Source organism: Sus scrofa, chromosome 13 (genome assembly GCF_000003025.6).
Source record: "Sus scrofa isolate TJ Tabasco breed Duroc chromosome 13, Sscrofa11.1, whole genome shotgun sequence".
In the NCBI taxonomy this organism is placed as follows: domain Eukaryota; kingdom Metazoa; phylum Chordata; class Mammalia; order Artiodactyla; family Suidae; genus Sus; species Sus scrofa.
The window spans coordinates 148,085,374-148,229,552 of NC_010455.5; the positions used below are offsets into that span (position 1 = coordinate 148,085,374).

Here is a 144,179-nt window from a genome sequence, read left to right on the forward strand (position 1 = left end):
AATGGCAGGCTCTGCTCTTTGCAAACTGACAATTCCAGTAACTGGGTGATACCTATAGATCGCAGAAAAAATGCCCAGCTCCTTTCTGGAGTCTGGGAGTCAGAGTGCATAGCCACGCCATGGACAGGGCTGCTGCTGTGGTCTGAACAGTCCAAAGTACAACAGGAAGGAGGAAGCTCCAGCCTACCAGGACATGCCCTGAATGATAGAGCCATTTAGCGCTGCCTAAGATGCCATTCTGTTTGCAAACACGTACTACTTGCTGTACCACCTGACAAAACAATTCCATTAGAGAGCCTAAAGACAAATGACTCATGTTAAAAGAGGCCTGTGTATCATTTCAGGGATGACTCCACAGGCGTCAATTAAACATGGAAAAGACGTGTTCTGAAGCACAACCATCTGGCATTTCCCAAGGAGCTGTAGTCAATGGCTGATAAAACACAAGTGATCATAACTATAAAGATATTCAGCAACTCTCTCCTTGCTCAAAAGCAACAAGAGCCCATGAGGACAATGAACCTGGAAGACCTCCAAAAGAAGAGGCAAGGAAGGAAAGGCTGCATCTGAAGCCAGCCTGGCTCTTTCTCATGCATAGAAAGCAAAGATCTGGGGTTGCATGAGGTCATCTTGTCTGCCACCAAAAAGCTGACTGCTCCCAGGGATGCTTGGGAGTTTGTCTGGAAGTCTAGGGGTGAAGTCAATTGTTATGCCTCCAGGTGAGAGAGAGGACTGGCACTGGTCCATCTCCTGCTCCTAGGAGTGCTTTCCAAGTATCAGAATCCAGGACTTTGCCCAGCACAAGAGACCAAGATCCCTGTAGTCCAAACCTCCTTCCCTAGAAACCATGTTTTAACCAGCTATTGGGAGGAAGGAAGAGGACACATTTAACAAATCTAATGAGAGTGATGTCATGGTACAAAACCCCCAGGAGCGGAAAAGTGGCTGGTGCAGAAGTGCTTTTCAAGGCTTCAGTTCTAGATCAGCCAGGCAGACATCTGTGTATATACATAGAGAGACAAAGCTTCAAACACCACCACCTTATCACACCTAATGACTGCCTGTGATGAGCACCTGCATTCTCTATTTCTGGCTTTTTCAGCAACAAAAATATGTGTTTTTATACTCAGTCCTGGTTCTGAACCTATTCTTAATGCTAATCCATTTTTTGTTTCTCTCCCCACTAGGCAAGGTCAGATAAATGAGAAAGGAAATACCCTACAGTATTAATTTTGATCCAGATCTAAAATTGTTAATGACTTTATATTCATTACCCTTGATATCTCCTTTTTGAGTGATTTCAAGTAAACGAACCTCTTACAGACCCTGGTCCCACAATTAAGAAGTTAATGTTCTTAGAATGAGGCTTTCAAGTAAAAACAAAACAAAAAGACCCAAACAAACAAACAAAAAATGGTGCTTCTGTTCTCTTGAGTCCTCTTAAGTCCAATGATGCAGAGGACTTAAATCTCTTTACAGCAGCCGCATCAGTGTTAAGTTTTTGGTTGGAAATAAAAAGCGGTTTAGTTAAGGTCACTGACAATTACTTTCTCAGCACAATGGAAATGCAGCCCAACCCATTAACAACACTAAAATGGCAGAAGCAAACACAGTGGGAACAAGTAGGAATAGAAGAATACCTGGGATTGCCAGATGGGAAAGGGGTACGTTGTGGAGGTGAGGAGGGAGTGAGGCCATCCAGTCAGCATTGCAGACCTCCAAGGATGTCTTTGTCCCGCTGGGGTTGGGGGAGCAGATGGTCCCCATCCTGAGTTTCCTCCTAACCTTCCTAACTGCTAGCATCCCTCTCTGTCAGTCAACTGCTGAGGCTCAGCCCAGTGCCACTCACTCAGCGATCATCATTGCCCGGGCTCTCGAGCATTTTAGGGCCACCTTTGTCACGCTAGCCTGCTCAAAAGGCCTTTCAGGTGGGGAGACGGGGCAAATAGGTGGTTCCCTAGCCCCCAGCACCTGCAGTCCCCACCCTCTCTGGCCCAGCCGCTGTTCTACTCCCTTAATCTGCTGAAACCCGGCTCCGCTAAACTTCTTAGGTTCCTCCTCTGACGCCAGAGGAAGGTAGGCCCCTCGAAATAAATCATGCAAAAACTGAACGTCCCATGAGCAACCACGCCCGGAGGCACTCACACGACAGGTGCCCACATCGCAAATAGTCCTGCCGGTGGTTCTGTAATACACACGTGAGCGCCCGGACGCACCATCCTTAGCCTGACTTATGCTTCTGTGTGTGTCACTGGGCTGGCACATAAGCTGGGCCTGCCTGCTACCTCTCCCCGGTTCCTCCGCACAGGTTCCCCTACCCTGTGGCTTCCGAAGGCGCTCAGAAGTGTAACCGGCGGCACCAGGACTCCCGGCAGCCCCGCCCCGCACTGCCGGGCAGATTTGCCGGGCGAGGCGGCCAGTGATTGGTCGCTGACGGAGGGCGCTCCGATTGGCCCGCGCCCTCCCGGGCTGCCCCTTCGAGCTGCGCCCACCCCTCCGCTGCCCGGCCTACCCCCTGCGTTACTCCCGCCTTCTGCGCGTAGCCAGCCACTGCCATAGGAACTGCAGGCAGGCAAACCAACACGCTTGGGCCCAGTCAGGTCTAGGGTCGGGCAGGTCTTTCCACAGCCTTCTTTACGGAATCAGCATTCAGATGTTAAACGCAGCCTTTCTTCCTTCTTCCTCCTAAATACACACACACACACACACACTCTCTCTCTGTCTTACAGAGAGAGTATTACATACCTTATAAACCATAGAGGCGGCAGAAATATGAGAGGTAAAGAAACTAAGGTGCAGTGTATCCTATTTGGATGGTTTGTGTCTCCACCATAACCTAATTCATATTCACCCACACGACCCCTCTACAGAGAAAGAAATAATGATACTTTATGCTTGCATCGCCTGTTTGGAATCTTCTTCCAAATTTTTTGTCCCATTTGCTCTTCACAGCATTCCCAGAAGTAGGGAGGGTTGCGGATCAGATCCCCTTTTCATAGACAGTAAAGCCAGAGGCCCTTCTGGGACCAGTTCATGTGGTGGCCTATTTTGAAATCCCATTTTGGAATGAGATTCCATTTTTGGAATGAGCCCCAAGCTCAGCCCATTTCTCTGCTTTCCACAACATTCCCTACACCTTCAAATGATCCTTTTCCATGTTGTAACCCAAAGGATCGCTAATGCTAAGAGAACGTCTCACGTTGGTGATAATCACAGGAACAAATTGGAAAACAGGCAAATCAAGAACCTGACCTTGGTGGGGCCCTGGACTTCAAGCCAGGCAGCTCTTCAGTGGCTCAGGATGGGCTCATGGGAAAAGGAAACAGCAGCCTGTGCCAGCAGAAGACTTGCAGATCAATCTATACCTGCAATCTATATATAGGTATAGATTGATCTGCAGGTCAGCTGACATAATGGCCCAGTGGCCCCACCCCATGTCCTAGGTAAAACTACACAGCAGCAATGCAGTTACTTTTCCAGGACTAACTCCTGCTGCCTATTGCCTCCTTTTGGCATCTTATTAAATTTCCTCTGCTGGGCTATTATTAACATTCATTGAAACCTGCTTTTCAGCCTTTTGAGCTACGTAATATTACCAGTTTTTCTTTTTTTTTTTTTCCTGGAGGAGTATGCCTTGGTTAATAGAAAGAAAGGCTATACTACTTATCACAGAGCTTCTGATGCTTCAATAGCACTTCAATGTAGTGCTCTACATAGTGGGAATATGTCACCTACCTGTTTAAATCAATGAAATTCATCCCCAGTTCTACCCGCAAATCACACTATGAAGGAATATCCCAAGATTTACTTTTGAAATGTCATCTTTCTGGGCTTCCCTTTAACTTAATTTTTTTTTTTAATTACCAAACACAAATTTTATGAAAGCCGCCTAAGGCAAACAAAATGTGTTCTTTAAGCTTTACTGTGGAATGCTAATTTCAATGACTTTTCCCCTTATTTTTCAGCTCTTAATGGAAAGAAGGAGCATAATAAGAAAGCATTAAACCTTAGACTTCGTGACATCATTGCGTGAGAACTTGAAAACAAGAGTAGAACCACTTCAGAATGAGATGTTTTGTACCTCTGACAGCTTTCGGTTTGTCTAAGAAAACCATTCAAAAGAAGGCAACACTCTCTCTATACCTTGAGTCGGTCCTGGAAGAAATTTTGCAGGTGAAAACACAGTCTTGGCATATAGCAGGTGCTCTATAAATACCTGTTAGAAGGGAGATGCTTGATAAAACGTGTTCTGCTGGGTTCTAGGTAGTACCTTAGAGCCCTGCTTTTCAACCTTTAATGTGCAAATCAACCATGTTCTGATTGAGTTGGTCTGAGATAGGCATGAGATCCTGTTTTTCTTTTTTCTTTTTTTGTTTTTTTGCCTTTTTCTAGAGCCCCATCTGTGGCAAATGGACATTTCCAGGTTTGGGGTCTAATTGGAACTGTAGCCACCAGCCTACGCCAGAGCCACAGCAACGCGGGATCTGAGTCACATCTGAGACCTACACCACAGTTCAAGGCGCTGGATCCTTAACCCACTGATCGAGGCCAGGGATGGAACCCACAACCTCATGGTTCCTAGTCGGATTCATTAATCACTGAGCCATGACGGGAACTCCAGATTCTGTTTTTCTAACATGATTTTAGCTGATGCAGCCCACACTGAGTAACAAACACCTTAGGAAACAAGCTCATCATGGCTAGGTGAGAATATGTATTTCATTGTTTCTCTTTTCCAAGGCCTTATAATACTTTTATTACTTTTATAATAAAAAAATTTTGTATTAAGAGTCCCAGCTAAGAATTTCTAAAGAATTAGAGAATAATTGTTTTGTCATATAACATAATGGAAACCAATTTATGAGTGTAATTTTTATACTCTACCACAATTTCTTTGGAAAAACTAATTTTAAAATAAAGATGAATAGGTACAGGAGTTCCCGTCAAGGCTCAGCAGTAATGAACCCAACTAGTATCCATGAGGACATGAGTTCGATCCCTGGCCTCGCTCAGTGGGTTAAGGATCAGGCATTGCATGAGCTGTGGTATAGGTGGAAGATGCAGCTCAGATCCCACATTGCTGTGGCTGTGGTGTAGTCAGGCAGCTGCAGCTCTGATTTGACTCCTAGCCTGGGAACATATGCTATGTATGCGGCCCTAAAAAAATTAATAGTTGCCATTTGGATAGTTAATATATTCTTAATACTATATTATGAAATTTATCAAACAGAAAATAGACTAAATAGGAGGACTGAAATTTTAAATCAAGTCAATTTTAATTAACAATGACAACCAAGGGAGTGTTTATTATGTACAAATCATTTTGATAGAGGCTGGCGATGGAAGAAAAGCTAAATAAAAGTTGAATCTGATGGACCTCAGATAATATATAACCCAGGAGAAAAGAGAGTCAAATATGTGAATTACAAAATGTAATGAGAGGCTGAATGAAGGGATAACAGAGGCGCAAGTGGAGGACAGGAAAGAGGTGTCCATTTTGATGGAGGATGGGCCCAGGGATGCATTATTAGAGGAGGTGGCATTTGAGCTAGGTCTGGAGTTCTGAGAAAAGTTTCTGCAAGTGGAAAATGGATGGAGGGTTTTGGCATGAGAAAGGGGTCATGTAGCTGAAAAAACATAAGCAAACGCAAGTATAAGCAAAGCTGACAATGAATGGGGGATGTGAGAAACAGAAAAAACACAAGCGTGGCAGCACATAGAATACATGGGAAACATAACTCATTTACTATCACTGAACCTTCACCAGAACCCAGTGAGTTAGATACTTGGTCCATTCCCATTTTGGAAAGGACACTGAAGCTTAGAGGCTATATAACTCTGCCCACAAGTTCATAGCTAGTTAGTGGCTATGACTCCAATCTCTTGATCATTGTGCCAGTGGTTTCTCATTATATGTGACCTATTTTTATTGTAAACCTGGTAAAGGATATTTATGACCAAAGTACATTAAAGAGTTTGGACTTTTTTCCTAAAGATAAGAGACACCATTGCAGCTTTTTGAGAAAGGTAGTAAAATGATTGTATTTTAGGAATATAACTCCAGCATAATGAAGAACTATTGGAAATATACAGTCTTTCAGGTAAATCATTGAAATAGGTTATCTAAGCAAGAAAAAAATGAGAAAACATGCAGAACTCTGGAAAAGGAAGTCTAAGTACATGGCCTTTTCAACTATGGTGCTTGCCTACCTGTTCCCACTTCCCATCTCCAAGGACCCGAGTGGTCAGCCTGACTGCCTCTGGAATTATTTTCATCACTTGAAAAATCTCATCAAATTGTTTATTCATTTTTATTAAATGCAACCAAAACCTGCAGGCTTTGCCTCTCTTGGAGGCTACATTATATTTTGGAAATGTTTAAGATGGTCCGTTTCATTTGGAATCATTTCATAAATGAATACTGATAGCCCCAGAGCAAGTACCTAAACAGCTTGTCATTTGGAAGTGTGTGGTTGGTAGGGCAGTGTGGCCTAGATTTTCCTTGACTAGAGGCACCCTAGAGGCCTCAGGAGAAACACTTAATGATACTGTGGCTGGGAATGACTCTGGCCCCCACATTAGACCCTGTGCTATCTTACCTCCCAGTCTGTATGTTAGATGGGAACGGAACAGACCTTGAAAAGCACTAAAACCAGGCTAGTTCACAGACTGTTTGGTCCAGAGACACTGCCTGGAGGTAGGAGAGTGTAAGATGCTTTGAGTTCCACGGTGCCATCTCATCACATTTTTTTCTTTTTGTTTTTTCCTGGCTGGAGGGTGCTAGGAGGTTGAGGAACTGAAATGAAGAGACAGGTAAATGAAAGATGGGATGGGGTGTAAGTCTGCTTTGCTTTGTGCTTCCAATCAGCAGAGTTTATCCCTAGCCTTTCCCAACCTCCTTACCCCAGTTCAAACCCAAATAACTATGTGATAAGGATCAGCATAGAATGAAGGTAAGTCACCAATATGGGTGGTGCTGGGGACATGATGATGGCAGCAACAATTACCTCCAGGAAGAGTGACATCATTGTAGCAGCTCAGGACATTCAGGAGCCTCTGTGTGAAGGGTGGTCACCACCTTGTGAACACATATGACACATCTCAGACACTCCTGATATCTGCATGAGCCAGGAGCTGGGGATCAGGTGGGGTTTTTTTTGTCTAGGGCTGGAGGCAGAGACCATGTGATCATGACCTAGACCCTGCTCATATCCAGGTGAGTGTCTTTAAGATTCTGAGTAAGAGAGCAGCAGCAGCTTCGACAGGAAGTTGTCACATGCGGCATCACCTCATGTCCACCCAGTATTTGTGGCCCGCGACCAGGATTCCATCATGAGACAAGAGTGAATGCAGCAGTAGTGGCCATAAGATTGTCCTCCAGATGTGAAAGCTTGGTAATCAGGAAGATCCTGGGAACCTCTCTGCCTTTTACACCTATTAGACATCAAGTGTTTCTGGTATATTTAAAGAAAATTTCCTTTAGCAATGTGGTGTTGCTATAGTACTTTTGAGAGAAGCTAATAACAAGTGATTTTAGGATTAGTTTAAGGTCCATTTATTCTTTCTAGCATACCTTACTCCTGTGAGCTCTTCCATTCCCCATTCCCATCCACCCTATTGCCAAAGAAGGTAACTGAGCGAAGCTCCAGGCCTTTTTTCCCCAGCTAGTTAGCCAGTTAGTGGCAGTGGCAGTGCCTGATTTAGTATGTTATGGAGCCACCTTCTGGTAGTAAGGGTGCGCTTCACTCGCACAGTAAGCTTCCTTTCAATTACTCCAAAAAAAAAAAAAAAAAAAGTCTTCATATCACCAGCATCAGCAGAAACAGCTGGGAGCTTATGAAATACAGACTCTGGGTCACACTCCAACCCCACCGAATCAGATCTCCTTGGGTGGTATCTTTTTTCTTCCTTTAAAAAAAAGCTTCCCCAGGGGATTTTTATGTCCTAGATGCTTTAGAGCAAGACTTTGAAATATCAATCAATTGCTCTTAAAAAAAAATTTGGAATAGGTAGAATGGCAGTTCTTATCCATGATGTATGTTAATGTAAGCAATCAGAGAAGAATATTTTGGTTTAACTGCTCTCTCTACTTACCCCACTCCCAAAGTTCCTGGGATTATGAGAGTGACATCAGCTATTAGGAGAACTTGTGTGTATATCATAATCACTTGACCTTCAGCCACAATTATAATGGCCTATATACATTTTTTATTCATTTAGGAAATTTAATCTTTAATCTTTAAAGGGAGTGTGTTCTTTTTCTTTTCTTTTTTTTTTTTTTTAATGGCTGCACCTGTGGCATATGGAAGTTCTCGGGTCAGGGAATGAATCCAAGCTGTTGCTGCGACCTATGCCCAGCTGTGGTAACACCTGATCCTTAACCCACTTAACCCACCATGCCCAACTGGATCCAAACTCACTTCCTCCACAGTGACCCAAGCTGTTGCAGTCAGATTCTTAGCCCATTCACTATAGTGGGAACTCTGGGAATGCATTCTTTTTAATGATCTGATTCTGCACTTTAGGTTGCTGTCATTGGTTGGAAATACCATAATGCCACATCATCTGAAAAGTAAATATCATGTTAATTGAAAGCAGATATTATCATTCTCTTCCAACTTTATTATTAAAATTAAAAATTTGCAGAAACAACTTCGACCAACACAATTCTTTCTTTAAAAACAAAGTAAATAAATTTAAAAGTAACAATAATGAATCTTTAGTATTTTTCCCTTAGCCACTCTCTCTGAATGTTAGGCTATAGTCAGAACTTTCAGTATGTTTCTTGGCCTTTTGATGATTTGGTTTCAAAGGATTCTGAGCTGCTTAAGTCTGTAGCTAACCCCCTGGCTCAGCCACATGTCTTGCTTCACCTTCCTAAACTGAGCTCACAGCTTCTGTTTCCTCTTAGTAGCAGAAGTAAAATGGAAAGTAAATTCTACATATCTTCCTGTTTCAGACAAGTACAAAGAAGAATGCTCCAGACCTTAGAGTTAGGCATGATGATGAAGTAGGGAGGAAATGAGTTCCCATAGCTGGAGGCATCCAAGCCGAGTTTGGTAACAATAAGGCAGTAAGACAGTAAGGTGGCAGAAGCTATGATGGAAAAATGAACCACATGAGCTTTATGGTTTTCCCAACCATTTTCTGTAGTTTCCCTCCTGCAGCTATAAAAATGTATCTTTACACACCAAAGCCATTTCTTCCTCTCTTGTTTATTACCTTGCTTTACTCAAATTTGACTTCTTTTGGTGGGTCTGGGACTACTCCAACATCTTTTATATAAACATGGAACTGATATTCCAAAATCATGCTGCTACCAGCAAAAACTTGAGTAGTGGTTTCAGGAGTAGTTTTCTAATAAAGGCTTTATATTGATTACATACTCTAGCCTCTGCAACAGCTCAAAAATTTCCCTCCCCCTCCCCCGATATTCAGTACCCAGGATGAGATGCTCTAACCTCAGGGAGCCAGTCTTGGAAAACAATTGGTGAAGTTCTGAGTGAGGAGTATGAATGGCCAGTACAGGAATCACCTTTGGTTCTTTGGACACTTTCACAGTTGTAGAACTGCTGTGTGCGTGGTCCTATGGCAGAACTCTTCAACTCTCCCACTTGAGATGACCTAACCCTGAGGAGAGTAAATGCACATGGCCCAGAGCACCATGCACCAAGCATTCATCATGGCATTTCTATCAAGTTGTATGGTTTTTAACAAATTAATTCAAATTTTATCGCATACATAAACAGCTCGAACAATTCAATAACCAAAAAACAACCCAATCAAAAAATGGGCAGAAGACCTAAATAAACATTTATCCAAAGAAGACATACACATGGCCAATAGGCAGATGAAAAGATGTTCCATATCATTAATTACTAGATAAATGCCAATCAAAACTATAATAAGGGATCACTTCAAGCTAGTAGAGAATGGATTATTAAAAAGTCTACAGATAGCAAATGCTGGAGAGGATGTGGAGAAAAGGGAACACTCCTACACTACTTGTGGGAATGTAAATTGCTACAAACAGTATGGAAAACAGTATGGAGGTTTCTCAAAAAACTAAAAATAAGAGCTTCCGTATGATCCAACAATCCCACTCTTGGGCATATATCTGGAGAAATCTATTTTGAAAAGATACATACACCCCAATGTTCACTGCAGAGCTATTCACAATAGTCAAGACATGGAAGAAACCTAAATGTCCATCAACAGATGAATGGCTAAAGAAGATGTGGTGTATATACACAATGGAACACTACTCAGCCATAAAAAATAATGAAGTAATGCCATTGGTAGCAATAAGGATGGAGCAAGAGATTATCATTCTAAGTGAAATAACTCAGAAAGACAGATACCATTAAACATCATTCATATGTAGAATCTAAAATATGACACAAAATGAACTTATTTGAAAAACAGAAATAGAATCAGACATAGAGAATAGACTTGTGGTTGCCAAGGAGGAGCTGGAGTGGGGTGGGATGGATTGGGATTTGGGATAGAAGATGCAAACTATTATATAAGGAATGGATAAACAAGATCATAATGTATAGTACAGGGAACTATATTCAATATCCTTTAATAAACCACAGTGGAAAAGAGTATGAAAAAGAATATATGTGTCTATGTGTCTATATGTAGTATGTATATATGTGAATATATATGTATATATATGTGTATGTATATTACATATAAAACTTGTTGTACACCAGAAACTAACACAACATTGTAAATCAACTATATTTCAATAAAATAAAAAAAAACAAATTTTGTTGTATATATATTACACTTGAATAAAATTGATGTTCTAGATGTGCTGTTTGTTCTGTGGCTTCACGTCCCTCCTGGCACACATAAAATCAATAGGCATTCTTTTTCTTTTTTTTTTTTTCGGCCTATGCATATGGCAATGCAGCATTTGGAGTTCCTGGATCAGGCATCAGATCCAAGCTGCAGCTGAGATCTAAGCTGCATGTGCAGGGCCAGGGATCGAACCCGCATCCCAGCTCTCACAAGATGCTGCCAATCCTACTGCGCCACAGCTGGAACTCCTCAGTGGGCATTCTTGACCTCTAATATGAAAGTCTCAGATCTGAGGGAAAGGCATGAAGAATCCTATTAGACACAGCAAAGATTCTTGGTTCAGCTCTGACCCATTCAGCAAGATAGAAGACTGCATAAAGATTTGAGGACAAAGCTTGAAATATCCATTTGCCCAAATCTTGGGCAACATGGGGCAACAGCGAGTTGAGAATCAGGGACAGAGGCCAAATTTCTCTTGCCACTAGAAATATGACTATCTTCTTAAAAGAGCAAGGGGTCAGAATGTCTATCTAAGGCTTAACACTCTGCCCTTGATCAGGAAAAAGCTTCACCTGTAGAACTCCCTTGACTATTTTTTTTTTTTTTTTTTTGGTCTTTTTGCCATTTCTTGGGCCGCTCCCGCGGCATATGGAGGTTCCCAGGCTAGGGGTCGAATCGCAGCTATAGCCGCTGGCCTACACCAGAGCCACAGCAGCGCAGGATCCGAGCTGCGCCTGTGACCTACACCACAGTTCACGGCAATGCCAGATCATTAACCCACTGAGCAAGGGCAGGGATCGAACCCGCAACCTCACGGTTCCTAGTCAGATTCATTAACCACTGCGCCACCATGGGAACTCCCCCATGACTATTCTTTGACCTGTTGAGATGTTTTCTTTCCTCACCTGCCTAACTGGTGAGGTTTTTGTCCCCAGTTTATTGAGATATAACTGATATATAACATTGTGTAAGTTTTAAGTGTATAAGGTAATGATTCAATATACATACATCTTGGGAAAAGCTTACCATGATATCGTTAGTTAATACCTCACATAATTACCTTTTTTTGCTGTTATATGAGAAATTTAAGATATACTGACTTTCAAGTATACACTACTGTTAACTACAGTCACCTTGCTGTACTTTTTTTTTTTTTGTCTTTTTGACTTTTCTAGGGCCACTCCTTCGGCACATGGAGGTTCCCAGGCTAGGGGTCAGAACTGTAGCCACTGGCCTATGCCAGAGCCAGAGCAACACAGGATCCGAGCCACATCTATGACCTACAACACAGCTCATGGCAATGCCGGATCCTTAACCCACTGAGCAAGGCGAGGGACCGAACCCACAACCTCATGGTTCCTAGTTGGATTCGTTAACCACTGTGCCACGACAGGAACTCCACCTTGCTATACTTTAGATTTCCCAAAGTTATTCCTCTTATAATTGGAAGTTTGTGCCCTTTGACCAACAGCTCCTCACCACCCCCACCTACCCCGCCCCCTTGGAGTTTGTATGTACTTATTTTAGTCTTCACTGATTCCCTTGATCTGGCTTTTCCTCTGTACCTGTGGATATCTGACAGATTCTACCAGTCGAATTGAAACTTTGAAACTGCCCCAGCAACCTACTCAATTTAAGGCATCTGCCAAACCACCCAGCTTTAGGCTCTGATCTCCCCTGGCCTGTCTGACCTTTCACATCAAGAATATTTTGAGGAACATATTTGTCAAGTGGATGTATTGGAGTGAGTCAAAAAAAAAAAAAAAAATCTCAGCTGACCAGATTGAGTGAGAGATTGCCGCCCATCTTAGCTCAATTCTCTGTTCCACATTTTTCTTTCTCCTATTCACTCATCTGTTACCACTTGTCATTCACCCATACACTACATAATTGAGTGCTAACTTGTCCCAGGCCTTGCCCTCACTCTGAGGGTGCTGGGCTGTGCAAAGCAACTTCACACACTCTTAAGGGCCTTCCAGTCCAACAGAGGAGTTCACAGCCTGTATTTCCTTAATTGCAAGTTTTGACTTGGACATTACATCAAAGCAACACACCAAACTAAAAGGTTTGGTCTCAGTAAAATAGACTATCTTCAAATAAAGAATTTATTGAACAAACACACATTAGTCAAGTTGTTTACTAAAAATTTGGAGAGATGAATAAAGTTCTCTAGAAGAAGAAAGGGAAGTGATTGCTGGGTCACCTGCCCCCTGCTTCTGCTTAGGGAGCCCCCCATAGGAAGGCTGTCCCAGAGCACCCACCACTGCACAGGGTGCAGGATGCTGCATCAGGGACTGCTTTAACTGAGAACTGTTTCCACAATTTCTACCAAAGTGGCAACAGAAAACACCATCCAAGAGTTTGAGTAGGAACTGAAGTTTCCCTCAGAAAAACAGCTTGGACTCCTTTGATATAAAATGGTTTAATGGTGAGAGGAAACATTTGCCTTCGAGTTCTGGGGGAAATCAAAAGGCTCTATTCATTTACTTAAGAAAGAAAAACAATGACTGAAATTTTGGTGGGTCCCAGCCAGTACCTACAGCAGAATATGTAAGCCCCATAAATGAAACAGAAACCCTAAACTTGTAGGATGAATCTTCATTTATTTTCATCTGAACATTGGGATTAAATAATACCCAGGAATAAAGAAAACGCCCCCACATAAACAGATCTTTGCATCTTGTCATATTGTCTAAGGGCTGCAACGTTTGCCAAAATAGGCTGGGTTTGAGTCAAAGTAAGCAATGCTTATTAGTGTCTTACTCAAGCACTTTTTTTCCCTTAAATTTTCTATTTGGAAATAATTTCAAACTTTAAAAAAGTTTTAAAAAATAAAAAGTAAAAGCAATATCCACATATCCCTTTTACCTAGATTCATCTATTGTTAAATTTTTATCATCTGCTTTTCTCTCTCTCTGCATGTATATGTACATATGCATACATGTCTTCATGTACATATGTGTATTACACATGCATGCGCACATACCCTCTTGGGAGTAAGTTATATATACATCGTGGTCGTTTGCCCAAAATACTTCAGTGTGTCTTTCCTAATAGAGGTGTTCTCTTACATAACCACAGCAAAATTATCAAGACTTTTACCTAGTCTCCTGCCCAATATTTTTTAAGACCTTTTTTTTTTTTTTTTTAAATCTAGTCCCTGCCCATATTCCAGTTTTGTCAGCTGCTGTGACAAACGTCAGATCTGGTTTGCCAGATTTCCTTTGCAGCTTTAATTCCCTTCCAATAAAGGATCTGGTCTAGAGTAACACAGTTCAATTAATTACCATGTCTTTTTACTTTTTAGCTTTCTTTAATCTGGAATATTTTTAAGCCTTTTTTTTTGTTTGTTTTTCCTTCAGATATTTCTTATTGCATGTCTATTTGATGTTGCTGACGGGACTCACTATTCAGTCTGCCCTAATACTGCAAAGGGGATATTGTGTCCTTCCCAGGGTATCAAAGAAGGAGGATGTCCATCTGGCCCTCACTGATGTTAATTTTGATCACTTGGTCAAGTTGTTGTCTAATTTCTCCACTACATAATTATTGTTTCTTTTTCTTCCCTTGTAACTAAGGAGCCCATTAGAGACCATGCAAACATTCTGATTGCCATCAAAATTCTTTCTTATTTAGTATTTGGTTATGAATCTATATTGATTCAATCTTTACCATGATGATTACAAAATAACTTATCAACTACTTCTGTATTTTCCAGTCAGCTTTCAGCATTCTACTATAGGCAAGAACCAAAAGCCCTCTCTTTACCCTTCTTTTATTTATTTTATTTTATTTTTAGGGCCATACCCATGGCATATGGCATATGGCAATTCCCAGGCTAGGGGTTGAATTGGAGCTGTAGCTGCTGGCCTATGTGACAGCCACAGCAATGCCAGTTTCCAGCCACATCTGCAACCTACACCACAGCTCACAGCAACGCTGGATCCCTGACCTACTGAGCAACGCCAGGGATCAAACCTGTGTCCTCATGGATACTAGTCGGGTTCACTACTGCTGAACCATGACAGCAATTCCTCAATGAAGTTTTAATTTGCATTTCTTTTAATATGAATGAGTTTTAAATTTTTTTCAAGTGTTTAAGTGTTACTTTTACATCTTTTTTTGTGAATCACTGATATCATATATTTGGCCCATTTTTCTACCGGCTATTTCAGCTTTTTTATCCTCAATATTTAAAAATTCATTATTAATTTGTAAGTTCTTTATTTTTATTTATGATATATGCTGCAAATATTTTCACCTAGTTTATCACTTGCCTTTTCACTTTGCTTTTTCTGAATGAAAATTATTTTCAAGTAGTTGAATTTATCCATATTTCATCATTTCATCTGGATATATATATATAAATATATATATTTATATATATATATTTGCATCTGTATATAGCCAGATGCAATGATGTATTTATAGTTGTAGTAATTGCTAAAGTGTGTATATAACTATAGTATGGTGTATATTATAGCAATGTGTATATGTATATATACTGTAGGATATGTGTATATACATAACTATATAGTCCTAATATCTACACACTATAACAGTGTATATGTGTAAATACAGAAATACAAATACAGATATATACAAATATATATAGACACATATTGTATATATATAGAATTAAGGAAATATCCCATTTTCTCAAGAGTTTTTATTAGGAGTGAGTGTTGAATTTTGCCAAAGGCTTGTAATGCATCTATGGAGATAAATCCTATACCTTTCCTCCTAAACCCTATTTATATGGTAAATTAATTAAGAGATTTTCTATTAATGAGAACTCCTTGGATTCCTGGTATAATCCCTAGGTAAGGTTTCAAGTTCCATCACACTGTGTCTCAGATATCAAGTTCTCTACAGAACTACCTTTGCTCTATTGACACCCTCCTCTCTTTAGCCTCTTAAAAATACTTCTCATACTCTGTCCTTGAAAGGATACCCTTTTTATTCTTTTCTCTTCTTTGTAATACTTTTGTTTTCATATTTTATATCACACTGTACTGTATTTGTTTAGAGTCTGTTTCTCTCATTAAACTCTACACTGACTGAAGGCATGGCGTGGTTCTAAGAAAGTTTTTATGTCAGTTTTCTGAATGTAAAACCTACAGACCCTAAACTGACCATCCAAAAGAGGTACTCAGGAGCAGTGCTTGCCATACTTTCCCAACTAGCTACAAAAATGAACATAAATTCATGTTTGTAATTACGTCAGATTCAGAACAATTAGGTATCAAAGCATTTCCCTTTGAGTCAGTGCAACAGCTTTCGGTATAAGAAAAATCCAGGAGTTCTCCAGTGGCCTAGCGGTTAAGGATTCAGCGTTGTGACTGCTGTGGCATGGGATCCTGGGTTTGACTCCTGGCCCAGGAACTTCTACATACCATGAGGGTGGCCAAAAAACAAAACAAATAAACAAAAAAAAACCACAAAAAACAAAACCAAAAAAAACACAAAAAACTAATGCCACTCAATTACCTATAAGAGTGGATTTATGCAGATTCCAAACTAGCGGTACAAAAACAGTGCTACTATAGATAACATTCTCAAATCCCCATTTCTCTTCCCATTCAGCATTGACATGTATTTATGTCTTCAAGAGAGAGGGTAACTCTTTTTTTTAGAAAAATAGATTTTTATTTTTTAGATAGCTTTTAGGTTCACAGCAAACTTGAGTGGAAAATACAGAGTTCTCATTTCCTCCTGCCCACCCTCCCAACAGCCTCCCTCACTATCAACATCCTGCACCAGAGTGGTACATTTGTTACAATCAACGACCCCACACAATATCATTATCATGCAAAGTCCAAACTTTTAAGTATCAGTCCTTTACTTATTTTATTTATTTATTTATTTTAGGGCTGCACCCACGGCACACGGAGGTGCCCAGGTTAGGGGTTAAATCAGAGCTGTAGCCACCTGTGTCACGGCCATAGCAACACAAGATCCAAGCCACATCTGTGACCTACACCATAGCTCACAGCAAAGCCAGATCCTTTAACCCACTGAGCAAGGCCAGGGATCAAACCTGCATCCTCATGGGTACTAGTCAGATTCGTTTCCACTGAGCCACACTGGGAACTCATAAGTCTCACTTCTATGGGTTTTGGCAAATGTATAATGATGTGGACCCACCATTAGGGTATCATAAAGTATGGTTTCACGTGCTAAAAGACTAGAATGCTAACTCTTTACATGGTTCTCAGGTCCACCAACAAATTTCTCTTCACAATTCATTAATCATGTAACTGTTATTCCATTCACTCCTGCCTTCCCAGCACATCTGAGTATTTTCTCATGATAGCTGAAAGGCACACTGTGATCAGTTGTTTAGTGGTAATGCTTCTTTGGACAGCAAATTGGGAGTTGTCTGACAGAACTCAGGGCAAATGCAGGCCCGTTCCTGGCATTTACCAGGGATAGTTAGATTTGACCCCATCCATGATCTCTTCTTTACGTTGTGATCTTGGGTTTGTTACTCTTCCTCTTTATTTTCCTCAGTGTCCCTCCTTATAATTACAATCTCACAGAATCTTTAAGCTAACATGAGGGATCTGAGTGAGCAAACTAGACAGTGAATGTAATAGAGATTAGAAGGGTACAGAAATGCTGGTTGGGGAGAAAAATCTAGAGTCTATTGTTCTCATTCCTTTGCTAATTTGTTAATGTCTAGACTCATCATAGAAGCACGAGACAGGGTTTAAGAGTAATTTCAAAAGTGTTCCTTAGTCCATGGTCATATGCTCTCTGGTTCCATCGTCCTGGCTGTACCATACAGCCTTGGGAGACATCATAGCATCCGGAAAAGAAGCCCTTCTGCAAAAGCTGAGAAATAAAATGCTCCATTCCCACCATTTCACCATATGTTTCTGGCAGGAACCTCAGCCGATTTCTGTCAGTTAATGTCTTTTTCTCCCATAGTGGTAAAATTCATTCACCATTTCAGCTGTCTCTGATGGACACTCAAACTTCAGCTGGTTAACACAGCCATGACTGCTATTGTCAAAAACTCAGGCTATGTCCGTTAGCCCTCAAAGAACAAAGTTTCTGTGTTTCCGAAGAGTCAACCTTCAAGTTCAAGCCAGAGCCATTCTCCTAAATCAGAGTACCCAGAGGGCTGCCTTCAAGAACTTCTCTCCCTGCTCCGAGCCTCTGACACAATGTCCTTTCTACCATCTCTGGCCTTGGTTAGTTTCCATCCAGCTTTTGGTCTTGATTACTTTCTTTTCTCTTTTCATCTCCTACTCACTTTTTTTTTTTTTTTTTTTTGCACACTTTCCTGGTCATCTCACTGCAGGGTGCAATTATTTTTACTTTTCTTTGTCTTCTATTATCATATGTGGGATATACCACCTGGGCATTAAAATATTCAGTATTTACTTAAGTGCACTCCAAACACTTGTTTATAGTAAAAGGAGATACCACAACAATTAAATATCATGATATATTGGAGACTGATCACAATCTGGACTGGAAATCAGAGAGCTGGGTTATCATTTTGGCTTTATCACTTCTAATAATGTGACCTTGGGCAAGTCAATTTCACAGTCTCTAACTATTTGCAATATGACCTCTAATGCCCATCATGATAAAATATTTTATAATTTTAAAGATCTACACTGCAAAATTAATTTGATCAAGCCAACTACATGTTCATCAGTTAAAACAAATTTATGTTGAATCAAGGGAAAGACTATTTCAATTAAATTTGATTTCATCCTCACCTTAGGCTCTTGCATATGACCTAAAATGTGCCTAGCTCAGGACTTATGTGTATAGGTTAACTTTTGCTACAATAATTCTGTGTAACAATCACACAATTTCAGTAGCCTGGAACAATATTTAATAGTATCTAACAATGCACATTTGAGTTAGGATGGAGGTTGGTCGATCTAGATTGGGCATGGCTTGGTGGTTCTGCTCTGATCCATAAGTCTCATTTTCTTCTTGGAGCTAGCAGGCTAGCCTGAAAATGTTCTTCTTACAGTAATGGTAGAGAAAAAGAGAGCAAGTCCAATCATACAAGCAACTTTAAAGTCTTGGGTTACTCATGTCCATGATTTTCCATCGTTCAAAGTAAATCACATGGCCAAGCCCTAAGTCAAGAGTTCTCATGATGCAGGTGAGTAAAGAAGTGAATATTTCTGAACAACAATGTTACCTAACATACCATGTTTTGGAAATTAGTGATGAAAATATTTACATATGGCTTCTTCTCAGTGAAAACAAAGCCAGTAATTAAGACATGCAGAATTCTTAGGGATTAGAGTCTAATGTTGCTACTTCTCCTGTGAGATAGAACTAAATCCACTTCTAGAGAAAAGTGTTGCTGGTTTGAGACAGATTCTATGAACTTACTTGCACGCAATTTTAAGGTCCAGGTTAAAGTGTCATTTTAGTCAAATGAAGGAGGTCAAGATCATAATGCTGCCTGAAAAGCATCTAGAATCCTTCAATTTTTCAGAAAATTTCTCTGAACCATGGATGAACATTCCTACATGAATAAGCAACTGTTCACTCTATTTGAGTTGGAGATGAATTTACAAATGCTGATCAGAACTTATTTATAAAATCAGAAGAGGGTACTTCAAAGAGGAAGCTAAGACAAAAACACTGTGAAACACTTGCCATATGATATATTAAAAAACTGCATGACATATTGTACTATACAACTGTCTATGCCTTTAGTGAAACAATCCAAACATTGTCCAAATCTGCCACTTTTTTTTTTTTTTTTGTCTTTTTGCTATTTATTGGGCTGCTCTCACAGCATATGGAGGTTCCCAGGCTAGGGGTCGAATCGGAGCTGTAGCTGCCGGCCTACTCCAGAGCCACAGCAACGCTGGATCGCTAACCCACTGAGCAAGGGCAGGGACCAAACCCACAATCTCATGGTTCCTAGTCGGATTCGTTAACCACTGCGCCACGACGGGAACTCCCCAAAATCTGCCACTTTTTACCTCAATATTTCTACTTGTATTCATGTCTCCTAATGAAATAATAAAACCACAATGACCTTAATACAAATTACTGATGATTAATTTGTATTAAATAAAAATAACTACACAAGAAGCAAGTCATATATACATATATGAAATTAGTCTTATTTCTTTCTTGAGAACAATGAGAAACTGTCTAGATACTCATGTTGCAACAGAACAAAGGGTGGGGGAAAAATGTAATTGTAATGTATACATGTAAGGATAACCTGACCCCCTTGCTGTACAGTGGGCAAATAAAAAAATTAAAAAAAAAAAAAAGAAATTGAGGGTAATTAAAGCAGGCAAACATTAGTTTATTTCCCCATTTTTTGAGCTGTATTAGCTACCTATTACTGTGTAATACATTACACCCCAAACTTATTAAATAATAAATATTTGTTATCTCACAGTGTCTGCTGCTCAGGAATTCAGAAGAGGCTTAGCTGGGTAGTTGTGGCTCTCATGAGGTCCAGCCGAAACATCAATGAGGATGCAGTTATCTGAAAACTTGAATGGGGGCTGGAGGTTGTGCTTCCAACATAGCTTACTTAAGAGCCTGGCTCAGGGTTCTTGCTATTAGCAGGAGGCCTCAGTTCCTTGGCAGCAGGACCTTTTGGTAGGGCTATTGGAGTGTCCTCACAGCATGACAATTGACCTCTTCCATAACAAGTGATCAAAGAGAGATGGAGGCAGAAGCTACAAAGTATTTTTATGACCTAGCTTTGGAACCCGCACTCTGGTTATTTCTGTGATATCTTATTGGTTATACCAGGCCTGGGATTGGTACTCACTCACAAGCTTGTACAAATCCATGACTCTGAGCGTGAACACCTCCTTAAATTTTATACTCCATGTGCTTTGTTCGCCTTATCCCAGCTCTGACCAGCTATATGAGTCAGCTGTATTCAGCATCAGAGAGGCCTATATAAGAGGCAAGAATCCTGGGGGACATTGTGGAGGCTGGCCACCACAAGAGTTACACTCTATCAAGATTCTGATCAATGAGAAGGGACATCTTCTGGCTCAGGAGTTCTCAAATTTGGCTGAAAACTTGAATCATCTAGGAAGGCTGATGCCACAGAGGTTCTGATTTCACATGATGCTTTTTTTTTAAGGGCCGCACCCTCGGCATATGGAAGTTCCCAGGCTAAGGGTCCAATCGGAGCTGCAGCTGAATCGGAACTGTAGCTACTGGCCTACACCACAGCCACAGCAACATGGGATCCGAGCCGTGTCTGCGACCTACACCACAGCTCAAGGCAACACAGATCCTTTAACCTACTGAGCAAGGCTAGCAATTGAACCCACGTCCTCACAAATACTAGTTGAGTTCATTACTGCTGAGCCGCAACAGGAACTCCGGCCGTAATTTTTTTTTCTTTTTTATTGACACAACATTGTAAATCAACTATACCTCAATTAAATAAAATCATTATCATTATTTTAATACAAGAAGTTTGGGAAATAAGTGAATGATAGGATAAAAAAGCTTATGAAAGAATTAATGGAGAAAAGAAATAATTACAAAGAAATTTATAATGAACTTGCATTTTCATCAGTATTTAATCCCATATCTTTTTACCATATGACCTTACATGCATTTCTGCACTTAAGAACCTAGTTAAATATTATTTGTGGAGAAGTTCTGTATTCTGCATGTGCTGACATCCTTGTCATGATGTTTCAAAAACAACACTCTCCCAGTCATTCTCATGTCTGGCCAGGAGTAAGTACACTGCAAAAGAACTAAAGTTTGCGATTGTCTGAAGTTCACACGAAATTTGCCTTTTACATCTATTAGCAACACGTGTTCTCCCCTCCTAGAGAAGGGGTGTGGGGAAGGTTTAGACGAACGAGGGGTATCGGTAATTTATTCATTCACTGAGTGGTGCTGAATATGGAGCAGGTCAGGCTGACGAGGTTTCTTCTCCATCACTTATTTGTGTTCTGTTTGAACTGTTTTATAAACGATTGGTAGGGTTAATTCATCAATGCTAGTCTGATTTGAGGCTCTTTATTTGTTTAAGGAAAGATCCAAATAGGCAGATTGGAGGAGCAGGAAAGTCCCCAGATGAAAATGAGTATAACTGGACCTGAATGAGTTGGATTGGGATTAGCCTGCCTGTTTATGTATACAACAAGTTTGCCAATAGTCTGATGTACACACACACACAGAAGTAAAGCCAAGAATGAAACCATTCTTAGCTCAAATTCTAGAGGCCAATGGAGTATTTTATCTTCTAGGCCAGGTGGCCTGTTCTCCCTCTTCATCCCATGGGCAGGAGCCTGGGCTGAGATGATGGAAGAAGAGTGAGGATGGGAACTGGGGTTCTTGTGCAAAAAGAATTCTGTTTTCCTCCACTGAAAATAAACAACTGAACTTCAGTACAAAGACTAGCTGCACTTTCCCATTATCTAGAATTTGAACTTTCGCATTTTCTTCTTTTGTAATTTTTATAGGGAATGCAGCAAACCTTAGAGATTATCATAATTTTGATGGATGGTGTCGAATGCCGGCAGATGCTTTAAGAGAACAGGATCTGGTATGGGCATAAGCTTGAAACCACTGTCATCACCTCAATCAGAGAATTAACATGAAAAATAAAACCACTGCAAGTATTTTTTTAATGACAGCAGCCGACTCTGCACTTGTTACACGAGCAAGAAAATCCCTATAGATCACAACTGGTGTCAGCTTCACATAAACTCTTGTTTAAATTTCAGGCATATGCAGATGAAAGATGGTGAGTTGCTGGGGAAAACAGGTCATTCACTTCTGACATCCATTTCAGCTGCAGGGGAGGCTTGGCTAGAGGGCGATTACATTAATAAAGCACAATATACACTTTTTCAGTAAGATTCTAGCGGAGTTCTGCTGTGTGGCAAAGTCTCAAACGACTAGAGTGTCTCCATCTCGTGACAAGGCAGATCACTTTCAATGGGCTCTTGAATGCAAACATACTTGATGGGAGGTGGAGGTGGCTTGAAAGGCGGGGGTCGTTCCATGCTAGAACAAAACATTGCTCATTCATTGCTAAGAATGTCAGTGGATGATGTATGTGTGTAAAATGTGTTTTTTAAAGTAGGAAACAGAGAAAATGAAAGAGACGTTTCCGTGGTTTTCTCAGAATTTATCCTGGCATAACCTGCTTGTTAGTCCTGTTATAATATCATTAGCATTTATGTCATGTTCTATAGTTTGCAAATCATCTTTATCATAGCATTATTTAATTTGTATTTAGGAATTGAATATTATTGTCAGCATTCGACAGAAGAAACGGAGTCTCAGAGGTTTTAGGCACTTTGCTCAAGAGAATCAGACCAACAATTCAAGCCTTTTAACCCAAACCTACACTCTCCATGGCAACTACCTCCTAATAGAAGTGTTTCTCTTATGGGTTAAAACATTCCTCCAGAGACAAAAATTTTAAAATTCTGAGACAAAAGACCGAAGCTTTTCAAATAGTTCCTCTGCCAACCTTACCCCTGGCTCTCCACCCACTCACTGGGTATGGTGTGAAATGATGGAGCTGGGAAGTTAAGCTCTCCTGCATCCCTAATTTGATTGGTACTGGATGGATAATGCCCAAATTCCTTCTGCTTGTATCACTGAGCATTCTAAAGTCACCCTTGTATAAAGTACTCTTCTATGTTAACACGACTCATCTCTTTGTCTAAAAATGCAGCAAGCATCCAGGTGAGTTTGGGAATTAGCTGTAAATATGCTCAAGCTCTCTTGATGTCAGGAAACAGAAGTATATCTGTGAGCATATTTATGTCCATGACTCAAACACTTCTGCCTCTTGTTTGCCAATCCACAGCACCTTAATTTCTCCAGAGTGTGTGTGTGTGGGGGGGGAGTGTTGTTTCTCATCTCTATACAGACATTTGAATACAGAACAATAAAAAAAATCGATTCTGATTTTCAGATTCCTCTTTTCTCATTTTAATATAAAAATCCTCAATGCCCATTACCTGGTTTTCTGATGATTTAATTAAGAAGATGGATACAATTCTAGGAAATTTGCAAATGTGCACTTCTATTTTTTCAGGGAAACTAAGAATTTCTCAGGATCACCTGGTGGCCAAAGTGTAGCACTTGGACAAGAATCCAGAATTTCTGATCACTGGTTTGGTGTTTTATTCGTCACAAACACTCCCTGAATGTGGTTACAGTCTTTGAGGATCCCCTCAGAAAAACAGAAGGTTGTACTGGACATGGTCAGTGTTAACTGAGAGAGTAGCAGTTAACACACAGAGGCTGTAAGTGTTCTGAGGGTCTTCTCTACACAAGGACGAATCCAGACTGATCAAAAATAGCCAAGTTAGAAAACTGAGGCTTGACCTTACATGTCATTTCAGATTGCCGAGTGGAGGGAGAAAAGCTTTGGGAAATATCTGAATAAGACAAAAAAGGGGTAACCTACTGCTCACTTTCTTTTCCTCTTGGGGAAAGGGGGGGCAGTAAAAAGCCCATTCTGCTGAAGAGCAGCTGGAAATTCCTTAAAATTACCTTTCTCACTCAATTTCACACTTGAGCATCTAGGCCCAACCGGGCCCAGGCAGTTCAGAGATGCATGAAAATGAAAAAAATAATGAAGATTAAAAGAAAAATCAGTTTCAGTTTTGAGGTACAGTGAGCCCCTGTTCTCATTTCATGCCCACTGACTTGTTCCATCCGATGACTGTTTCAGCCTGAACAGGCCAGGGACGGGGGACCAAGTCCGAAGATGTGCATCTAATCCCAACTGTGCAGTGCTGGGGAAGCTAGCGTGGCCTCTCTGAGCCTTATTGCCTCAGTCAAATATGAGGAACGACATTTAAAGTGCTGAGTGATTATTTTACTCTGAAGAAAGCATCTGTTCCTGCAAATCTTAGTAGTGTACTCACATTTCTTTTTGGTATTGACACCATTTTCTCACTCCAAGACCAAACAGTACGAGACAGGAAAAAAGCAAAGCTGCTACAATCACTGGCCAGGACATTCCATCTTTGGGCTTATTGACTACAATCCCTGAAAAGGGCATAAAGAGAGATGACCTTTAGTACCAAAGTTTGGCAACTGGAAAGCAGGATGAGCTGATTTAGTTTGCTTACCATGGGAGTTCCTTGATCTCAATCATGCTCTGGGACCATATCTACTCCTTTTTCTCCTTTTTGTTTTTCCATTTATATAATTGCCTTTTTTTTTTTTAAATGAATGTCTTTCTTATTAGAATGTTCCAGAACTAATCTTTTCTTTTCTTTCATTTTCCCAAGGGCTTGGACAATTCCTGGCATATGCTGTCCAACGAAATGTTATTTGTAAGAATGAGTACATAAAATTGATAATCTATCAGTGTGTTTTCCAAATTTAGTCCAGTAAAGACAATTATATGTGAAGTACTAGTCTAGCTTGGGTTTTCTTATTCTTTGGGGAGTTGTTAAATGCTTTCTGAAATATTAGTGTGTTAGAAGGAGGATGGGAAAGTAAAAAGCATTACAACTGCCTAAAGCTCTGAAAGTCCAAAGCCAAGGGGGCCTAGCTAACACCTGTGGAGCCAGAGTGCTCAAAAGACCATCATCCAAGATTTCGCATTTGGACTTCTCTCAAGGAATGACAGCCACAGTAGCAACTTTCTCATCCTTTTCTAGCACCTTCCCCCTTTTTCCTTCTTTCTCTTCCATCCATCTCAGCAATAGAAAGGGGAGAAGAGACAAAGAGGACAAAACTGAAACCAGTTGGTTTTACTCTTTCTATTGTTTGAAAAGAGAAAAAGTTGAAAGTAGAGGCCTGGTGCAAATTACACTGGGAGGTGATGGAGAGACTGATTTTTCTTATCCATGCTGACTGTCCTCAAACTCAACTCATGCATTACACTTCTGGCATCTGAACACCAAGTCAAACGGTATGAATCAAAACCTTTCAGACAGTGTGGCTTCTAGACCAGAGGCAAAATAAACACAGAAATCTGGACTGCTTGACTTTTTCTTTAATGTGAAGGAAAAAATTAAGAAGATGAATTCTCTTAGGAAATAAGATTGCCTGGTTCTGCTTGGCAAAGAATAAAAGGGAATGTTTATAATTACATATTATTTTTTTCCTTTTTATAAAGTGATTTATTATCATGCTAACAATTCAAACTGTGAAGAAATATAAAACTACAATGAAAAGGAAGTATCCTTGCTACTTTAGGTGTCAGCTACCCATACTAGAGGCAATAATTTTTAATAGTTAATTATGTATCCTATCAGATATTTTTATGCATACATAAGCAAATATATGTATCATGAATACATATCCCTTCTTATTTCAAGTGGGGGCATACTATACATATTGTTCTGTTTTTGGCTTCTTTCTCTTGCAAAACATTCTTGAAATACTTTTCATGAAAGTGAATAGAAGTTTATCTCATTTGATTAAATAACTGGATAGTTCTCCAATGTACTTTTCTATAGTTTTTTTAATTGGTCTCAATGTTAGATGGTTAAATTGTTTCCAGGCTTTTCTTACATCTAACAAAAAGCCAGTAAAATTTCTTATACATTATAGATAGATCTTTAGCTCTTTAGATTACATAGACCATTTGGGCGAAAAAAGTGCATTTTTGTATCAGAATTATCTGGGTTACTTTTCTTTCACTGTTACAACTAGATTATAAACTGCTTCTGGTGGAGCCTAGTTTTTCAACTTCTTTGACTGCCTCAGATTTATTACACTGCTTTTCATAAAGTGAAGTTTCAAAAAAAAATATACAGGCTAAAAAACTGGATTTAATATATTAAGTTACTAAATCTTTTCTAAAGTTTTCCATAGTTTGGATGGCAGCCACGTGATGTTGTCATGTTAACACTGGTTACCAGTGCTAAAGATTTTTCCTTTTAAAATACACATCCAGGGATGCGAGGTCTTCCTGATGTTTACCCTAAGTAGACATTAACTCGGTGTCAAAGCAGACGCTGAGGCCTCCTGGAAGCTCACACAATCCTATAATACGTAACTATGTGGCTCAATATAGGCATTGATGGCTAGAGAGTTCACAGAGTTCCAACCACTAGAATACCATGACTACAAAAGAAACAATCATGTAGGAGGTCAATTTCAGACTACACAAAATTCTGGTTTAGCAAGGTTAAAACTTACTAAGCTCTACACTGGTAATATATTGGGATATAGCATTTTACCTCCAAAGTTTTAGAGAAATGAAAAAACAAAAGGTTTTAAATAGGTCTTATATTGATGCTTCCAAATTTCTCCCAATGAACCATAGAAAATGAGACCATTGATTTCAAGAAAGTCCTAGTGGAGAAGCAGAACTCCAAACTTGCCCTATTTCTCCACAAGGCGGTTATTTAAGGCACCAAGAGCTTAAAGATGTTGACAGGACTTCAGTTTGCAGCTCCATTGCCATGTTGTGTGCAGGATGATGCTTCAATCATTGTTTGACCTTCCGTATAAAATAAACTGAGTACCCAGGTGGAGTTCACCAGTGAACCAAATAAACTTCTGAAGTGAAAGAGTTGATTATGCCCCTGAATTACAAACAAGATCTGCATGGGGACGGTCCTAACTTTACTCAATAACTTGACCTCTTATGACATAAAACAAGGGATTAATTACATTTAGCGTTGACAAAATTTTATAGGAATACTCTTTGTTCCAACAATCAGACAATTTTTCGCAAAACTGAAATGTTTCTTACTACTTTTCACATGGCTAGTTCTTACTTAATTTTCAGATTTTAATTTAAATATATCCTCAGGGAATCCTTTCTTATTTCCCAATTAAAATCAGATCTTCATGTTACACTCTGATAACATCTTGTACTATATCATAAAGATTTGTCGCAAAGAAATTGAACTGCATGGTTATTTATTTACTATATATCATCTATAATAGGCTATAAGCTTTAGGAGACCAGTGTTTTCAATGTATTCCCAATAACTGGTACAGTGACAGACAAATTGTAGGTACTCAATAAATGAATTTTATGAACAAAATACTATTTTTTAAAAAATGGCATGACTCACCAGGGATATGCATGTGATTATTTTCAGTAGATCCATTGGCAGTTGTGGGAACTTCTGAAAATGCTACGGTTGTGTTGGTGAAGATGTCACCTAGGGATATAAAGGGAATATCTGAACTGATCCTAATGACCATCTTAACCAGGTCCAGAGGTGTAAAATCATGATTGGACTTCACTTACTATTAGAAAGAGCTCAATTGGCGTAAATGTTCCTAAAATACTATGCGTAAAGTTTACTGAGGACCAATTTACACAATGCCAGTTATCCTAGGATCTAACAGCAATCAAAAGAGTGAAACTTACTACTGGTTTAAAGAAAAAAGAGAACAACACAGCACATACAACAAAAGAATATATGCTAAAGAAGCTCCATGAGATGGAGATCCCATAGTGGCTCAGTGGAAACAAATCTAACTAGTATCCACGAAGACACGGGTTCAATCCCTGGCCTCACTCAATGGGTTAAGGATCTGGCATTGCCGTGAGCTGTGGTGTAGGTCTCAGCTCATATCTGGCATTGCTGTGGCTGTGGTGTAGGCTGGCAGCTGCAGCTCCAATTCTGCCCCTGGCATGGGAACCTCCATATGCCATGTGGCCCTAAAAAGACAAAAAACAGAACAAAAAAAACCTCCATGAGAAAGTGGTTATGGGACAATGTCTAAAGTTGGGGTCATGGAAAGATGAGGCTCATCCATAGTGTCCCAGATTATCAGAAATACAGCCAATGGAAATACTGATTTTCCCCACTCTAACATGTTGATAAAGTCAATTTGCAACATTTGAGTAGATAAATCCAGGTCAATAAATTATTCAATTTTCCAATGGAAAATTAACATTTAAAATACATTTTAATGGATTTAATTGGCCCCAAAATGCTATTATGTAGATTTCATTTGGAAATATAATAGAGAAAAACCTAAGACTTGGTTTCTGACTATCTTTTATGACTGGCTGGGATGAGTTTTGGTTCATTCATTGTCATTTTTATCATCACTACCATTTTCATCAAGATCCACTTTTAAATACATGAGACCTGCTTCATGTCTGTTCCGGTTTTTCCACCTTTGTCCAAATAAAGTCTACCACTACCTTCCTGACCCTAAATCTCCCCCAAGTACTCACCATGAATTGTTGAGCTTGCACCCAAGGAGGATGGACTGTATGTTTCACTGGGCATCCACGAAGCTGCCAATGGAAGAAGATACTGGAAAAGTTAATCTGTGTGAGCCTAATTACTTTATTGTCTTTTCTTGACCTTTAATTGAATCCAGTAAAAGGGGATATTAAGGAACATTTAAAGCACGATTATCAAACTATTCTGCAGCACACATTACAATGTCCCCAAATAAAGTGGGAGTTAAAGGTATGCTTGTGGTCCAGATGTTTCTAATAGGGAAGGTTTTGATGATAGTTACTTAAAAACAGGAAGAAGAAATGGGAGGAAAATTTCATCAATGCTAAATGTAATTAATCCCTTGTTTCATGTCCTAGGAGGTCAAGAGGTTCTCCAGTCACAGAGCGTGTACTGTGACCATTCTCATCTCTATCTCATGAATGAGGTAAAAAAATGGGAGATAAGGAAAGCCTATGGTGGCCTCCAGTCAGGGAAAGATGCCAATAGGACTTTGAAGACCTTGGCAGAACATGTGCAAGGGAACAAAGTAGTTTGTACTTGTGGGTAAGGTGACATCCTTGTTTGACTATGAAAACTGATCTGTGTCAGCAGCAACTTATCAGATCCCTGTGGGTACAGGCCTTGTTAGCTGCTCGGCAAATCCTTCTGATACCCTCAGAAGCAAACCTTCCCCTTGAGTGGATGGCAGCAAACTCCAGCAGCACATATGGCCCTTGAAATGGATTTATCAACTCATTTTGTTTAGTTCTCCATTTCTGGCAAGAAAGTTCTGTTTCTTGGCAGGCTCTACCTATCTGTATTTGATATCAGGTCAATAAAGTAATGTAAAGTAAAATAACTACAGCAGTATATGGTTACAATCAGTAGAAAGACATTAGGCTCATTTAAGACATTACTATACATGATTTTCCCAGGTAAATACTTTCTTCTGTGTCAAGACCAAAAGAAGTAAGCAAAGCCAAAATAAAATAAAACAAACATAAACAATCCCTTATCCTGACACTTTCTTGGTTTCTCTCTGGATGCCAATGGCAGTTATAGCTGCAGACAAAGGTATGTTATCAGGCCCTTCAGAAGAGGTGTATGTCAGTGCTTCAAGATATTGCTCACAGGACAGTCTGTCGTAGCTCCTCCCCTTGGGGTCAGCTCTGAAGTTAGGGTGATTTTGTATATAGCAATGTTGAGTTTGTCAAGGTCAAGGAGATGTTCTTATCTTCAGTATAGTTCTATGACCCTGAACATGTGATCCTGACTATCTGTTCTAGACAGAATGCCAAGGTCTACAGATGATGAACACTTTTATTAAAATGTCGATTTTTGATGTTTAAGCCAATTAAGCCAGGATTTTGATTAGCAAAGAGCAAAAACCAACTTAAAAAAACTGGAAACAAGCCTGGATGAAGAAAGTAGCTTATTCTGAATAACTTTATTTTTCCCCCCAATGTGGTGTCTCCTTTACTTCCTACTCTTAGGGCTTGGAGCTTTTATTTCTTATCACTTTAAAGTCTGTTTGCAAGAAAGGATATGAAATTAATTTATGCTAAGACATACATGGTTTACAAGTGCTATCACTTTGAAATGGGTATTTAAAAAAAAAGACTTTATATTTTACGTTTATTAGCAGCAAGTCAATATAGAACATTTGTAACAATCAGTTATATGCGGATACCTACAGTTTTTTTTTTTTTCTTCCACCAAATACAGAGTTCCAGTCATTTCTGGTCAATATTGATTTCCTCCAAACAAAATAACCAAACATAACACAATTTCTGGAGATGGTAATACTATCAGCATGATCCTTACAAATCGCAAAAATGGCAATATTTAAAATCATGTAAATTAGTTGACCATTTCATAAAACTTTTTAGTCTTCTGAGAACTTTTCAAGTATAAAAAGACTTCTCAAAAATGTGTGATAAGGGAGTTCCCATTGTGGCTCAGTGGGTTAAGAACCCAACAGAGTGTCCATGAGGATGTGGGTTTGATCCCTGGTATTGCTCAGTGGGTTAAGCTCCAGCGTTGCCACCAGCTGTGATGTAGGTCTCACATGCAGCTCGGATCCTGTGTTGCTGTGGTTATGGTGTAGGCTGGTGGCAGCTGCAGCTCTGATTTGATCCCTAGCCTGGGAACTTCCATATGCCACACCTAAGGCCCTAAAAAAAAATAGATAGCAAAAAAAAAAGTGATAAAATTGACCCACAAAATCCACTTTGGAAAACTAGACAGTTATTCTTCTGATTTTGCCTTTAAAATTTTTTAAAATCTGTTTAAAACAGTGAAGAGTATGTTAAGAGAAGAAAAGGGAGCTTCTGGTTGATGAATCCATCACGTCTGAAAATACTTAAGAGATGTAAAGGAAACACTTCAACAGCAAGAATATATAATAATTAAGAACTTTTCAGCAAGATGGGATGAGCAGTTCTTATATCAACTTCTCCCATAGGAGAGAGGTCTTCCTAAAAAATGTCTGTTTAGAGAATCCTCAGTAAGACAATGATTTGTCTTTCACTAAAACAATACTTTTCTAAAAGGTCATCCACTCTATCATTAGATATCCGATTTTCAGAATGTGTTAAACACTGGCTGCTCCATTTTCCATCTTAAAATCTCCTTGGGAGTCTCTTAGTAGAGTTAAATTGCAATTGTCCTTTAACTGAGAGAAATATTTTGTGTTCTTCAAGGTATCATCATGTTTGTGAAATGCATGAGTTAATTGTCCTTTAAATCCTTTGAGAACACATTTTCATCAAAATCCATGCATGAATATCTCTTTGACATTTGGATGATAAATGCCACTTTGATGGATAACCTTGTCGAGTACATCATCTTCATCAACTGAAGACATGAACACAGGGATGCTGTGTTGTTTGAGTTTCTCAAATAAATTCTTATATCTCTCCTTTAGGATAACATAAATTTATTCCAAAGTTGCTTTAAATTTAGCTTTTGATAAAGGTTATTCCAGAAGGAGACTATGTGGCTTGGCATATTATTCTACCATAAAAGGGTACTTCTCTTCTATGGGAAATACAAGATCAATTTCACTAACATTGTCTTTTTCCTCAAGTTGCAATAACACTTTTTGACACTTATCTGTAACCAGCTTATAGAGCTCAAAAAACATTATGACATGTTAGGCATCTTTCCCTTTGTAGAAAAATCTATTTAGTGTCATATCAAAGTCCATGATTATCTGGTTTGGCAGCTCCTCTTTGGACAAAATCACATATAATTTCTGTTACTCTTACAGAGTTCTTGAGGAACACTGAACTTTTCTAAAATTACAGCATTATATGTATAGTCTTTATAGCCAGTAACCAATCTTCCTTAAGGCACTTCAAGTTCTTCTGTCTTTAATTTTGTCATAGTACAAAGGCATCGGATGGCAACAACCACAGATGCAGGGCTCAGACATATGGATCTCACTGATCTTGGTCTTCTTCCCCATCTTTCTCTTCAAGGGGAATACATTCTGGGTCAGCACACTGCTTCCATCAGATGAAAATACTGGCACCAGCTACTGGTCCACTCTTGCCATGATTACTTAGTCTATAAATGGGAATTTTATGCTCTTCCTGACCACAAAGCAAAGACAACGCTCATGAACTGTGGAAGGGTGGGGCTTGTATGCCAGCCTTGGAGAAGGCCATGAAGCTCCCAGGAATCAGTATTTTAACAGAAGATAGAATTTAAATCAAAGGAATACATCTTTAATTTGAAGCTGACCTAATCAGGAACTAGGTGACAGAATGGGAGCAGAACAGTGTTTAGAGAAGAGGAAACTGAATGTGATCTAAGACATGTTAGATTTTAGAATCCGAGGATAAGAATGGTGAGTTTAGGGAATTAGCACCCTGGCCAACAGGGAACAGAGGGACTGCAGAGATAGGGTGTAGCTGAAATAAGGCCCAGAATTGTTGTAGGTCCTGGAACTACTGTAGGTCCTTCAACTCCTCAACTCTGGCCTCACCATCACTCTCTGCCTGTGGAATGTAGTAGGGGTTGCTATAAAATTATGAGGCACAGCCACCAAAAGCCTGAGGAGAACCAGCTAGGACCAGGGACAGGAAAAGCAATACATTCGTAAGATTTAAGAAGAGTATGTAAATTTTGATGAATAAGAGATGCAAGGTTAAAGAAGAGAATAAAGACCTTACGTGAGATAGATCAACAAGAGGTACTCTGAGGCCTGGGAGTGTGTGTGTGTGTGTGTGTGTGTGTGTGTGTGTGTGTGTGGTATGCGTCCATGTGTGGGGACAGTGAACTTGATGATTTTGGTAATGAGATAAATTGGAGGCTTATGGACCATGGAGACTCATATCATTTTTCTGCTTGTCTAAGTGAGACAGACTGACTGATTTCCATGTGGCTTTAGGCTCCATTGGGCCAGATGGATGACAGGAAAAACCAGAAAGAAAAAAGTAATTAAGCTTCAATTTTCTGTTTCATGGCCTGATCACTTGAGTATCAGGATGAAAACGTGTCCCAGGATGTTATTAGCCTCATACATTCTGGATATTTAGGTCATCAGATTTGGTATCCCCATTTCATAGGTGGTTAAAGTAAAATATGCATTCCTGTTCTAGACTGTAGGAAATATAGAAGCTGACCCAGGATTAGATTCCAATATTCTTGAATCTTAGCCCACACCTCTTCCGGTAAATAAATAACAAAACAATAAGAAAAGAATGTATTAAAACATACACTTACAAATTTAGTGTAAATGCAATGTACTCAGAACCTTTAGTGACATCCAAATATATATGAGCTATATAAAATGCATGAATAAGCAAATATCCCATAGACTGTGTTCACAAACAGCAAGGGCCCTCAAAACATTGCTAGTGGGTTTATTTCACCAGAAATCCATCCATTATCATTCGTTTTCTGCCTCTGAACATTTCATAAATCTTTTGAAATAAATATACTGGAAGAAAAAAAATCCCATTACCAATGCCTGCCATGAATCTTGCCAAATGCATCATCTAATATTGGATGTCATATTACAGTCCAATCCAACGAGTAGAAACATGTTTCAAAAACAATTTGGGAGTGAGCAATCAATATTAACTTGTTGGATCCTAATGTGTTTTTGTGAATGATTATAAATAGAGAAACTCACTGTGGGGAATTTTTTCTCTAAGCTTATAGATAAAAAATGGCAATTGGTTAACAAGATTTTCTTACATACATAAGAAGGTGGGTTATTACTGCCAGGAAAAAAACGTTTGTTGGGTTTTAGAGTCCTTCTTTAGTTTTCATAATTTCTAAGGCTATTTTTCTCTGGTAAGAATGACAAGGAGACGTCTAAGGATAAATGAAGTTTTCAAGTGGTGAAGGACAGAAAATGTGAAGGATTATAACAGTTCATTTCATTATGAAATCTATTAAAAAGACCAAGAATATACTTGTGTAAATTATGAAGCACTTTCAAGCAACGCTTTTCTAGCTTCTGGGGCAAAAAGTAGCTTGGGTGACCTCTATGCTACATGTTGATGCTATGCACAGGATGAAAAAATTTTATTCTGGTCACAAGTTATACTGTAATAACAATTTAAATAAAGCAAGCAAATAAAAAGTTCAAAACAGTCAACAAAGCAGATCATTTCTTTTCACAGTGTGTGTGTATGTGTGTGTGTTCTTGCTCATATGTATACATATCTTTTAAATCATTCAACAAATATTTGCTGAGCACCAATTGTCTGCCTGCCACTGTTAAGGATATTAGAATACCACAATGAACAAGACAGTAAAATGTCTAGGTCCCTGTTCTTGTATATCTTACATTCTAGTATAATTTCAATAGACAATCAAATAATTCACGTAAACAAAGGAAAATAGCAGACTCTAAGGGTTATGCTGAGAATTAAATTATGGGATAATTTATATGCAATCCATAACTTTAAGTTAGAGTTCAGCTTCTTTTTTTTTTTTTTTTTTTTTTTTGTTGTTGTTGTTGCTGCTGTTGCTATTTCTTGGGCCGCTCCCGCGGCATATGGAGGTTCCCAGGCCAGGGGTCGAATCGGAGCTGTAGCCACCGGCCTACGCCAGAGCCACAGCAACGCGGGATCCGAGCCGCATCTGCAACCTACACCACAGCTCACGGCAACGCCGGATCGTTAACCCACTGAGCAAGGGCAGGGATCGAACCCGCAACCTCTTGGTTCCTAGTCGGATTCGTTAACCACTGTGCCACAACGGGAACTCCAGAGTTCAGCTTCTTTCTACAACGCTGTCCAATAATTTTTTTTTCTTTTTATGGCCATACCTGCAGTATATGGAAGTTACTGGGCTTCAGATCAAATCGAAGCTGAAGATGCCAACCTATGCCACAGCCACGGAAACAACGGACCTGAGCCACATCTGCAACCTACAAAGCAGCTTGTGGCAACACCGGATCCTTAATTCACTGAGTAAGGCCAAGAATAGAATCCACAACCTCAGAGAGACAGCACTGGGTCCCTAACCCGCTGAACCACAATGGGAACAATTTTCCTTTTGGCTGCCACATATGGATCCCTGGCATATGGAATTCCTGGGCCAGGGATCAGATCTGAGCCACAGCTGCAACCTATGCCACAGCTATGGCAATGCTGGATCCTTAACCCACTGTACCAGGCCAGGGATTGAATCTGTGTCCCAGCACTGCAGAGACTCTGCTGATTCCATTGCACCACAGCAGGAACTCCATGTCTAATAAATTTTTGTCACCATTGTTACATGATTTCCCCACTGTAACCAAGAAGTATTAATTCACTTATCAATTCAACAACACATGTTGAGTGCAAACTCTATGTCAGGCATTATCTCAGGCACTGTGGGTACAGGTAAATAAACAAGATCTCACGGGAATTCCCGTCATGGCTTAGCAATTAACTAACCCGACTGGCATCCATGAGGACCCAGATTCGATCCCTGGCCTCGCCCAGGAGGTTAAGGATCTGATGTTGCTGTGAGCTGTGGTGTAGGTTGCAGACATGGCTTGGATCCTGAGTTGCTGTGGCTCTGGTGCAGGCCGGCAGCTATAGCTCCAATTGGACCCCTAGCCTGGAAACCTCCATATGCTGTGGGTGTGGCCCTAAAAAGACAAAAAGACAAAAAAACCTCATGGAATTACTTATAGTATCAAGTATTGGGGAAATAACAATAAAAAAAAGAATACTAGACTAGGGTGACAAACTACTGTACGTAGAGTTTCAGCATAGTTTATTATAAATAACTCAATTTTATATTAATACAGGACAAATGGTACTCTATCAAGTATGAACTTTTGTGCCCAGCTAATGCTTTTATTCTCAATTAATGTCTGATTGGTAAAAAATTTCCAGTTCATATTGTCCTTTTCTATACAGCTGAGTACACTATGGCTGTTGTTTTGTTTTGCTTCATAATATCCATTGAATTATTATCTCATTCTATTCCCATTCTCTTATTATTGGACATGCCTTTCCTTAGTACCCTCCCCAACTCATACACATAGATTTTGGAATTATTACAAACAACAAACATTATATATATTTACTCCCTGTCCCATCCCTTCTTTGCCCATTCAAAAGCAAATGCTATTCTGAATGTTGTCTATTATTCACTTATTTATGCAGTTTTAAAATGTTTATCACATATTAATCACATCTAAGCCATACAGCATTTGGTTGTACTTGCTTTTAAATTTTACTTTAAAATATCATTCAATATATTGTCACCTGGCATTAATTTTTTTGACTCAACACAGTGTTATCAAGATTCATTCATGCTGTTGTATGTTGCTGACATTTACTCATTTTTTGTTGCTCCATAGTGTTTTATGATATTATTATATTACAATTATTTATCTCTACAGCTATTTTGAATATTGACAGTTTTTTGTTATTATGAGTAGTATTTCTCCTCCAGCATTTGTGTACATATCTCCTGGACACATGGAATAATTTGTTTTGGGGGGTGTACAACTTAGGAGTAGAACTGTTGGATTGTCTGGTGTGAAAATGTTTAGCTATAAAACCTAATGGTAGAAAGAGCTGCTACCAATTAATCCTCTCACCAGCAACAGATATCAAGTTGTATTGATCTGCATCTTATATATTACTTGGCAATTCCAGACTTAATTTTTGCAAATTGATTACATGTAACATGACTTGATTCTTCATTGTCATGTCCTGATTGGGGATGAGAATCTCTAGATGTTTTCTAGCCACTTCTGTTTCATCTTTTGTGATGTGCTTATCTGCTCATTTCCTACTGCTTTTTGTCTTTTAAAAATTGGCTGGGAGTTCCCTGGTGGCTAAGGGGTTAAGAACCTTGCATGGTCACTACTGTGGCTCTGGTCCCTGCTGTAGTACAGGTTCAATCTCTGGCCCAGGAACTTCCACATGCCATGGGTGGAGCCACAAAAAATTGGTTTGTAGGCATTCTTTATTCTCGATTTAAAGTGTTGATCTTTTGTCAACTATTTACTCTTGATCCTTTTTCAAACATGTGTAGCAAATATCTTCTTCCACATTATAGCTTGCCCTCTTTCTTTTTTTTTTTTTTTAAACTTTCCTTAAGGAGTCTTTGGATGAAAAGAATTTTCTTAATTTTACTGTATTCTAGTTTTTTCAATTGTTTTTATGGCTAGTGCTTTGTGTCTCTTCTTTAAGCCCTTCCCTACCTCAAAGCCAGAAAGAAAGTCACCCTTATTTTATTACATGCTTTAATATTGAGCTTTTGACATAAGTACCTTCAACTAGGTGGCGTTTATTTGTGTTTGAGTACATCTTAATGCATTTTTCTTATAAATAAACAATGTTCCCGGGTGCATTTGCTGAACAATCTCTCCTGTTCACAGTACTCGGTGGGACCCCTCTGATGTACATGACATAATGCTGCCTGTGCACCTCTCTGTGTGCTTTCTCTTCTGATATTGCTTTCCTGGTCTTGTATTTGAGTACTAAGTTCATGGGTGTCTATTATATTATCAACATATTTGTTAAGAAAAATAGTTTATATTAAATTACAGAGGGTCGCGCCCAGACTAATGATGAAAAGGTGTCATGAACTAAAGATTATGATTAGTGTGAATCTGTAACCCTGAGGTCCACAAAAGAGAGGAAGTAAATAAATTATGCTCAAAGAGAGATATTACACAGATCCCTTTTCTCTATTTGATTTATTTCCTAAGGAGAAGTTTCCAGCAGTGAGATGACTGAGCCAGTGGCCATAACAGACCTGTAGTGGTTTTCAAAGTACAACTTAAATGCCCTTCAAAAGGGATGCACACATTTCATCTGTGGCAAAGGGCCCAGGAGTTAAATTCAGAGCCCTGCACCAGCGGTATCCAGGGACTTCGCCTCTCTGTGCTTCAGCCACATCCTTTGCCACTTCTCTCCACACTGATCTTCATCTGGTATCACTAAGAGGCTGTATATTTCCCTTTCAGACCCTGTCAATACCTGCTAATGAAACATCTTCAGATGCTGCTGCTACTTGGTCAGACTGCAAGTAACAAGCCATTTTTGTACAGCACATTGGGTTCCCTCTTTTCCCTTTTTTTTTTTAAAGTAATGTGCATATTTAGCTAGTTCCCTCCTTCCCTAGAGCTACTTATTGTTTGCTTTTTCATTTCCATTAGTCCTGTCTGTATCAGATGTCACCTTTCTCTGTAAGGCCTTTCCGGATGACACTGTTTAGAATGGCAGTGCCCCTCACCCTTGATTCCCACTGTCTCCCTTCTCTGCTTTATTTTTTTCATATCCCTTGTCGTTATTCTGTTTACAGATGTGGCCCCAGCAAGGACAACAATGTCTTAAACACGGTCGATGCCTTATAAATATTTGCTAATACGATTACAAACAAAGGACACAGTAGTTTAGTGTCCTTAGTAGTTTAAGTAATAGTATATGTGTCAGATGAATGAGTGAGGCCTGAAGCACCCCAAGGGACTCAGAGTTGTACTTACAATATTTGGGGTCTTTCCCACTGGAAGTCTGGGAGTAATTGAAGCCTCGGGTAGTCACAGTGGAATCACTGGCTGAAAGACAAAATTTTCAGAATTCAACCTTCTTCTAAAGCTATAATTTAATTTTACACTTTGATGTGTTGAATTTTTAATCTATACGACTTTGGGGAAATTTGAAATTGAAAATATGCCTCCTTATGTAGGAACACTAGCTGGTATATTAAGTCAAAGTCTGTAGTTTATGTTTAATGCCAACTTGTCACTGATTTTCTTTTTCTGTTCTTGTCACCAACTCAGATCACTGGGAGCACTGTCAAGATTACTTCAAAATTACCTTAAAATCCCAGGACAAATGAAAGGTACAATATAATAACAAGTCACCAACCCATATTTTTAAGATTACAGTGATTGTCATGTCAATATATAGTCACTGGATTACAATTTGCCACAGAGTAACTCGAAACCAAAATATCAACATCAAATGGAATAATATAGCCTTTGCCCAAACCTCAGTATTATCAGAGCTGTAGTAAAACCTGTGCTTGTGTTGTCTCTTGAGTCACGAGGAAATCCTTGCTTTACTCACTCTGAGCACTTTGAGGGGTGACTTCTGGAGTCGATGTACTCACATCTACAAAGGCTGTTGAAGGTGGGGCTGCATAGCCTATTTTGAAAACAAAAACCCCAAACTATCATAGGTGTATGTACATTCACATGTTTAAATAAGCCACCATACTTAACAGGGGCGGCAAGCAGAGCATGGAGCATTCGAGTTGGAAAGAATCTCAGTGGATACATAGCCTAATGGCTTCATTTTATAAATTATGAAAGTAAGTCCAAAGGTCTATGCTTGTGGTTACATACCCAATATTCAATATTGTTTATTTGATATTAACCCAGTTCTCCTAATTTCAAGTGTATTACTACATACACACTTTCGAAATATATTGTTTTAGTATCTACTGTGTGCAAGATTATTTGATGTGCCATGAACAATGATGACAAGACCCTCGTCCTTGCGGAATTTATTTTGCAATGAATTTCCACAATTACATATTTTCATTTACTAATACGGTTTCATAATTACTTCAATTCTTAGCTTTTGAAATCATCTCCATCTTTCTAAACTATTATTTCTCATTCTCCTCCTCCTTTTCTTCCACCAAAATGAAAGGCTAATTTGTATTCATTTGAGAATATCTCTGTAGATAAAGCAAGGTAGACTAAAGAAGAAAACTACTCAGCCACAGTCCACTGAAACATGTTTATGTCTCCTGGGAAGACAAATCATTAATAGATTTTATTTATATGTATTTCTCCTTTGTTCCAGAACATGTTTATGGTGGCTTATATAAACATGCCCTGTAAGAAGATGAAAGAAATGGACAGAAAGGGAAAATAAGGGCAAAGAAAATAAAGTTAGAAAAAGAATATGGAGTTTTGTTGAAACCTGAGTGGGGATATTACATAAAATGCATTTATTGATGTAATGTTTTCTTAGTAGATATGGGCTTCATATTGGTCAGAAATTTCTAGCAACAATGCTTAGAAATAAAAAGTATATGCTATATCATTGATAAACATTATAAGCTGAAACAGTCCATTTTTTAAGAAAAACACAGCTATTTTTATTGTGATTAAAAAGAATTTTCTCCCCAGTCTTTATAAAAAAGGATACTGTATAATGTGTACAATATTCTTACAACATCCTTACAGCATGGCAGCCGATGTGTTCACGCATCCTCAAGCTTTACTTACCAGTGAATAATGTAGCAAATTCCCAGGTACCCCAATTCTGGGAAAGGGCATGCCTTAACTAGAAAGCATGGGTAATCAAAACTCTGAAATCAACATATATAAGATAAACTGACATCATGGTTTGTAAGTAGTTCACATAAGAGATGATCAACAACAAGCATTTTGCAAGGCAGCTTACCAATCGACCCCTCAGACACCCCAGCTCTAGAAATACAGTCACATGTGGTGAGATGTGTTAGAGGCTGCTTCAGATGATCCCGTATGAGGAACAAAAATAGGCAGTCTGCACTGGGCTAGGCAGAAAAAGTGTTTTTAAGACAGGAGACACACAGCTTCATTTATCCAATACACACTTAACGAGCTCCCAGTGTGCACTAGAACTAGAGAGGAAGCGCATAGAAAGGTAATCTTTGCTCTGCAAAGTTTAGTGAGAAAAAAGGTCAGGGTGGCAGATTGCTGGTTGGTCACCAAACCTAGTCCTCTTCTTTCTGGCACAGAGAAACTACACTTCCTATGCAGTTAGGTGTGGTGGCCAGGTACTGAGTCCAGGCAATGAACTGTGAGTGGGAGTGATGGTTGTCATTTCAAGGCTTGCCCTATAAAACATCCCAAAAACAATCCTCAGTGATCTTTCCTCATGTGCTATGCAGACAGAATTACATAGAGTGACTTGGAAGTCACAAAGTCAATGTGACAGAGTGGCTGCCGCCTGGGTTGTTAAATAATTACAAAGCAGAGCACTCAGCTATGAGCTTGGCTTTTTATTAGCTCTTTCTGTTAGGATAAACTAATTTATGTTGTATCAAGTGTAAATGAACAAAGTGAAATTCTGAAATCTGTTGTTACTACAGTTTGTTTCCTTTCCCTCGCAAACAGTAAAAACAGAATTGCAGTATGCGATTGGGAGTACTATAACAGAGGGAGTTCCCATTGCGGCTCAGTGTTAACAAACCCAATTAGTATCTATGAGACACGGGTTTGATCCCTGGCCTTCCTTAGTAGGTTAAGGATCCAGCATTGCTGTGAGCTCTGGTGCAGGCTGGCAGCTGTAGCTCTGATTCAACCCCTAGCCTGGGGAACTTCCATGTGCTGTGGGTGTGGCCCTAAAAAAGAAAAAGAAAAAAAAGAGTACAGTGACAGGAAAAATACACCATGCTGTGGGGTTCCAGCGGAGGAACACATAACCATGACTTGGGAGGTCAGGGGAGACTTTCTGGAGGAAGGAACATATCAACTAGGCCTGAAGGATGATGAGAAATAGCAAGACAAATTGGAGAAAAAGAGGACGCAAGGAGAAGAATGTATCAAACAGTGTGGACAGAAAAGGTGGGAGAGAACCGAAGTTTGATCAGAATGTTGGAGGCACTCTATCCAAAGAAAAGAAATGAAGATGGAGAAATAAAAAAAGAACCTACATCCTGAAGATTTCACCGAGGAAAGATAGCCAACTAGTCCTTATAAGATGCTCTGACTTCTGGCTGAGGGGAGGGTGGCCTGGACTATATGGCGAAGGCTGTGGGGAGGAAGAGATGTGGACAGTTTCAAATGTGGGCCCAACAGGGCTTGGTGACTGGCTGAACATAGGAAAAAAGGAAGAGAGAGAAGTCAAAATAACTCCAAGTTTTCCAGCTTGGGTGCTTTTGGAATCATGGCATCATCATCTGAGAAAATAAACAGAAAAAATATTTTTGGAAGTGACCAGAGGCCTAAGATGAATTAAATTTTGGACAGACTGATTAGTATGCATATGAGACATTCAATTCCAGCAGAGGGTTAATCACATGAGTCTGAATCCTAGGAGTGAAACTAGGCTGCAAATGACTATTTGTGAGACATCAGCATGTGATCAGTAAATGGAGAAACTGAGAGCTCCAAGGAGGATGGGTCCTAGGAGAGGACAAGAGGGCCTAGGATGGAACAAAGAGGAACACTTCCATGGAAGGTCCTGGCAGCAGAGAAGGAGATTGAAAAGGAGGAGCCAGGGAGGCAGGAAGAAAGCCAGGGGCTATGGCTTGGAGAAGCCAAGATGATGGAGAGTTTCCAGAAGCAGGGCCAGCCAGTCCAATTCAGCAAATATTTGTGAGTGAGCACTGTGTGCCAGATGCTGGGCTGTGCAGTCAAACACTGCCAAGAAGATGGGTTCCCATACAGCTCTTAACTGCTAGGAAGCCACTGCATTAGACCCATCAACCTGAATACAGAGTCTAGGAGACAGATTTGCGAACCACTTGGAGATTTGCAAGAGCTGTGTAGCTTAGTTATTAAAAGCATGAGTTCCAGAGCCAGATACTTTGAGCTGAATCTTGGCTTAGTTCTAAGTTAGATGTATGATCTTGGGGAAGTCTATTGATCTTTCTCTCTTTTTCAAATTCCTCACTTGTAAAATAATAATACTTGCCAGCAGGGTAACGTATAAAGCACTTAGACGAGTGCTTGGCATGGGCTAAGTGCTAAAACTTAATTTTAGAAGCTATACAACAGGTCATCTGCAGTTTAGTTCAGGTGCTGAAAATACAAGCATATCATAGCAATAGACAACTTGAATCTCCTGACGATTTCTACCACTGTCCCATTTCTCTTGCTCTTTCTAGAAGGAGGCCACTTCAAAGTAACCAATTTCTCCTTCCCCAGGCCTGCCCAAGTCAAGAACTACATTCCAAAAAGATATGCCAGAAAAAGGCTAATTGTCTGGGGTGAAGAGTAGCAGTTTTCTGGGCATTAGCTCTACAGGCAGAGTCACCTACAACTTTCCTCTCTCACCTCACTGAGCCACCAGTGGTTCAGATTCTTGTGTGGTCACTGTAACTTCCAGCTCACTGCCTCCCACCACCCATCGACATAAGTGATAGGAAAGAATGCACAAAAAGACTGCCTATAGGATATACGAAGTATCTGGAGAGTAAGCTCAGGCTGAGCATTGGGATCCTGTTCCTGGTCACAGCAGAACTGCTCTTAGGGAATTGAGCACTGGCTTTCTCCCACTGGCCCACCCCAGCAGGCAATCTAAGAGCAGGGCTGCTGGGGGAGGTCAGCCATTGTGGGAACTCTGCTGGCTGTGCTCCACCATGCCCCCTGGGGGAGGGCCCAGGCAGTCTCTGCATGAAGAGCTGCTCTGCTTCTCCACCACTGGTCCATTATGATTTTATAAACCTAGAGATCACAGAGTGAATTTGAATTTATTTCTCTCATCGAGATGGGTTTTTCTTTGTCCTTATTTGCAGTAATTTCCTCAGGTGCCTATTTTTAAAATTTCACATGGTTATATATTTTGTTAAGTTACCTCGTATCTGTATAAGACAAGGTAAAAAATGTGTAGATTCCCACCAACAGAGCAGGAGGGTCCCCTTTTTTCCACACCACCTCCAGCATTGCTTATTTGTGGACTTATTAATGATGGCCATTCTAACTGGTGTGAGGTGGTATCTTATGGTAGTTTTGATTTGCATTTCTCTAATAATCAGGGATGCTGAGCATTTTTTTCATGTGCTTGTTGGCCATCTGTATATCTTCCTTGGAGAACAGTCTATTCAGGTCTTTTGCCCATTTTTCCATTGGGTGGTTGGCTTTTTTGCTGTTGAGCTGCATAAGCTGTTGTTTATATTTTAGAGAGTAAGCCCTTGTCAGTTGCATCGTTTGAAACTATTTTCTCCCATTCTGTAAGTTGTCTTTTTGTTTTTTTCTTGGTTTCCTATGCTGTACAAAATTTGTCAGTTTGATTAGGTCCCACTGGTTTATTTTTGCTCTTATTTCTGTTGCCTTGGGAGAATGACCTGAGAAAATATTCATGAGGCTGATGTCAGAGACTGTTTTGCCTACGTTCTCTTCCAGGAGTTTGATGGTGTCTTGTCTTATATTTAAGTCTTTCAGCCATTTTGAATTTATTTTTGTGCATGGTGTGAGGGTGTGCTCATGTAAGCTGGTACAGCCACTATGGAGAACAGTGCGGAGGTATCTTAGAAATCTATACATAGAACTACCATATTTCCCAGCAGTCCCACTCTTGGGCATATATCTGGACAAAACTTTCCTTTAAAAATACACATGCACTTGCATGTTCATTGCAGCACTATTCACAATAGCCAAGACATGGAAACAACCCAAATGTCCATTGACAGACGATTTTATTAGGAAAATGTGGTATATATACACAATGGAATACTACTCAGCCATAAAAAAGAACGACGTAATGCCATTTGAAGCAACATGGATGGAACTAGAGACTCTCATACTGAGTGAAATAAGTCAGAAAGAGAAAGACAAATACCATATGATATCAATTATAACTTGAATCTAATATACAGCACAAATGAATGCTCCCATAGAAAAGAAAATCATAGACTTGGAGAATAGACTTGTGGCTGCCCAGGGGGAGAGGGAGGGAGTGGGAGGGATCGGGAGCTTGGGGTTAATGGATGCAAACTATTGCTCTTGGAATGGATTTATAATGAGATCCTGCTGTGTAGCATTGAGAACTATGTCTAGATACTTACATCGCAACACAATAATGGGAGGAAAAAGTATGTATACATATATGTGTAACTTGGTCCCCATGCTGTACAGTGGAAAAAAAATTTTTAAATGTGTAGAAGAAAACAACTAGTCATAAATAATCACTGGATCGTGTAAGAGAGACAGGATGTGTTCCTCTTAACAGAGGAAAAAAAGGTGAAAGAGGAAGTGAGGAGGGGAAAGGAAAAGAAGAACATCTATCCATGTTTTAAATGATTCTTAGAAGGATAAAAAAAAATGATCCTTTTACTCTGGGACTCCATTCCTTGTATAGGAGAAAGTGTGGCTTTCACTGTCCGTCAGCAGTGTCTTATCTCCCCTCCCACGGACCAGCACCATTCATTCATTCATTCCTCCTCTCTCCCCCACTCCCTCTCGTTCACTCTGAGGACTGACCTCCACAGTATTCACCAAGTGACTTAGTAAGTCACAGAAAGGAATAGTTTTAATAGTGGTGATAGGATCATAACAATGGTGATGACGATGAAGAATGAGGAAGCAATAATCAGAGAACTTTATATTTATTTGTGAGTCACACCACCAATATCTAGAAATCTCATTCTAATAGGTAACTGCCAGCCACCTTTTAAAATGCTTCTTACTTACAAGTAGCACTTTCTGATTGCCCACACTGGGTACTGGCACTGGTTAGTAACATATGATTTCATTCTGGCAGGATTCACTGGAATCCTGATGAAGTATGATAATGGTGAATTTCATTTATATTAAAATGACTGATTAAATGTTCTTTTCTGAAGGTCATAAAATAATGTGACATAAATCCTTGCTTATTGCAGATTTACTGCAGGGGAAGGAGAAATCATTCATTTGATTCCATCTGAGGCATGCTGTTCATGTACCATGGGGGAGGGGGAACACTGCTTTGATTTCTGAGTCACTGTGTCTCTTGCCTGGCTCAGATACCAGCACTGCCCTATGTATGATTCCTCTCACAGGCAGGCTTGTGGAGCTGGCTGAAGGCTGAGTATGTGCCAATAAGCTTCTGGAAACAAAAGGATCAATGACATCCATCACTATCTCCAGGGAGCCCAAGATCATTTCAGTCTTATTGGTCTCCAGCTGAATTTTGTTTCATCCTTGGCCTGAGGGTCTGTACCAGGTTGCTTAGGTTATTAAAAGAGTGATCCTTGCCCATCATGAGAAAGTCAGAGCCAGCTAGAGAACTATTTCCTCAGGTAGATTAAATCCACCCACTCCCCTTGGCTTTACACCATGGTTCAAGGTTAAGGCCCCCTGGCATTACATGACCCAACCTCTAACAATCTCCACATTGTTCTCTCTAGATACTCCCTGCCTACATTTCTTGTCATTTATTCACCCAGCATTTGGGAGCTTCTGTCTTCCAGGCATTGTGCTTGGCACTGGGGATACAACGATTAGCTTCTCTGGAGTTTAAATTCACAGAGAATAAGGACATTAACCAGAGACTCAGATAAACCAGTCCAAAGATATGAATACATGAAGGAGGGAAGGCCTAGTCGGAGTCCCAGGAAGGCTGCCCTGAGGAATGTAGAGGGAGAAGGGAGGCAGGGGAGGGGCGGTGGGAAGTTTCAGGCAGAGGGCACAGCAAGTGCAAAGGCACTGTGGTGATTTCACACTCTGTGGTTTAGTAACAGCAGTGTGAAACATCTGTCTACTCCAGGGCTGGGCCTTTACAAGCCCTCAGAAATGTTTGTTCTGTGTGTTGAACTGAACTGAGTGTTGTCAGAGAGCACACCATGGCCTCAGGGGCAGCAGGGCAGTGATCGAACTGTGGCATGTGGATGGCAGCTAACGCTACTGGTTTCTCAGAGTTTTTTGGTTTTGTTTGGTTTTGCTTCTGTTTTTGAAAGCAACCCCTTCTAAAGCCTGACCTGGAGATTCTGCAACTAAAAGAGGATGTGTGTACCTGACAATCTCTTGACATCAAGTGCAGCATTTTAAAAGATTTGTCTTCATATTCCTCTTGGTCAAGTCTTTAAAAGGTTCATATTATGTAATTCAGCATGTAAGTAAGCCATGATTGCTTTTTGTCTTTTCTTTTTCAAGGTTATGTTTACACTCACAACACAGCAAAACCTCTTCAACATTCAATAGTTGCTTCCTCAATACGACATACTTGCAGAAAAGTAATATGCCAGTGACAGATACTTGTTTGCTGGTTGTTTATTTCTTTCTGCAGTTTGAATGATTATTGTTATTTAACCTTGCACATGTCCAGATATACATAAGAATGATCTTTTGTTTCCAGGAAAGAAGAAGGGGTTTAGAATAAAACACCGCCTTGTATAAAATATCTTGCTATAGTAATCCATAAACTGTTATGAGGTTAGATGAGATCTGAAACTTTTTGAAGCCCATTTCTATTAAAACTTAAAATATTTTTTCATTAATGTAAACATAATTCACTTAAGTCAGAAAACCTCTCTAGTCAGTTCTGAATTGAGTAGAGGAGACAGAAACATGTTCTGTAAGAACAATTCTGATTGGCTCCTTACAATATTAGGAAGCAGAACCGAATCTCTTAATCTGGGACTCCTGCATTCTCTCCAGTGACTGTCCCTCTTACTGCCAGAGAAGGGAAAGGCAGGGATTAATTTGGAGAAAATATTGAAATATTTCCTCAACAATTTAAATTAGTTTTTTAACATGGACTACTATGTGCCAAATAAAAAAAACAGGTGAGCAGTTGTGATCTGAGGTAAGTAGAAGACAAAGGATAAAGTGGTGATAACGACAAAAAAGACCAATTATTTGGTCACTGCTTCCTCCTTCAAGGAATTAAAAAATACAAGGAAAGGTACAGATTTATTTTAAGATGAATTTTGCTCACTGGACTCTTCTTTCGATCACAGCATGACTTCTTGGACTGGACTGTGTGAGCCTTAGCTTTATAGCTGCTCTTTATGTATTACCACATTTCATACTCATAATAATCCTATGAGCTACATGATATTACTTCTGTTTTTAAGATATGGAAATAGTATTAGAGAAGTGAAATTGCCCTGGGTTACAGAGCTAGGCAGAGGTAAGAACTGAACCCAAGCCTGTCTGACAACAAAGACTACATTCATACATTCACTCCACTCTGATAGCCTTAAAGTATAGTTAGCTTTTATGGTTTAATCATAGAGTACTGAATATAGTTCCCTGTTCCATACAGTAGGACCTTGCTGTTTACCCATTCTATATATAATAGTTTACACGTACTAATCCCAAACTCCCAACCCCTCCTTTCCAACCTCCCCTCCCCCTTGGCAACCACAAATCTTGCTCTGTGTGTCTGTAAGTCTGTTTCTGTTTTGTAGATTAGCTCATTTGTATTCAATATCCTGTGATAAAACATAATAGAAAGGAATATGAAAAAGATGTATATATATCAACAACTGAATCACTTCGCCACACAGTAGAAATTAACATAATGTTATAAATCAACTATACTTTAATAAATTAAAAAATAAAATAAAAGTCTTCTCTTCAATTTAAAAAAAAAAGTATAGTTGGCCTTGTAATGACCTGCAGTGAAATGGCCAGAGGTTCCATGGCAGATTCGTTGGGGGGAAATTTTTGAGAACCAGGGTTTAGTCATGGAAAAGCTCGAACATGGTCCCTAACACACAACCACCCAGAATGGAAGGACATTATAGCCTCTGCCCCTCTCCTCTCTCTCATCACCACCTCTCAGTTTTCTATGATGAGACTACCCAGTCTCTGGGCCCTGACCAGGAGCCTTTTTCTTTGGGGAGTCTTCTTCTGCTCTTTCTAAAACATTTCCTTTGTTAATCACTTTCTCCTTCGTACTTTACAAAATATCCTTAACAACCCCCTCCCAAATATTTATTGAGTTATCACTACTGGTCAATAACCATAGGTTATCACTGTTCTAAATGATGGAGACACATCAGCAGACAAATCAGACAAAAACCCCAGCAGACAAATCAGACAAACTCCCCTTTCCTGTGGGGAGAAGCCAGACAAATACATTATACAAGATGTTAAAAGAGGTTACAGAGAAAACATAACAGGGAAAGGGGACAGCAAATAGGATGGAGGGGGCTGTGATTTTCAATGAGCTGGTTGTGGAAAGCCACATTGAGAAGGTGACATTTGAACCAAGACTAGGAGATGAGGGTGTGAGCCATGTGGATTTTGGAGGGGAGACAATTTCCAGGTAGAAGGAACAAGTGAGGTGGGAGCAACCGGGATATGTTGGAGGAACAGCGAAGAGGCTAATTTGCGTGGAGCACAATGGGCGAGGGGTGGGTAGAGTAGTGAGAATATAATAAATGGATATAACATGTGACCTTTCAGGCCAGCTTTATAGATATCTGCCCTTCCTCACTACCTCTTCCCTGCTCCACTCATGTGACCGCAATCCTGGTGGGTTTATTTACACCCAAATCCATCTCCAGAAGAAGTAGACATATCATTCCCAGACTATTTTGTTTTTATTAAAACACACATAAACAAATTAGATAAAGACAGACTGGCTAATTAATCAACTACTCTATTTCCTACCTTGGGTTCCTACTATGTTCCCAAAGGGATTGAAGGAAACTAATAATAAAATACAATATTTTGACACTTACTATGAACCAGGTACGATATTAGGTATTTTTCATACCTAGTCTCTTCTACTGCTTTTAATAGCCCATTGAGGAACTACCCCTGTAAACACTCTTCCTTTTCTCCTTTCTCTGGTCTTCTCCATTTGCTTTAAGCATCCTCACCTTGATTACACTTTTAGTACTCTGTTTATTACTTGTGAATCCATCACACTGTTGGCAAGAGCACAGCTTTCTGTGGACCACCTCAGTGAGTAAACCATCACCTCATTATGTTTGCTTCATTTTCACTAAATTTATTTTATTTTACTAATTTAAAAAAATTAAATAAAATTGTATATATTTAATGTGTACACATGATGATTCGATATACACTGAGAGATGATGACTATAGAGAGCCACTTAACATATCATCTCTTTTCACGTAGCTACTTGTGTGTGTGTGTGTGTGATGAGAGCATGAGAAATCTGCTTTTCGCAAAAATGAGTATTCAATAGAGTATTTTCAACTGTAGTTGTCATGCTACACATTAGAGCTCTAGACTTATTAATCCTACTTAACTCCTACTTCGACACTTTGATAGGCATTATCCTGACTCCCTTACCTCCCCGCCTCTGGTAACTACTGTTCTACTCTTAGCTTCCATGTGTTGACTCTTTTTAGATTCCACATATAAGTGAGATCATGCAGTTTTTTTCTTTTTCTTGTGTCTGGCTTATCTTACTTAGCTTAATGTCCTTCGTGTTCACCCAAGATGTTGCATGTGGCCGGATATCCCTTTTTAAGGTTTAGTAATACATAATATATATTTTTTCAACAATGGGAACTTAGGCTGTTTCTATATCTTGGCTATAGTGAATAGTGCTGCAGTGGACACAGAAGCACAGACACCTCTTAGAGGTGGCTGATTTCATTTCCTTTATATACCAAAAAGAGAGACTGCTGGATCAAACAGAAGTTGTATTTTTAAATTTTTGAGGAACTTTAAAAACTGTTTTCCATTAAAGCCTGCGTCAATCTATATCCCCACCAACAGCATACAAGGGTTCTCTTTTCTCCATATCCTTGTCAATACTTATTACCTTTAATTTTTTGGATGATAGTCATTCTAACAGCTGGGAAGTGATATCTCATTGCGGTTTTGGCTTGCATTTCCCTAGTGATTAGTGACAGATGAACATCTTTTCATATACCTTTTGGCCATCTGTATGTCTTCTTCAGAAAAATGTCTAGTCAGGTTTTCTGTTCATTTTTAAACAGGTTGCTTCTAGTCAGGTCTTTTGGCCATACAGGGGAAGAGAAGCATTTCCCCCAAACAAGAAGTTAAAGTCCATGTTCTCCCTGACAAAACAGGATACTATAAAAAGAAATCTCACCCAGTAAAAATACCAAGAGGGAAAAAAAAAGCTTTCAAGCAGACAAACCTCAGAAGCTGACGGTCTGCAGGGAGGAGGGTAAGCAGGAGGCTGAAGGAGAAGCAAGGCTCCCACCAAAGGAAGAGCATCCACAGACCACTCTCAGACTCTGAGAAGCCTGCCAAAGTGCCCCATGAGGTCAAGATGGCAACTTTTCTTTTCTCCATCCTGAGGGCACCTTAGTCAGATTACAGTCAGCTGGACCAGGAGGGTCTTTCCTTACCTTCCCCTCCCCCCTCATTTCATGATCCCCAAAGAGAGTCTAAGGCAACAACTAGGAGTGGAGGAGAGGATGGAGCCAGGAAATCTCAGAGACATCTTTCATGTTGCTCCCTGACCCCCACAGACATAAAAGACACAACCTCACATCACAGGCTTCCACAGTGGAGGTGGACGCATGCTTGGTGGAAGGAGGGGGAGAAATTATAGACTTAATTAGCTTTGGCAAATTTTGATGTTACACTGATAAGCTTTTAAAATTACTGACGCAAATCTGTCCTTGTGGCTGAAAAGGATCAGACAATATTTATTATATGAAAATCACCAAAAAAATAGCCAAAGAAAAATTACCTAAAATTTATTTTAGAGGCTAGGAACAAATTTAACAGAGCTCATTTGGACAGGGAATGATGGGGAAAAAGAAAAATTATTTTTTGTTAACCTACCCAGTTCAGTTTATTTCTTCAACTGAACACAGAGGTAAAAATTAGTGGTAAATTCAGGCTGCTGCTGTCATAGTGATCTAGGTTCATCAAGCTCAACTGTCCAAGACGTGGCCTATTCTTATGTAAAAATCAAACATGGAAATTTAACTTATTTTCTCAAATAGCAATATTTTACTTGACCTTCTACTCTATTGATATAACATTTATCAACACAGCTGCCTAGTCTTCTTGACAAATGTATAGTTGTATTCCATCAATTCACCTGCACACAAAGAGCCTTTAAACCCCCAATGGTATTAACTGGACAACTGCACTTAAAAGAATATATAGATCAGCAACTACATCTAAACGCATCTGAGTCAGCCTCATCAACCCCAGATGTCAGGATAAGGTGAGTATTGACTCTCAGGTCAACAGAAGGAGATGGGTGGTGTGAAATCGCAGTTTTTGCATATGACTGTGTTCCGGTGGGAGGCAGGTACTTTGGGGAACATGTGCTTACTGAAGGGCTAAAGGCAATGTGTACTGCTGAATTACTGGTCCAGAGAGTCTTTTCAGGACTCCCTTGGGGGAAGATGACAGCAAGCAGGACAAAGCTGATCACACATCATGTGGTGCATTCGCAGACGCAGTAATTATGAAATGAACTGAAGAATGGGGTGTTCGATAGCTTTTCGCCAGAGGTACCCCACCCCAAAGGGGGAAAACGGAATGAACAAAGACCCAAAGAAATTCAGTCGTCAAGGAGGCTACTTTGCCCTATGGGTAACAGGTACTGAAAAACTGAGAAAAATTCTTATCAACATGTAATGTGTGTCCCAGGTGAGAGGTGGTGAGGAAGATGGAATGTCCAGAATTTCCTAGGATTCAAAAGAGACCACTGGGGTTTTGTATGGATTCTGTATGTATCTCTGGGCAATGAGAATTATAGCATAATAATGTCAAGAGGAGAAGGTGTAACGAATGGAGGAGGGTCTTTTTCTCCAATTTATTTCCAACTGAGGAAAGGTTAGCCCCACTTCCAGTGGATGCATTTCTCAGAAAACACACTCCAGAGAAGGGAAAGATTAATATAAGCATAGCTGTCATGTTGACCTTTTCACATCAGTGATACCAGCTTCACACCAGAAGGGATTTATTCAACTTCCTAAGACATTTATTGAGCACCTATCATGTATTCTCAGAGTCAGTAAGACTAAGACTTTGAAGTCTGACTGTATGGGCTCCATTCTGGCTGTTTCATTTTCTGCCTGATTTTGGGTAAGTTATTTAACCTTCTTGTGCTTCAATATCTTCATCTGTAAAATGGGGATAATGACAGTCCCTTTACCATTGTGTTTTGGGGAGGATTAAATCCATAACCCATTAACCTAAGCTCACCTCCATCTGGTTCCACCTCACCTAAGCAACACGCAGTCCCCTCCCTAACAAGCAATGCCAGCACTCAGCCTGGGGTCTTTCCATGTCCTGCACTCATTTTATTTTATGTCTCTGATCACAACCATAGCCTGAAGATCTGTCTCTCATCTTTCTTCCATTTTTCTTTCCAGATCCCCTGGGCAATTTCCCTGATTCCACTCCTTGCCCCAGAACTCATTTACTTTTCTTAATTTTCAGTGCTTGGATACATGTGATAAAGGCAGAAACTATCAGACAGCAACAGGAATGTCCTAGCTCTTGAAGACAGGTATATATATAGTATGACCAGTGAAGGAGTCAGAAGTTGCTCACAAACAAATCGTACAGGCTTCTCATTGCCTTGCAGAGTCTCTCCAGGATCCTCCTCTTAACTTCCGAACTCAGTATCCAGACCTCCAACTGATCTTCTGATCTGCTTCCCCTATAGCTTGTATCAGCTAATCACATCTGATAGCATGCTTTCCAGATTAATCCCCACCCATTTCTGACATGGCTACTCATATATCAGTACTTTCACTACATCTCCCAGGCAACTGCTTCCTTCAGTCTGTAGCCCTCATGTCTGAACCCCCACTTGCTAAGGACCAGGTATGTTCACCTAGAGAATTGGCCAATAGTTAGAATCAGACTGTTCCTGGTATTTTACTCTGAGCTTCCAGGAATGGAAAGATCCAGACTGTAAGGATGGGCTAAGTTTTTAGCGAGGGTTTATGACCAAAATCAATGCTGTCAGGTCTAAAAGTGGTGCACATACGTAAAAGTAGGAGGCAGAGCCAAAAGAGCCTGCTGACTAGGGAAAGGGGAGGCTCAGCAAGTGGGTCTGGCTTGATTGTAAGCTCCGTGCAGCTGGGGTTCAGTCTGTTTCATTCATCTCTGTACCCCAGCACCCAAAAATTCCTGGCTCATTGTCGGCACTCAGTGTTTACTTGTTGAATGAAAGAACATCTTAGATGATTGCCACAGTGCAGGTCGGCATTTCTGAGGCCTGCTCTGTGAGGTCCTGTAGCCTAGAGCCAATGCATACCCAGTGAGTTAGGTGGTGAGGGCTATGCTCAGGACAACGGAAGGCCCAGAGTTATGTCAGTACTAGATTTGTCTGGGTCTCTTATGGTTCCATGTGGGCTTTCCTCATCTCATCACTTAGCTTGTCAGCCTCCTATCTTTTCCTAAGACAGTGCTATGAATGCAGCTGGGACTCAAAACACCAGTTAGTTCAGAGTGAACTGAGCTGGGCTTCCCTGGGTAAATCTTGTAGTTGGCCATGAGTTATAAGGTTCCATTGTTTCCATTACTTTCTAGAGTTGTTTAAAGAATATCCTTTCATTGAAGAAACAAAGAATAGGAATTGGATGTTTGCAGCAATATAATTATGATTGAATTATATAATTCACTACATCTTAGAATCTGGAATGAAACCATAGTCTTTTGAAGTTGGTTTCCGTGACATGTTCCATCCCGTTTTCTATATTATAGGAACACAAGGGTGAATCCTACCAGCTTCTGAGGCAGCCAGTCATCATGTGATTTCAAAATTACCCTCCAGATTGCCAAGACAAAATGTAGATTTTTTTTCAGTTGTAATTCAGTGTTTTATTCTAAGTATATAAGCTTCAGTTAGATACAATCAGCCATTGACTTAACATTTTTTTTTACATATGAAAATCAGACTGAAAATTGTTCCAATCATACTCTTGTTATTAGCTTGACAGAAGCAAAATTTTGTAAATAACGGCTTTTATTATATAAGTTATCTGGTCCAAAATGTCCATGGAGATTTCTTCATCTCTGCATTGCTTGATCTCAGCACCACTGACATTCTGGACCAGATAACTGTTTATTGCAGAGGTTGTTCTGTCCTGTGTTGTAGCATCCTTGGCCTCTGCATAACGGATTCTAGTAGCACTATGCTTTTCCCCATCTGGGCAATCAAAAATGTCCCCAAACACTGCAAATGTCCCTGGTAGAGAGGCAGAGGCAAATGCACGCTGGTGAGAACCACTGATCTGAAACAGTCCTGAGGGCCATTACGGTAGGACATTATTTTAAGAAGGTCATTTGATTTTCTAGAAATTTCCCAGTTATCACTTTAGTATGATAGTAGATCAGGTAGCATTCTTTTTTTTTTTTTTTTGACTTTTCAACAAATACATTTGACTGTGTTCTTCCAACCTCTCTACTACAAGAGCTGTATTAGGTTGTACTCCTTAAGGGTTAAACAAACGTCCTTTTCTTTTCCTTGAATTTCTTCACAGAAATAAAAATGGCGTTTGATATGATGGAAGAATTTACTGCATGCCAACTAATCCCACAGAAAATTTAGCTGGAAGAAATTCACTTCTGCTTTCAATTGGTAGAATGTTTGTCACGATGGCATGGCTTTTTTTCCCTCTTTTGTTTACTGTTGTATTTCCAGCACCTAGAAGAGTATCTGGTACATAGTAAGGGCTCAATAAATATTTGGTGGATGAATTATGCCACTTCCTTTCTAAAAAATATTTAATGGGGTCCCTCCCATTTCTTAGAATCCTTAGACTAGGGTTTAAGGATCTCTTTATTCTGCACTTTCCAATCTTCATCCCTGCTTCCTTGCTACACAAATCCTCTCTTCTGACCCCATATTATCCACTAATATTTTATCACATTCCCAAGAATATCTTCACCAATGTACAGATGCTTACTTTGCTCACCTTGTTTAAAATGCCTTTTCAAGCTGTCAACTTAGTCAGATAAATAGAATACATACAATACATTCAAGGATCAGCTTATTTCATCTCTCTGTAACATCTCCTGAATTCATAGGGACCTTTGCATACTCAGAGTCTAAGACTTCTTGATCCCTACTTCTTCCTGAGCATTTTAATTTTATAAAACAAAGCACCATTCACCTTACTATTGGGATGTATCATTTTCATATGTGTATGTCATCTCTCTCCAAGTACACTGCAACATTTTTCAAGGCACAAACTATCACCTTTTTTGATACTATAGAATCTATTAAAAATGATATCTACATAGTAAAGGAACATTATTTTCAGTTATTCTTTTTCATTCATTTATTCAACTAATATTTTTTTTGTATGCATGCTCTGTGCTAGGCATGTATGAGGAAGCAAAAACAAATATAATCCCTGTCCTCCTAAGGTGTTTAGGCCAGTTGGAGAAAAGATGGCATCTAATATATGGAGATTTATAGATTTGTAGTCAGAAGATTTTTGGCATGAATACTACTTTGCCACTTACTAGTCATGCTGCATTTAAGCTCTCAGGACCTTATCTGGAAAATGGAAACAGTGATGCTTACTCTGTCTACCACTCATAATAAAGAAGATCAAGCCATGTTAAACTTCATGTGCAAACATTTTTTATATAACAGGATGTCGTTGCTTTAATTTGTCCACATATTCTTTGACACTTTTTCCTACAAGAGATGGAGCCCAATTCTCCTCTTCTTGAGTATAAAATGGCCTTAGTGACTCACTTTTAACAAATAGAATATAGCAAAAGTAATAGTGTGCAATTTTGGAGACTGGGTCATAAAAAAGGCAGGATGGCTTTTGTCTTGGTGACTCTATTTCTTGGATTACTTGGTCTGGGGGAAGACAGCTGCCATATTAGGAGCATCCCTATAGAGAGAGTAGCTGTGGAGAGTAGCTGAGGCCTCCTGCCAACATACTCAATCTGGACACAGAACCCTTAGCTCCAGCCTTCAGGTGATGGGAGCCCCAGTCAATAACTTGACTGCACCCTCATGGAAGAACCTGAGCCACACCAAACAGCTAAGCTGCTCCTGGATTTCTGACTCTTGAAAACCACATGAGACAATATGTGTTATAAGTAATTAATTTTTGTTTGGGTAATTTGTTATATAGCAATGGATAACTAATACATAGAATACTGAAAAGATTTAAAATGTTATTGTTGACTATGCTAATATTTGTTGAATGAAGAAAATCATAATCTACAGATATACCGCTGAATGATTAGTTAGAAGTAGAAGAAAAAGAAGCTTATAAAAAAAGGAAATTACAAAGCCATAAGAACTAGGAAAAATCAGATGGATATTAAAACTTCTGCTGGGTGATTTGCAGGCATTTCTCATCCTGCCACATGCTCCATTTTTTGAGAAGTACCAACCTGTGACAGTGACTGCAGGCTATATGCCAAAGGCTACAGGCTAAAGGAATTGTTCATTCCTACTGACTGTTTTGTTTTATTCTATTTTTAGTTCTCATTTCAAACTAAAATTGATAGTTTTAATTAAATAAGAAATAAAAACCATACTTCTACTTTATTGAGGCCATACTTTTTCACGTTAGAGAAAGTCACCTTAGTTCTTTGTTAAATACAAAGGCCATGGACATGGAAACTTATGATTTGTTCGCATCAATGCCAAATTCTGAAAGTCACTGCTATCCCTCTGTCATAGTAACACTGACCCAGCCTGAACTCCATTATTAATAATGCCACTGGGAGGATGCATTCAAGTCCTCACCAGTCAACTTTGTCAAAATTAATTTGAACCAGAACAGATTTAAATTTAAAACAATCTACCTACCTCTGGTCCACAGGATTCCCATTTACAACCAATTTCTTAAACACCCCACTGAGAACACAGTTGTGGAGGAGGACTGTCAATTTGCTAAATTATTTAATAATAAATACAGAATTTAAATTTCTCACTAAATATTTATTGACCCAGATTTTGCCAGGTCGTCAAGTGAAGGGCTTTTTTTCTTTTTTTTTTTGGAAACTGTCCTAACTCTTTTACGCCAGGGGAATAGTACTTAATATATTTATCTAAAATGCCATAGATGGACTTGGAGAAACAGACTTGTGGTTGCCAAGGGGGAGGGGGAAGGAGTGAGGTGGACTGGGAATCTGGGGTTAATAGATGCAAACTATTGCCTTTGGAATGGATAAGCAATGAGATGCTGCTGTATAGCACTGGGAACTATATATAGTCACTTATGATGGAGCATGATGGAGGAAAATGTGAGAAAAGAATATATATGTATGTGTGACTGAGTCACTGTGCTGTACAGTAGAAAACTGACAGAACACTGCCAACCAACTATAATGGAAAAAATAAAAATCATTAAAAAATAAAATGCCATAGATAAGAAAAGGGTCTGAGTGAAACAAATTTTCTAAAATGTTTTTATCAATCTATTTCGTTAAAAAATTAACAGCTCATACAAAGTAAAACAGTGTGAAAACATCCTTACTTGCAGGAGATGTGCTGTGGGCTGGAGAAGGGTGGATGCCAAGAGTAACTTCTGAAGCACTGAGCAGAGGCTCTGTTGGAGGGTTCACTGAGCCTGGGAGGATGAGACAGACATTGGTAATGAATGAAACATTGTAGTAGAAAGATAAAGGATTAACTTAATTCCCCTAAACCTTTATTTATCCACCAAACAAATTAGTATTGATTAAAATCATCATTATTGTCCTGCTGTGGGCAAGGCGGTGGAATAAAAGGGTGAATAACAGACATGGGACTCTCTTTAAAGAGCATACAACCTAGAAAACAGACAAGTAGCCAGGCACTGTGTTGAGTGCTGTGATAGCAGAAGTGTGGGGTGCCACAAGAATGCAAAGCAAGGGCAACAATCAACATTGAGAAGTCAGGGGGAGCTTCCTGGAGAAGGTGACATTTACCCAAGATCTGATAAAACAATTACAGCAGCCAATAGTTTGAGGTATTTGCAAAGTAACCATACGGTTTACGAATCCATAAACCCACACTTTTTTTTTCTTTTGACCGCACCCAAGGAATGTGGAAATTCCTGGGCTAGGGATCAAACCTGTGCCAGAGCAGTGACAATGCTAGATCCTCAACTGCTAGGCCACCGGGTAAAGCCCCCACAAAAATTTGAGGACACGACATCAATGAGACATGACATCAATGAACCCGAGATTGATGGTATTATTGTGCTCTTTCTAAAATGCCTTTTTTTTCCATAAAATTTTTATCTGGCTATAACTTTGTGTGTTGCGGGGGTAGGGATGAAAGAAGCTGGAATATGTTGTTTTACTTATCGTATTTTACACCCATGTCAATTCCTTTAAGTCTCCATTATTACACTGTAATATAATCCTATCAACAGTTTAAAATAATTTACAAATGCCAGAAGGATCTACTGACTTTAGGAACATGAGGATTAAATATAATTCAATAATTTCCAGTCTAGGGGAGTTTGTGATTTTTCTAGATATGATGGCACTGGGTGTAGTATCACGTACCTGATGAGCTGTGTCAATTATTTGGGCACTTGTTTAGAGATTATACTATTATTTCTATTCTTTAAGGAATAAATATAGATAATTATGTCACTTGACAGCACACACAGCCCACTGGAACAATTTGTTTTTGTAATCTAAATGTATGTATGTTTTATTCTCATTGGTAGTGTTGTTGTTGGCTAGAGGTCGTGCTCACAGTTGGCTGGGACTTGCTATCATAAGTGATCCCTTGCTATTAATCTATGAGGAGGTTGGGGGTAGTTATATGGAGGGTATATGAACAGGTTGGCAGAAGGACTATCCTCTTGCCCTCATGCCACATGGAACAAGTTTGAACTCTTCAGCATGACACACAAATCTGATCATGACTTAATACCCCATTATACTCCCATCGTCATCTCCTGGTGCTGCCTATTATCTTTTCCATTTATCTAAAATCACCCCCTTAATCCAACAGGTAGTAGTTCAACCCAATTTCCCAAACACAGTATGTTCGCCACGACTTCTTGGTCTTTGTGCTTGCTGTTTCCTAACACTTCCTCTTATGTACACCTCAAACTTGAAAAATCCTAGGGATCTCTGTGATGTGCTCATAGCCCTTAATGTTTACCCTAGCAGAGACCTTGTTCATCTACTTCATCATTATGCCCCTCAAGGGAAGTAACTGTCTTGTTCCCCACTGTATTTCTGGTTCCTGCCAAATGCAAGTGGATGGATGAATGTATACATATTCCTTCTTAACATTGAAAGAAAGAAGATCAACTTTAAGTGCATATCTGACTGCTGGTGTATCATAAGCATCGTCTTCCAAAGCAGTAAGCTTAATAAGGTGGAGGATGGGCCTGGAAAATAATGTCCAGGTGTTTTTCTCTGTAGATTAATTAGAACAGAGGTTGGCAAACTATGGCCAGGTGAAATCCCACTCACTGCCTATGTTTGTAAATAAAGTTTTATTGAAACACAGCCACGCTAATTTGTTTATGTTTTGTCTATGGCTGCTTTTGTACTACATTGGCAGAGCTGAATAACTGTGATACAGACCATATGGTCCACAGAGCATAAAATGTTTACTATCTGGCAGATTAAAAACAGAAAATGTTTGCCAACTCCTGGAAGAGAAACTGTTGATGTTACGCTCAATCTTAAGATTTCCAAAATGGGAAAGACGTTTAATTTTCATTCACTGAATATTCCTATTTTAGGATATTATTTTTCCATATTTCATCACCAAATATCTTTGTAAGCTGAGGGGTTCGTGGTACATACAGCCTCAGAGTGCGTAGGATGTTATTCGTGCAAGATTTGCATTTTGAGATGAACTCTTTGCTCTGTGACAAAAGTGAGACATAGCTTCACTGGGGCCATAAAGACTCCTTCTAGTTTCAGACTGGCCTGTCAAGTAGAAACTCTGTCTTGGTCAAAACGAAATTAAGAGGGAATAAAAAGAAGTGCCTAAAACCTAACAGGGAAAAATTATTTCCCAAAACTCAAATGCAGAATTTAGCAGAAACATGTCAGTCAGTTTTTAGACTATTACATTTACCATAATGCTGTATGAGACTGAACTGCTAGCCTAAAGCAACTTCATCCAACTTCATCTATTTCCGAGTGTATCCATTTTGCACAGGCCTAGCAGGGTTCTCAGGAGAACCCTTAAAAGGCAGCAGTGGCCATGTGCCTGGGTCACTTTTAGAGTTTCCTCAGAGCTTGAATCAGCCCTTAATTGGTCCACCTAGAAATAAACCAAACCCAGGGTTTGCTACATCCTTATTTCTCAAAATGTGGTCCATAGCATCTCTTGCCGGAAATGCAGAATCTCAGGCATTGCCCCTCCAAACGCCTCAACTTATTGAATCAGAATCTGCCTTTGCACAAGATCTTTGGGTGATTTGTTTGTATAGTAAAGTCCTTCATTGATATGCTCCGTGTTCCTGGGATTAGTCATAGGTCTGAGAGAAACCATGGAACCAGAAATATCTGTATGGAATATCTCACCTTCAACGGTCCTCTCATCACCATATTAAGCTATCCCTCTTTAATTCTTTCTCCACATCTGCAAAGACACATGCATACTCTCACACACACACACACTGAACCACTCATCAACCTTGAACTCTCTTTGTATCCCAAAGGTCTTGATTTCGACAGTTACAGTGGAAATCTATTTAATAAAAAATCTCTGTCAAGGCTGATGGGAGCCAGAATATTACCCGCTCTAGGAGCTATTCACACTCAACTTTTGAATTAAAACAAAACAAAATACTCTCTTAGCCCCCCAAAACAAAAACAACTCTTGTATATGCTGAAACCTTGGCTCTGCAGTGTTACATTAGAGATTTTGATAGACTAGGCTGGCATGATAGAATATTTTTAGAAAGAGCTTTTTTTTTTTTTTTTTTTTTTTAAGATGCTGTTGAATCATGAGAATTCTCTAGGCCCTGGTACTCAAACAGTTGTCTGGTGAGCCACCTTCACCTTGACCCCCTTCCCCTTTCTGAGTTTTCTAGAATATGAGTCACTGAACACTTGAACGTCCTGGGAGACTTGTGGGGGGTGAGCGGAGAAGGAAGCACCTCAGAGGGCTATTATCAGCAGCCTTCCAACACTACAAAAGAGAGCCCAAACTCCTCCCTGTCTCTCCCTAAATCTCCTTTCTTCTCTGTAATATTCTAGAATTTCTCTACTTTAGCACTTGGAGACAGATTTTTCTCCTACATTTTCATCTCAGTATCTGTCAACGATAATAGCTTGACTCTTCTACAAGGCAGTGACTCTTGCATGAGGCACCTGAATTTTACTCCAGGGTTCATAAAGCCTCCAGTGGTCCTATTGCAGGCAGAAAGCATGTTTGGAGGTAAATGTTTAAGAACTTATAACAAATAGGAAAGTGTGATATTGCTCTTCAGAGCCTCAGCTGAATCTTCTAAATCATTCACAAAGCTATATGTCAGAATAGGACCAGAATACAAGCTATAATTTTGGGAAACTGAACTGAGATTTATTGTATTTAATATTTGATCATAAATGATAAAAACTCATTTGACAATTTAAAATTAACCATCCACTCAGAGACTAAAATTACGCTGGATCAAGAGCTGGCCTGTAAAATCGAAATCATGAATATCAGAATCAGTGCTCTTCCTTATTACTTTAAAAGATATTCACTATTTTTTTACCTTAAAACCAAGCAAAGTTCAAGAAAATGAGAAGGTAAGCCTGAAAGAAAAATTTTGCAACAAACACATCTAATAAAGAACTGGTATCAAAATAAAGAATTCTTAAAACTCTTAAAACAATCATAAAACTAATAACCTAATTTAAAAATGGGCCAGAGGCAGATATCTCACCAAAGATACAGTTGGCAAATAAGTATGCTAAAACATGCTCCACATTATATGTCATCAGAAAATGCAAACTGAAACAATGAAATACCACTACACCTATTAAAGTGGCCAAAATCCAAAATACTGACAATAAAAAATGCTTGTAAGGATGTGGGGCAACAGGAATTCTCATTCATTGCTGGTTGGAAACGCAAAGTGGTACAGCCACTTTGGAAGACAGTTTATTGGTTTCTTATAAAGCTACACAAACTCTTACCATTCAATCTAGTGAGTTTGCCCCTTGGTATTTTACTCAAAGGAGCTGAAAATTCATGTCCCACAAAAACCTGCAGCACATGAATGTTTATAGCAACTTTATTTATTTTTTCCTTCTTTTTACAGTGACACTTGTGGCACAGTGGGAACTCCAAACAGCTTTATTTTTGATTGTCAAAACTTGGTAGCAACCAAGATGTCCTTCAGTAGGTGAATGGATACATTAACTGTGGTACATGCGCTCTATGGAATATTATTTGGTGCTGAAAAAGAGCTATCAAGCTATGAAAAGACATGAAAGAAACTTAAATGCATATTATTAAATAAAAGAAGTCAATTTTAGGGCAGTGAAAATTTAGGGTTATATGACACTATAATGATGAGTACATGTCATTATACATTTGTCCAAACTCAGAATGTACAACACCTGCGGCATATGGAAGTTCCCAGGCTAGGGGTCGAATTGGAGCTATAGCTGCCAGCCTACACCACAGCCACAGCAACGCGGCATCCAGGCCGCATCTGTGACCTACACCACAGCTAAGGGCAATGACAGATCCTTAACCCACGAGCAAGGCCAAGGATCAAACCTGCATAAGAACCAGTTTTAATATCATAAAATATTTTTTTTTCAAACCCAGTTCTATGATGGGAATAAGAGTCTCCTTAGGATTTTGAAGTTATTTGGTCTTTAGATGTTACATGTCCTTAGATTCTTTCAAAGTTACTGGTAAATCTGTGTGAGAATGAGTTACCTTTACACTGTTCCAAGACTATAATCATGTCCAGTCCTTTAAAAAGGAGGCGCACTTATTTCTGAGGGAATTAGGCAAAGTTAAGTATGGATGTTTCATGACCATTTCTGAATCATGAACTCAGCGTTCACAGAATGATGTGTGTGTGTGCACACACGTGTGTGTGTGGAACATGCATACATACATACATACACGCAGGAAGGGTTGCAGGGATGATGTCACTGTCCTGGTGTCTGAGTGGCACCTGTTCTGCACAGTGGGGATGGATTTAAAGAGCCACATGGCCTTCCCTATCCAAGGCTCACAGGAACCAACCATTGGCATTGGTGAGAGGGCTGGCAAGGACCCAATATGGAGAACAAAGTCTTGAAACAAAGGGAAACCCTTTTCCTCTTAAATTATTCTGACTTTTATGAGTACATTACAGACCACAGTACCTCTGCAAATAGGAAGGTGGTAAAAGATGTTAATGGTCCTGCAAGTTGTAATAATGACTTGCAAATCTGTTTAAGTTTTATAGGTACCACTTTACTGTTACATGTGCATATTTGACAGTTGCCGTTACACACTTCTATTTTTTATAGGCAATCTGCTGTCACTCTATTTGTTGATACATTTGTTCACATCTTTTATGTAATAAATCTTCATTATTCGATCTGGTTGAGAGTAATGAACATTATGGTTAATCAAATGTTGTAATAAGTAGAATTATCCCATATATCAATTTTCAAATCATAAAAACCTGTGTCAGATTCTGTGCTTCAAATCTAGGAAGATTAACATTATTATATCTTTTTTTTTTGTCTTTTTGCCTTTTCTAGGGCCGCACCTGCGGCATATGGAGGTGCCCAGGCTAGGAGTCTAATCGGAGCTGTAGCTGCCAGCCTACACCAGAGCCATAGCAACGCAGGATGCAGGATGTCTGCGACCTACATCACAGCTCACGGCAACGCCGGATCGTTAACCCACTGAGTGAGGGCAGGGATCAAACCCGCAAACTCATGGTCCTAGTCGGATTCGTTAACCACTGAGCCACGACGGGAACTCCAACATAATTATATCTTATACATGGTTTATCCATTCCAAAGCATTAGAATTATATATGCTAAATATAAATGACTGTTTTTAGTGACTCAGAAGTAATTTTAGAGTTTTAAAAACTCTCTTGATCATCAATGTATTAATGTTAATTTTCATGATATGTTAGTTAATTTTCAATTAACCACAAAATGCTGGTTAATTAGGTTATTATTAATGGAATTTGAACAAAAAATTTTCTGTGTTCACTGGAAATTCTTGACAATAGGAATCAGCTACTTTTTATTTGGAGAAATTCTTTTCAGTGGAGAACCTTTACTCAAAAATGTTCATGTCTCCGAAATCAAATACTTTTGAGTTGTGTAGAATTTTCAGAGATTAAAATATCATGGAAATAATCCGTATTCTATTTGGTTCAATTAGAATGTTCTGAATTCATGGCAGTCTTGGCCACCCCTTGTTGACCTCATTAAACAGGTAACTCACCCAAGGAAAATGTGATCTTTTCAGATGAGTTATTCCACACTTTGTTTCCAGGGACCGGAGACAGAGCCATACACCAGATGGTCAGGTTATCTGATTGGGCTGGTTTATTATCATACAAGCTTGTCAAAACAGACTTCAGTTCCAAAAATCCACCTTTGTCTTTTCTCTCTTCATTAGCAATGTATATTTCTACAAGGCAGATAAGAACAAGGTTAGTCACCAATGTCTTGGCATCGTTAAACCACATAACGATGCCAAGACATGGCTGGAGACAGTTTGTCAACATAGAGACTAAGGTGGTCAATCCTCAGCTTCTGTGCCATGAGCATTTGTTCTGGCAGGGCTGGAGTTAACCTGGACTGCTGTGTTCAAGCTCCTGTATTGATCCATGGTCAAGGTATGAAATGTACTGATTGCTTTCTTTGTGATCATCGGTCTAGCGGGTTTGGGGTCAGGTTTTCCCAGCTCATCTGCATTATTTATTGATGATGGTGAGATGGATGATTTGCTCCTGGCCTGGGTGAAAACCTGACAGGACTCTGTTGAGTGTGGGCATGCAGTAGGACTATGCCTAAGTGGTCAGTGAAAAATAAAACCATCTCAGCTGACACTCCATTTTGGGCCCCTCACTTTGAGGTGCTCTGTGCCATACTGGTGGGTCTTCTTCACAGAGGGAGGGCAAAGGAACCCACATCTGACTTCTGGATCTTTTGCTGTAAATGTATACATGTGATGCATATCCTTACTTTGAGGATATTGTTGCTATATTGTATCCTCTTCCTTAAAAAAGCTGTTGATTCATAACCATTGTCATTTTGGGTCCTGTGAGTTTTCTTTAGAAATAGAACCTGCTAAACTGCCATTCTTGGTACAACTTCCAAAGAACATACATGGCAGCAGGAAATTAATGTAAATCTCTCTGTCACTGTAGGCCAGAACTTTCTGCTCTTACAACTTCTTGACGTAGAAGGTTCTAAATGCTAGTTCTAAAGTTTTTACTTGCCAAAGTATTAACAAAATGCAACTGCATGCTGGTAAAATTCTGGCCACACTGTCTGGCCTCACAGTTGGAAGGGTAATGAGTACATCAAATCAGGGCTTATTTAACAGAACATTATCTATAACGATCTTTAATGGATATTTTCAGGATTGTATCCTGCCATTATTGTGCATGTCTTTAAAGTGGTCTAATAACAAAACCAGTAATAGAAACAAAATGAATCAGGTGGATCAATATGATCACTCGGCAACATACATTTTAAATGCTATCAATTAAAAATAATAATGCACTAAATGTTATGTGACTCAGTTGCCACTGAAAATACATTGAGCTCTGAGGAAAAATGACTCAGGAGAAAGGAGCAGGGCTGTTGTCCCAGGCAGGAAACAGCTGGGATTGTTCTGGTCGAGGCTGCCCCGTTTACCACCTATAAAAATACGCCTTTGTACATTCTCACCTGAGCTTGTCTCAGTGTGTGTTCCTACTCCAGGAGCTTTTAATCCTCCTGGTGAACATGTTCCTTATCCTGGAGCCAACTCCTTTATGTATACTTCCTCCAACCCTCCTCATCCCCACCTCACCCAGATCCTTGTAAAAAAAAGTAAATTGTCTGTTTATTGACTTAAAAGTAGTGATGCTAAATTAATGAAATGAAATGATTAATATATGTATGTTGATTTAAACTTGTTTTCCCTCACATAAGAGATGTGCATTTACTAACAGGTAAGTGCAACCTTAGTGTTCGTATGTGAATTGGCGAAGTCAACTGTATTTCTTACATTCTAGGAAATGTTACCTCCCATCCCCTCAGAGGAGCCAGATGAGAGATCAGAAAATGGCCTCGGTAGGCAAGATGATGTTTTTCTTGGAATGAGAATTGTTCTTAAATGCCAAGATCAACTTGGGCAGTGGCAACTTCCATTGTTCTTTGTTGTCTTTCTTTCTTTGCCAAACCAACTTCCATTGACTGATTTCCTTACCTTTTCTTTCACCTTGAGGGAAGTTTCTCTCTATAAACCATGTGAGATTTGCTGTTGGAAATACATTCTTCAGTAAGCAGGTAAATATTCTCTGGGATTAAAGACAGAAAACAGGCTTATTTGCCAATTTAGAAGAAACTAGTGTCCCTTATATCTCCACCAACTTGCAAATGAGGCAAATTGGCACAAAATTATTTTCTCCACTTTTAGCAAGACAGAGTTTACCTTTAAGAGGTTGTATAAAAGGTGAACTATAAATAGGCAACCTCCTAAAGAGATGTTATGAATTAGCGGCTAGAATTTTAGGTCAGTAAGAATTTAGGACCATGCTCATGTTATAAGTCTGGATTCTGGGTTCTGGAAAAGGGACATCACATCTCCACATATGCAGAATAAAAACAGTCTAAATGGAAAATGAAGGATAGAAAGAAGAAGCTATAACAGGCAGAGGCCAGAGAATATTCTCTTAGACTGAAAGCTAAAAGAGATCCACGCTTTTGTTGTTTCTGTTCCCCCAGATAATATAAAGCACTATTTGTAGCAACAATTATAGAAACCACTCAATATAAATAAATTTTTTGACTTGTAAAGAGTTTTCCTAGTTTTTTAATTTTGTCATCTTAACAATTCTATAGGGTAGGTAGGACCCACTTTATTATTGCCATTTGACAGATGGGAAATCAAGGCACAGATGATAGAGAGAATGCATAAAGGGAGTGGAATGCAGTTGATGGCACAATTGGAAGTGTTACCTCAATCCCAGCCTAAAATATTTCCCAGTAAAATACTTTGTACTAAAATAAGAAAGAAGTAGAAGAACAGGTAGCTTATGTTACAAAACCAGGGAGCTCAGAGGTAGGGTTAGTTATGGTTTTTTTCCAACAATGTGTTTGTTCTTTGTGAGATGGTGGTTTCTTCAAGAGCCTGGGGAAAATATCCAACAGGGCTTAGTGGGTCCTTATTATTTTATTTGAGACACTGCAAAATTATAAACTCATTTATAGTTCATGTTTTCTCAGCAAGAGATATATGTATTTTACATATGACCAGCCCTAGGTCTTCTCAAATATCTTCCACAATGGATGAATATACTACTTAACTAGTGAAGAACAGTTAACTACATGCAATCCACTTCCCCACAGACTAATTATACCAAGAGTCTGGTTCTAAGCAGAGCTGAGAAACCAAACCTAAGGATACTAAGTTACATCTTTCTGGTGCGGTCCCACTGAGATGCATTTTAACATCCATCACTGCAAGAACCTCAAGGAAGTCATGAGACTTTCAAAGGCCATTATCTGTTGTAGCCAAAATGGTAGGTAGCAAACACTGCAGTCCCCAGTTTTCCCACCCACTCAGCACTTGACAATGGCAGGCAACAGGAATGCAGATCCATGAAATTATGTCACTTCCGTCCAAAAGGAAAACCAGGTCCCATGAAATATATTCTGAAGTAAAGGAAAGAAAAAGCAGTTTATTAATCCAATAACATGCCGAAGATTGATGTTTATCCTGAAGTGGTCCATGTAAGAGTTATAGGAAAAAAATATTTTAAAAAAGTGAAGGGGAGTTCCCATTGTGGCTCAGCAGCTAGCGAACCCAACTGGCATCCATGAGGACGTGGGTTTGATCCTGGCCTTGCTCTGTGGGTTGAGGATCTGGTGTTGCCATGAGCTGCGGTGTAGGTCACAGATGCGGCTTGGATCCTGCGTTGCTGTGGCTGCGGCGTAGGCAAGGCGGCTGCAGCTCCAATTGGACCCTTAGCCTGGGAACCTCCATGTGTCTCAGGTGTGGCCCTAAGAAGACACACACAAAAAAAGACCAAAAAAAAAAGTTGTGAAGGTTTATATTAAACTTTAACCCCTATAATACATGAAATGATTCATTTTCTCCATCTCATGATGGTATGATGATGATATGATAATACCAGGAACAAGAAGGGGTTCTATTACTTCATAAAGGCAACAACATGTCACTGAAGAAATTTCTTGTCAACTTGATAAACGTGTTAAAAAGATGAACTTTTACAGATTCTCTGAATTCAGATTTCATGGAATAATTCAGATTTCAAATATGCTCTATCATCTCCAGACAGTGTTTCAAGATTTTGTTAGGAATATGGTTCCTGTGCTGAAACTCCTCTAGTCTTTAAAGAGCCACAGGCTAAACTAGTTCAAGTTAAAGTCGAACATGTTATGAAATGTCAAGCACATATAGTTTTGCTGAGCAAGATGAACTGTATTTGGGAACTCCCAAATGATTAAGAAGAAAATCATGTTAAATTTAAAAACAAAATGTGAGGTAAATATGCACAAGAGCTTATGTGCACATGCACACCAGCGTGTGCACCCATACACACACACACACACACACACATACCCTTCCTCTGCTGAGAAGTCAAAAATCATTCAATGTGTGTCTGTAGTATTCATGAAACTAGCCAACTTATTGGTTTCTCCGGAACATTATTCTAAATACATATGGAATACATGAGCAATAGCACAAAGAATTACATAATAAGTGCCAAAAAGTATTTGGACAGTTCTGTGGGGGTGCAGAGAAGGGTGAAATCTGGGAATAATTTGGAGAACAGGATTACTGTGTGAACAGGAAGAGCTGGGCCTGGATCCTACAGGTAGGATGTGGTAGAAACGAGTGAGGAATTCACAAGGATGGACAGATGGACTGGGTTCACGGGCTTTTGACTGAGTTGGAGATGCTGTCCTGCAAGCAGAGGTCAGGGCAGGATGAGGTAGATGAATCAGGAAAAATGAATCCAAATCTGGCTGGAAGATGGGTCATTCCTTTATTTCCACAAATAAAATACTAAAATGGTGGCCATTTGTAATTTATCCCACATTCAGTTTGCTTAAGCTTGGACAGACTTTTTCCAAAGAACTTCTCATAGAATCAGTTTGAAAATATTTAGTTTTTTACTCTAGAAAGGGAAATCTATTTTTAAAAAAGTTTGTTTACCAACTCTTCCTTCTATTTGGATTCTCCCCACGCCCCATACACTCATATTTCTTTTTTTTTTTTTTTTTTTTTTTTTTTTTGTCTTTTTGCTATTTCTTTGGGCCGCTTCCGCGGCATGTGGAGGTTCCCAGGCTAGGGGTCGAATCGGAGCTGTAGCCACCGGCCTACACCAGAGCCACAGCCACGCGGGATCCGAGCTGCGTCTGCAACCTACACCACAGCTCACAGCAACGCCGGATCGTTAACCCGCTGAGCAAGGGCAGGGACCGAACCCGCAACCTCATGGTTCCTAGTCGGATTCGTTAACCACTGCGCCACGACGGGAACTCCAACACTCATATTTCACTTGAAATTTAACTTTCAGTCTCTCCATGTTTTCTATGCTACCCTTTCTATATTTTCTCCTATAACGCAAGGTGTTTTCCTTCCATGGACACCTTCTCTAAGATGTGCCTATATTTCTTGGTAGGTTTTTCTTTCTAAACTTACAGATACATATTTTTTGCTGAAATTGTGATTGTCCCTTTATTTCATTCCCATAGATTCCAGCTTTTCCAATTCTAGTTACATAACATAATACAAAGCAACCCCAAATACGTTTCTCGATTTGCTTTATTTCTCCAAATTGGGGTTAGGTGAGTCATTTTACTTCATCTTCCCTTTTCTGCAAATTCTCTGCCTTTTCTACTGACTGTTCAACATCCACAGCTTCCAACCAAAAATGGAGATTCACAGTCTGACAACTGAACAAAATATTTGAAACCACAGAGGTCCTTGAGGCATGCGGTTTTTCTGCTCATATTTCACCATTTCCTCCTCTTAAATCTCCTTCTTTGGTTGAGAGTCCAGATGATGTAGTCCTCTGGAAAGAGAACTAAAACTTGTAGGTGCCTGACTTACTGTTTTACTGCCTGACATTTGCCAGGGACCACTTTTCTCAGTGGTGGAAGGGGGAGTGGAGAAAAGGTTTGCATTTGTGTCTCGGAAGTTGCAGAAAAACCCTACAGGCAGGGACACACCCACTTGGAAACCAGGCTTCCCTGGAAGTGGGAGGGAACAGGAACTGGAGGTGCTCTCCTCCACAGGCAGGAGTCAGCTAACAGCCTTCCCAGGTAGTGGGAGCATTCGCCTTGCACGGGAGCCATCGGAGACCAGTCTGGAGGCTTGCTTACCTGTAAGTACCCACTTGTACCTGGGGGGCATCTCCTAACTGTTCTGGGTCGCAAAGCCTGACAAATAAGGCTCTCAATCACTTGAGAAGTCAGGCTGTTTTCAAAACATACCATAATTTTCTATTTCCATTTCGTTTATTTACCCTTAAAATGGGGTACCGAAGCCAAACACCTGGAAAATTGCTGTCAGGAAGTTTCTCATCAGCTGTTGGCTTTGTAGGTGATGGTGCCCGGGAAGGTGGCATGTGGTGAGATGCTTGCTGAGGACCACTGGGCACAACCAGGTCTGTGGAAACGTGCTCCGCCTCTCTCTCCTCTATGCATGTCAGCTCCTCCTGCTGAAAACAGCTAAGCCTGCTGTTTGGAGTTCTTAGAATCTCAGCCCCAGAGGGACTTCCCTAGGGACAAACTGACCTCACATTGGGAACTTTATTTCCCAGACCCTGGCAGGCTCTGTAGCCTCTGGACTGCCTGTTGCAACTGTTCTTAGGAAGCATGAGTCTCTCCTATGCCAGCATCTGTCCACACTGAGAGAGCCCAGTGAGGCCCCAGCCCTAGGGGTTCTGGAGCGTTTGGACCCTGAGGCTGCTCCTCCTGCCTCTAAAACACACTGTACAGGTCTCCGGGAGCACAGAAACATCAGAAGCCGCCAGGAGGAGAATCAAGAGAAAATCTAAAATTTTCAATATTGAAAAACACCTGTGGTGCTGGTTGATGCAGAGAACACTGAACTTACTGAAGAGGATTGTAACTGTTGCACTGTTTTGTTTCATCTTCTGGCCCAGCCAAGGAGAGATCGGCGTGTATTCGGGTCATGGAAAGAATGTACATGAGAGCCTCTGAGGACATTTTGCTTGGCTCTGACTCACCCTGACTCTTCAGTGAAGCAGAAAGAAGGAAACATCACACCACCCAGGTGTCACCAGCCTTGGACCATTATTGCAAATCTCTAAGAACTACCACAGTCCCTTCCCAAGTACACATTTGGCCTTTGAGACTTTTCGTTTCAGGAAAGCTGTAAAGAGGAGACAGGATGAGGCGGGAAGAGGAGGAAGAGGAGGGAACCAGGATGAAAGCGAAAGGGCATTTAGAAGTGAAGGAGGAGGAGGAGGTCAGTGAGACAGGAGAACTGGTTGGCCCTTTGGCTGGTGCCGTTCCCACTCCAATGCCCCACAACAAGGGGAGCCGCTTTTCGGAGGCTTGGGAGTACTTCCACCTGGCCCCTGCCCGTGCTGGGCACCACCCCAACCAATATGCCACCTGCCGTCTGTGTGGCAGGCAGGTGAGCCGTGGCCCTGGGGTTAACGTGGGCACCACGGCCCTGTGGAAGCATCTGAAAAGCATGCACAAAGAGGAGCTGGAGAAGGGTGGCCACGGGCAGGCAGGGCAGCGCCAAGACCCCAGTCTTCAAGGGCCCCAGCTCCCTATGGGCATTGAGGGCGACTGGGCCAGGCTCCTGGAGCAGGTGGGGGCCCTGGCTTTATGGGCCAGTCAAAGAGAAAGGGAAATCCTTAGGAGAGAGAGGGCAGTGGAATGGCGGGAGAGGGCTGTGGAAAGGAGAGAAAGAGCCCTGGAGGAGGTAGAAAGGGCCATCCTGGAGATGAAGCGGAAAATAAGGGCTGAGAAGGAGGCCTGCCAGAGGGAGAAAGACCAGCCTACAGCAGCTCATCCCTTCCACTTCGTTTAAATGGGCTTGATGGAATCTATTTTGAAAACACTGACCTTAGACTCATAGCAAAGAAGCCATTTTAGTTCCAGTTTAAAAAAACAGCCAAGTGGCTTAGTGGGATTTGGGTTCTAAGAGAGAGCGTAGGGTGGAGAGGTTAATCTCAGCAGGCTTTGATTGACCAAATGCTTATCTATGGGGTTCCTGGAGCTGTACTGATCAAAACTTTAATATATACTAATTAAAGAGAAATGTTTTTTTGCTGCCATGGGTCTGTGAGTTGTTTGGGGGCAAGATGTTGAGGGAAAATAATGGAATTTATGCCTAGAACTGGGTTTTGGTGGGGCTGTAGGTTTTGATGGTTGAGGCTGGTTGGGTGGCTGAAATGTACCTATGTGACCAGCTCACTCTTGAGATCCCACCACGAGCAAGGATTAGGCTTCCTGGGATAGAAGTGTTTGCACATACGCTGGTGTTGATTCGAGACCTGCACACAAAGCATATTCTGTGGGACCCAGCAGTGCAAGGACAAAGAAGCTGGAGCCTGACATCTCCAGACCCTTCGGAGGATCATCCTTCTCCCATTATTGCAACTGCTTGTAAAGCTGTTTCATCAGCATAACCTGTCTGAGGCCCGTAAGTCTTTCCAACAATCTAACACATAAGCAGTTAGTGCAAAATTAGCACAGAGACAAAGACTCTTCAACTCCCTTGAATTAAACTCAAAGAATAGAGGATACAAAAATGTATTCATAAATATTTTCAAAAACAATTTGACTTCATCTTAAGGTCTGTTAAAGGAAGTGTGTGAGAAAGAGATGAAGGAAATGGAAAGAAAAATAAAAAGATAGAGTGATAGGGTAAATAGAAGAAATAAAGAACAGAGACAGAAAAGTAAAAAAGGAAGAAAAAGGGATAGAGAAGACAAGTACAAATAAGAGAAGAGAGACAGCTCCCTAGAAAAAATTCACCACGGAAAGGTTAAGACTTTGACTGTCTGGGAGAGTGAAGGAGAGAGAACATTTTCTTAGCTTCTGAGGTCAATTAGAATGAGTGAAGTGGCTTTTGTTTTGTCCCCATAGACCACACAGACCACTCATTCATTTGAACAGTAAGTTTTGGAATATGATCCGGTCTTTAAAATACTAACTGCATGCTAATGCATTGTTTTCAGATTTTTTTTAAAAAGCTACTCATCTTTAAATATTCAGAGATGCTTTGAAAAAAAAGGGATCCTGCAGTCCATATGGAGAGGGAAATTCCCTGGGCTGCTGAGGACACGTTAAAATGTTAACTTGGGAATAGGAAAAAAATCAAGCTAAAGTACCTTGGCCTTTGTGCCAGAGCTGACTTGTTTTGGATGATTCCTATAGAACCTATAACTCTTGTTTAAAAACTGAATTGGGGAGTTCCCGTTGTGGCACAGTGGTTAACGAATCCGACTAGGAACCTTGAGGTTTTGGGTTCGATCCCTGGCCTTGCTCAGTGGGTTAACAATCCGGCGTTGCCGTGAGCTGCAGTGCAGGTCGCAGACACGGCTCGGATCCCACGTTGCTGTGGCTCTGGCATAGGCCGGCAGCAACAGCTCTGATTAGACCCCTAGCCTGGGAACCTCCATATGCCATGGGAGTGGCTGTAGAAAAGACAAAAAAAAAAAAATAATAATAATAATAATTAAAATGGAATTGGGAGTGAGGAAGAGGAGATGGTGAGAGCTGAGGAAGACAAGAGGAGATAAAGAAGCATCTCATTGTATAGATAACCTGAGGCACCCATCTCCCCCAAAGCAGACAAAATCATGGTATAATAATGGCGTCATGCCTTGTTCAGTCCTCGCCTCCTTGGCTCCTTCTAATTGCTTGTTCTTAGACATGTCAGCAGCTCTTAACAGCCAGACCTGTGCTCCTCGTGAGCTGTTTGTGGAACAGATACAGGTCCAAACACCAGGCTTGTGAAAAACCCAGGCTGCACTAGAGTCCTGTAATCTCGTTTTTTTTTTTTTCTAGAAACTTGCCTGATATTAAAGATTTCACTTCCTTTGTAGTTTCTCCACAGGGGTGTGGTGCCCCATTATGACCTTCTCCATCTGTGGTGAAAGCTCAGGGGCTCAACACTGCAAATGATAATGAGGCTGGCAGCCACATGGCTGGAGATTTGGACTTGGACCCTTATTGTGCCACAAAAGATGCTGATGGGGAAGGGGAGAAGGCTGCAATGTCTAATCTTACACACACACATACACGTGTACACACGGAATGGAGCTTAAGGTCAAGGAATCCACAAAAACTCAGGCTTTGCCAAACCAAAAGGAAATAAACAGAAACAATCAAGTTCTGTAAGTAGCTACTGGGGCTATGCTGCTAAACTCTGATGTGTGGTTTTAGATTATGGGGTCCGTTTCCCATGGTTCTTATTATTTGGCCTCTCTCCCCTTTGAGGCATTTTAACTCCATCTGCTTTTATTTCCTAAGTTTTACATGAGGTAGTTTTATTTAGATTTTTTTTTCTTAAATTTTGTCAAACATAATAAAGTTAGAGAATAACAAGGACAGAACCATGGAGATGATCTATTTTTTATTCACAGGCTCAAAAAAGAGACATGTATGGCTCATGGAAAGATGCCCTGCTGAGTAGAGTTTTCATGTATCTCTCCTGTGCCACCTTCTGCTGCATCATCTGAGTGAAATATACCAGGGTCTGTGGATCAGGGGCTCTTTGGACCAGTATCTTTTGCTCGAATGCAAAAATCTGCTACATGGGAGGCCCTGACATTTAGGTTAAAGACTCCCTTTCTTTCTACTGAGCTGGAGGTGAAGCTGCATGCTGTGTTGGCAGCCTGGCCTGGTTGAGCTGAGCCCTTGGAAACATGCAAGAATATGACATCCACGGAGGTTACACTCTCCTTGGACACTGCAGCATGTCTTAGCCTGAAAGGCATCATTGTTAGAATAGTTTGGGGGCTTTTCTAGCCTATAAGGAAAATAATTAAGCAGAAGCTTTTTTGTAACTTTAGCTAGTAACACTGGAAGACACAGCTCACAGCTGACCAAATCCCTATTGTTCTAAGACTGAGGGCTGCTGGTGCAGTGAATATGTAGCACCTAGTAAGCATCCAAGACATACAAGTGACTCAATTTCTAAGGGGCAAAAAGAGGAAGGTAGGAAATTACCATTACTGAACACAATGGTTGCCAGATGATAGATACTTGGCATCATCTCATAGAGTTCTCTCATTTGGCATAGAATTCTCTCATTTGGTCCTTGTATCACCCTTGTGAGGTTGGGATCATTGTCCCTGGTCACTGATGAGGCAGCTCAGAAGCTGAGGTCCAGGGTCCAGAGTTGATAGTGATGGAGGAGAATTCAGACCCAGCTCTATCAGATTCCACTATCTATGTTCTGTTTTTCCATTATCCCACTGTCTTCTAGAATCGATCACACAGTAGATGTATGAATATACATGCAGAGGAAGAATAAGTGAAAGAGTGGTGGGGAAGGAAAAAACATTCCCAAGATACCTACTCTGTGCTACGTACTCCAGTACAGTACACAAACTAAAGGCACCTAAGAACCCTGTGGAATATTTATTGTTTTAGAGCTGGAGTCCCAGCTAGTTTTAGAGCTGACTTAGCTGGGACTCAGAGAGCTTAACTACTTGATGAGGCTGTGGAGCTAGGAAGTGGTCGAATTGCGATCTGACCTTAGTTCTATCTACCCCTGAAGCATGACCTCTTTTTGTGATGCCATCCTGCCCGAATATGGACAGACTAAATCCTCATCCCAGCCCTGCCCTTTGTTAGTGACTCCGCCAGTGGTTTAGACTCTGGAGGCCCCACTTTCTCATCTGAAAAAGGACAGATGTTCTATAGTTCAGTGGTTTATTGGAAGTATTGATGATAAAGGCATGTGAAAGGGCTCTGAAGAGTTAATCAGTTATTATAAATGCAGTGGGGATTATAAGAATACTAGAGTGAGGAATTACTAATGTCTGGCAAGGTCTTAAAAGATCCATAGACAAGCTGTATCCTGTAGCTGGTTTCATGGAGTTGGTGAGAGATTATTCACTAATTCCCCAGGAAGGAAAAGTCCTTTGATTTGTCTAGTCATTGCCTAGGGAAGCTTGGGTACAGAAGAGAATATCTGATGACACATAAGACAAAGTTCTTTTTTTTTTTTTTTTAAACTGAAATTCTTGGATCCAAGCTTGTGACTCTATATCTAGATTGAGTCCATATTACCTGTAAACACTGGCTCAAGAACCTCCCCCCGCCCCCCCAAAAAAGAAAAAGTAAAAGAAAAGAAAAAAGCCTACCAAACACCAGATTTTAGATTTTTTTTGGTTTTATTTAAACTACTGAAATGAAGTCCACTAATAAACTTGAAAAATAATTACAGTGAAACAAAAAACACGGAAATCTTTCCTATGTACTCTCACCTACAGTAACAATCTAAGAGACTAAGCCAGCCATAAAATCAACAAAAGATACAAAGACTTGGCTAATACACTCATTTAAAACTGCACCACACTGACTGAACCATGGCTTGTAAGCAGCTGTCAAATTATATGACTGATATTCAGTAAAAATGATGACAAGAAATCATGGTTATTTAAATAACTAAATATTCTTGGGTCTAGAGGAAACTAGAATGCGAGTATAATTTTCTTGCACCTTGCATAACAGGAAATGTTTGAGAATTCATGAGAATATTTATTCTACTTGGAGTTTTTTTTTTTTTTTTTTTTTTTGTCTTTTTGCTATTTCTTGGGCCGCTCCCGCGGCATATGGAGGTTCCCAGGCTAGGGGTTGAATCGGAGCTGTAGCCACCGGCCTACGCCAGAGCCACAGCAACGCAGGATCCGAGCCGCGTCTGCAACCTACACCACAGCTCACGGCTCTACTTGGAGTTTTGAAAAGACTGAGTGAAGTCATAATACCACAAGACAGCTGATCAACACATAACAACAACAACAAAAATGCTTACCAAGCACTTAACATACACCAAACAATATACTAGGAACTTTTCATACATTATTTCATTTAATTCTTAAAAACAGCAACAATGTGCTGATACTCCCTTTATCCCCTTCATATGGGAAAACTGACTACAAAGGTTTGATGTAATTAGCCCAAGGTCACAGCCAGCAAGAGGACTAGGTGGGAAGGGAACCCAGGTCCCAAAGACTAGAAGCTAACTACCGACGAGAAATTAAAGTCAGGGGGCCCTATTCTCATTTTCTTTTTCTCCTGCTCTTTCTCCTACTGCCTAAGGACTAGCCAGGGTTCTGAAGGAGTTCAGAAGGGCATATTTCCTCTTGTCGCTTAAAAATACAAATATTAGAAAAGCTGGTATAGGAAATGAATTAGAACAAATTAAATATCAGCTGAGCAAAAACCTCATTCTTACACCAGATCCCCACTGCTTTCTGCCCTAGTTTTCCTTCACTATCTACTTCAATTTTTATTAAACAAAATTTAAACAACTGAGACAATTTTTCCAGGAAATTTAAGGACTAAAGATCACAAGATCACATGTTCTGAGAGCCCTAAGTCAGAAAATAAGGATCCCCATCTGGTTTCTTGAATCAATTCAGCTTTCCTTCATCCCCTCCAGAAGTTAACTGGAGTAGGATCCTCTGAGAAAACATTCTGGCTAATGATGCAAACTGACACACCCTGCCACACTATACTGTAGATTTTCAAAGGCTTTAAAGTGACTCACCTTTCCAAGGACATCCATGGAATTATTTTCCACAATCATGGGGATTTCTGGCTTAGCTTAAAGGCAAGAAAAGCACAGTTAGTGGCACTGAATGATACCCTTCCTGGTCACCAGGGTGTGTGTGTGTGTGTGTGTGTGTGTGAAAAATTCACAACTCATCAGATATTTATTAAATTCTCACTGTGTACCAGCACTATACAGGATGCCTAGGAAACAAAAGTGAAAAAATAATATTCATCATCCTCAAGAAATTTACACTTTCATGTAAAATATAGATAGATAAAATAGAAATTAATATATATGTATGTATATTAATAGAAATTAATATATATGTATATATGTGTGTAATATATATATGTATATGTAGTTGAAATAACTACTGTTATTGAGGATGTGTAGGATTTGAAGGGAGCTTTTAAGAGAAGCTTTTAACCTAATGTTGGGGAATAAGAGGAGGCTTTTGGAAGAGGTGGCATCTGATTCTTGAGTGATGATTCTGGGTGAGTCAGGTGAAATGAGCAATGTGGAAGAGGGAAGGGGCAGGCAGCAGGCATAGAGAAGAGAGGAGTATTCTATTTGTCCAAACACCTGGAACTAAATAAAGCATAAGTTACGGCCCCCTGAAGGGGATAGGAAAAACACCTAATTCTTGTTAAGTTGCTTGGTGTTAGAAGATACCAGGGACAACCTCAGTGATTTTGTTTTCCTGCTAGATGCTAAGTGCCTGGAAGCCAGAGGGTTTTATCCATCTCTCCATCCCCAGCACTTAAAAGTGTTCACGAGTTTCCGTCATGGCTCAGCAGTTAACAAATCTGACTAGTATCCATGAAGACAAAGGTTTGATTCCTGGCCTTGTTCAGTGGGTTAAGGATCCGGCATTGCCATGAGCTGTGGTGCAGGTTGCAAACGTGGCTCAGATCCCGTATTGCTGTGGCTGTGGCACAGGCCAGCAGCCAAAGCTCTGGCTTGACCCCTAGCCTGGGAACCTCCATATGCTGCAGGTGCGGCCCTAAAAAGAAAAACAAAAAAGTGTTCAGCACCAAACAGACATTGAGAACATTACGTTGAACTGAAATAGCTTTAAGTAAGTTCTCAAGGGGAGCAGACAGAGCTGTCTATGAACCAGTGGAGAAACTGACACAACCCTCGCCTCTCAGCCTCTGCTCACTGAAGGCCTCTGGCCAGGCATTTCTGACTCCCTCCTGAAGACTGACTGGGGTTGTGGCAGCACACTCCTTCCACAGCAGAGCAGACTGGAAATTCCAGAGAGTGCATGGCCATAACAGATGGGAGCTGGAGGGAAATACCCCAGCTTAGTTGCCTTCATTTGGGATAACTGTGATATTTGTTCTCCCAGCATTCCCAGAGGGAAAAAGCTCTAAACCCACAATGGTAACCAGCTTGATAATGTACAGTATCTCCTTTCCCTTTGTTGGACATATTTTCCTAATCCTATGTTTCCTAGGATTGCCTCTCAAATGAATTAATTCAAATTCTTGTCCTAAAGTTTTCTTTCAGGGAAACCCAAACCAAGACATAACCTAAAGCAGTAGTGGAAGGAGGGCTATTTCTGCTCTCCTATTAGCAGCAAATGCCAGCAGAAGGAAGGACTTAAAAGAAAGAACAATCCCTAAAAGCTGCGGGGTGACAGAGAGAGACAGATTCTTTTTTGGGCTCAGGACAATTACGTTCAGAGTTTAGGAGTGCAGGAGAGCAAACTTGTGATGGCAGGTGACTCCCTACTAAAGAAAGTAAAGTCAGAGAAGGCTAGTGCTAGGGGTGCCAGGAGTGGCAGAGGGCACGCCTCTGGCCTCTGATCTGTCTGAGAATGAAGGTGTTCAGGAAGAAGAAATAAACTGGATTTAGGGTGTGCAGAATGGCTCTGGGATACAGTTGAGAATTTACTTCAAGGTTTTCGTGTTTTTGTTTTTGGCTTACTCTATTTGAGGAATTGCCCAGAGAGGCAGAGTGGGTTCTGAATAGGTATGTGTTATCCCTGTGTGCCAGGCTTGCTCTGATACACACTTGGGTGATGCCCCCAAATAGATTAAAGACTGGATAAAATTATCCAAACACAACTTAGCTGGTCCATTTGCTAAAGGAGAAGGCCAGGAAGCAGGAAAAAATCTAATTCTATGAGCAGTAGGCAGAGTCTCATATTTTTAAGGATCCACTGAAAGGTGTTCAAAGAAGAAGCAAAAGGAAATATAGACAGAGAGATGGAGAGACAGGGTGATAAGGGTAAGATATAAAAGAGTCAAAAGCATCCACACCAAGATGAAGGTATTTTAATGCAGCAAAGAAATACAGGACATGGTTTAAATGTTGGCAAGGCAATGAGATCGAGTTATGGTACAAAAACCCTTGGTCAAATGGCATACAGTTTGCTTAACACAGAATTATTTCTTTTCCTATCTGGATGGCTGCCTTTATTGATTCGTGGGCAGTCAGGCCAGATGAGTCAGTTTCATGTTTGTGCTAAGACAATCATACCCCGGTAAATGAGAGCATGGGATATCAATAAAAGAGATGGATAGTCTTTCCAACTCATCGCAGGACATTGTTTAGGCTCCATAAGGAACCTGACTAATCATCAGGGGCAGTTGATTGTTTCCTAGACCATCCCTGAGGAGAGATGGGGAAAGAGGGAGGGAAGGGCAGGAAGAAGAGAGTGAGAGCCAGAGAAAGAGGTAAAGGAAAAGCTATAAGCAAGAGACTTCAAGCTAAATATATTTTGGCGGTAGTTATCCCCCTCTTTGTGAACTAAAGGGGTTCATGTTTCCTTCAGAATGCTGAACTGTGTGACCTCTAATAATTATGCAATAAGATGCCAAGGAAAAACAAAGATTTTTCACTTGTCTTATTCAGATAACTGAGGGAAAATCTACCAGCCCACATTTTAGGTCCTATGAATTATTTTCTCTTTGTTTACCTCATTTTAAAAAACAGTTAATTGCTCATCCATATCACTGTTTTTCTTTGTCTTCATTTAAAAATGTTTTTTAAAAAACACAGATCTTGGTCACAAAAAATGAAAACTATCCCAAGCCAAGAGTTTCTGTTTATTAATATTTCCTTGCACCACTGAGCAAAATAGAATTTTCACATTTCTTAAATTTGCATCCTGCAGAGTGTCTGCAATTTGATTGAGGCCACAGGGGATATTTCAGCTAGGCTCTACTCTGCTGCAAATGCAAGGTCAGAGGCCACCCCTGCAGGTTCCTTTGCTGGAGAAACTGGACAGTCTCTCACCCCAGCTGGCCTTGCTGGGGGTGAGGGGACCCTGCAGAGCTTCTTTGAACTGTTTTATCATCTTCCTTTTTGTACACTGGCCTTATTCCACCTTGCTCCAGCAAGCAACTAAGACAATTAACAACTAAGCAATCGGACTTTGGCAGTTATAATTAAAGAGACTTCCACTATTCTTAGGAAACTAAAATTGCACATAATGGAGTTCCTGTCGTGGCTTAGCAGGTTACGAACCTGACTAGTAGCCATGGGGATGTGAGTTTGATCCCTGGCCTCACTCGGTGGGTTAAGGATTCAGCATCGCTGTGAGCTGTAGTGCAGGTCATGGACGCAGCACGGATCTGGCATTGCTGTGGCTGTGGTGTAGGCCAGCAGCTGCAGCTACAATTTGACCTCTAGCCTGGGAATTTCCATATGCTGCACATGTGGCCCTAAAAAGCAAAAAAAAAAAAAAAAAAAAAAAAAAAAAATTGCACATAAGATAGTGGTTACCAGGAAAATGACTAATCTGCGGCTTCCTGCATGATTTTATTCCATTAACTGAACTGTCATTCTGTAGCTTCCTACCCTCATCCCCACTCCCACCATGCCTGACAAGTGTCAAGGCAAACAGAACTCCAGAATAGCCACACCTGTGTGGCTATTCTCCAGCTAACAGTGTGCTTCCCTCTCTAGGGGAGAGAAGGCAGGAGACAGTGACAGGAGGATGGCAGTGAGTCCAGAGAACATAAACTCTTACCAAAAACCTTGACCGTGGTGGAGCTCGCCAAGATTTTGCCAGGCCTGACTACAATGTGGCAAGAGAACTTCTGGTCATCGTCGTGGATTTGGACTGGAGAGAGGTGGAGTGTGTAGTTTGTACCCAGCTTGACTCTGTCTTTAAAAAATGTGGAACTGCTGATGGGGTGATCTTGGGTGATAAGTGTTTCCTGCGTTCCATTACCCTCCTGATGAGACAAAATGGTTACCAGCTTTGAGTACTCAACTCTGCCAGCTCTGGACTAGGTGTTCCACGTGCATGAATTCATTTATACCTTTAACAATAGAGACGATGAATGAGAAAGTGAAATTAAGAGATTCTGGGGAGTTCCCGTCGTGGCGCAGTGGTTAACGAATCCGACTAGGAACCATGAGGTTGCGGGTTCGGTCCCTGCCCTTGCTCAGTGGGTTAACGATCCGGCGTTGCCGTGAGCTGTGGTGTAGGTTGCAGACGCGGCTCGGATCCTGCGTTGCTGTGGCTCTGGTGTAGGCCAGTGGCTACAGCTCCGATTGGACCCCTAGCCTGGGAACCTCCATATGCCGCGGGAGCGGCCCAAGAAATAGCAAAAAGACAAAAAAAAAAAAAAAAAAAAAAAAGAGATTCTGAGTATGTTACTAGAAAAAGTATCATTACACTTGACCTTCAAATAAAAATCAGTCATTCTCTCCTAATACAAATAGAAAATTGCTGCTCTTCCGATTAAAACTTCCCCTACATAACTTTCCATAAGCTGTATATCAGGGGTGAGATTTCGGAAGTAAGCCTTGGGAGCTCATGTCTGATCATAATTCTCATTTCAAGTCTTGAAATCTTGATGCTAAGATGTGCTCAGGAGGCTGTATCAGTTTTGCTTATCAAATCTTCACTGAACTGGGTGATCACAGAAATTCTCTCTTCCCAGAATTCCTTTAGAAAAGGTCTCATTTTAGCTCCCCTTGGAGCCAGGAACAAAATTAGGTAAGAAGAGACTCCTAGGATGCAAAATTTAAGGAGGTCCCTCAGGATTTTATAAGTGCAGGCTGGGCACCTGAGAATCAGTGCCTCCTTAAATGTTGTGCCTTGGCACCTCCTTCCCTCAGCCTAGCTGTGGCCCTGATCCTTCTGCCTTATTTCTGTGTGTGACCTTCAAAGAGGACACATAAAGAGTAGGCTGTAAACATTAATTGGAATTTTGGAGCACAGAGTTTAGCTGGATTACTTGGTTTCTATCCATATCCATTTTTGGGTCTGTGAAAAACAGCCTCCATTATTCTTGCCTTAATCTGAATTTCACTGACGTGGTTCTGGGTGTGCCACAGTGTTGTTCAGCGTCAGTCAAGGGGTTGGGAAAAGGGCCTGGTGAGGAGGGAACTCTTGAGGGGCACAAGGGTGGAGGAAGGGTTGTGTCCTTATATCCCTTTAGTGTAACTCAATATTTTCAACTGCGTCGCTTTGAACACATTCTGATGCACAAGCATCTTCTGTGGAGATTCTAACACAGTTGTTCTGGGATGACTCTCATCCCAGGGCATTTTTTAAAAGATCCCCAGAGGAGCCAGAGCTGAGAACCTACTGGTCTGACTCAAAACCACAGATGAATCATTATGCGCAGGGGTCAGGAGAAATGGAAGGAACTGAAAAGGGTATGTGTCAGGTGGGGAAGAGGTCATGAAATAAGAAAAACAAAGTTCTGTGACTTGGAATCTCTGGTTAAAAAAACAAGAGATTCAGGGTAGAGGGAAGGGAAGCTAGATAAGGGAGAGAATTCAAGGCTGGGCTTGGAGCAGAACTAGTGGGAACAGGAAGGCAGACAAATAATTTATACAGATATTCCCAGAATATCCTTTGTAGAATCCCTTACATAAGACACAATTCTTTTAGGTGAATATAGTGAGGACTGGTATCAGCTTTACCTAGAGATATACAGATAATACCATCAGCAGAGAACACAACCCACTTAGGACAAAGTATATACCTTTATACCTACGTAAAGAAGGACCTAAGAGTCTTCTTAATGAGGAAGGGTACAGAAAATGAAAAGGAGAGAGCTTATGTTCGGAGACGGGCCCCAAAGGAGCTCTAAGGATTGGGTGGTGCCAGCAGAAGAAAGATGAGAGCATTTCACTCAGCGTCTGCAGAGCAGGAGGCCAGCAATTAAGGAGGCAGGCTCCCCCTGCAGGTTCTTTAACACAAGCTAAGTTTTACAGCTCCTGTTCTATGCACAGGGACTGCTTTTGTATGACTTGGAGTTCAGAATTCTTGGCCTTTCAGTAAATGTCTTGCCAGTTGGAACATTTCCATCTGTCACTTTGTTGTTGAAAAAGGGCAGTCAGAGGCTGAGGATGGTGACTGATGAAAAAAACTGCTTTTCCGTTATTGTGCAGTAGGGGTGACTGAACGGAGTTGTTTAATTGAAAGAGAAAAGATATTTTTAAAAAATTAGGCATAGGGTTTTCTGTTTGTTCGTTTTCTGGGAGTCTGACTATTGTGGAGGAAAGACTTCTTCCTTTGTTTGGAAGGATAGATTCTGTTGGAAAGTGTGCCCTGTAACCTACAGCATCAGGGAATCCTGAGAGATGTTAGAGGCCCTAGATATAAAGGGGTAGGACAAGAACCTGCACGTGAGCGTCTGCCTTCAGGGAGCAAATGGGAGGAGAGGTGAGAAAAGACTTTACAGGCAACCAATGAAATAAATATCTACCCATGGAAGAGGGAGAAGCAATATTAATATTATGCTATATCCACTACTAAATTTCTATATTATTATTAGGCACTGCTTAAATTTACTTAGCATCTACTGTGTTTTAGGCACTGCACCAAGTACTTTTAAGTCTTACCTTATTTACTCCCTTACAATAATCTGGAATAAAATGAAGTTAAGTAGCTTGCTCGAAAGTCACACAAAGAAGGTACTTAAGTCATAGCATCAAATAAGGGACAAGTATGCCTCAGAGACAGCACATATTAATAAAACCTAATCATCATGAAACAAACAAAAATTTTTGTGGCTTATCTGGAATGAAAAAAAATTTTTTAAATTCCAGGAAGCCAGAGGAATTTGGAGATTATAAATTGGAGATTACAGAATGAACAATTTGTTAACTGAAAGGAGCCTTTGGCGATAGGGGTTAGAGAATATACCTCAACTCCTGATAATAATGATTCTAGGTAGCCTGTTCTGCAGGAAACAGACTGGTAGGGGGTCTTGTACAGTCCTTATTTTTTCCCAGTTTTCTTTTTCTTATTCTTTAAAGAAAAGACTTTGATAAATTTTCTAATATTTATAAATATTTCTAAAACTTCATGGGATTTTCAACTTGGTAGACTCTTACAATTAAACAAGGAATGTAAATCAAAAGAGCTAAGACACTTACATGAGTTCTAATTCTCAGTAGATGTTCATTTAATACCAGCTCCCCACCCACCAGCCTCCCCTGGATCAACCTGGTGTGAATTCATGAGTTTTTACTCTCTGCCTGGCTAAACTGAAGAATTATGGCAAGTCCTAAAATGAACACTTTAAAAATTAGTTTTTAATATGTTGAACATAGGTACAGTGCTAAGTTATTTGGTACTTTATAGAAAAACCATGGGGCCAGTACTATAATTGCCCCCTTTTGCGGATGATAGAACTAAAACTCAGGCTAGGCAACACAGCCAAGGTCATAGAGAATTCTGAGGCAAGAGGAAAATGTGTGGTTCTTCATGCACTTATCAAAATATTCTCCCATATTTTGGCTCCGTGGAAAAAGTTTTTTAAAAAACCTCTACAATTTAACATTTAGAAAAATGACTACACAAAACCATGTGTTGCTCAATCTTTTCTCCTGCCATGTCAATCTTCAGACCCCGCCCGTGGGGGGCACATTGCCATGAAGACCCAGGAACCTCAGGCTGATTGGGAAATCCTGTTCTTTAAACAACACAGCAGGGTCTCAAAACAAAGAACATACCTTTCTTTAAACATCTGACATTTTGTTCATCATGGATTGTCCCTAAATTTTGATTTTAAAACATACTTTATTGAGATATATACTTGATTAATGATTTTTTGAGTGCTCCCTTAAATTCTGTACCCAAGGTTAAGGCTCTATTCACCTCACCCTAATTCTAGCTCCCAGGGCACATAGCTAGTAAATGGCGGAGCCAGGATTTGCAGATAACGATTTCCTTCTAAGAGCCATGCTGCTAATGACTTTGCTATATACAGCCTCACCAAAGCAGTAGAAAGGACAGTCCTTGACTTTTCTGCTGAGATTCTGTTGGAGAAGAAGAATATATTTACAAGAAAAACAAACAGAACATCAGGACCTACAGAACAAAAATAAATGCATAGTTAAATAATACATGGGAGTTGGGTAAAACAACTAGTATGATGAGGGCGGGTGGGATCATAATGAATCATGGAGAACTCCTCCTGAAGGTCTCTTAATGACCTGACAAAAATTTTGCAGAGGGGTTCCTATTTTAGTACTAGAATCAGAATTTTCAATACAGAAAAGAGACTGGGGTACTACTGGACTTAGTGAAGTTACCTCATCTATGGGTCCGCAGCTCCATGTCACAGCCACAGCACCAAGGCAGATGCTGAGTGTACCCAGCTCATTCAATAAATTCCGTTAACTGCATCGATTGCTGTTTCTTCATCTCCTAACTGCTTCCTACCTTCACTTTTCTCCATTTATTCTCTATCCAGTCCGTGCTGTCAAAATAAGCTGCTTACAAAGCTTCCCACGTCCATTTTATAGAGCCACAACAACATTTTTCCAATCATCACAACTGGTTGTCAACACTCTGTCAGTTGGCTAGCACTTTATTTTTGATTATGTGGAGATAATTAGGGTCAGCCGCCATCAGGTAGAAGGTGACAGCTTTGTTTTCCGAATAGCTGGGCTTCCCATAGCATAGAAAACCAACAGTATTTATGGTACACTTTCGATTTTTGTTTACATACAAAACATCGCAAGTACTAAAAAAGAGAATATTGAAAAGACATAGTTATAGATAAAAATTTTAAGAAACATAAGCATCTAAGTTTTAGTTATATCCATTATATACTAATATTGAACCATTTGCATCTGATAGGTTTCTCACTTTCTTTTCATGACTTTAAAGAGAAGAGTCATAGGTTTCTCTTTATTCACCAACTTTAAGAACAAATATTCCCTCAAAACCTCCCCCATCCCCACTACTGAATGGAGCTAGCTAGACACTTCACTCTTTCTGTGTCTTCAATTTCTTGTTTTTAGGGAATAAGCCTCAGCCTCCATGACCTTCCCTGAAATCCAAAGGGCAGTTGCTGATCAGGGAAGCAGGGGATGCAGAGACCAGGGAGGAGCAGTTAAGAGGCAAAAGTGCAACCTTAGGGCAGGGTCCTGGTTCCTCCTCAAGGAATACATAGAACAATAAATATCCTGAGCCATTCTGTACAACTAAAACCCCCAATAAATGGAAGAACCACTTGATGAAGCATTCTTCACTCCCAAAGGAAGGACTGCCAGAACTAGTCCTGGGGGCCTGGAAACACCAGCTTTGAAAGACAATGCAGGTTTGCCTCTACCCTGATCCTTATCTATATATAGCCCCATTTTCCATTCCCCAAACTGTAAAACCATCTCCTGATCTCTCCCAAAGAGGGCACAGTCTTTAAGGCATTAGCCTGCTGTGGCCTCCTTTGCCAGCAAACAATAAAGCTATTATTTTTCTCCTTCACCCAAAACTGTCTCTGCATTTCTATTCAGCAACAGTGGTCATAGGCCTACTTTGGGCAACACCACCACATGTGCTCACAGGTTCAGGGTCTGTTTTTTGCTGGCTTTAATTATTCAGCTCAGACTTAACCAAAGAGGCTTTTCCATGTCCATTTAGTCAGAATCAAACTCTCTTCCCTTTATGTTGCCATTTTTTTTAAAACATTTTTATTAAAGCTGTATTTCATGGTGGGAAATATGTCCAACATAGTTATGTATCCCTGCAGGGCTTGGCACTTAAAACAGATTCACATGTGTTTGTTAGATTGAATTGAAATTTATACTGTGGGAAATCAGGATGATAGTTTGGAATAAACACAGAATATTAGACTGTATTGAGAAGCTCCCAGAGTAAGCATGCAGAATTTCCCCGATGAGTATGCTTGTGCTTCAGGACATAAACTGGGAAAAATATCATCTCTCCTTTCTCTACCAACTGCGTTCCATCTAAATATACACATTCTCTGACTTCTTGCACATCATCCCACCTGGCCCATGGACCCTCAGTGGACACTGAGGGTTAACCCTTTTGTTTACCTAGTTACCGCTCATCTCATGCTAGATAAAGGTCAGATACACACTTTGCACCAGACTCCTTTCTTCTTCAGTGTAGTCCTGATCCTTGAACGTAACATCCCCAAGTGCAAAGTAAATGCTCCACCAACACATGTCACACAGCCTTAGCACAGGGACAGGTACACAGAGCAAACAGTATTTTTATGATAACTGGGAATCCCAGTAATAACCTTTCCCATGAGGGTCATGACTGAATTAATTTGGTTTTATAAAATTCCACATATAGAACATAGCTTTTGTTTTCCAGCCACCTAGATTAAAATAATTTTAGTTCGCCAAATTGTTTCCAGGGTTTAACACAGTACTTGAAGTGGGAGTACTAGAGTTACTGAGTTCAATACAGCAGGTTTCTATACCTTCCTGAGCTCAGCCTCACTATCTCTACTTTTTAACCTTTTTCTAAAAGTCCCTGTATATCGTGTCTGTAAGAACAATCGGTTATCATTACGCTTATGACTGCCAGTTTAACAAGAGACTAAAGAACTAAAATATGGATTGAGGGGATATTTATGTTCTCTGCAGACCTATAACAGTCATGACATAAAGAGCTGCTGTTCAGTCCTTAATAATGGGAGATTAGATGATTTCATCTCAGACTTGCTGAATCCCACAGCGCCAGCAGTGTGGAGTATGGATGTAAATCAGAGGAGCAAATAGATTTTGACATTTAAAAAGGGAATGCACAGTTGGAATTTAATCAGCACATTTGCCAATACAATGTTCCCTTTGAAAAGAGGTTTCTTTCAAAAAGATTCCTCAAGTTGTCTCAATCATGATGCATTCTTTACAGTGAGAGCATGGCTTGAAGTTCCAGTAGAGGTTTAGGACTCACTCTCTCACTGTGTGACCTTAGGTGCAATCTCTCTGTCCCTCATTTATCCTAAATGTCCTGGCAGGATTCAAAGATAATGTCTCTATAACCTTCTTAGTTTCTTTGAAGAAAACTCTTAAAGGATGGCTTATCAGTTATCTAGTCATTGATACTAGCTGCCTGGTTAAGGTGTTCATTAACCAGACAGCTAGCATGAGGGCTAGTGATCACCAATTTAAGATAAGGCCAACAGATAGGACGGTGAGGGCAGATGAGAGAGAGAAACAGATCCATTCAATTATTTATTAGATATTTGCTACGTGCCTATTTTCTAGACTAGATGCTACAGAGTTTTGAAGTAAGTCATGTAGCTCTTTGCCCTAGAGAGGCTCAGGGTCACAGAAAAGACACAAACTAACTAAAAGCTTTAACATTTGCTTGTCATTGATACCTTTTAGATAAGATAAGAACACTTACAGATCAACTTGCCAGCAAAAATTTCTAAAGTAAAGCTTTATTAAATTTTATTCTTATTTATTACTATTAAACTTTACTATTCCCATTGATAGTGAAATTGTGATAATTAGGGTGGAAATGTTTTGCCCATTGGTGAGAAACATTAATAATGCACACAAGGTGTAGGCAGTGCATTTCCATTACAGCAATGTTTCATACAGCAGGTTTCTGCCTTCTCAACATCACCTCGATGTTGCAAGTTTTTTCTAAGAACCAGTTGTTCAAATTTGTTAAGAACAACTGACTTATAGTAATGATAGGCAAAACGTCAGGCAGGACATTTTGCAAACCAAACCCTAAAAGGGGGGGAATGTGTTTTTTGACAGATGACAAAGACACATAGTAGATTTTAGGGTGATTTGAGAAAGTTATTATATAATATTTTTGATCCTACTGACTATTATTTATATCTGGAATCTAATATACGGCACAAATGAACTTTTCCACAGAAAAGAAAATCATGGACTTAGAGAAAAGACTTGTGGTTGCCAAGTGGGAGGCAAGGGAGTGGGATGGATTGGGAGCTTGGGGTTAATAGGTGAAAACTATTGCTTTTGGAATGGATTAGCAATGAAATCCTGCTGTGTAGCACTGAGAGCTATGTCTAGTCGCTTACGATGGAGCATGATAATGGGAGAAAAAAGAATGTATATATGTATGTGTAACTGGATCACCATGCTGTACAGTAGAAAAAAAATTGTATTGGGAAAATAACAATAAAAAATTTTTAAAAAACCACAAAAAAATAGACAGTAAAAAATTACCAGTAGGTTGTATTTTAAGGCCTACTTGCAAGTCAATTATTTTGGATTTGGTACATGTTCAGAAAAATCTTTTTATATGAAAAGTCTAGTTCCCAAGACAGAAATCTAGTAACGTGTAAGATGAATGATCAACCATGTGAATACAGTATCTTACAGACTGTATCAGCTGCTATATTCATGGACATCTATTAGTTCCATAAGAATTTTTAAATCTTGTGTTTTCACTTTGATGGTGATCTGAAAATTAATATAATCATGTTCCAGACCATCTAAATAAATACCCTATTCTGTGACTCACAAAATTGTGTTTATGGTTATCTTTGTCATTGTGTTAGACTTGTGTTATTAACTGATTTCACAGTAGTATTAGAAATCTACTACATACATTGGTTAAGAGCTAGCTGCCAGTTAGTTGGCTTGCACTGGAAAATTTCTCAAAAAATATTTCTACTTTATTTATTTATTTTTCTTTTAAGCCAGAAAACATGGCAGCTATGGGCCTACCATTACCTGTGGCAATAACAGAGCTGGGCAAGGGCTGTCTCTTATCCTGGTCCTGCTTCTCTCATGTACATTTTCTACCTGTACCTGATAAGCATTAGAGCCTGTGTTCCCAGTCTGAGGAATGTTGTATGTTTTCCAGGACACAGTAGTAAGGGTTCTGGGAAAAGGGAGGCCATACCTCTCTGCACATATGTGTAAAACACATATGTGAGAGTAGGGGCTTATGCTGGATGTGGCTCCTCCCCAGGATTTCACACTTTTTTTCTCTCTGGAATTATGGTTTAGTATATAGCTTGAGATAGAATTATTCTTTAGGAACGAATTTCTAAGTTGCTACATTCAACAGCTGGAGGCTTGCTGAATCAGAAGGAATCCTAGTGTTGCTGCAACCTTCCACATAATGCCCACCTCTAGTCCAGCAGGTTTCCTTCCCTATTATTACTCGTTATTCACTTTACTTCAATTAATATTTAAAGATCATTGCAGTTATTCACCGAAAAGGGCAACACTTACCACCAGCCAAGAAAAGTTGAGCTTAGGTGAAATTTCTAAGGAGATATTTTGAAAGCATGGTATTTCCAGAGTCCGATTTATCTCTATTTCTATTGTACGGCTGCTTCTCCATTCATCCTGTGTAACTATAAAAAAAATAAGGTGGGAAAGACATGGATCTGTGATTGGTTTGTAAAGTGCTTTTAATCCAAGAAATGAGAACCATGTTAGTACAGAGATTCATCTATCCTCAGGGTACATCTATGAAGAGGACCTCACACATAGTCCTCATTGGATAAATGAGCCTCTGAGAAGCACAGAGTTGTTTATCGCTGAAAAAAACTGCAGAAAACCCTGACAGTACTCAACTCACAGTCTGGAATGTTCCTCTGCTTTAATCCCAAATGGGTGCTTTAGGTTTAAGACTGCCTCTCCTAGATCAGGTAGAATATAAAACTTTATAACTTAACCTCTAATTATCTTTTAAACATTTTAATCTTTTTAGAGAAGTTTTAGGTTTGTAGCAAAATTGAGTGGCAAGTACAGAATTTCCACATATCCCCCCCTCAGAGGCACAGCCTCCCCCATTGGTAACATTCCTAACCTCAGTTACACCCTCACTACAATCAACAGACCTACATCAAACACTTCATTATCACCCAAAGTCCATAGTTTATTCTCCTTAGGGTTCACACTTGGTGCCATACATTCTGTGGATTTTGATAAATATCTGGCATGTGTCCACTACTACAGATTCATATAGAGTAGTTACCATATTTTTACTTAAAATGTTTTTCATGATTCTTAAACTATCTGTGGTTGAAATTCTTAGAGGCTATATGTCATATGTACACATCATCATTTGTTCAGTCATTCTTAATTACTGAATCATAGGCTTTTTCAGTTTGGGTTTTCACTTTTTTTAAAAAACGATTACAAGCTTTATAGCAAGGATCATTCTTACATTAATAGATTCAGCTACTTAAGATAAATTCCCAGAAGTATAATTAATGGATCATGGGGTATGAATATTCTCATTATTATCAGCAGCACATTTTTTAAAAAAAATAATGTTTCTCAATTCGACAATGCTATATTCAGCCTTTAGAACCCTGTATTTCAAGCTCTCATCAATATCAGCTGCCCTCTTTCCTGATAGCTCTCTCACCATTCTCCTTCCTTAATTGAAGTCAGGCCAGCCCACTGGGGTCCATCTTCCCTGCATCATTCTCAAACAGTAATTGTTTATTTTCTTTCTTTCTTTCTTTCTTTTTTTTTTTTTTTTGGCTTTTTGTCTTTTCTAGAGCACCACTCGCAGCATATGGAGGTTCCCAGGCTAGGGGTCCAATCAGAGCTGTAGCCACCAGCCTACGCCAGGACCACAGCAACACAGGATCCGAGCCGAGTCGGTGACCTACACCTCAGCTCATGGCAACGCCGGATCCTTAACCTACTGAGTGAGGCCAGGGATCGAACCTGCAACCTCATGGTTCCTAGTCAGATTCATTGACCACTGAGCCATTTCGGGAACTCCCTGTTTATTTTCTTATACCCTCATTTTCTTGAGATCAATAGATGAGATCAGTGCCTTCTTTGCTCCCCATGGCTACTCCAACCCCATAATTTAAAAACAAAACAAAACAACCTCCCCCTGTCTTTTATGGTTAAAGGAATTTATCTATAACACTACTTCCGAATGGAGTTACCTGTATATCACCAACAAACATTTTTGCCGTATCTGCATATCGCCACTGAATACTATTTAATTTTATTCTTGAGATTATTGCAATTATTGTTTTACTTACATCAATTTTTTTCAAAAAGAGACGGATGTAGGCACCAATATTTGTGAATGTCATGAAATCCACTTAATACGTGAATTATATTTAATGTATACTTTAATACATAAGTATTAAATTTTTGTACAGTTTGTCCAGATTCTGAGAAGTTGGCAATATAAGTGGCATAACTTTTTGAATATATCTGAAACTTTCTATAAAACAGACTAATGACAGTAGCAAAAGTAAAAATACATAGGCACTAATAGTAATCACCATTCGTAGGTGGGGACAAACCACTAGACCACTATAGTATCAACAACTGTGTGAAAAGAAGCAGAGGGATATCAGCTGGGCTTCTGATGGCCCTTGGAATTAGAGAAACCTCCCCCAGAAAACAACAAGCAATCACTGGAAAGACAGGCAGACTATTATGAGAATAGCAGCAGAAATGGAGAAAGAAGTTTGTAGGCACCAAATTACCAGTGTTTTCAACAGCAACAAGAAGCAGCTTGTCAGTGTTGGAGCAGAGGGGACTTTTCAGACATATCCCATGCTGAGAAAAACCCCTGTGAGTAGAATCTAAATTAAACAGAACAGTCACAATAGGAGAAAGCAAAGAGGCAATTTAGATAAAAGTAAGGAGCAGGTGGAAAGAAGTGCATCTCAGAGAATACAATGGCATATAATTTACCTTGAGACTAACAGAAGAGAGAGCTCCAGAAACACTGATGATTCTAAAAAAGAGAGCCTGGCCCACCCAGCCATGATAAAAATCAAAATGCATTAAATAAACATACTTAGATAGAGTGTAGAAAAGAAACGGGATAGAATCTTATACAAAGATACCATAAAAAAAAAGAGACTAGAGGTCAAAGAAACATTCCTACAACAATAACAGTGTATTATAAAGATATGGCTTCAAAAATAAATAAAAACTATAGCCTAATAATTCAAAATAAACTAGTAGAAATAAAGAAAATGATAAAAGCTACAAAAAATTTTAGAAAGACTGGTAAAAGAGTCAACTGGAGAGAAATGAAAGATAAAAGATAAGTGAGAGAATTCAGAAAAGGGTTGGAAATAATAAAAGTTTTGAAAAATCATTTCTGTCTTTTCTAGGGCCACACCCGTGGCATATGGAGGTTCCCATGCTAGGGGTTTAATCGGAGCTGTAGCCACTGGCCTACGCCAGAGCCACAGCAACTGAAAATCATTTCTGAATTAAAAGCAAACTAGAACAAAACCAAGAACATATTAATACAAAAGTTAACATATTAAAAGGAATAAAAAACAGAATGAGGGAACTGCTGTATAGCACAGAGAACTCTACCTAATATTCTGTGATAATCTATGTAGGGAAAGAATCTGTAAGAGAATGGATGTGTGTCTATGTATAATTGAATCACTTTTGTTGTACAGCAGAAATTATCACAACATTGTAAATCAACTATACTTCAACAAAACTTTAAAAGAATAGAATGAAGGAAATTTTTAAATGAAATAGATTATAAATAATGAATTTTAAAAGAAAAAAGAGGTAAAAGAGATTCAAAGAAAGAGAAAGGCGAAGAAGGTAAAAAGTATGTTTAGTGGGAGATACTAAGGGAAATAAAATAGAAAAAATACTAAAAATTGTAATTCAAGTACAATTTCTTAAAATAAAATGACGAGAAAACACACATTAAAAGATTATAATGCAAAAGTAGAAAAATACTCTCAGAATGGAAATTAAGCATATTCTTATAAAAGTATTAAACAAAGTCAGTTGTGGGAATGAAAACCAAATTGTTAATAGCTTTTTGACAGCAACTCCGTATGCCAGAAAATCATCTAGTAACATATTTAATACATGCTCAAGGAAAGAAAATGTGAGTTAAGGATAGTATATTCAGTCTTTAATATAAAGACTATATAAAACCTGTTAGGGTCACACAACAACTCAGGGAAGATTGCTCCATGAGCACTTCCGGAGGATTCTCCAGTGGAATACACTTCACACTGAATAGACATTTACATAAAGGCTGGGAGTAAGTGCTGAATATGTATTTACCATTAGCACAAAGAATAAATAATTGTTGTAAGAGAGAGAGTGTAGAAATGAAGGCGTATTTCTAAATAAAGATACAATAAATGTAAAAAACAGGGTTGTGGGGATTGAGAGGCTACTGGTTTTAGGGGCATGAAGAGGTCGGTGTAAAAAAAGATATGTATAAAACTGAACAAATGTGTTAAAACCCACCACTTCTGGGCTTTGGAAATCAACCAAAGGTAAGCATTTAATTTAGAAGCATTTCTTCTTGAAAAATCACCAGAGTTTCAGCAAGAACAGTAGGAGTCTTCAGCCTTCTTGCTTAGGGCTCTTTCCATCCCCTTCCCCAGGTTGGTCAGTGAGAAAGGCAGTTGCACCATCTTGGAGCTGGCTACAAAACCTAGTAGCTTTTCTTCAGAAAGTGGCAGACTTAAATTAGGTCTGAGCATGAAAATCCTTCACTTTGTCAACTAACAGGGACAAACTTGGTAGGAAACAACTAGAGAAAAACTGACGCTTGTTTAACTTGGGTTTACAGTCTCATTTGGGGTGAGCGACAGACCAGCTAGACATTTAACATTGAAGATTCTACAAACCAGAGTCATAAAATCGCTGAAATAAATTCTCTACAGGCTGACTGGGAAAATATGCACGAGTCAGGGGGCCCTGCGAGAGCCCAGTGAAAAGTAAAAGCCAAAGGAGGTATTACCACCTGTAACATTGAATGGACTTCCTAACACCCTCCCCCACCACATCTCAGTGTAAAGGGTAGAAGCCAACTGGGCTTGAGTTATTTGAGCACCGCTTTTGCAACATTCATTTGTGGACCAACAAAGAGGCTTTGCCGATGTAGGGGCAGCTCCTTGGAAGACAAACTAAAGACATAAAAAGTATGGTAAAAAGCTGAGTGGAGATATCAAAGGTGATACACTACATAGGAGACAGATTTTGCAATTTAAATATGGGTAAGTTACTAGAATTTAAGAAAAAAAAACAACCCTTAGAATATAGCATTGTCACAGTATTGAGTTTTTTTAATGTCTAGTTTTCAACAAAAAATGATGACATATGAAGGAAACAGCGAAGTGTAATCTATACTCAAGAAAAAAGCAGTTAATTGGAACTGAGTAGACCCTACATTGGGTTTAACAGACTTCAAAGCAACTGTTATAACTACGTTCAAAGGATTAAAGCAAAATATGATGATGATGACTCAAACCATAGGGAATTTTGGTGAAGAAACAGAAGACTATAAAATGAATCAAATGATTATTCTACAATTGAAAAGTCAATAATGAAAATGAAAAATTCACTGGAGATTCTCAATGGCCAACTTGAGATGGCAGAAGAAAAAAGTCAGCATATCTGAATAATGATTAACGTAAGTTATCTAATCTGAAGAACAGAGAGAAGGAGGATTGAAGGAAAATGAACAGAACTTCAGAGCCATATAGGACAATATCAAGTGTCGTATCATATATGAAATTAGAATCACAGGAGGAATGATGAAAGAGAGGGGACAGAACAAATACTTGAAGAAACAATGGCCAAAAATTTCACATTTGATTTCAAAGGACTTTCTCATAGGAGTTCCCATTGTGGTGCAGTAGAAACAAATCTGACTAGGAACCATAAGGTGGCGGGTTCTATCCCTGGCCTTCCTCACTGGGTTAAGGATCGTACGTTGCCGTGAGCTGTTGTGTAGGTCTCAGATGCGGCTCGGATTCAGCATTGCTGTGGCTGTGGCTGTGGCTGGCCGGTAGGACCCCTAGCCTGGGAACTTCCATATGCCGTGGGTGCAGCCCTGAAAAGCCAAAAATCCAAAAAAAAAAAAAAAAAAAAAAAAAAAAAAAAGACTTTCTCCCAAATTAATCTACACATCCAAGAACTTTAAAGCCTAAATAAGCTAAATACAAAGGGACACCTACCGAGGCGTATCATAATCAAACTTCTGAAAGCCAAAAAAAAAAAAGAGAAAATTATGAAAGGAGTGATTGAAATCAGAAGGGAAAAACCCCAAACTTAACATGCAGAGACCACTAACAGAATTAATGGCTCATGTCTCTTTAGAAACAATGGAGATCAGAAGACATACTCAAAATGCTGAAAGAAGAAAACAATCCATTAAGAATTGGACATTCAGTGAAAATATTGCTCAAAAGTAAAAAATGAAAAAAAAAAAAAAACCCTGAGAAAAAATTCGTTGTAAGTAGATTTGTTTTACATGAAATTCTAAAGTAAGTCCTTCAGGTTGAAAGGAAATGACACCAAATGGTAATTTCACTCTATGGGATAAAATATAGAGCCCAGGAAATGGTAAATATATGGGTCAATGTAAAAGATTTTTTATATTTTTTTCTTCTCAATTTCTTTAATAATATGAAATTCTTTAAACCATTAATTATAGCACTGTTTTGTTGTATTATTATATGATATCACTCATGGGTCTCTTTGTCTATTTTTTCTTTGTTTTTACAACTTGTCCCAGCACACACCTTCCTTTTTATTATTATTGTCAATAATAACAATATATATTCTTTACATATAGATATATAATAATACAATAAACTGTGCATGCAGAAAAAATAGAAACGTTGGATTATCCAACAAAGACATTAAAATAAACTCTTTTAAAAAACATATTCAATGGAGTTCCTATTGTGGCTCAGCAATAACAAATCTGACTAGTATCCATGAGGATGCAGGTTTGATCCCTGGCCTCGCTTAGTGGGTTAAGGATCTGGCATTGCCATGAGCTGCGGTGTAGGTCACAGACCTTGCTCGGATCTGGCGTTGCTGTGGTTGTGGCATAGGCCAGTAGCTATAGCTCTGATTCGACCCCTAGCCTGGGAACCTTCACATGCTGCAAGTGTGGCCCTAAAAAGACAAAAACAAAACAAAACAAAACAAAAAACATATTCAAGAGTAGAGAAAAAGATGAAGGAAACAGATGAAAAGATGGACAATTTCATCAAAGAATTAAAAATCAATAAAAAACAATAACTTATAAATACAGTATCAGAAATTAAGAATGAATTTGACAAGACTGAAAACTTACTGGGTATCAAGAAAAACAAGATTCATGAACTGGAAAATAGGTCAGTAGAAAATTTCTAATCTAAACCACAGAAAGGAAAAAACAGAAAAAAAGCATTAGAAATAAAAAAATATATTTAGGTACAATTTTTTTATGCCACAGCAATGCCAGATTCTAGCTATGTCTGTGACCTACACCACAGCTCACAGCAACGCTGGATCCTAGACCTACTGAGCAAGGCTGGGGATTGAACCCACATCCTCCTGGGTCCTAGTTGGGTTCATTTCCACTGAGCCACAATGGGAATTTCCCATGTACATTTTTTTACACTAGAAACCTAACATCACAAATTTAAATGATAATTTTTTTAAAAACATGCAAATGTTAGAAATAGCATGCGTGAATTTTTGTACAGTCTGGTAACATGGAAATTTTTCCTTAACTATGACTCAAAATTAGAACTAATAAAGAAACAAAGTGACAGATTTTTATTTCATAAAAATAAGAATTATGCTGCATTGGAAACAGTATTATAAGAAAGTATGAATAGAAGATAAACTGAGAAAATATTTGCAACTTATTTCACAAAGGCTAATAGATGTTATATGTGGGACATTTTCAGCCTAATAAGGATAATAACAATAATGAATTAAAACTCATTAATATTTTTAAATTCATATAAGTTCTTGATACTTAACATAAATACTTATTGGTCACCTAAGAATGCCAGTGAATGAACCCATTTTTAAAACTGGTTAAATAAGGGAAAAAATCAACTGTCTATTCTGCTTTTCTTATACAAATTGCACATCTAATAAATAACTGGTTCATAAGAGGACATTTCTCTTCATAAGAATACTTCAGGTAATAAATAAAGGAACGACAGAATTAGATTTGGTAAGCCTTAATGAAGTAATGGATCTAGGCAATACCTATTGGTGGCTGTTAACATCACGCAACCAACAGACATTAGGTAGCTCTGATGTAACTACGTAACGTCATCTATGAAGTATTCTTGCTAAAAAACAGAAACAAGAAAAAATGTGATCGAATCTGCTTATCTAAAAGGTGAAAAAGGAATATGAAGATGCTATGAGTTGTAAAGCAAAATCCAGGCCGTAATTCTGCAGGACACATAGAATCAATTGCCCAACCAATGCATTGGAAAAGAAAAATAAGAAATGTAAGATAGCTTTCAAATTTAAAAGGGAACAGACTGGTCATAGGCAGGGGGTGGGCAAAATGAGTGAAGGGGGTCAAATAGTGCAAACTTGAAGTTATAAGATGAATTCTGGGGATGTCATATACAACATGGTGACCAAAGTTAAAAATACTGCATCAGATGCTTACAAGTTGCATAGAGAGCACATCTTAAACGTTCTCATCATAAGAGAAGAACGTATGCAACAGTGGAAGATAATGAATGTTAACAAAACTTACTGGGGTGATCATTTCACACTGTATACACATATAAGGTTGTACACCTAAAACAAATACATTACATGTCAGTTACACCTCAACAAACCGGGGAAAGAGGTCAAAGAACAAACTAAGCCTTTACGCAGGGTAGTAGCATGTAGTCAGACTGAGAGTTTCACAATCTATACTCCCTCTACCAAGCCTCCTCCTCCTTCTGCTGCTGCTTCTAACAACAACATTAATGCCCCCAAGGTTTTGTTGTAATCTGGGAAATTCAAGCCACATTAAACTTTTATAAGTAATTCTAACAATGATACATTTTAAATGCATTAAAATCTTGCAGTCGGAAGCACTGTGGGATCCAGTAGCATCAAGTGAAGGAAACCTGGGTTACAATAACCCAAAGCTTAACTCAGAGAACGGTGTTTCTTGGAATAACTCAAAAGCTCACGTAGGAGGAAACCCTGTCAAGTGAAAATGAAAAAAGAAGCCAATGCCAGGCTGTATGTTACATCTGTCCCCTCATCCACAGCCCTGGAGGACTAGCTCACACAAAGGAACAAGATACTGTGAACAGTCCCTTCTCAGCTTGGCCCTCGGGGAATGTGGGGACAGGATTTAGACACACTCTGTTTTTGTGAGCAGACAGGGAGGAGAGTAACTCTGTTTGACAACAGAAAGGAACAGGAAGAGGTCCCAGCTACCTCTGGCCCCTCAACATTTTCATATTTAGATACTTACACATCACTTCAATTTACATTCGTTCACGTATTTCCTGCGTCTGCCCTCATGTGGGCTTTGCTTAGCCACCTAGCCTGTAAACTTGTAGATCTCTCAGGGATGTGAGAGGGAAATGGGACAAGTGAGAAAAGAAGTGAGTGAAAATCAAAAAGATAAAGAGGGAAAAGATGCCATCAGGTGAGGGCTGGCAGGGCTTTTTGAGTGACCACTGTGCCATCCAAGTGTCTACCCCTCTATACCAGGCTTATATCTTTGATTACTCCATGGTGAAAGATTTTTTTCCCCTTTCTGTTTTTCTTTTTTTCTATTTAGCTTCCTTTGTACCCATATTCACAACCAGAACCCATTTCTCTAACATGGAGGCCATTTTTAAAAATCTGGCCCAGCTGACCAACAGCAAAGTTATAATCCGAAGACTAGGAAATTGCAAACCACAAAGCATATAGTCTTGGTTTCTTTCTATCTTGTGATTTTCAGTTTTTAGTAGCTACAAGCTTGGCCCTTTATTTTACAAAATACACTTTCCCTCAAAGGCAACACCACTCTCCTTTCTGAATGACATGGTACCTCTTCTCCATTGCTGTGTTTATGATGAGTGCTTCCCGTCACCGGATTCCTATAGGGGACAGCAATTCCTATTGTCAGTTCTCCATGAAAGAAGTATTAGGTTCTCAGATGTTCAGTAGCATCGTTTACGGTTTTAGGAAGAAGGTACAAAATCTCTGTCGAAACCCAAGGTCAACGCATACTTTTGTTAATGTATGGCAAATGTTCTGCGGGCTTCCGCATTAGGCAAATACAAAAAGAGAGGGAGGAGGACTCATTTTTCAATAAGACCCAAGAAATAATGTATTTACTATTACTTTTACTATTCATAATGAAAACTACTATTTATCAGACTCTTTAACTCTTTGGCAGAAATTTTGCTAAGTGCTTTTACACAGATTATCTTATCTGATCATCAAAATAATGGTACCTGTGAAGAAGTCCCGTAATTATCCATATTCGTTTTCCCCTGGAAAAACAGGAATGGGAATGGGGCAATGTTATGGTAGAGGTACAGCTGGACTGCCCAACAGCATGGTCTCATCACTGGATGAGAAATGGACAGGAGGTAATATATCCAAACCTCTTGTTTGTCCCGGACAGCTCTGTGCTTTCTTCAGCATAGTCTTCATTAGTTAGTTTTTGCGGTGTTTTTCCTTATACCACCAGGTCGCTTTGCCCCTGAGTTAAAAATATTCCACTTCCAGTGCATCTTCCATTTGTCGACTTTCGTTTACATCTTTTCCATTAGTATAAATGGAGATCATTTACTTTGGGACCAACTAATTTAGGGTAACCATTATTATTGTCATTTTCTAAATGGGCTCAGAGAATGTACATGCCAGGCCCCAGGTGAAATTCATTTCTAGCAGAAAGGCGCTAGAACTAACTAGGATTTCTGCCTCCAAATGCAGCCCTCTAAAGCAAGTGTGTGTGAATGCTACGTGTCCAGAAGCCTCCTTGGTAACTTTCCCAGCCTTATACTAAATATATCCAAAGCCACTTTGATCACCACCCCCAACCCACTCTGACGCCTTTGGCTCCCATCTCAGTGAATGGCACCACCATCAGTGTGCACTCCAGATACCAGCCTGTTTTCTCTCTCCTCCACTTTTCTTGCCATTGTCCTATATCCCCTCTATTAACAAATCCTATCTGTTTAATGCCCAAAGCATCACATTTGCCATCTTCTTTCTGTATCCACCCAAACTACCACCCTGTATCCTCTGGGCTACTGGGATTGTCTCCTAACTTGCCTCCACCTTCTCTTTCTCATCCTCCTTCACTTCATTCTCATTCTGAAGCCAGCACTGTCCTTTCATAACACAAATTCAATCGGACCATAAATGTCATGCCATCCTTGGTTGAAAATACTGAGGTATTTGAGATGACTTCCTAAGGCTCTTAGATAAAAATCAAAACCTCAAACATGAATGAGAAGGTTCAGTGTGATCTGGACCTTAGCACATCTCCCACTTCATCCCTTAATCTCGCCCTGCAGTCTGGCTGGCGCTTTCCCATTTCTTCAGACATGACACATCCCTACCAGCTGTTCTCTGTCTCTCCATCACTCACAAACCTCCTTCCTCCCAGTGGTGTTAATACCTACTCAGGCTTCATATCTCAGCTTAGGTGTTGCTTTCTCAGAGTCAATTTCCCTGGCTTCTATTTTATGCCCTCACAAACCCACTATAGTCCTTATCAACTTAGCACTGTTGCAATTTTACATTATTTATGGCATTATTTGATCAGTGTCTGCCTTCCTTTCCAGGTAATACCTCTGTCTACTCAATGTTCCTATACTTAATACTGTGCCGAGCACAAAATACATATTTGGCTCAGAATACATATCTGTTGAACGAATGAGACCTGGACAACCATGTGTGTTTTCTTCCCCCTCCCAGTTATGCTTACCATCTGCCTGAAGGAACAGGTTGTAGATTTTCGTGTGAATGCCCTCTGGATACAGAGTGAAGCTACATTTATACTTTCCAGTGACTGAGGAGGATATGTTCCTTAAGTGCAGAGTCCACTCTGACACATTCTCAGGAGTTTCTCTGAAAGCCACCAGTGACTCACAGGGACTCTGGTTGGCACAGTAGAAGCCATGAGTGGGATGATAAAGGGCAATCAGGTCCACCTTATCGGTGAGCCTGGACCACTGTATCTGTACCAAGAAGCTTTTCGTGTGTGCTTGGCAAGTCAGGTTGACATCAGAGCCAGGTAAGACGTAAATGTCTTCTTCTGCATTGGATGATCCTTCCAATACTCCTGAAAAGGAAGTGCATGAGCCATCAGTTTGCCTGATTCACATGGAGTGACTCTTAATGAAAAACTTTGGTTCCTCTGATGAAGTAAAGGAGCAGCTGAGAACTCCTGGCTGCTTTAGGGGCAGGAAGGAGCTTGTGCATGATTCAGATAGAGAAAAGTCAATACAAATGAGGAGGCATTTGCTTAAAGACAAGAGAGGAAATTATTGACTTCTGAATATCTATCTCTTTGTCTACTGTTCTGTCCAAAAAATAACTTAAGGTCTCTGACTACCTGGAATAAAATTAAGCCTATTTAAAAATTGAAGCCCACCAGCAAACGTATTATGACAACTATTTTCTTACAATGTATATAACTGACCTTTTTTGTTCATGAATCAACAGCATGTAACACATAATAACACACAAATAGTATTTTTTATAACTGAAAAATAACTGATATGTATGTAACAGTTTTTAAAAGTATGTTTAAAAGAGGCTTTTACGGAGTTCCCATCATGGCTCAACGGTAACGAAACCGACTAGCATCCATGAGAACTCAGGTTTGATTCCTGGCCTCGCTCAGTGGGTTAAGGACCCGGCATCGCCCTGAGCTGTGGTGTAGGTCGCAAACGTGGCTCGGATCTGGCATTGCTGTGGCCCTGGCATAGGCTGGTGGCTACAGCTCCAATTGGAGCCCTAGCCTGGGAACCTCCATATGCTGTGGGTCTGGCCCTAAAAAGACAAAAAACAAAAAAACAAAGAAAAAGAGGCTTCTACATAGACTATCTTGTTTGATCCTCTGCATATGCCAAAGAGTAATATTAATGCTCCGTATCAAAGAGGAAACTGAGGCACAGAGAGATTAAGTGCTTTGCTTAAAGTCACACATCAGTAAAAGAACATGAACTCAGCTGCCGAGAGTCTGTGCTCTTTCTATAAGCTGCATGACCTCCAAACTGCCTCCCTAACAGGTCGACAAGAGTAGGAAATTTGCCATTCAATATAAGAGGATCAAGGCCATCATTTCCACATAGTTAGGGTTCCTGAGGGAAGGAAGGGGAAAAACAGAGGTTTCCACCAAAGGTAAACCATTAGCATCATCTAGAATCAACACTGAAATACTAGCCATGAAAGATTTCCTCCCATCAGCTCTTTGACCAAATGGTACAAGACGCTAAAAACATGTTCAGCATTGAGCCTCTGACATGCCTTCAATAGTGTGTAAGTTTCAGTTTTAGAATTAACATGGAATTCTGTTATAGGAATGATATATTATTGTGACAAGTACCACTGAAGCTCACAAAGGAAAAAGATAAAAAGATGACAAGCAACTGAGCAAAAACTAGGCTCTCAAAGGTATCTGACTAGTGGGAATTACCAGACTCTTATGGATGCAAAAGTTTGAGTAGGCAGAGGTTAGTGCAGTTTAATGTAGCTTCCTGTGAGCTCACCTCTACCTGATAATATGCCTCTGATCCTATCTACAGCATTATATTCCAAAGTCTCCTTTGATTTAGAAATTCTCCTTAAAGTGTTCGTAGCTGTATCTGAAGAGTACAGTTAATTTCTAGGACACTCAGGGTCACTGTAATACCTTCATGTTGTGGAATGAAGAACTAATCTTTCCTCATATTTTTAAACAGGCCCTTCACCAGGACCCTGCTTTGCCTCCCACGTCCATACCTACACGTGCCTCATTAAAATTCAACATATGTTCAACTCCCAAAGATCTTAGTATTTGGAGGAAAAATGCTTGTTCTATCCAAAAGAAAAAGTATTTTGACAGAGAGAAAAATTGAGCCAGAATCTCTGAGCCTTGATGGCTTCATGATTTTTTTTTTTTTAAGTATTCCAGAGTTGTTCTAACTACCATTTGGAAAGCATTTCATTTTTAAGAAGCAGAGTTTCCCAGTTACTCCAGAGACCCTCTTAGGAAGGAAATGGCTGCAAGTGTCTCAGCGGTGGCACAAACCACCCATTCCCTTCTTGCTTTTAGTGTTCATAAGTAACCATTTCTAGAGTCTAACATTTCTCCAAAAGCTGCCACTTAAATACATTATCTGAAAACCTTAATATCAACCTGCCTTTGGTGATCAATTTTGGCAGCAGCCACAAGGCATTTTAAATGAACAGAGGCCTCAGTAAGCCAGACAGAGAAAGACAAATATGATATTGCTTCTGTGTGGAATCTTATGTGTATATACATACACATAAACTTATTTCCAAAACAGAAATAGACTCGCAGACATAGAAAACAAACTTATGGTTACCAAAGGGGAAAGGTGGAGAAGGGAAGGATAAATTAGGAGGTTGAGATTAACATATACACACTGCTATACATAAAATAGACAATCAACAAGAAGCTACTATGTAGCACAGGGAACTACACTCAATATTTTGTAATAACTTGTTAGGGAAAAGATTCTGAAAAAAATACATACACACACACACACACACGTATAACTGAATCATCATGCTGTATGCCTGAAACTAACATGATATCATAAATCAAGCATACCTTGATAAAAAACTTTTTCAAATTACTCAATTAAAAAAAAAAAAGCGAACAGAGGCACCATTCCTTCTGAAGGGAGCCAATTTGACAAGAAAGGACGACCAGAAGACTTACCCCTCACAAAGTGTATCTGGATAATGGTACAGACAACATAGTAAGTCCATATTTTCTCCATTGTCTCCTGAAGGCCTCACGCCAGCATTCCCATAATGATCATGGAAGTTAATTGATGCCTTTAACTATGCAAAAGCCAGCTACCCTATTCGTGCTGAAAAACCCCAAATCTACCACACGCCTGTGTCTGTTTATCACTTGGCAAGACCCCAGGAAATGAAACGTAGACAGGAAAGTAATGTGGTTCAGAGCTAAGTATAACCTTCAACAGAACAATGTTGAAATTTTTCTCTGAAATCTTTTTCGAAAATCACCTTCGTTAAAAGAGATTTCACTATCCAAAGATTCTCTCCTTCAGGATCTCTGTGTCAGTCAAGCTGCTTCTAAAATCCAAACAAAGGAAATCATGCAGAACAGTTCATAATGTGCTTTTTACACATTTCTTTTCAAGAGCACCAAGTCATTTAACAAATGTGAGCTTAGTGTCTTTCATAATAGTTTTCCTGTTCAATTTTAAAATATGTTTCTTTCCAGAACTGCTTCAGGGTGAAAGAACAAAGAATTAACACATTTAATTTTAATAAAATCTGAGAAGTAATGGAGGGTGTCTCCAGCGAAGAAATGGAATTGTAATATCTCCCTTCTTGTAAGGAAACTCACACTCCCTGGACCTGGACGGTGGGGGGGCTCCTTTTCCTCCCCTTGTCTGGGATCGGCTGGTGATCAGGTAGGGAAGTCTCCCAGCTGCTGGAGGTATTTTTTTGCTCATAACGGAAAGGCATGTCTGTGCTTCAGAGAAAACCATATAGAACAAGACAGAAACAACCAGAATCAATAGACGGGGAATCTCCCATTTCAGCTGATTACCAGGGCTGTCACATCCACCCTGTTACTTCCATTTGCAGAGGACAGAGACTGGATTCCAAGGAGGTGACTCCTTGGTAAAAATGTCCATTTATTCACAGAAGAACATGATGACTGTTTTCTGCCAGATACAACTGTACTGGTCTTTTAGCTTGGGGGTAAAAGAGCCTGTCTTTACCTTCCAACATTAAGAAAAGAAATCTTAGGCTGGAACAACAGCATACATTTAATGAACACAGAATAAAAACGATTAAATATATACAATCTTCTGAACGATCGTTAAAATATTCTGTGACCCTAATCTCACTACTATAATATAGGCACCACCCAGCAAGTCTAAAGACAAATGAGAGGGCTGAGTTGTGTTCCTGAGATGGTTACTCTTTTGAGGTCGGGGCCAGGACGGGGGTTACATAATTCTGTCATCGAGGATTATGACATCATGTATGTACTGACCTGTCCTCCGCAAGGACTTGGGGGGGAATGTGGATAATGCTAAGACATAAAGCATGACCCTTGCCACTCAGGAGATTAGAATTTAGCTGGGAGAAAAGATCTGCATATTGCGAAACAGGGCTACTGTCTTCCTGGATGTCTAGGCTACCCTCTGCACCACCACTACAAATATTTACCATGACCGCTGTTATACTTACTCATTACCACTCAGCTAATGGTATTTCTGGCAAACTCCAGAAGATGGAGTTACTTATTTCCTAATCCAGGGCTCCCGAACTTTTATTCTCACCTCCCACTCCCCCCACTAAGTCTTAGGTCCCTGGAGTTGGCTCAGGTGGGGCTGACAGGGGTATTTTCAGGGAGGGCTGAGGAGTTCAAAGTCTTTAATTGAAAATCAGGAGGAACCATCACTGCTCTGAAGCCTTCATCCTTTTCCCTTTCCTCCCAAAATTCCAGCAAATCACAGTGATGGAGTATAGTGGAAAAAACAGGCCAGAAGATAGAGAAGGAAAGATCCTGATCTATAGGTTGATGTCCTATTAAACTGCGACTCATTACAAGCCTGGGGAGGGATTTCAGTTACCTTACTCCATCTATCCTATTAAGAGGAATCTACTGAAATGGAAACCAGTGAGAATCTAAATTTATTGAATTCTCTATGAACAATAGCCTGCCCTTTGAAGTATCTAGGGGTCTCCTAGCTCTTATTGCTTTGAAGTGAAGCAACTCTTCAAAAATATCCCTCAGATTCAGAAAAGGGAAAGCCTCATTTATTTCCCAGAGGTACAGAATCCTTTTAATGAAATCTTTGCCCCTCATTGGCACTAGGATATCCAAGGCCCGCATTCAGCAGCTACTGGGCAGAGCTGCCCTCCCTAGTATGGTTTTTATACGTCTGTGGGCTGGAGGCGTCATATTTGACTGGTTTTCCTTTGAGACCCACCCAGGCTTTAAGAGAAGAAAAACTTCCCATGCCCACAGACTATTAATTGTGCGCCCCTGGCATCTGCAGCTGCGAGCGGGGCACCAGCCCCTCCATGGCTATCAGCGTGCAGCAGGTGGCAGCAACACCCCGCAGACCAGCACTGCTAGCTCAGGGGACGGGACTTGCCCCCACTGTTTTTCTATCCTGGTAATATTTTCTGAAGGCCCTTTCAGCATAAGCAAAGGCATTCTCTATACTTAAAAATAACTCTTCTGTGGAAGTCATGTCAATCTCTTCTATTATCCTCTCTGCTCACCAAATCCCAACTGCACAGCATTTCTTCTGCCTTAGATTAGAGTCTACTGCATAAAAAGAGAAAACAGAAGCAGTCAGTTTCACACACAGAAAGAAATCCTGAACTTCTTGAACTTCAGAGGCAAATCCAATTATTGACAAAGAGAAGCAGGGGCACACATTATTTCAGCTAGAGGCAAGCCATAATTGTGTGTTTTGGACAAACTTCTTAAATGCTCCATCTATACACTTACCCTCAATAAGAAAAGGACATTGTCAGACATAGGAAGTTGAGCAAAAGGTAATCTTACTTTTGTGGTTTTCTTGTAAGGTAACTCCAATATTACAGATTTGTCTTGCATTTTGTTCTTTACTTATATAAAAAATAAGAATGTGCAGTGTTTCACTGTTGCACATGTTTCTTTCCAAAATGCTTAGAAATCATGTTGTTTAATGTTTCAGTTAATCAAAAAAATATGTATTTAGTGCCAGTTCTTAAGGGATTACTGAAGAGGCAGAGTTCTAGGTGATTTTAAAATTCAAATGATACAACACAGGCCTTTGTCTTTAAAGCATTTATTATTTTGCTGGGGAGAAAACATGCACATGCGCCAAGAGAACGAAATAAAAAGCACAGATGTGAATGAGTAGGAAGCACAGGTCTTTAGAAAAGGGTCAAGAAAGGGGATCTCCTGGGGACCAAGTGGGGTAGGAACTCCTCAAGTGTGGAATCTTAACTTGGCTTTATTTTGTAGAAGTGGGTCTGGTGGAAACAATGAGGTAAATTATTCCAGGCAGAGGAAACAATAAGAGCCAACACTTAGAACTGTTGAAGTTCAAGGCCAATTCAGTGAGTCAGCTGTTATCAGGAAGCAGAGGCTTTCTTGGGGGCTTGGGGCAAAGTCATGGTAAGGGTGAGCTTCCATTCTAGAGGGCTTTGAATTTTAGGCTATAGATTTTTTTTCTTCATGTCAGAGAGTTATAGAATTTTCAACAAAAGAGTAACATGCTTAAAAGTAGCATTTCAGAAGTTGTCACTGCTGTGACTTTGGAGACAGCTGTAGCTCAGGTTGGATCCTTGGCCTGGGAACTTCCACATGCTGTGGGCATGGCCAAAACTAACTAAATAAATAAAAGTAGCATTTTAGATGAATTACGTGGACACATGCACATTGAATAAAAGAATGGCGAAAAAAGATGCAGGAGATGTGTTACGAATTCTGTATTTCTTTAGGCACTTGAGGATAAGAGCCTTCTATTGGCAATAGCTATGGCAAAGTGTGATGGGGGCCTGAACATTACAAAGAAAAAGGAGATAAGGCGTGGCGTCCAAATGGACTTGGAATCAAAATCTCCTCTGAATTTTCATGAATCAGAATTAGGAGGGGGAAAACAACAACAAAAACTGTCATAGAGCTGGATTCCTGCTGGGAGTGACCTCAGCCCCAGGAACAATCATCAAAGGGTCACTGGACTTTAAACTGGAAGTAAGGGATGACCAATTAGGTACAGGTAGAGGCCCTGCTTCTATGAGCATGAAGGTCCTTCTTTTAGTTTTCACTCAAATTTGGTGAGTTTTAAGAATGACCATCTAATGGAAGGGAAAGAATGTCATGAGACTTTCTGCACAGCAGTCTGTTTTATCACCATCATTTACACCATGCTCAATTCATCCATTAAGGACTGATTTTAATGTAACACATTTTCTGATGACAACATCAATACCTGCTCATTACAAGGAAATACTTTAAAAGGATAACAAAGAAAATAAAAATCAGCTGGACCCCTAGCCACCCGAAGACAACCCAAGTACTTATATTTTGTCTTGTATCTTTCTGGACATTTACATAAATTTGTATACATGAAGAAAATGAATTTTCACTATTTTTACCACAGGTACTCTTAACCTGTGCTCTCTTTTTCACGTCATAATATATTGTAGACATATATAGTTGTTATAAAACAAACTTCTTACTTTTAAAATAATTGCATAATACATTATTCTACAGATGTACAGAAAAAATTTTTTCCCATTTCTTTTTTTTATTACTCAAATGAATTTATCACATCTGTAGTTGTATAATGATCATAACAATCTGATTTCACAGGATTTCCATCCCACAGCCCAGGCATATCCCCCCACCCCCCAAACTGTCTTCTCCAGAGACCATAAGTTTTTCAATGTCTGTGAGTCAGCATCTGTTTTGCAAAGAAGTTCAGTCTGTCCTTTTTTCAGATTCCACATGTCAGTGAAAGCATTTGATGTTGGTGTCTCATTGTATGGCTGTCTTCACTTAGCATGATACTTTCTAGGTCTATCCATATTGCTTCAAGTGCTGGTATTTCATTCCTTTTAATGGCTGAGTAATATTCCATTGTGTATATGTACCACCTCTTCTTGATCCACTCCTCCGTCGATGGACATTTGGGTTGTTTCCATGTCTTGGCTATTGCAAATAGTGCTGCAATGAACATCGGAGTACATGTGTCTTTGTGAGTCGTGGTTTTCTCTGGATAGATGCCCAGGAGTGGGATTGCTGGATCAAATGGTAGTTCTATGTTTAGTTTTCTGGGGAATCTCAGTTTTCCACAGTGGTTGCACCAATTTACAATCCCACCAACAGTGTGTACTAGGGTTCCTTTATCTCCACACTCTCTCTAGCACTTATTGTTTGTAGACTTTTTGATGATGGCCATTCTGGTGTAAGGTGTAGTGGTTTTAATTTGCATTTCTCTAATAATGAGTGATGTTTAACATCTTTTCATGTGTTTTTTGGCAGAAAAAATAATTTTAAGAGAAATTTAAAAATATTTTTCACTTTGAAAAACAGAATTATTAAATTCAGTTAAATAATTATAGTAAGTAATCTCTGAATATTTCATTTTAGTGGCAAGTTGAAGAGAGAGAGAGAAAGAGCCTGATTTTGCCAAAGTTCTGGGAAGCTAATGACTCAATAATAACTAAATAATTTTGACTTTTGTAGAAATACACTTTAAAAACCATTAACATTTCTAGGGTTAAGTTAGCATAGCCAGAAGTAGAAGAAATATTTTAAATTCTACATTCTACTTGGTTTCAAAGCATTGAAATTTATTTAAAATGTCTCTTTGCATTCATTGGAGAAATAAAAAAAAAAAAAAACTTGAAAAATTGAGAAGCGTTGCAACTGATTTTAGAGTTAAAAAAAAAGATAGCATGGAGCAAAACCACGCACAGGGATCCTTTTGCAGACTGCCACAAACATATCTTTGTCACATAGATTAACACAGAGATACTGTGTTGCTGCACTTGGTGAAAACAACAGGCTAGGTAAAGTCAACCAAGGACTGGATCTGACCTTTGTCAGTAATCCCTCTCTTCTTTTCCCCCAGTAATTTCTTTTCAAATGGAGTTCTAAGTGTGAGAGTGAGAGCAAGTGAGAGAGGGAAAGAGACAGACCACATTGCATTCTTCTTCCTTTCCTTTTTTTTTTTTTTTTTTTGGTAATGATGTAGCTGAATACAGCCTCAATTAAGTCATGTCATCAGGAAATAGGTGATTGTGATTAATAGCATTTCTGGGGTAACTGAGAGCTAAACCAAATTATTTTCTTGGAAGGAGAAGGATTGTAAGGTGGAGAGGAAATGGTGGGATAGGAAGATAGCCTTTACTGCTGAACACCTTTTTTTTTTTTTTTTTTTTTTTTTTGTCTTTTTGTCTTGTTGTTGTTGTTGTGTTGCTATTTCTTGGGCCGCTCCCGCGGCATATGGAGGTTCCCAGGCTATGGGTTGAATCGGAGCTGTAGCCACCGGCCTACGCCAGAGCCACAGCATCACGGGATCCGAGCCACGTCTGCAACCTACACCACAGCTCACGGCAACGCGGGATCGTTAACCCACTGAGCAAGGGCAGGGACCGAACCCGCAACCTCATGGTTCCTAGTCGGATTCGTTAACCACTGCGCCACCACAGGAACTCCCCTGAACACCTTTTTAAGAGGTATTGAGTCTCATTTCTAGCTCAATAAAAATCCGTTAATGAACATTGTTTCATTTTATTTGGCAATTGAGATTCTTTCAGAGACCATGGACATTCTTCTGCATCTCAGGATAGCTGAGAATAAAAACACTCTCCTCTTTCAGAAAAGAAGTCTAACATTTGAAAGATTTGCCTCTTTTGTGAAAGAGTCAAAAACAGAGGCATGAGCACACTCGCACATGAAGGTGTATATTTTCTGCCAAGATCTATGGAATGTTGAAGAAAGAAGTAACTGTCATACTAGTAACTAGTATCATCTAGTATAGACAGAATACTTCCTTACAGATGAAAAACTGAGGCTTGATAGGTAAAATCTGTCTTACCCAAGTTCAAAGATTTTGTTGTGAAGAATTGTGTACTACTTGTTATACTGAGTCTCTTAACACTATTAAACTACCTAGCTTAACATACTCAACTGCTGAACAGCCGTTCTTCAAATTAATATGCAAACTGCCTTCAATATCTTGACCAGGAAGTAACAATTGAGAAAGCATAGGTTTTTTGTTTTTTTTTTCATTCCCACATTTTTCTCTAACAACCTGAACCTGAATGTCACAGAGTAAACAATGAGTAGTTTATATGTATGTATTTATATATGTACTTGTATGTATATAGTCACACACATATATAAACACACACATATATTGCCTTTGAAAAGTTTGTTTATTTATTTGCTTGCTTGCTTTTCAAGTTAATTTCTGGAGGAATTTTTGACTACTTCTTTGAGTGAAACCAGGCATGCTCTTCTTCTTCTTCTTCTTTTTTTTTAAATTGCTCAACCCACAGCATGTGGAAGTTCCTGAGCCAGGGATTGAATCTGAGCCACAGCTGCAACCTAGGCCCCAGCCATGGCAATGCAGGATCTTTTAACCCACTGAGCCCAGGCTGGAGATCAAACCTGTGCCTCTGTGGCAATCTGAGCCGCTGCAGTCAGATTCTTAACCCACTGTGACACAGCAGGAACTCTGGGACATGCTATTTTGTAATGGAAGTTACTGAATTAACCTCATTTTGGTGTTACATTACTCAGCATCAATTTTATCCTATTTTCACTGTTCTTTAGCCATTTGCTATGTATTTTTCCATGTTGTTTTGCTCAGGAAAGATACCTCGGGTCTCCTATTTACATCTCTAAGCAACTCTCTTTCTCTTTTCAGTCTCTCCCCATCTCCAATACACACAACCAGTGCTGAATGGGGAAGCTGCCCCAATGACTCAGCACCAGATGGGAAGGAACTTCTAGAGGAAAACAGAGGCTGATGCAAACTCATGAAGATGGAAAACCCTGTGCCTGCAGAGTTCTCTGAAGCAAGATGAAGATCCTCAAAGTTATTTTTTTCCGAAAACAAAATCATGTTTGTCACTTCTGAGAATATTAGAAAAGCTTCTTTCCCCCAAAAGAGAATCATGCCTCTTTACTTTTGAGAAAGTTAGAATCTACTTGGAATTAGGAGTATTTGTATCAATTTCACCCTCTATCTAACCACAGTTACAGAACCAAGAAACCTCAGAATCAACCCCTTTATTTTATAAGTGAGGAATCTGGGGCTCAGAGAAGGGAAATGATGAACTTGGAGTCACAAAATTAATTATACCATAAATACTGAACTCAGGGGTTTGGCTTTACCTTAGGCTACTTTTCTTTCCCCTCACAGAAACAAAGATTAATCACGTCACAGATGTTGCTGTGTATGTGGTCATGAGTAAATGGTGACAACACTAGGCTGAAATGTGGGTGCTGGATTATCAGCCAGAAGCACTCCCATCAAAACAATTCACCCCCTGCCCCACACCAGCCTTATGGCACACATAACTCAAATGTGTGCCTCTGCAACAGAAAACTGCTCAGAGACCCTGAGAGTTACTTGTCAGAGGTGCAAACCTCAAATGTCAGTTCTGTAAATGTCCAAGCTCCTTTTTTTCATACACCTCTAGGTCATACACATGCTTCAGAGGACCCAGCACCTTACTGCACTCCTTCCTTCCCCCCAAACCCACACTCACCACAGTCCTGCCCCCTCTTTCCTTTCCGTCCCTCAGGCTCCCTGTGGTCACTGAACCCCAGGGTGTCTGCATTTACCATTATCTCTGCTGGTAACACTCTTCCACAGGCTTGTTACATGACTAGATTCTCCCATTCTGGGGTTGTTCAAGTGTCTCTTCCTCTGTAAGGCCTTTCTTGACCTCTGTGACTAAGCCTTCTCCCCACCTCTTCCTCCCACCATGGATCTCTGTCACATCAACAGCTGTATTTCCTTCATCATGCTTATCACTATAAGCTTCTTTTTTTCTTGTTGGTATATTGTGACTTTCCATTAGAATCAAAGCACTGGAGTTCCTGTCATGGCTCAGCAGAAACAAATCTGACTAGCATCCGTAAGGACACAGGTTCTATCCCTGGCCTCACTCAGTGGGTTAAGGATCCTGCGTTGCCATGGTGTGTGATGTAGGTCGCAGACGCGGTTCAGATCCTGCATTGCTGTGCCTGTAGTGTAGGCCAGCGGCTATACCTCCGATTAGACCCCTAGCCTGGGAACCTCCATGTGTCACCAGTGCAGCCCTAAAAAGACAAAACAAATAAATAAGCAAATAAGTTTTTGTTTTGTTTTTTTTTTAAAAGAATGACAGCTCCATGGGGACAGGAACTTGGTGTGTTAGTCTCCTCAATGCCTGGTCAAACATCCTCCCCATCCTCCTTTGCCCTCCAGCTGTTGCGGAAGCAGCTACCGGCTCACATCTGCAACCTGAAAACACCTTTCCCCAGTTCATGAATACCTCTTACTTTCTGACTTGGGCATCTCCAGGGCAGAGACACAGTGTCTCATCAACTCTGCCACATGCATGACTTTGTAAGTAGGAGGGAAACAACACCCAATGGGGCAACACTTGACCAACAGGGAGCAGGAGCTGGTGCTTCCTTCCTCTTCTGACATTCAGATGGATGGTTTACAGGTGTTTACATGACTCCTCAAAGGACACCCAGAGGGACTCAGATACATTTATCCATGGTGTATCTGCTTAATAATGCACCTGTGGATTGGCTTTCCCGCCTTCCTTCATTCTTTTCAGTCTCCAATTCCTGCTCCAGAGGATAATATCCCCAAGTAACTGTAAGAAGGGCCTTCTCAGCTGTGATTTTGGGGGAATGCACACAAAGCCTGTCTACTTATTCACTGCTCTGTCTCCAGCCCCTATGGATACTATATGAATATTTTTGGTGAATCTTGCTTGGCTAAGAAATATCATTTCCCATCAATGGGGACAATATTGCATACTTATCTCATAACATGCACATAATTGAAATAAGCTAGTCAGATTGTCTTGAAAATAACATATGTCCTTCACTTGATAAGCTTCTCAATGGGTATTGGGCTCTAACTCTGTCAGGCACTAGGGCCGATCTACAGAACAAAGATAAAGAACCTTCTTTCTCTCCTGATGTCTTCTCAGCATCATCAAGGTGAGGATTGGCTACTGTAAGGACGAGTAGTTCAGGGACCCCCATTGGATCTACCATCAATTATGACCTTTGGGTGCCTTGTGAAGTATATTAGACCAAGAAAAACAGCAGCTCATAAAAGAGCAGACAATATATACCTTGACAAGGTGAATACAAATTCAAAGACATTTCATGGCTGACTTGCCAAATGCTCAAATCAACTGTAGAAAATTCAGAAATCCTTGTCCCATGAGCCAAAAAACTCAATAGCAGTACTTACAATAGAAAAAGGAGTAAGGGAGTTCCCATAGTGGCTCAACGGGTTAAAAATGACTAATACCCATGAGGATGCGGGTTTGATCCCTGGCGTCTCCTTCAGTGCGTTAAGGATCCATCATTGCCATGAGCTGTGGTGTAGGTTGCAGATGCAGCTCAGATCTGGCATTGCTGTGGCTACGGCATAGGCCAGTAGCTGTACCTCTGATTTGACCCCTAGCCTGGAATGTCTTTATGCTGCAGGTGTGGCCCTAAAATGCAAAAAAAAAAAAAAAAAAAAAAAAAAAAAAAAAAGAATCAGAAAAGCCACCATGCAACTTTTGCTGTCACGGGTGGCTTAGCATTCACTGAAGTAACTGCAGCTCCTAGGGAGAAGGTAAGCCAGTCTTCTCCCAGAAGGAAAAAGAAAGCATTCTCAAAAGCGATAACTTGAGTAGAGCACAGCGTTTACTTATAAAGGTGTGGTGGGGCATAGGGAAAACAGCTAGGGACGGCATAATTCTCAGAACTAGCAACACTGAGAAGTCATTTCCTTCTTCAGGACTGAGGGAAAATGGAAGAGGATCACTCGAGAGAGTGGCTGTAGGGAGAGGACCTTCTGACAGGAGTTGTGTCCCTCGATAGGGAAGTGCAGTCCAGCCATGGCAACTCCTCCGGTAGGGACCTGGGGATAAAAATATCTTGACCTCACTCTTTTCCTTCTTCCCTTTTGTCAAGCAATGTTGACAAATATATAATTCTATTTTGTCAAATAGAAGGAGAGTGAGATCGAGGTGTTTATGTGCACCCACTGGCTGAACCAGAAGTCAAGGGAGGTAATTTATACAATCCGCACAACCTAGCCTCCCAGAACAATGAATATAACAGAGCCATATGATATCCAGCACTCCAACTGTGTGGTCCTTAGTTATCAAAACAGGAAAAGCAGCCCAGCCAGCTGAGGAGAAACCTCAGAAACCACCAGTTAGATGATGTTTGGACTGATGGTGAAAACCAGTTGGGGACATTTTCCTCCCTTGACAAGGGCTTAAGAAGATATGCTTCTTTAGTTTTGTGCAATATGTCCTGCCATGGGAGGAGCTCCCCCTGATGGCAATGCCTACAAGAGGATCTCAGATTGCATGGAAGGAAAAAGTTGAAAGCAGGAGGGTATGTCATTTTGCTCTGTATATAGAGTGACTAAGACATTCATCTGAGACTCTAACCTTGTTAGAACAGCACTTAGTTCTTACTTTTAAAGAGAGGTAAAGGATCAGCACCCTTCAGCTGCATCACTTCTGTCACCTCCTTGTATGTCAAGAGCATTCCCTGGGGAGACCAAGTGTTACTGTTTAAAAGACTTTTTTTTTTTTTTTTTTTCATTAGATCTCAACATTCTAGGCAGGAACAAGTTCCCTGACAGGTTCAAAGTGAGCACAGGCATAACCGAAACCCTTATTTAAGAAAACCCTTGGATTTTTCCAACTAGTTTTTTACCTTTATAATGTGGAAAAGAAGCCTGATATGGAGCATGAAATCTCCCAGGCCAGGAAAATAATCCCATGACCCATTAGGAGTTGAAATGAAATACCTGGGAATAAGCAAACCAGAAACTGATTGGTTTTAAAGTGGATTGCAGGAACCAGCCACAAACTATGAGCTAAGATCCCTCTTTCATGAATATCTATTAAGACATTCCACACACCACCTGAAGGTGAATGGTGAGGTCCATGCAGCCCTGGATCCTGACATGTTGTCATGGTTTGCACTAAAATCCATTGCATAGAGATATGGGAGACCATGGGTTTTAAAACCAGAATTTCTTATGTAGAGATTAAGTGGTATAATCCATTGCATTAGTTTGGTAGGGCTGCTGTAACAAATTACCACAAACCTGGTAGCCTAAAATAAAAGAAATTTATTCTATAACAATTCTGCAGACAAGAATTCCAACAATCAAGGTGTCAGCACTCTGCCTGAAAGCTAGAGGGGATACCCTGTTGACTGGCTCCTGAGCATCTGGGGTCTGTCAGCATCACTCCAATGTGATGCTTCAGCCTTCATATCACATGGCCTCCTCCTCCTTCTCTCATTATCATCTTCTCTTCTGTTTCTAGTAAGGGCAGTAGTCAGTGAATTTAGGGCCTAGCCTGTTAATACATGATGATCTCATTGGAGACCTTCAGCTTAATTAGATCTGCAAAGACCCTTTTTCAAATTAGGTCTTTCAAATTACAGGTACTAAGGATTAAGACCTGCACATATTTTGAGGGGTGGGGGCACCATTCAAACCACTAAAGATATCATGAATCAAAATCACCTTCATATTCTCTAATCTTTTAAGATACTTTATTTTATACTCCATACCTGCTAATCATCCATTTAGTCTTCCGTCTAACTTTTGAAAAATACTACTCATATTAAAAAATTTTTTTTAAATTCTTTTCATCTTTATGTGTTTAAAGTCTTACCTCATGTTTCTAATCACGGGGATTATCACACCTAAACCTGTACACAGATATAAAGAGAAATACCTTCATCAGTTTGGAGCAGTGGAGTGTAGAATGAGCTGTGTAGTTAAATCTGCTTCACTTCTTGGCTCTACCATTTCCCAGTTGTGAACAAACAAGATGCTTAACCTCCCTGAGCTGCTATGTCTGTAAAATAAATAGGGTGGGTGTGAAGAGTGATGAGCGCCTGACACTAAAGTAAACCCACTGCAAAACTGCTATTATTACCACAAAATGCACAGTACTTTTTACATTTTGTTTTTCTAATGGTAATAACTTTTGGCCAAAATGTTAGTTTTGTGCTTATCGCCTAATTCTTTCCTTGATGAAAAACTACTTGAATTTATTTTTCTCTACTTATGTCAACTGCAGATTCAAAAGACCTGGAGAAAGGTGATAGGCTTGGGTTGGTGCCATCCATCATTAACTGAAGTTCCCAGCTCTGTTTTGAATCCCTAATAGACAGTGATATATGGAGCAAAAGGTAGTCAAAGAGATGATTTTCAGACAAGGGTTTGAGCTGAGAGCATGAGCAATTTAGAAAATCATGAGACAGACCATGGGGAAATGAGAAAAGCACGAGAGAGCACTGCAATGTCCTCTTCCTAAGCAATGTTACATACAGGGTATGGTTAGGAACTGAGGGTTTGGACTGAAGCAAATTTTAACATCTGGGATTCACTAGCCATTAGCTAAATGCCCTTGGTCAAGTAACTTAAGTTCTTTAAGCCTCAGTTTTCTTACAAATAAAATGAGGACAAAGACAATACATCCTTAAGGGTTGCCATGAGAATTCAGTGAGATTGCTTATGTGAAAGCGCTCAGTACAGAGCTACACAATAACATTAATAACAATAAGATACAAAGAGGGGAGTCAAGAGAAGGAAGACAGTTTCTAGACATAGCTCTTCTCCAACTCACGGAGGTTGCATAGACAGGTCATTTCACTTTTCTGGTTGGCATTTCACCATTAGTAAAATAGTAAACAGCTAAAAATTACACAAATGCAAGTGGCCTTCTAGTTCATTGATTCGAGATGTGTTTAATGGTCATCACTAAATGACTTTTATAGATTCAACACAGTAGTCTGTGTGGCCTGCCATAAAGTTATAAAATATAAGATTTCCATGAAATATAGAGATGATATACCATATAAATCATAAAAATTACAATAAATAATATGGATTAATATCTTTGCTCTGGCAGATGCAGCTTATATTCCCCTTAGGATTTCCCCCCCCTCCCCTACTCCCACATCTTAAGGAGGTTTTCTTTCCATGATCCTTAAAAATCAATGCTGCAGTAAATTAATCACAGCTTATTGTAGTGATTGGATTAATGGGACGATTTTGCTAGGGCTTACATCAAAGCCTAAAGTAAACAGCCACCCCGTACACAGATGTACTGGTTAGGGCACAGAGCCAACTATAATAGACATTTAAAACTGAATTAATACATCTATCTACTTTAAAAAAAACTAAATTGGAAGAGTTTGAGATCTCAGGTTCTCTACCCTTTTGCCTCCTTAGCAATTTTTCTCAAATAAATTTAAGTTTTAATAAAATTGTAGATTTTATTCAAATACCTGGGAATGCACCTGAACAGAGTAAAGGACTTATATGCCTAGAACTATATATGACCATATAACCCAGCAAGCCCACTCTTGGGGCATATATCTGATAAAACTTTCCTTAAAAAAGACACATGCACCCACATGTTCATTGCAGCTCTATTCACAATAGCCAAGACATGGAAACAACCCAAATGTCCATCGAAAGATGATTGTATTAGGAAGATGTGGTATATATACACAGTGGAATACTACTCAGCTATAAAAAGGAATGAAATAATGCCACTTGCAGCAACATGGATGGAATTAGAGACTCTCATCCTGAGTGAAGTAAGTCAGAAAGACAAATATCATATGATACCACTTATATCTGGAATCTAATATATGTTGACCCTTTCCACAGAAAAGAAAATCATGGACTTGGAGCATAGACTTGTGGTTGACAAGGGGGAGGGGGAAGGAGTGGAGTGGATTGGGAGCTTGGGGTTAATAGATGCAAACTATTGCCTTTGGAATGGATTAGCCATGAGATCCTGCTGTGTAGCATTGGGAACTATGTCAGGTCACTTATGATGGAGCATGATAATGTGAGAAAATAGAATGTGTACATGTATATGTAACTGGGTCACCATGCTGTACAGTAAGAAAAAAAAATTGTATTGGGGAAATAACAATTAAAAAAAAATCAATGCTGCAGTAAATTAATCACAGCTTGTTATAGTGATTGGATTAATGGGAAGATTTTTCTAGCTGTTACAATCAAAGCCTAAAGTAAACAGCCACCCCATACATAGATGTACTGGTTAGGGCATAGAGCCACTATAAAAGACATTTAAAACTGAATTAATACATCTATCTACTTAAAAATATTAATTAAATTGGAAGAGTTTGAGATCTCAGGTTCTCCACCCTTTTGCCTTCTAGGAATTTTTCTCAAATAAATTTAAGTTTTAATAAAATTGTAGCTTCCATGGAAATCATAGGCAAGTTAGCCAATGCACCTGCCCCAGTTGCTTCCCTGTTTGGTGTTGGTCCCAGGTAACTTAACCTAGATCAGATGATTACCAACATTTCAATTGTACTAACTTCAATTATAAATTTAAATTAGTTCCAGATCGTACAACAATCGAGTCTTTTTTTTTTTTTTTTTTTTTTGGCCATGCCTGCAGCAATTCTCATGCCTGGGATCAAACTGAGCCCAGCAGTGATGACACTGAATCCTTAATCACTAGGGCATCAGGGAACTCTAACAATCAGGTTTTTTAAGCTAACCCCGAGGAAGTCTTTAAGCTTCCTTAGCAGAGGAAGGCTATAACACTGTGACAGAAGGGAGGGGATAGTTGAGAAACTCTGTCCCCATGAATTTACATGGTTCAAAATGTTTGTCACAAAAGTTTAGGGAATGATGAGTCAATATGTACTCGGAGGTGACCATAATGTTCTGATTTATCATGTTTCACTTTCCCCACAAAGTAGGTGACAAAATAGGAATAAAGCAAAATGAATCTATTCTTATTAGATTGGAGCCACCATCTCATATTGGGTTTAGATATTGGATTTCCTAACAGTTTCCTACATTGTCTGCTTATTGCTTTCAGGGGATCCAGCAGCGGCCTGGGCTAACAGTGTGCCTGGAACGTGAAACATCTTAAATGGATGACACAATTTCCCTGGGCTCTGCTGCCAGTGGAGTTCCCTAAGCAAGTTAGTGTTCATGTGTCAGTGACGTTTGGGGGCTCAGTGGAAACCAGACAGGAATAATCCTTGCCTAGAATAATGATGCTATAAAAGAAAGCAGGGATACAAAGATAAATATTCTTACTCAGGTACTGCCTATGTAAGGAGGAGGTTTTTTTTGTTTGTTTTTTCTTTTTTTTTTTTTTTTCTTTTTTTCTTTTGGCTAAAAAAGACTCAAGGGTTCTTTCTGCACTGGCTTCCTCTCTTTTAGGTTGCTATTGAGTACACTTGCCTCTGACATTTCCTTTATACCCAATCATGGGATATTCCTCTCTTCCCTACATCAAATGTGGCATATGCCCCTAAATCCACATGTTGTGGGGTTGGCCCTTTAATATTTTCTGACATAAGCTGGGTCTGTCTGGCTCAAGGCCTCAGTGTGACAGAACAATAAAGTGCTCTCTTCTCTTTAAATCACACTCAAGCCTTGGTCTGGCTTTTCTTCTTATACATATAAGTTTAATGATAGATCCTAAAGTTTGTTGATTAGATTGAAGACCAAGAACATTTTTCCTTAATTTAAATTAAAAAGATATCATCTGACAAAGACACTGAGAAAAGAGTAAACAAACTTAAATCAGAACCCCACCTGGAAATTAGTAAATGCTTTGTTAAAACTGAAGTACCTGGGGCTAGAGGTGTGGGTGGACCTGGGGCTAGGAGGTGGGGTGGGCAGCACAGCACCTAAGCAGAAGATGCCCTCATCCTTCAGCATCTCCATCCAGGATTAAGCACCAGCTGCTAACTGATTCCTCTGATCAGCAGTGTCTGGCAAGAGGCCAAGGTCAGCTCTGGACCTGCTGCACTGGGACGCCTGCTGCTCTGTCCCAGCAATTCACCCATGAACTTATTCAGTAAAGGGTTCACCCGGGTAGAAGGAACACTGACTCCCCTTGCTCAAACTAGAATGGAACACTGACTACCCTGACTCCTCTTGCTCAGACAGTGGGGCCCCTGTGAAATGTGTTCTGGCTTCCATGGGCAAGTCCAGGACTGTGCTCTTTTGCTCTCATGCCCACTGCCACACACTTGTGGGGTCTACCCTTCTCCAACCTCTTCAAAGGCCATTCAAACTTATACTCAGTAATATTAGTCTTCCTGAAGTTCTCTTTTCTTTTTTTTTTTCCCTTCTCTGTCTGCCCTCCTTCCCTGCCCTCTTTCTCACTAGTAAGTTCAGACAGGCAGTGGCAAAGGAACAGTGTGCAGAGAGGCCCTGAAGCATTACTTCAATTTGAGAAGCTGAAAGAATACAGGTTTCTTTTGAGAAAAAAGTTTAGTGGCAGAAGGGAGGAATAATTAAGGATGTTTAGGACAGGATTTCTGGTAATATAGCATTTGTTTTAGGCTGAGGGGAAGCAGATGAAGAAGAAGAGACCAATCATTCAAGAAAGAGTAAAAAATTTACAGGAAAGTGTCTGTGAAAAGATGAAGAGGACCAAGATCCAGAGCACAGATGGAGTGATCAGACTGCAAAGAAAAACGATGGGGAAGGGAATGCCTCTGCTTTGACAGAGAGGATAAGAAATATTATGGTAAAATTGGGATGTGGAGACTGAGAAAGTTAAAGAAGTTCAGAGCTGAGCCCTCAACTTTTTATATAAATGGAAGAGAAGTTGGGTTACCTGCTGACAGTCAGTGAGAGGGGAGCCCCAGGGAAAGAGGACCAGGGGGATTTTGGACTGTGGACTGGCAGGATGGTGACAGGAGGGCAAAGAAAGAAGAGAAAGGATTCCTGAGTAGAGGTGCCAGAAGATGACTCGGTGTCAGAGTGACAGAAGGTTGCAGTTTGGCAAGGTGATGATGCCAGGAGGTTGAGAGGTCGAGGCACAGAGAGAGGAGAGAAGACTACGGGGTATACAGGGAGAGAGAGAAACTCAAAAGGTAGCTGCAGAATGGGGAGAACAGGAGGGCTGGAGGGAAGAGAGAGATAAGAGAGAAGGTCAACTTTCCTTTGATGATTACATGTCGTTCTCCAGGCACACTTGTTTATAACTGTGGCCCCATTTTCAAACAGCAGATTAAAAAACCTCCAAGAATTTGTGTGAATAACGTCTAATTTAAAAGGTAGCTTCCCCTTCTCCCAGCACCTCATTGTTGTATCTGATGATGCCAATACATATGGGGACGTCACGTTAGAGGGAAACTACCCTCGTTGTGGCCTTTCTGAGTGGGGTGAGGAGAAAAGGGTAGTGTCTGCTGCCTGACAGCATTAACCTGGGAACCACAAGCTCCTTGAATTTGGGGGCCCAGGAGGGAGGGATGATTCTAAGAGGAAGCAGAGTGCCAAAGAATAACCATTGCCTACACCATTTTTGCCTTGTTTATCTTAGGAGTATTTGGCATTGAGGTAAAGAAATGGTTATGAAATTCTGTCTAATCTCTGACCCAGGATCATGTGAGAGCTCAATTAGGAAACAAAAACTGGGATTCTATGGAGGGAAACTGCCTGATTAGGTCCAGACAGTTCTCCACACCCAAATACAAATGATGCCAGCCCTGGATTGTCTCTTTGTCTTTGGGCAGCTGCCAAGTTTCATCCCAGGAGGTCTTTATTTTCTTTCAGAGAGACCAAAAATCAATCACTTAATTCTTGGTGAGGTTAAGGTGGAAGATTAGAGTGGATTAGAGTCAATTATAAACACAGTTCCTTCTGCCATGCTTCCTGGGGGACCAACAGAAACTCATCAGACCCCTCATTAAAGCAATTATTCTCACAAGCCCATGATAACTGTATCTACGTTATCTAGTGGCCATACTTGAGTCTATAAGGAAACCAAAGCAAAGAAATTTAGAAAACAAAATAGGAAATAAAATACCTAGAAAATTTCACAGCCCTAGACTGAAAATATTTTGCTTACAATCCAGATGGATAGAAGACAGACAGATAGATTAATAGATATGTTTATCTTAGATCAAAATTGGTGATGACTATTAGCTTCTGGAATTGACCAATCTAGACAGGAATGTTGAAACAATACTCTCTGAGCTAGAAGAAATGGAAATGATGGTGGTACTGGTGGGAGGGGAAAGGAAAGTGAATACTAAGTAAATGAAAGAACTCTGGAAGCAAAGGAGAGAGCTAAGCCTGCAAAGCATTACTGGGGCCTCTTGCACACCACAACAAAACGTTTGGCCCTGGTGTGGTGAATGGCACATCTGCCCAGCTGGCTCCTCTGCCAGAGTAGATTCCATACAGGGCATTCCTATTACTCAAAAGAATGACTAAGTGCTTCACAGGTGTGTTGTTTAAATGTCGGCCAGATGCCAAGTGTCAACTGGGGTTTGACAACCTAAAGCCCTACTGTGTGACCCCAGAGTCATTTCAAGCTGTTTCCTCATCTTTTTACAAATGGTAATTGAAAAAAAATAACACCTTCAATGTATTTCTCTTTAGTATTCCAGGCCTTTATAATGATGCTTCATTATTTCTAATACTGTCTCATAAAACAGAAGAGAATTATGGTTAAAATTCATACAACTTCAAAATCAGTATTTTTTTTAACTTTTGAATGATTTTTTTTTTTTCCATTATAGCTGGTTTACAGTGTTGTCAATTTTCTGCTGTATAGCATGGTGACCCAGTTACATATGCATATATACATTCTTTTTTCTCACATAATCAGGCTCCATCATAAGTGATTAGACATAGTTCCCAGTGCTATACAGCAGGATCTCATTGCTTATCCATTCCAAAGGCAATAGTTTGCATCTATTAACCCCAAATTCCCAGTCCATCGCACTCCCTCCCCCTCCCACTTGGCAACCACGAGTCTATTCTCCATGTCCATGATTTTCTTTCTGTGGAAAGGTTCATTTGTGCGGTATATTAGATTCCAAATATAGAAAGGCAGAAAACCAAAACCATTAACTCCCTGTGCTGCTACAATCCACTGTCCTGGCCAGTACTTAAAAATTTTCATTAGCATATATGGTATTAATTCCTTCCTGAGTACAATGGGCTAGGCTATATTTGCCTTGGGATTTTAAACTTGGGATTTTTTTAAAAACTAGCACTTACTTGATTAAAAACACAGTATTGATTCTGCTTTAATACTTAGCTATGGTTTATTTTTATTTTTCCTCTTTAAGAAAGAAGAGTTAGAGCAGAAAGGAGACAGAGACATGCATTTGGTAATTCGGTCAGAGGCTGGGTTGCTAATGTAAGCCTTATAGAAGCCCCTGCAGGAAAGAATAAAGTGAAGGGCACACAGCAGCCCTGCTCTTGCGTGCTGTGATCTGCAGTCATTCTCCACTGGATCTGCTGGTTCATTTACAGGTAAGGGACTCTTCCACTTTTAGGATTAGAATGGGATTTGAGCTATCAACAACACTGGATTTAGAGTCAGAAAACCGAAGCTCTAGTTCATGACAGCCCTAACTCTGTAAACTTAGGCAAGTTATTTTACCTCTGAATCTGCTTTCTTATCTGGAATGAGAATATTTCAGGGTCTTCTGACTGAAACAGGAATTTCCCTGGGATTTTAGAGGGAGTAAATTGAAATTACAAAGGAAGAAACATCCCCAGACAATGCCTGGTGCATGGTAGACATCAAATAAATATTAGGCTATTATCTTCCTTCCCATTTTAATCAATAAAGAATAGCTTTTGAAAAAATTGTTTCCATAAATCATAGTTCTTACTACTTAGAGCATTGGCAGAGGCAAAATCTACGTAAATTATAACAATTTCCTTTCTTTCTTTCTTTCTTTTTTTGCTTTTTAGGACTGTACTCACAGCATATGGAGGTTCCCAGGCTAGGCGTCCAATCAAAGCTACAGCTGCCAGCCTATACCACAGCCACAGCAACATCAGGTCCGAGCCGCATCTGCGACCTACACTACAGCTCACAGCAATGCCAGATCCTTAACCCACTGAGAGAGGCCAGGGATCGAACCCACAATCTCATGGTTCCTAGTCAGATTCTTTTCCTCTGTGCCATGACGGGAACACCCCAGAATTTTTAATACACTATCAATCATACACTATCCCAGTGAAAAGGGTCTGACCGTAGCAATCTTCTAGCCCAATTCCCTCTTTTCATAGACAAGGAAATTGACACTGAGAGGCTAGGTGAGACACCCAAGGCCACAGGTTTTCATGGTAACACAGTCAAGACTTAAGGCCAGATCTCCTGTCCCATTACCACGTTGATACTGCTGCATCCCGATGGGCATATGGTCAGGCCATGAAGACTGAAGGTCTAAAGACTGAAAGTCTAATGACATGAGCTTTGAGGCATTGGTACGAGCAAGTGGCCTAACCTGGCGCGTACTCAAAATCACAACAGAAAAAGGAGCACTTTATCTGGTCAATAAATACTTTCAGGGATTTATGGCGAGGCGAGAACTAACCTAGATGTGGCCTCATACACTTGTCCCCGTGGCTCACAGTGGTCTGACTTTGTCCTAAATAGCTCTACCAAATGGTGTGGCAAATGAGAGTCTAGACATGATGAATGGGATCAAAATAGACTTGGGGGACTTCCAAGTTTAGCATGTACCATCTCTCCCCTGGACATCTCACCTTCAGACAGGGCCCACAGCTGAATCTTTAAAAACAGATTTTGTCATGTGGTGCACTTCAAGGAATACTCACCCAGCCCCACTGATGGGATCTGGAGGAGAACTTTCAGAGCAACGATTTTCAGAGACCAGCCTGAAAACTTGTGCCGGCTTGGGTGGCCAGACTGCTAGGGGCTCCTCTGGATGGAAAGGTCTAAGAAATAGAGGTTCCCTAGAGATCCTCTTCCAGCCAATCTTGGGTGGGGCTTGGGCATCTCTCTTTTTCCAAAGTGCTTCAAATGCTTTGATATGCCACCACCACACTGAATCAAGTTATGGACATTGGTGGGAGATAGGAGGGACTTGCACGAAGGGCAGGTGTGAGGGCTTTTAAGCCTGGTGCCTCTCCTCCTAGCACAGATGAGGTGATATGAAAGATGATGGCTAAGGGTCCCCTTGCTCTGCTCTACCATAAGCTTCTCCTCTCACCACAGTCAAAGTTAATTGCCCACCCACAGGAATCTAGGCAAACACCTTGAGTGCACCTCTACCTTGTGGGGCTGCCTGTCTGCTCCCTTAGTAAGCAATGCAATCCTTGAGCAGAGACTGGAGACTACGTGTATCCTTCAGTGATGTACTTAGTGCTGGGCCTGGTACATGACAGGAATGCACTGAAAACACAAATTAAATATAACCTCCTTGCTATCAGGAAATGCCATCATCTCTCCACTGGCTTTAGGGTAAAAAAGGACATTTACATAATTGGAGAAAACCTCATGGCATTGTGAATTCTGAGATTTATTTTTCCAGGGAACTAGAAGACCCCATCCTTGAGCTCACTTTGCACATGACAAATCCTAACCTGATGAGTGATATAAACACTCACAGTGTCACTTCAGGAGATGAGCCATGTGGCCCCTGGGCCTTCCACATGGCATCTGTGATTCTCAGAGTGATTTAGCCAGTGGCTGCTAAACAAACACAGATGCTGATCTGGGAAGTAAAATGAAGTTGAAAGCTGGGGAGCCTACAAGTCTACAATAAATCAGCCCTTAAATCAACTGGGATGCTTTGGAAAGCGTGTTGTCTTCTGAAGTAGATTCATCTTCAGCTGCTCCAAATTAATTTGAGATTTCTAGAACTGGACTGTAGGAATGAGGAAACAATGAAAGTGTCAGCTTACGCTGGCACCCAAAGAACATAAGGGCATGAGGAAGAGCTCCTCGCCAGGATCCAAGACACAATTCTGCTTTTTATTGAAAATGAGGATAGTGGGGGTCCCAGTTGAGCCTCAACTCTATTCCTTTTTGTCTGTCGCTCAGGTAAGGCTACTATAAGGATAACTCTGGCCAACTAAGGAGTAGATCTATCAGAAGTTTATGAGACTAAGAGTAGTCTTGGTGAGAATTCACCTTGGGGTAGAATAGAGATAGGCTTGGCTTTGTAGTGGGGTCTTAGCCTCAAGAGGCAGCTGGAAACCTGTATATTTGGTGTCTTTGCTTCACTTTTGTCTCCTGGTTTAGTCCTTATGAACCTGTGTCCTAGTCTACAGAGGGGAGAAGAATAGAATGGGGATAGAGTAGTGTGAGGTATGTAAATAAAGATATAAATACATAGTGAATATAAAACTCCATCCAGTCTAGATCAAAATTTAAGACTTTACTTCTTTGACTTTCAAGCATTAGGTGAATATGGAAACTTAGTCCACAGATATTTTAGTGAAAACCTCCTGTCCTTTCCACATTCTTGAGTATCCTCATTCTTGCATCCTAACAGAACCCTCACATCAACACAATCTTGTTCATCCTGGCCCACCAGTCTCCTCTCTCCTTTGCAGAGAGCATTCAGTGTGCATCACGCACGTCCTATCCCTCTATCCTATGCTTCCCCTGCTTCCCCTCCCCAACCTGGGGGGGGGGTTCTTTTTCCTTGATTGCCTTTCTTGAACCATCTGCTGAGATTTTATCCTTCACCTTTTCAGAGAAGAAGGTAAAGAAGCTAAGTGGGGGAAGGAGGGGTAGGAGAAGAAAAAAAAAAGAGCTGCAGATATTTATATGTTAATTTCATCTCATCACAGTTGTTTCCATAAAAATTCTGTAGAGTTGGAGACACACCCCCTCCCTTTTGACAGGAAGAACACAAGGTGGAGAGAAAAAATCTTTATGGTTTCCCACAGAGCCCCATAAACCTTTGGACAGTTTATATGAAAGAAGACTCCAGAGCAAGTGATGGAGTCAGGTATGTTTAGACAACAGTAGCTTCTTGTGGCAGCAGCACCCCACAGTGCTCTTTGAAAGAGTAGTACCAGGGAGAGGCAGCAGCCATGCCCAGTGGCAGTATCAGAGCCCTGTGGAGGTGATGGTGATGCCCTCAAAGGAATAGTACCCTGAGAGTGAGAGAATCACTCTGGGCTCTGCCAGCTGATACAAGGCACCTTCACACAGGTCCACACCCACTGGAGGCCTTGGCAGACTCACTCTCTTGTCCCTGAATGCATCTGGAAGAGGAGACCAAGAAAGTCTTCCTGTGGTCAAGAAAAGAATTATTTGATGCTCATGTGAGATACCACTTAAGAGTTGGAGGACTGGCGTGACAGTTGGTGACTAAAATAATAGCAGATAGTGTAAGAGTCAGTGAGAAACAGGCTTTTAACATCACTGTATTTCCCTTGTTTTATGGCCTTCTAAAGAGTAACATTAAGTCCAAGAGAAAGAATGAGTGAAAGACACACAGAATACTTATGACCAAAAGTGGCATCAGTGTGTAATTCAACCTGACATACTGATATCCAGGTTTTCATAGAAAAATCTAGGCAGGGAGTTCTTCTTTTTCATATGAATTATTTTCAGAAGTCTCCAGGAATCAGTGATCAGAAGCCCCATACTATATGTATATCCATTATCTGGTTCAGTCTTCTCTTAAATGTAGGATCTGGAATGTAAGCCCTTTGTACAGATCCTTAAAGACTTGCTTCTAGTTTTTAGCCTTGAGTGCTTAGGAATTAAATAGATTTACCAAAGTACTGTAAGAAACGTAATCAGGAATAGGCTTCTAGTGTTAACCTACATCTGCTTGGCTAAAGATGAGTAGATGGATGAAAGGAAGGATGGAAGAATGAATGAATGGGGACTAATTTGTTTTACTACTCCATAAACTCTTCAAGGTAGCCTATGACACCATGGAGTTTAGTTAGTCATTGCAAAGATGTTTCCTCACTTTTTATCCTTTATATACCACTGACATTATAGAACTATAGGGAAGAATACTGGACTACAAATCAATAGATCTATGTCTGCAAATTATCATGAGCCCTCACACATGTCTCTCTTCACTTCTCCCCAACTCAACTTTCTCACCTGTATAATCAGAGAACTGGATTATAGCCACTTAAATCCCTTTTAGCTCCACATTTTTATGATTCTGCTTTTCTTCTACTGTTCTAAATTGGGTAGAGCAATGGCTTTCCAACTTTTTAAACAAAGTGTTTTCCTTAATCCATATAGTTTATGGATTAACTTTTACATATAAAACAAAAGCAGCTGCTGTTTTCTTGGATGAACTGTGGATGAGAGGCAGATTACAATTTCTCAGTACTCTCTTCAATCTTCTTGCTGGTCCCTTGAATATCCTACAGACACCAGTTTATGAACCTTGTAGTAGGGAAGTGGACACTAAAGCCCTAGAAACTAAGTGAACTTGAAATTATGAATTAAAAGTCAAATCCTGGATGTGGTGCAAGTTTGGGGTGCCATGGGCTCTGGTTAGTTAAGGAGTCAACTAGGAAGAACATCAGTTTCAGAGTGATGCCCTATATGAGCCCACAGATTAGCCCACTAATTTTCTTTCCTCTATGATTTCAAGGCTAAATTTCATAAGTTTTGTATCAACTTCATCCTCCTTGAAAAATGAAGACACAAAGAAGGGAACATCCCTGGAGGAGTTTTGGGCAGACAACCTTAAACCAGAGTCAGGAAAAGAAAATGCATTTAAATTTTATCAAGTAGCATGATGCAATGACACATCAATAACAACTGCCTGTGGCCACGTTTTTAAATGATGGCTTAGAATTTATCCCCATTGCCCTCCTCTACTCCTTTCAAAATAATGGCAAATAAGGATGAATGAGAAATGTCATCCTTGCTTTTCCTATTCTTCTTCCATCGAATTCAGAAATGAAAATAATGTTGATATTTCATTGTGGTCTTTTGAAAAAAATCCTAACTGTAATCTATCATGTTCTCTAAAAATGTTAGCAAGTTCTTTTGACCTAGTAGAAGACAGTAAGTTTCAAATTGACTTGCTGACGGGGGTAAGTGATAGACTATGGTACTTTCCAGCTATTTTAGGCAAAGCCTGTTCTTGACATAACTCTGATAGATGGTAGTAAAACACACAATGGGCAAGAGGCAAAGGGAGGCAATGAGAAAAATAACCATGATATTTCCCCCACCTTCCTCTATCATCTACCTCCTCACAAAAGAATGATTTGTCAGAGAGACCTTCACTAAGAAATTTATAATGGTTCCTTTATTTAGCACAGCTCAAGGCTGCAACTGACTATATCACCAGGGACTCTGCAGGAAAACTTGTTGAAAGAGTCATTGAATGTAAAGAATAAAGAATAGAAAAAAAAAAAAAAAGAAAGAAAGAAACTTCTCCAGAGTGATGTCATTTCTTGCAAATGAAAAGTTACCATCCCTTTATTCCTCATCCTTCATTCATCCCATCTCCATCTTCAGCTTTGTTTAAATAAATTTAGACTTTAGGCATAAATCTCTTAGTGAAAATAAAATCAAAGATTTCACTGAATAATTTTTCACAATATTTTTTTAATTTATTCAAACATTAAGAATTTATGAGGATTTCCTAGATGCTAAGCACTTAAGCGCTGGAGAGAAAAAAAAATGAGTAAGCCACGATTCTTCCCTTCAAGAAACACGGTTTGATTTTTCTGCACTGAAATCATAGTCTGGGTGAAGATAGAGAAGTCTCTAAACAGAATGTAATGTCCTTAACAGGAAGCTCAAAGTAAACCCCAAATAAGCTGAGACTGTTAGCAGGAATTTGGGGAAAGAAAGATTAGTTAAGTTTGGTTTTCTATCATAGCTTAGTTACTGATCATTGTAGTCTTTCAACCTGTCCTATCTGATCTCGGTTGGAGATGCAGTGCTGTCCTACAGGCCGTGGCCTCTTTTCTGATATTAACGGCAGCCATGAGCAGCCATGTGAGTAGAAAAGGCTCACTGGTCCTTCCTCTCTTAACCCAAAGGTGTGTAAGATCTAAATCTGAAAGAAAAAAAAAAAAAAGAACTCTGAAGAACAAACGGCACTTAGAAGTCTTTTGCAAATCTTTTCTCTATCCCACCTTTACGGCAGATGATGTAGTGGAAGTCATTTTTACATCTATCTAATTTAACCCTGTCAGTGTCACTGGGAGGGGGGCATTATTAGAATTGAGATTCAGGAGTTCCCGTCATGGCTCAGTGGTTAACGAATCCGACTAGTGAACCATGAGGTTGCGGGTTCTATCCCTGGCTTTGCTCAGTGGGTTAAGGATCTGGCATTGCTGTGAGCTGTGGTGTAGGTTGCAGACGCGGCTCAGATCCCGAGTTGCTGTGCTTGTGGCATAGGCCAGTGGCTACAGCTCCAATTAGACCCCTAGCCTGGGAACCTCTATATGCTGAGGAAGCAGCCCTAGAAAAAGGCAAAAAGAAAAAAAGAAAAAACAAAAAAAGAAATTCGAACAGCTGGGTAATTGTTTAAAGTATTTTTAAACTCTGAAAAATCTCTTTTTGCATTGAATATCCTTTGAGCTTTATTGCATTTTATTGTGGAAAGAAAAAAACTAACATGAGGGGAGACGGGATTAAGATGGCGGAATAGAAGGTCTGGAGCTCAACTTCTCTCCTAAAAACAACAAAATTCACAACTAAAGACTGAGCAATCTCCACCCAAATGGACCAGAAACCCATACCCTACTCCAGAAGAAAAAGAGGAGGCCACATCCACAGGTAGGAGGGGTGATTTCGTGATATAAACAACCCCATACCTCTTGGTGGGAAGCCCCACAGACTGGAAACTAACTGGCTCACAGAGACTCACCTACAGGAGTGAGAGTTCTGAGCCACACATCAAACCCTCACATGCTGGGATCTGTCACTGGGAGAAAGAGTCCCGGAGCATCTGGCATTGAAGGCCAGCGGGGCTTGTGTGCAGGAGCTCCACAGGACTGGGGGAAACTGAGACCCCATTCTTAAAAGGTGCACACAGACTTTCACGTGCACTAGGTCCCAGGGCAAAGCAAGGTCTCCACAGGAACCTAGGTCAAACCTGACCGCAGTTCTTGGAGGACATCATGGGAAAACAGGGGTGAAAGTGGCTTGTTGTGAGGGAAGGACATTGAAGGCAAAGCTCTCGGGAATATTCAGCAGTTGCCTTTCTCTGGAGGTGGCCATTTTGGGAAAATCTGGCCCCACCTGTCAGTCAGTGCTGAGAAGCCCCAGGGCAAACAACAATCCAAATTGCATCACAGCCCTGCCCCTCAGTAAACAGGCTACCTAAAGACCCTTCAGGCACACAGCAGCCCCTAATCCCATCCAGAGACTAAGCCCCACCCACCAGAGGGATTAGAATCAGCTCCACCTACCAGGGGGCAGGCATCAGCCCCTCCCTTCAGGAAGCCTACAGCAAGCCCCCCTTACAGACTTCAGCCACAAGGGGGGCAGACACCAGAAGTAAGAGAGGCTACAGCTCTATTATCTATAAAAAGGTCACCATACCAAAAACCTATAAAAATGAAAAGACAGAGAACCATAACTCAGATGAAGGAGAAAGGAAAAACCCCAGAAAATCAGCTAAGCGATGAGGAGATTCTCAGCCTCCAGGAAAAAGACTTTAGACTGTTGATGCTGAAGAAGATGCAAGACATTGGAAATAAACTGGAAGCAAAGATGGATAACTTACAGGAAACACTGACCAAAGAGATACAAGATATACAACTTACACAAGAACAGATGCAAAATACAATAACTGAAATAAAAAATTCACTAGAAGCAGCTAACAGCAGAATACAGGAGGCAGAAGAACGAATAAGCGAGGTGGAGGACAGATTAGTGGAAATTACTGATGCAGAACAGTGGTTTGTCTATTTTGCCAATTTTTCAAAAAAAATCCTAACATTTTGACTTATTAATTTTAGCATTTTAAGCTTCCTATTTCATTAATTTCTACTTCTACATATATTTTTTTCTTCTGCTTTTTTCTCTTACCTCTCTAAGTTGGGAATTTATCTTATTTTCAGCTTTTAATTTTTATTTACCTAAGCATCATAAGTTTGTAAGGTATGCATTTTCCTCTAATCACTCCTTTAATTGCATCTCAAAAATTTCTTAGGAAGAGTTTATTAATAGAATATTTACTGAGTTTTAAACTATTTTTCTATTAGATTAATTTTTAAAATAAATGTTAATCCTTCATTTTATTTAAAAATTTTATTGTACTTTTTTCAGCTGTGCCTGTGGCATGTGGAAGTTCCCAGGCGAGGGATCTAACCTTTGCCACAGCATGCTGCTGCAGAGACAAGGATGGATCCTTAACCTGCTGCACCACAAGAAAACTTCTATAGAATTAATGTTTAAAAGACAGCTTGTCTCTATATAAAATCCTTGGCTCACATTTTCTTTTTTTGAATTTCTTAAAATTGTTCTTCCACTGTTTTCTTGCTTTATGACCTTTGTAGGTAACCTGGCCTTTTTGCATGGATACCAAAGAGGTTGCTTCTATATATTTAACATGTAATAGATTTATTATACTATGTTTTAGAGTTGACCATTCTGGGTCATTTTCTCCATGTACACAAGCGCCCTTTCAATCATAGATTCAAATATTCTTTCATTTGCAGAAAAATTTTGATTATGGTTTAAATATCAGTTTCCTTGTCCATTGTATATTTTTCTTTTTCAGAAATCTGAATTTACCTATGTCTAACCTTCTTTGTGATTTTCTCTATAATATTTTTTATCTTTTTGTTTTCATTTTCTTGAAAATTTCCATATATCTCCTCAATTCTCCTTATGCTTTCAGGGAAATCCATTTTTTTTCTTGAGGACTTTGAAATCATTCTTCCTATACAAGATGATATTGCCTTTTTCTTCAATTTCTCTCCTAGGTTTTATTTACTGTTCATCACATCTATTTGTACTTTATTCTGCTTTTCTGATTACTTTCTTTCTGTAAAATGCTTATTTAAAGATATTTAATTCAGGAGTTCCTATTGTGGCTCAGCAAAAATGAATCTGACCAGTATTCATGAGGATGTGGGTTTGATCCCTGGCCTTGCTCAGTGGGTAAGGGATTCAGCATTGCCGCCAATGGAGATGTAGGTCACAGATGTGGCTAGGATCCATGTTGCTGTGGCTGTGATATAGGCCAGCAGCTGTAGCTGTGATTCGACCCCTAGCCTAGGAAGTTCTATATGCCACAGGTGTGGCCCTAAAAAGCAAAAAAAAAAAAAAAAAAAAAAAAAAAAAAAAAAAAAAAAAAAAATTAATTCAAAGTGAGGAACTGTTTTAGAGATCTCCCCTCTCCTCTCTTCTACTTTGTTGTTAGCATCTGGGGGAGAATTTTCATCAGTTTTTCGTCTCATTATTTTTCCTTACAGCAGTTTTGTATGGACACTGTCAGACATTTTTCATTTGGAAATGTCTTAATTTTTTCTAACAAGCCATAATGTGAAGGGGTAAAATGTCAGAGGTGTTTCCTAGGTTTCTCACTTCAAGAGGGCTTTCTTCTGTTGGTATAGTGATGCAAAATTTTTTAAATTAATGGTACAATTTCAGGGTAGAGGTTGGGCTGATGTGATTTCTAACTTAGGGATTTCCTTGTTTCTGTATGTCTTAATTTGTTTTGCTAGCTTCCTTCTTTCATTTCTAAGTCTCCAAAGAAGGCCTCTCCCTTCCAAATTATCTCCTCTCTCCCAGAATTCATGTCTTACCTAGATTGCCAAAATTTATCTTTCACTCTTTAAGTCATTTTCTTTTGAACCTTCAATAGCTATGCTCTGATCTCTCTAGATTTGGACCTGTTCTAACTATTTTCACCTTCAGGATGGGGACTCTCTTTCATGGGGATGATTTTATCTGTGTTCTGTCATGCTGGCTTCTCATTTACAATTTGTGTTTCTGTGTATTCTCTACTATAGCATGACTCTAGAGCTAGATTTGGAATATATGGGGTTATTAACTTCCCATAAACCCATGTAATTTGATGCATTATATACGGTCTTCTGGTTTTGCTCAATGAATGAGTGGTGGGTGATTTTATTTACTCTCCATGTGTATCTGTATGCTTTTTTTGACAATGTACAGAAAGATTTGAATTAGAAAACTGTGATTCTAGAACAAACAATCCAAAATTTATATGGAACCACAAAAGACCCAGAATTGCCAAAGCAATTCTGAGGAACAAAAAACAAGCAGGGCATAACGCTCCCAGACTTCAGGCAATATTACAGAGCCACAGTCATCAAGACAGTGTGGTACTGGTACCAAAACAGACAGACAGGCCAATGGAACGGAATAGAGAACCTAGAAATAAACCCTGACACCTATGGTCAATTAATCTTTGACAAAGGAGGCAAGAACATAAAATGGGAAAAAGACAGTCTTTTCAGGAAGTGGTGCTGGGAAACCTGGACAGCTGCATGCAAATCAATGAAACTACAACACACCCTCACACCATGCACAAAAATAAACTCAAAATGGCTGAAAGACTTAAATATAAGACAAGACACCATTAAACTCCTGGAGGAGAACATAGGCAAAACATTCTCTGACATCAACATCATGAATATTTTCTCAGGTCAGTCTCCCAAGGCAATAGAAATAAGAGCAAAAATAAACCAATGGGACCTAATCACACTGACAAGCTTTTGCACAGCCAAGGAAACCAAAAAGAAAACAAAAAGACAACTTACAGAATGGGAGAAAATAATTTCAAATGATGCAACTGACAAGGGCTTAATCTCTAGGATATACAGCAACCTATACAACTCAACAGCAAAAAAGCCAACCACCCAATGGAAAAATGGGCAAAAGACCCGAATAGACATTTCTCCAAGGAAGATGTACAGATGGCCAATAAGCACATGAAACAATGCTCAACATCCCTGATTATTAGAGAAATGCAAATCAAAACTACCACGAGATACTACCTCATACCAGTCAGAATGGCCATCATTAATAAGCCCCAAAATTACAAATGTTGGAGGGGGTGTGGAGAAAAGGGAACGCTCCTGCACTGTTGGTGGGAATGTAAATTGGTCCAGCCACTATGGAGAATAGTATGGAGGTGCCTTAGAAATCTATACATAGAACTTCCATATGGCCCAGCAATCCCACTCTTGGGCATATATCCAGACAAAACTTTCCTTAAAAAAGATACATCACCCACATGTTCATTGCAGCTCTATTCACAATAGCCAAGACATGGAAACAACCCAAATGTCTGTCCACAGACGATTGGCTTAGGAAGATGTGGTATACATACACAATGGAATACTACTCAGCCACAAAAAAGAACAAAATAATGCCATTTGCAGCAACATGGATGGAACTAGAGACTCTCATCCTGAGTGAAGTAAGTCAGAAAGAGAAAGACAAATACCATATTATATCACTTATATCTGGAATCTAATATATGGCAGAAATGAACCTTTCCACAGAAAAGAAAATCATGGACCTGCACAATAGACTAGTGGTTGCCAAGGCGGGGGGAGTGGGGTGGTTGGGGAGCTTGGGGTTAATGGATGCAAACTATTGCCTTTGGAATGGATTAGCCATGAGATCCTGCTGTGTAGCACTGGGAACTATGTCAGGTCACTTATGATGGAGCATGATAATGTGAGAAAATAGAATGTGTACATGTATATGTAACTGGGTCACCATGCTGTACAGTAGAAAAAAAATTGTATTGGGGAAATAACTATTAAAAAATAATAATTTTTAAAAATTGAAAAAAAAAAAAAAGAAAACTGTGATTGACTTACAGAAATCCAAAAGTCTATAAATGTATACTTGGTATAATTCAATCCAGTGGTTTTACAGAAAAATTTTTCCATTTCCAGTTTTTAGGAAGTGTTTCTTTATTTAAAATTTTATTTATTGCCATATTTATTACATAGATCCACAGATGAACATTTGGCATCAAACATTTTATATGTATACACACACACACACACACACACACGCTTGGCATCGAACTTACTAAACATAACATCTATCACCTATATATATAAATACATACTTCAAGTGGAATATATCTTTCAATATGTACACATATATATGTTGAATATAGAAGTTAAATCTTATAACTGGCTCAGTGTTAATCTTCTTATACCATTATTTACTCCATTCCTTAATTCTTTATTACATTTGCCTCCATTAGGTAAAATATCTCGAAATGGATTTCTTAGGCACAGAAGATAGGTAGCATATTTTCTGAGCCACTGCAAATCTAAAAGATTGCTTTTCTCTTGCCTTCACACCTAAATGACCACATTGTCTGATGCAAATTCTTGGGTTACAAGTTTTCCTCTGTTTTGTGGTTGTTTGGTGTTCAGTGTCAAAGCAGTTTAAGGTTCACCTGGTTCTCCTAAACAACAAAAATGTTTTGCTTTCATTCTGCTGCCTGAGGTTTAGGTATCAATGTCATACTCACTTTGTAAAAAGAATTTGGTAAATTTCATTTTTATTCTATCTTAGGGAACAGTTTAAATAGTGCTGAGGTTATCCTTTCCTTAGAGTTTTAGTAGAACTCCTTTGTGAAACCATTTAGGGACTGGTGCATTTCTTAAGACACCCTTTGATATCTTTGTTTTCTCTATGGTAATTGATCTTTGGGTTTTTTTCTTTTTCAGGTCAATATTGAGTATTTATGATTTCCTAGAAAATTACCCATTTAATCTAGGTCTTAAAATATAGTCCCTTAAAGTTGATAAAATCATCCTTGTAGTTACTATAATTATCTTGTAAATTCATGCTATCCCAATTTTAAAAAATTTAAATGTCTATAAATTTATCTATTTTTATTATTATTGTTTTCATGATTATCAAAGAATCTGCTCTTAGATTTATTCAGCCAATTTCTGATTTCTAACTCATTAATTCCTACTCATTTACTAAGGGTTATTATTATTATTGTTTGAAATTATTTTTCTGCTTTATTGATGAGATTCTTCATTTCTACATTGTCTGGTCTTAAAGCTCTATATTCTGTAATACAATCATTATCCCCATATCAGGTTTATAGCTAAATGAATCAAATACTCATAGCTAGACACTTTTCTATAAGGTCTGCATTTATATCCTGACTGGCTTAAGTTTTTTCTGTGTATTCAAGTATCTTCAAGACAGGCTCCAAAGATCTTAAACTTGGCATGTTTCAAACCATTTGTTACCCTTATATCCTAATGACAGATTAGCCAGGTACAAAATCCTTAGGTCACAAATTTTTCCCTTGAGGATTTTAGAGAACTTAAATTTTAAAGTTGCTGTGGAAAAGTCTGAAATAAACCTTATTTTTTTCTCATAACAGATGACTAGCTTTCAACAGCCAAAGTCTTATTTTCTTATCGTTGAAGCTGATAATTTTACCAGAATATATTTCTTAAGGATGATGACTATGTGAACATTTTCCCCAAGGCATGATGTGCCCTTCACAGTCTATAGATTAAAGATGAGGTTTGGGGGGCAATATTATAAATACCTCTAAATACTTTCTGTCTTCTTATTTCAGATCTCTTTTTTATGAGGTGGCTGGGTGGCAGAGAAGGAGATAAAAATTGTACTTATATTGGATTTCCACTGTCTGTTTTCCATAAAGACAATCTTAGTTCTAGTACTTTTCATTTTACTTCTATTTCATTTTGCTCTGTTTCCTCAAGTCTATCATTTGCATTTTTACTGTGTTTTCAGCGATTTCTTTTTTTTTTTTTTTTTCTTTTTAGAACCACACCTACAGCATATGGAGGTTCCCAGGCCAGGGGTCAAATTGGAGCTGCAGCTGCCAGCCTATGCCACAGCCACAGCAACATGGGAGCCAAGCCTCATCTGTGACCTACACCATAGCTCACAGCAACCAGATCCTTAACCCACTGATTGAGGCCAGGGATCAAACCCATGTCATCACAGATACTGGTTGGGTTCATTACCACTGAGCCACAACAGGAACTCCTCTAACATTCTGTTTCTAATGTATCCTTTACTTCTGTTAGGGTTTGTTTGTTTGTTTGTTTGTTTATCTGCAGCATATGGAAATTCCTGGGCCAGGGATCGAATTTGAGTTGCAGCTGTGATGTGAGCTGTGGCAGAGACAACACTGGATCCTTAACTTGCTGTGCCACAGCAGGAGCTCCAGGTTTTAAACATTGTTTACTTCTTGCCTGGTAAAAGCTCGAATTTTATTTCTTTCTGATGCATGTCATGTCTTCCCACTTATTTTAGAAAAGTTCTTTAAAGGCAGTTTAGAGATAATTAAGGTTCTGATTTTTAATTTTTATGGGAGTACAATTGCCCCCAATTGTTATTTGCTCCATCAAAAATTTTTAGAATGATTAAATTGTATCTATAAGTTCTTCCATATTCCTTTCCTCTATTTGTATTATCTTTATTTTGGTGCTGGATTAGTTCTTTTGATTTTATTACTATTTGTGCAATTCATATTAGGAATGCCTGGACCTGCTATTATTCACTTTGAAGTTTTCTGTGGGTTAAGGACAAAGACTATGTTTCATGTTTCAAGCTTGTAGAAATTCTCCTTATGACACAGAAGTGTGTGTGGGTGTCGGTGTGTGTGTGTGAGAGACTTCTTTTTGCCTTTACTTTCTTCAACCCATTGGGATCAACCTATCAAGGTGGTTCATTATATGCAAAAGCTCTCGTTCTCTGCCTAACCAACAGACATTCTTCCAGAAAATATGGCTTCTCTGTCAATTTACCTAAGCTTCATTTCCACGTTGCTTGAGATTTCATGGCAAAATAAGTCCAGAGAAGTGACTGTCACCAGACAACACTCCCATTCCTATTACCCCAACTACTAATTGGTAGTTAGGGGTACCAATTACTTTGAAGATGATGCTCTGACAGCTTAGTTTGCAATTTACAGAGATGAGCATATGTTCTAGATTTCTTCTATAATGCTGTTAGACCTTTACTATATTCAGTAATTCTTTCTCAGAAATTTTAGTAAGTTATAACTGTTGATAATGGAGATAGTGCTCTTGTTACTCATTTTCTTTGAGTTTGGTGTGATATCTAAGGGCGGAATGGAGAAACTTGTATTTTGCTGCCATTTTAAAACTGAAAGTACTCTCCTTTCACAACATTTTCAGGATTCAAAATAGAGGCTTCTAAAATTTTCAAAGGTGTATTATAGAAAATCATAGTTTTCTGAGGAAGCTCCATACTGTTTTATATAGTGGCTGTACCAACTTACATTCCCACCAACAGTGTAGAATGGTTCCATTTTCTCCATATCCTTTTAGGCATTTGTTATTTGTAGACTTTTTAATCATGGCCATTCTGAATGGTGTGAGGTGGCATCTCACTGTAATTCTGACTTGCATTTCTCTAATAATTAGTGATATTGAGCATTTTCCATGTGCTTAATGGCTATTTGCATTTCTTCTTTGGAGAAATATCTATTTAGGTCTTCTGATCATTTTTCAATTGGGTCATTTGTGTTTTTGTTGTTGAGTTGTATGAGCTGTTTGTGTATTTTGGAAATTAAGCCCTGTCTATCACTTCATTTGCAAGTATTTTCTCCCATCCTATAGGTTGTCTTTTTGTTTTATTTATGGATTTCTTTGCTGTACAAAAGCTTTTTAAGTTTGATTAGGTTCCACTTGTTGATTTTTGTTTTTATTTCTATTGCCTTGAGAGACTGACTTAAGAAAACACTGGTAGGACATATGTCAGAGAATGTTTTGCCTACAATCTCTTCTACAAGTTTTATGGTGTTGAGTCTCATGTTTAAGTCTTTAAACCATCTTGAACTTATTCTTGTGAGTGGTGAGAGGGGGGTTTTCTAACTTCATTGATTTACATGCAGCTGTTCAACGTCTCAACACCACTTGCCATGTGCAGCAACATGGATGGAACTAGAGATTATCTTACTAAGTAAGTCAGAAAGAAGAAGACAAATGCCATATAATATCACTTATATGTGGGATCTAAAATATGACACAAAAGAACCTATCTACAAAATAGAAACAGACCCACAGACAAGGACATCTATGGTTGCCAAGGGGGAGGTGGCTGGGGAGGGATGGACTGGGAGGTTGGGATTAGCAGTGTAAGCTATTATACATGGAGGAGATAAACAGTAAGGTCCTATGTACTCTTATAGGTCTCTTCTCATCCCTATGTACTTACTTCTGTGCTATGTTCTGAGAATTAGCATTGTGAAATGATGGTAATAAAAAGGACATAATAGGAATAAATGGGAAAGGGGTTAAGACCTTGGTTCTATTTGGCTACAAAATTAATTTCTCTAGAGTTGAAGTATGGTCATCTATTTTTCTAGTCAGTTCATCTTTACCATTTCAGAATAAAGCACTTACAGAGAAGGTGAATCAAAGTGTTTTCTAACCTTACTATGTCCATCTGGTCTGTTCTGGTTCAAAGATTAGAGCATGTGTTATGCAGTTCAAGAATGTACTTCTTGAATTTATTCCCATGGCTGATGCAATTAGTTGAAATTCCACCTGGATTTGGCATATGGTCTTCTCTTGAGTTCACAGTGATGTTGCCAGCTTTTAGGTTTTTTGTTTTTTGTTTTTCACTTTTTTCAGAATTTTCAGGGATATCTTAATGGGAAATTGGGAGAGCTGTCATAAATGTTTCAAGCCTGCTACTATGTTGACTTCC

General features: G+C 39.7%; 3 protein-coding genes and 1 pseudogene across 5 annotated transcripts in view; 1 reads left to right on the forward strand and 3 right to left on the reverse strand.

Moving 5' to 3' along the window:
* PLCXD2 (phosphatidylinositol specific phospholipase C X domain containing 2) overlaps positions 1–2,393 on the reverse strand; it is a 54,055-nt gene extending 51,662 nt beyond the window's left edge. Inside the window, exon 1 of the mRNA XM_003358819.4 lies at positions 1,641–2,393. Within this exon, the coding sequence (XP_003358867.1) occupies positions 1,641–1,803 (163 nt within the window). The 5' untranslated portion in view covers positions 1,804–2,393. The remainder of the gene's footprint in view (positions 1–1,640) is intronic.
* Positions 18,051–106,899, reverse strand: CD96 (CD96 molecule). Of its 3 annotated transcripts, NM_001243480.1 has the most exon segments (14): positions 22,413–22,809; positions 24,693–24,816; positions 27,813–27,902; positions 28,934–28,996; positions 38,884–38,955; positions 39,470–39,547; positions 58,441–58,533; positions 65,337–65,525; positions 67,317–67,407; positions 78,852–78,907; positions 82,840–83,047; positions 92,274–92,398; positions 103,720–104,076; positions 106,687–106,848. In NM_001243480.1, coding segments are annotated over 14 exon segments (1,716 nt in total). In that variant the 5' UTR covers positions 106,748–106,848; the 3' UTR covers positions 22,413–22,700.
* LOC102158769 lies at positions 31,077–32,239 on the reverse strand (annotated as a pseudogene).
* On the forward strand, positions 71,137–73,396 carry ZBED2 (zinc finger BED-type containing 2). Its single transcript, XM_003483325.4, has 2 exons — positions 71,137–71,466; positions 71,685–73,396. The coding sequence occupies exon 2, from the start codon at positions 72,498–72,500 to the stop codon at positions 73,149–73,151; it is 654 nt and encodes a 217-aa protein (XP_003483373.1). The 5' UTR covers positions 71,137–71,466; positions 71,685–72,497; the 3' UTR covers positions 73,152–73,396.

What these genes read in the sequence shown, in the direction of transcription:
- ZBED2 (XM_003483325.4), top strand. Translation starts at nt 72,498, where the DNA reads ATGAGGCGGGAAGAGGAGGAAGAGGAGGGAACCAGGATGAAAGCGAAA.
- CD96 (XM_021068492.1), bottom strand. Translation starts at nt 106,747, where the DNA reads ATGGAGAAAATATGGACTTACTATGTTGTCTGTACCATTATCCAGATA. An exon ending in CCAGATACACTTTGTGAGGG is followed by an intron (nt 104,077 to 106,686) that starts GTAAGTCTTCTG and finishes CTTCCTTTTCAG; the next exon opens with GAGTATTGGAAGGATCATCC. An exon ending in TAATCACATGCATATCCCTG is followed by an intron (nt 24,817 to 27,812) that starts GTGAGTCATGCC and finishes TGCCCTTTTCAG; the next exon opens with GGATTGTAGTCAATAAGCCC.